The sequence below is a fragment of the Nycticebus coucang genome, chromosome 6 (assembly GCF_027406575.1).
Source record: "Nycticebus coucang isolate mNycCou1 chromosome 6, mNycCou1.pri, whole genome shotgun sequence".
NCBI lineage: Eukaryota > Metazoa > Chordata > Mammalia > Primates > Lorisidae > Nycticebus > Nycticebus coucang.
This window is the reverse complement of record NC_069785.1, coordinates 47,359,931-47,504,109: the sequence shown is the minus strand read 5'-3', so window position 1 is coordinate 47,504,109 and position 144,179 is coordinate 47,359,931. Positions and strand designations below refer to the sequence as shown.

Below are 144,179 nucleotides of genomic sequence, written 5' to 3'. Positions count from 1 at the left end.
CCCAGGAGTTGGAGGTTGCTGTGAGCTGTGATGCCACAGCACTCTACCCAGTGTGACAGTTTGAGGCTCTATTTCAAAAAACAGAAAAAGAAAAAAAGAAAGTCAAATAACTGGGGCGGCACCTGCAGCTCAAGGAGTAGGGCACTGGCCCCATATACTGGGGTGGCGAGTTCAAACCTGGCCCTGGCCAAAAATTGTAAAAAAAAAAAAAAAAAAAATCAAATAACGGGTAGAAAACTGGCAGAAGATTTGAACAAGTACATCTCATAAAAGAATATCCAAGTGGCTCAAATACATGAAATGGTGCTCAACTTCATTGTTATTGGAGAAATACAGTGTAAAACCATAAAACACCCACTAGAATAGCTCCCTCTTTTTTTAAGTGTCAAGTGTTAAAGTGAAACAAACAAGAATTTTCATATACAGACTCGCACTGCACCTGGTGTGTCAATTAGAACAATCATCTTGGAAGAATTTTGCAATATCTACTAAAGATAAACATACAAATATCTTACAAATCTGACTTCCCATTCCTACGTATGTAGCCAGCAGAAATGTACACACATCCTCACCAAAAAAGCACACACACTTATGAAAAGCACCACATCATTCTTAAGAGTCCAAATGTTAATGACCCAAATTGTCTAACAGTAAAACGGATAAATTATATATTTGTTCAATGAAATAATATACAACAATGAAAATGAAGGAACCATTTCTATATATATATATATATATATATATATATATATATATATATATATATATATAAAAAGCATGGTTGAATCTCACACATGCAAACAGAATATGGACTGAAAGAAATCAGAAACCAAAGAATACCAAGTACCTATACCATGAACCCATTCACAGACAAATCTAAAGTGTGTTAAAAGTCTGGAGAGTGGTTATATTTGAGGAAGAGGCAAGATTGGTGATTGAAAGTGGGTAAAAGAGAAGCATTCGGGGGGACTTTCACTGTTTTGTTTCTTGAGCTGGGTGGTGATTACATGAGTATTTGTTTATGATGATCCACTGAGCTGTTCGCTGGTATTCATTCTGTTTTAAAGCAAAAATTTCTATAAGCTATAAACTTGCACACAAAGACCAGCTGAGAAACTTAAAACCTTGATAGATACCAGTTGTGATGTAAATAGGGAATAATAACAGCTACTACCACTTATTAAATGATTATCACATGCTGAGCACCTGCTGAATATTACCTCATTTAAACTTATTATCCTGCAGTAGATTGATTGCATCAAAGCCCAATTCATCACACATTCTTTGCATGTAACTCTGTATCACCTCCGACTCTGACTTAAGGTTCAGCCTTGTGATATGGCATTGGCCAATTGGCCAATAGAGTATTTGCAACCATAATGCAATCAAAGACTTGAACAGTGCTTCGTGACTGCATACTGCCATCACCAGCCTGATGGAGGATGAAAGACACCTGGAGCACAACCCACCACCTCAGTCACCCCACATGAAGCCATTCCAGATTAACAAATAGCCACTCAAAACCCAGAAAAATGACCAAGCCCCATGGCGATCAGTTAATGTGCCTAGCCATATTCATGCAACTCCAGATACATAAGCAATAATGCTTGTTGTTCTAAGCCATTAATATTTTGTGGTTATTAGTTATGCAGCATTCCTGTAGCAAAAGCTAACTTATACAAATCCTATAAAGGAAATAGTACTATTATTATATTATTGTTTTACAAAGGAGGGAAATGGAAGCTCAAAAATGTCACAAAGCTAGTAAGTGGCAAAGCCAGGATTTGAATCCGGGCCTGTCTTAAACCAGAGAAACTGCTTTTAATTACCATATTATATACTTGTATATTGCCTCTACAAATGCATTCTCAGCTGTAATATTAAACTGAGCTCCAGCAATGTGTGTTTCTGTGTGTGCATGGATGTGTGCATGTGTGTATATGTGTACATTTGTCTTTCTCCACAGCTGCTCACTGAAGATTTAAAACTTAGAAGTATTTTTTACTAACTCAAATATCTGAGTTGCATTTAGCACTTTGAAAAAGCTGCAACTGACTGATCATAGTCCTTGTAGTTTAAACCAATAGTTTGTGCATAGGGACTCTGGTATTTTTCTCTCTCTCCCACACTCTCTCTTATGTAGTCCACAGGTATTTGAATTCTCAAAGTTGCCCTCAGTGCTGACATGTATCCCAATATTAATTTGTGTGCAGCAAAGATTTATCCTAAAAATGCTGATGACACCAACAGAAGTTGTAAAATTTGACCTTCGCTTACACAATGATTGGCATTGACTGTAATTCCTTACAAGATTTCACATAATCAGCATGCTGATGTGTGCAGCTAGAGTACATAATCGGTTGTTCTGTAACAAAAATCACCTTGCTGTTGAGGCATAGAAACAAATTCTCAGATTTAATGGTCAGGAGAATCAGTTACTAGATATACAGTAGTCAACTTTCAATGGTCTGTGTTAACGATGTGCAGGGATAGTAAATGGATTAATGATATATCTAACCAGTTTTGCTCTCTAACCAGAAATCCTTGAGATCCAGGGATAAAAGAGCAGTGAGTTCACAAGTGGCTTAGGACCAAGTGTTATAAACTTGGCTTCTCTCCTCTGGGGTAAGGCAGGGCAATCTCCTGGCACTGAGTAAGGTAGGCAAGAGTGGAGAGTGATCTGGGGCACAAAGGAAGATGTCTGCCACACCTGTCAGTCTAAGGTGGCCCTGGGACTGGAGGCCACATCTCCAGATTGCCTTCTTACTCCTTATTCACATTCATGCCTTCCTCAGGAGGAGAGAATTTGAGGCTGGTTCGTATCCCTCAAATTATGCTCAACCGGCTTTCCTCATATGATATTAACTGACAGATAGGTTGTTAATTTTTAATAACATTTATTTGTTCTTTCAGCCTCACTCATTAGACACCCACCATACCTGGAACGCTCTTAGACAATGGTGAACAAAGGCAAGGTTATTTTCTAGAGCCATGGCTCCTGAGATATGCATAATTTTAAAAGAAAAATCTTATAGGAGCTGAAAAAGCACTGATACTGAATTACAATATCCTTTACATACACACATAAGAAATTACTGAGTATTCGAAAATCAAATTTCAAATTATTAAATCCAACCCCAAACCCCTCACGTCCCACCCCATTCCTCACACACAGCAGTTACCAATGAGATGGCAGACCGTGTGATCTCCAACAAATCTCATCTGTCTATTCTTTACTACATGGCCAAACCAACACCAGAATCCACGCCTCCTGAATCCCACCATGTTTCATCCCTGAGAGCCAATTTGTCTCCCTGCTCTTGTTACCCTCATGGCAGCTGGGAGGTCATCTTAGAAAGGCGTCTCTCCGTGGGCCCTCACATCTGCTGTTTCCTCTGCTGGGCCCTTTAACTCCACTCCTTCAAGCTGCAGGGAGCTTCACTCAGTTCTTCCAGAGCAGGCTGCTTCCCCATTCCGTACACCTGCAGCAGCCCACCCTCCCCTTTGGCATTACTCCTCCCTCATGACTACTAACCTGATGTATTTCTCTCCATTAGACTATCGTGGCTGAGAGGCCCAGAACCTCTCTTTCCTAATCCCAGCACATGCAAGGCATTGTAGAAAGATTTGTGAATAAATGAAATATTTAATGTACAAAAACAATCAGTGACAAGAGTGGGATGTGATTACAGAATTTTACATGGTAAAAAACTAAAGAATACAACAGTTCTATGCCTTATTTTTTCAGAAATAATAAAATTGATTATGTTTTTTGAGTAAAACAAAATAGACAACTACCCTCTCTCCTCTTACTTAATGAGGAAATATGCTCTTCCCACGCTTTCCTCTCATTTTCTTACAGTGGCTCCACCTGACCTCACTTCCTTCTCTTGTGCTAATGGTAGGTGATATGGCAATGGTAATAGACACGAAACAGACCTTTTCCTTCCCTTCACCCAAAACAATGTAGAAAAAGTAGTCTGTTTTGTGTTGCCATATCTGAATACCACACCCGGGTAATTTAAAATTAAAAGAATTTTATTTTGTACAATAACAAACCCACTCCCTATATAACAAAATATTAACATAATAACATAATCTATTCATGAAGGTAGAGCCCTCGTGACCCTATGGCCTCTTATTGGGCCCCACCTCCCAACATTGTTGCACTGGGGATTAAATTTCCAATATGGGAACTTCAGAAGACGCATTCAAACCATAGCAAAGTGCCTCCCAGTTTAAGAAAAAGCAATCTCCTCCTAGGGTCCAAATGGGAGGAGAATGGAGGATACAAAGAGAGGGAAACATTTTCCCTCCAAGCCCAAGGATCGCACAGTCCTCAGGGCGGTGGAAAGATGACAGAGAAACACAGATGGCATTCTGGCAGTTGGATGAATTAATGTGATTGCATCCCAGTAATGATTCAAGGGAGATATTCATGTAATTCATGCAAATGCAGAAATAATTGAGGTTCGTGTTTCTAGGATAAAGTCGTGGCATTTTGCTTTTACCTGAACTACCCCCCAAAAGGGTCATTTTTATTATCCCATATTCAATTATTCATAACCACACACGCATGGATTTTAGAACCATAAAAGGTCAGCCCCCTTTGATTCTGCAATTGTTTTCTTCTCAAGTCGGGCTGCAGCCCATGAATATGCACGCACACACAATACTGACACTTCCCTCACTGTTCATTAACAGTGTGTTCGCTGTGTATTTCAAAGTCAAACAAATAATACCTGTCATGAACATGAATTTTTAATATCTCCTATATTTCATTTTAAATGAAATGTCAAAATGATGGAAAATATTTCCATGGAAGTTTGGAAAGGGCAGTGTCTCACCAACGCAGCCTTGTAAAATCCTCACACTGGTGCAGAAACGCCGTTAAAGCGGTACCACTGCAGCTGGGATCAGGTTGGGGTCCTTTTTTCTTTTTTGGTATTTTACTGCCTTTGTCATTCATTCCTGTGGTTGCTGGGAAATGTCAATGTGAAATCTGTTTGCCAAGTCAACATGCTTTGCAGCGCTGATGGGACCCACCGTCCTCTTTTCATCTGGAAATGGATGCGGCTTATTTACAGCCTCTTTCAGATTCCCGCTTTTTGGCTTGAACTGCATTTTATTTGCATGAGATGATCCTCTTAGCATATGTGCCCTTTCTTCCTCTTCATTCTTTAAACCCTCCTTCCCACTTTTAATGGCAAAGAACTCAAACAGTTCTGACCTCCCTTTTCTCTCCAACCTGCCATCAGAATATTTTAATTTCAAGTTCCCGTCTACTCTGCCAGAAATACCCCATTTCTGTCCTCGGACCTTAATGCCCAGATGTTGAGAGAGGTCTCCGTCAGAAAGACCCTGAGGTGAGATAAGGAGGCAGGGAGTGAGGGCTTGTGGGGACCAGAGATGCCCAGGAAGGTCGACAGCAGGGTTTCTTGGCCTCATCACTACTGGCTCTGTGTGGTGGGGTTTGTCCTGTGCCCTGCAGCGTCCCTCACCTCTCCCCACTAGATGTCAGTAGTAACTGCCCACTCAGTAGTGACAACCAAAAATGTCTTTGGACAAGCCTAAATGTCCCTACAACTGGGGTTGGATAAGGGGAGGCGGACCTCCCCTTACTCCTGTGAGCCACTGACCTTCCAGTACAACTGGAATGATGGTTTTCCTGGAAGTGTTTTTTCTTCTCAATGCTAGAGAAGTCGGGAGCCAGAGGAGCTCCTGAAAACTGCACCCGAACTGCAATGTGCAGCGTCTCTGACACCTGAGAAGCAGATGATTTATACTCTCCATACCTGGAGGGTTTCCACTGTGGCCAGGTGGATGTGGCCTGAGGTTACGGCCATCACCATCTACCACCCCCAACCTTTGGGCCAAGAGCAACTTTCTGGTCTCCAACCTAATAACACTTACCCCATCATATTTAAGGTCTGTGTATGTCCACATCCTTCTACCACTCAGCCCTGTAAAGAAGACTCCAGCCTGCCATCATCAGACCCTTCTGCCTGAGGGGTGGGAACACAGCAAGATGAGAGGGACAAGAGTGGGCAAACTGGGGGTCACAACTGCGTCCTCTCCACGGGGTTCAAGACATACACCCAAAGAGCCGGAGTTATTCTCTAGCTATATGGACCAACATTTTTTCACTCTGATGCTGTTCTGGGACTGAACTATATGGATGATGGATTTCATAATTATTTATTGCACTTTTATGTGGATGGTAACTAATTCACACAAAAAAACCTTCAGAAAACGTTGTGTCTTATGGGGTAGAAAAGAGAGGTACCATAATCCCAAAGAGGTAAAGAAATACACTGTAAGTACACGTCAGCCCTTGCTGTTATTAGTTTTCTAGGGGTACCCTAACAAAATACCACAGACTGGATGGCTTCCACCAGTGCTGCCCAACCTTTGTTTCATGGAAGACAATTTTTCCACACACAAGATAGGGGTGAAGATGGGACATGAGACAGAGCACAGATGGTGAGGCTGAGGGTTTGGTGCCTAATAGGCCAGGGACTGGGACTGGTCTGCTGCCCAGGAGTTGGGAAACACAGGCTTAAACAACAGAAGTTTATTTTCTCACGGTCTGGAGGCTGGGAGTTCAAGATCAGGGTGCTGGCAGGGCTGCTTTCTCCACTTTGTGTGCTCAAATTTCCTCTTATGAGGACACTAGACATATTGCACTACAGCCCACCCAACACCCTCATTTAATCTAATTACCTCTTCAAAGGCCCTTTTTTCAAAATAAAATCACATTCTTAAGTACTGGAGGTTGGGGCTTCAACAGATGAATTTGGGTGGTAGGGACAAAATACATCTCAGAACACCTGCACTTCCCATCTCTAAGTCTGCTCTTTCCACTTCAGAATACTGCTTTGGAGTGAACAGTTTCTCAGGCATACGGCTGAGAATGTGACTTGGGTATGCATATGTGCTTTTTAAATCGTCTGATTATATAAGTTAGATTATCATAGTATGTCCAGTGCTTTGGGAAAATTTTCACAAGAAGGCTCAACCTCAGCAGCCTCAGTTTACTCATGAATAACTCCCTCCACGAGAGGGTTTTGGAAACTTGCTACCATTCCAGTGGGCAGTCTGCAGAGCCTGGCCCTTGCATAGAGGAGGGGCTTTGGGGGATGTAGTCTGAACAGTGCTGGAACCCTGAGCCAAGCCCAGCAGGGCTCCTGCATGGAAGTAGGCCGGAGTGGGTGGAGGGTGAGGGAGGGATGAATGCAGCCTCATTGTAGGGAGAGGAGGGAGGAGAGAGAAGAGCTGCATTTTTTATCAAAGCTTCAGTGAGTTTACCCCACAATAATTGAGTGTGATTGTTAGACACAACATTAAAAGAAATGCACAGTCTCCCTTCCCCCAGCACACATCCCCAAAGAGAAGAGGAACAGGGAAAATATCATTTTCTGAATTTTTTACTTATTCCACTACAACACAGTGCTTCCTGAGAATCAAGAGGACACGGGTTCTAGTCCAGGCTCTGTAACTTCCCTTGATCAAATCACTTATTGTGTATATTCCACAGGTGAAATTCAGAAAGGTAATGTCCACACAGTTGTCTCACAGGGAGGGCTCAAATTAGACATCAGGTATAAAAGCAGGTGCAAATGGTAAGTTATTTTATAATGCATGATGACACTGCCAAGAGGATGGGGGATTGGCTTTCAGAGTAAAGGAGGGTCATTCGAGGTTGACCGCTATAGTGGGTTTAAGATTATGTCCACCCAGGACCTCAGAATGGAACCTTATTTGGAAATAGGTTCTTTACAGATGTAATTAAAAGATCTCATGATGAGATCATAGTGGATTAGGGTGGGACCTAAATCCAATGAGAATATCCTCATAAGAAAGAGAAAACATACAGACACAAAAAAGGTGATGTGAAGATGAAGGCAGAGATTGAAGTGATGCCTCTACAAGCCAAAGAACACCCAGGTTGCCAGCAACCACCAGAAGCCAGGAGGTGGGATTCTTTCTCCCTGAGAGCTTCTGGGAGGAACCAACCCTGGCAACAACATGATTTCTGACTCCCGGCTTTCTCGACTGTGGGAGTAAATTGTTTTAAGCCTCCCAGTTTGTGGTAGTTGTACATGGCAGTCCTAAGAAACTAAAACAAACAATTGTGTCTAAGGGACTGGGACTTTTATTTTATTTTAATTTGGGAAGATTGAAACATCTTGAGCCAGATTGTCCTTAGCCTTATAGTGTGAGGCAGAGACAGCCACCAGCAAAACTCAAACTCTGCAAAGAATCAGGCACAGTTGAAGAAGACTGATCTTTCAGGCAAGGGAGAATCACAATTAAACAGCCACAATAGTAATCTGAGTATGCGAAAGGTTTCAGCGTAAACCCAGATTTAAAAGAAGGTATTTCCCTTTCCACTTCCTAGTTTCTATATCCCCAGCCTAGAGGAATCCTTCCCTAAATGTATCAGACCAAGTTATCCAGGGGAAATTCCGCAGCCTTGATAGGATTCTGCCTGCAGAATCCTTTGTGATCACCTCTGGACAGCAACAGAACTATGATTTGTCCACAGCAGTGTTTTTCAATCTTTTTTTTATCTCATGGCACACTTGAACCTGTAGTTAAATTTCAGTGACTTAAACACTTAAATCTTGTTGATCAAAAATAAGAGTAAAAGGCAGCACCTGTGGCTCAAGGAGTAGAGCGCCGGCCCCATATACTGGAAGTGGCAGGTTCAAACCCAGCCCCAGCCAAAAACTGCAAAAAAAAAAATAATAATAATAATAAGAGTTAAAAAAAAAAAAGAATATACTTATTGTGCTTTGACCTTCTCTCAAAAATAATTTAATTAATTATTTTTTTTATTTTCATGGCACACCTAAGATCCTCTCGTGGCACACGGGTTAAAAGTCACTGGTCTACAGGTTTATAATTCCTCGTCTGTAATTCTGACGTCCAAAACCTCCAAAAACTATAATCTTTTCTGTAATTTTCTGCAGTTCACTTGGCATGAAAACCTCACCATTTTATTACTCATTACTGAGTGGACATATGGCTGTTTATGATCTTTATTTATCCTACATGATATGAATATTTGTATTTGTATTTTGCTATAGAAATATTGGTATATTTGATTATGAGATGCTGGCCCTGCCTATATTGGAGATATTCCATAATATCTGCCAAGATATTGTGTTACATTTCCAAACTTCAAACAATTCTGAATTCCAAAACCTACCTGCCCCAAGTTTTTGAATAAGGGATTATGAACCCATCTATTATACCCCAGTCTTGGGAGGAAATAGGAAATAGGGCTAAGAACATTCATTTTTCAAGCTCTTAAGAAGAATATTTTAACGCTGGGACATTTCACAGGGCCTAAAATTTAAGCCATTAAAATGCAAGCCTTTTCATCAGCAAGATTTGTACCCTACAGACCTTCTCATCTCATTTCTGAACTCTTCTTACCTCTGGGGAGCCTTGGGGAGAGGAAAAGATGTAACTATAGGAGGATGATAGAGGGTTAAAGTCAGGGATGGAGTGAAGATTAGGAACATCGCTTGACTTTTTTTTAAGGTCAATAGTTATTTTTATGGTCACAAAGCAGATATGAATATCACTACAGCAACCAAACAGCTATATCAAAATGTCATGAGCCCCATGAGAGAAGGAAGAAAATCTTTATAGCTACTAAAGGAGAAATTATAGCTGTTTAAGACCCCTGAGAGATAAATGTCACCCAGGAGTTCTGGCCAATGAGACACCTTAAGCCCATACATAGGTCAAGCCTGAAAACCTAAGGGCCTGCTTGTTTGGATGGCACAGCGTCCACTCTCACAGATTTTATTCTCTTTTGTTTAATGTGAATAGCTTGCTTCCATTAAAACTCGGAAGTTTTCACATAAATATCTCAGTGCCTGGCTTTTCTTGAAAAATCTAAAAACCTTTTAATGCTGGGTCCATGTACATGCGTGGCAACCATCATCTAGCACTGAGAACAACCAGCTGCACCATTGCGGACAGCCATGGTCTCCCTGTTTTACTGTAGTCCCCATCAGGTCCTATATTCTCCTGGGAACTTCTCACAGCCTCTGCTGGCCTTTGACCACCCTGGGGCCTCTGAAATACATGGCATGGATTCTGAGATGTGCCGGTGATCTGTCAGTGTTATACATGACTGTGGACAGCCTGAGGACAGGGTCTTTCTCAGCAGAGGGACTGACAGCCTTGTTCCAAAGCAGACATTTGAGCAGTAATGAGTAATAAAATGGTCCAGAGAAATCGCAAAGCAAAGCCCTGAGCAGAACAGAGAAGTCAGTGAAGATTTCCACAAAAGTAAAATAACAAGGTTAAGGAGCAGTAGAGACTCATAATTAAAAGAACCTCAGGAAACAACTAATGCAATTATTTTCACGAATGAGACATATTTTTCTCCCTGCCAGATAACAAGTATCTTTAATATTCACAGTAAACCTACTAACTACATGTGTTTTACCTGTGCCGCCTCCTTTAGTCTTTACATCCCTGGGAGGCAGGATGATTGTCCATTTTAGAAATAAAGAAGCCGGGCATGGTGGCTCATGCCTATAATCCTAGCATTCTGGGAGGCCAAACCAGATGGATTGCTTGAGCTCACAGGTTCAAGACCAGCCTGAGCCAGAGCGAGACCCTGTCTCTACTCAAACTATAAAAAACTGAGGCAAAATGAGGCAAAATCTAAAAAGAAAGAAGAAAAACTGAGGAAGGAGGATCGCTTGAGCCCAAGAGTTGGAGATTGCTATGAGCTATGATGTTGCCATGGCACTCTATACAAGGTGACAGCTTGAGACTCTATCTCAAAAAAAAAAGAAAGAAAGAAAGGGACTGAGCGTTAGAGACTTTCAATCACTTACAAATGCTAGCTTATAGCTGTTATAAACAGGATTCCAACTCAGGTTTTTATGACCCCCTAAAATTAATTCACTTTTCATTACTATGCTAGACTAAAAGCAAATGTTTATCTTTGCCCACCAAGAAAGTAACCACTCAACGAATCAAGGCATTTTAGTTGCATCTTCTCTCCTCTTACAAAAAAAAAAATTACTCTCAACTGACATTGCCCAATTATACCTTATTGTGAATTTAAATCATTTTGAAGCCTTAACAGAGACCTGAAAGATTTTGCACCTAAATTAAAAGAGAGAAATACTCTGAAGAAGGGTAATTCCTGTGTCACTAAACTCACAATGGCCTTTTTTTTATTATTTCAGATGACTATAAGGGTACAAATGACTAGATTACATTGTTTGCGTTTATTAGGTAAAGTCTAAGTTGTAGTTGAGCCCTTCACCCAGGAGGTGTGCCATATACCCCTACATTGTACCTGTTAGAGGAGAGCATACCAAATCCCTTCCTCCTTCTCCTCCCCAACCCCAACTTGAATTTAACTGTGTTTTTTTCTCGTGTGGGCGTGTAGTTGTTCATCCACTACTTTCATATTAGTATTGAGTACATTGTATACTTGCTTTTCCATTCTTGTGATACTTCACCTAGGAGGATGTTCTCCAAATCCATCCAGGTAAATACAAAAGATGAAACCTCCTTCTTTCTCTATGGCTGAAGAGTATTCCATGGTATACATATACCACAGTTAATTTATCCATTTGTGAGTTGATGGGCACTTGGATTGTTTCCACATCTTGACGATTGTGAATTGAGCTGTGATAAACATTCTAGTGCAAATGTCCTTACACAATGACCTTTCTTATCATATTTAGCCCAACTTAACATGATCTGGGAGTCTAACCCTAAGTTTTCTCTATTAAACCTGATCAGTGTAGTCACAGCCTGCCCGCCAGGAGGCGCTTTGGAGACGAATAGGGCAAACTGACTTTTCAAACTGTGCAAAAATCTCTGGCATTTTGGTACCTACCTCATGATCTTGGAAAACTCAATTATTAACATGAGTGTATGAACATCATTTTGTTGTGATTAGATTTCACTTTAATTTAAATTGTGTTAAAGCCACAAGGGAGCAAAGAAGCAGTCTCATGAAATAAATGAGTCAGCCTCTGTTTTATTTTTCATGTTTGCAAGCCAGGATTATCGGCAAATCTTATCAGTCAGGCGGCAAATTACCAAGAACTGCATTAAAAATGTGTGTAGTCATTTTCATTTTTGAAAGATTCAAGACTATAAATAATTAAATGCATTAGACATCTGTTATTTATGAGCTGAAGTGACAGTTTTAATTTAGTTCTTCATTTAGCTGAGCCTGACGTATTGTGACTCCAAAGAAAAACACAGGAAATATCTAGAAATGACATCTTTTGGAGCCTGCAGTGACCATAGGTGCAAATCAAAGCCTGGTTATTTTCACTTCCCTTCAAGACCTGTCAAGACACAATCTTCCTTCCAATCTTCATTTGTAAACTTGTGCTGTCTGTCCTCAAGAGTTCTCATTGGCTGACAGACAAGCCCCCCCTCCATCTGCTACCAGCTTCACTATGTAAATCAGGCAGCTTAGTAGGAGCTGCAAACAGGCTGCCGATTAATTATACATGCGGAACTAAGTCAGTAGATTAGATCTACCTACCACTTTAGGAAATGCCAGAGCATTCAAACTGCCTGCCTCTTCCTTTTCCCATATTAGTGAAAGGCTGTTGTTTGGGTTTCCCAAAGATGTACAAAACCTCATAAATTATGGAAAGGAAGAGCCTAGAAATGGGTGAAGTCATTGTGATTCGGAAGCCAAGGGATGGTATGTTAATAACACAGATGCTCAGTCACTAACTGGAGTCATCTTTGGAAATGCAGGCTTCCTAACCACAAAGGCACACAAACCCACACACATCAGCCCATCAGCTGCACCCTGTAACAAGATGCTTTGGGATTTCGGTTCAAAGGAAGTACAATTTTCTGCAGGTTGGAGCATTAAGACCTACAGTGAATCCTGAAGTGACCCTGGCTTCCAGTGATAGGGAATCACATCACTGTGGCTCTGTAAGCACTGTCAGAAACATGACCAGTCATATTACCTGTGCTCAGCCTGCTGAGAGACATGCCATTTGATTGAGCACGGGCCACCGTTTAGAAATCACTGACATTCAATGCTTGCCAACTGATTCCATTATGTAGATTTGCCTATGTACTTATAGTTGGTTGATTTTAAACAGTGTGCCCTGTGAAATTTTGCTTGTGCTAGGACTCCTAAGGAAAAAGGACCAATGCAGAATTAGGCAAATTCCAAGCCTCTAAAATTATACGGTGGACTAACAGAAAGAAACATTTCAGGGTCATTGGGAACCACATTCTATTCGGCAAAAGGAAGGCCAATGTGCTTGTTTGGGTTTTTTCCCATTTACAAAACAGAAATCAGGGAGGAAATCAAGACATTCCAGCAGAAATGGTACACATAAAATAACAACTCTCTAGGCCCCCTGTCTATGTCTTTTCAAAGTCCGGGCTGGAGACCCCTCCCTCTAGGCCCTGGGGTTGATTCTGTGGTCAGAGAAATAAAAAGACCACTGAAGCTCAGGGACTCACATCCACTGTACCTGGGGGTGCTCCCACCCCAAGCTTGGGTCCCAGATCCATTGCAGGGACATCTTGCCTTATTTCTTACAACAAAAGCTTGTCTACCAGTGTCTACACTATCCCCAGAGCTCTGAAATTCCTGCCTTCCTCTCCTTTCATTTGTTCCTCTGGTAGCTGGAATCAGTCTTGCCTGACTTTATATGCTTACTTCTCCAGAAACTAGTGCCCTGTCTTTTAAACCTACTGCCAATAATGAAGTCAGCCTCTGTGATTCCACCAGCCTGTGTGCCTGCCATGACTGACCCAAGGCTCCAGGTCATCCCCCTCAGCCCACCACCAGGACAACTGCAGGCTCCCTCTGCTGAAACCCCCCAGCTCTGTGATCTGCCTGACCCCTGGCTGTTGCCTCCCCTTTTCCTCCCCACCTGTTGTACGGGGCTGGATCTCCAAGCCTCTGGGGCTTGCCATGGCATTCCAGATCTGATACCTTAACATTTGGCTTTTCCCTTGGCCCCATCTACCAAGCCTGACCGACAGCTCTTCAGGGGGTTCTGACTTCTCCAGCTGCTAATCCCGCTCCTCACCCAGCTCTGTATTGCCCTGCTCAAATTCACCCAGGCAGGAGCTGATTCAGCTTGTAATGTGAGGTTAATTACAGAAGTGATAACATTTCTAAATAAAATATGCTCCTCAATTTTAAAAATCTAAATTAAAATAAAAGCAGAAGGAAATCATGCTTAGTTACAAAACGCAAACCTAGTTCTCCACTCCTTTCAGCAGGACTAGCTTCGTGGACATACAACCTGCACAGTTGCAGGGGGTCGGGGCCCTGCCTTCAGAAAACCTGGGTGTGGTTTAACGTGCTGCATTTCCTACCTAGAAATCCTTATTTTTATCTTTGAGCTTGTGTTTTCTAAGTGAAGTCCAACAGGACAATGGTGCACATACCTGAGCAAAGGTAATATGCTCCAAACATTTGTCCCCATGGGTCCTTCCTATGTTCTCAATGCCGTATGCGCACACAATTCCCACGGACCCAAGAAAGTGAGAACATGAGCATGTGAGCACATTATGTCTAGCGCTGAGTACGTAGGAGTACTGCCAGCGGGAAGAGGCCACACCATCCCTTCAAACCAGAACTTGCTTCAAGCACAGAAAAACGGCGATGATGTTCTAAGAAACACAAATGGCCAAGGAACCCCAACATATCCTCGCGTTACCTACTCAGGTGTTACTGCCTCTCACTTTCAACAATTTCAACTGCACGTGATGACAGAAAAGGAAAGGAAGCGAGAGGGCAACCCACCCTTCCTTTCAGTCCTTTCTTATTCCTCAGCAGAACGTGCACACACCAAGAAGTGAATTAAAAATAATTCAGTTAGTTTTGTGCAGGGTTTCCACTGTTCCTGTAAAAACAAAATTCATAATGCATGTATGAGCAACAAAATGCAAATTGTGTAATTTCAGTGATTCTGCATATGAGTTGAATGCCTCTTATATTTGCATTTAAAACTGGCCTTGCACAATATAAAGTTGAACAGTAAAAGTCGTGCTAATAATTTAAATCTTCAATTTTTCTTTACTTAGAAACACATTGAATAGCAAATAAAAATTACCATGACAAGTTGTCAGAGATACGATGGAAGAAAGAAAAAAGCTTCATATTTTAGTACTTTGAAGATCACTTTTTACTGTTTTTGAAAAGAGGGCCCAGCATTTTCCTTTAGTACTGAGCCCAGCAAATTATATGGTTAGGAGCAGGTTGATCGGGCAAGCAGGGAATAACCTCCTCATGCAGCCCAGACTGGCAGGGTGGTCTGGGGCAGCCTGTTTCTCCAAGCCTTCCTTCTGGGATGTGGCTCCTATGTCTCTGGGTTCTCACCTCTGGCCTGATGGACTGACCTTCAGGCCCTACATGGCTGACTCTGGTGTGACACAATTTTGGCCTCTGAGTCCCACCCTTCAGGCCACTGATGCATGAGGTCCCAGCCCCATGCACCCTTCCTACCCCTGCTCCCCCTGTTCTGCATCCTCCCCACAGCCAACTGCACTTGGCAGCTTTGTTGCCCCCAGCAGCCCTGTCCTCTCAGAGGGTCCTCTATCCAAGCATCAGGGCCAATTCTTGACCGCATGCACTTCCCTATTGGTGCAATTCCAATCTCAGGTCTCCTATCACCAGGGATATGCCACTTGGCACTGTCTGGCTCTCTGTGGAACTACTAATCCCTGCAAATGATTGGAGTGTGGGAAGGCAGGAGCCAGTTACCACAGCAAAGGGACAGCAGCCCACCCACGAAAGCAGCCCCATGGCCTCTCAGACTTAACCTGGTTATCTTGATAGAACCAAAGTCCAATCATCCAAGGCAGCTGACATAAGGGCTGAGCCACCTCAGTTTTTTAGAACCACCTGAGGAGCTTTTAACAGACACCCATGCTGAGGTCCCTCCCCAGTGTTCTGGGTACATTGGTCTGGGGTCAGGGCCAACACCAGTCTTATTTTTTACACCCCCATCAGAGGACTCCAGTGCACATCCAAGGCTGAGAACCAGCCATAACATAAAGAAATGAGCTGGGCTGAGAAGCAGAGCTGAGGCTGGAAGACAGGACTCACATAGCTACCCCAAGATCACTGCCTGCCTCTACCTCTTAATGGTTCTAGGTAAGTCACTTACAGCACTGCACCTGCAAAACAGAAATAATCATACTTAGCCCTGTTATCAATGCTGTAAAACAAGATTACAACAACAATACATTCCTCACAGTTGCCTAGTGACTCACTGTATTTCTGTCTTGAGAATCACAGAGTGCCCTGACCACTCTGCCCCAGACAGCTGTAGGTTTTTCCCAGCAGGCTTGGACCCAAACCAGGGTCTTGAGCATTCTCAGCACTGATGACAGTATCTAGGTTTACTAGAAAGAAATTGGCTCTGGCCCTGAGACAAACTCCGTAAACCATCATCTAAACTCCATACCTGACTTCTTGCTACGGACACACCTAGGTAGAACTCCTCTTTTCTCCAGCTATCTGTCAAGAGGATTGTGCAGCACTCTGTGGGTTCCCCCAGTGAAAGCTTTGCACTGATCACCCTGGAGTTTAGTGCTTCTTTCTCTGGGATCCAAACTGGCCCCATCTCAGGATGATTTGGGGCACTCCTTTGTGGGAACTCCCCTGCTGCTGCTTCTGGGGCAACTCCAGCCATGGATTCAAAGGTTTGAAACGGTGACAAGTATTTTGATAAATGACTATGGTATTAAGATACACACCCAGCCCAGGCACAGTGGCTCATGCCAGTAATTGTAGCACTCTGGGAGGGGCTGAGGCAGAAGGATCCCTCGAGCTGATGAGTTCAAGACCAGCCCAAGCAAGAGTGAGACTCCCGTCTCTACTAAAAATAAAAAAACTAGCCAGACATTGTGGCAGGCACCTGTAGTCCCCACTTTTTGGAAGGCTAAGGCAAGAGAATCACTTGAGCCCAGGAGACTAAGGCTGCTGTGAGCTAGACTGACACCATGGCACTTTACCTAGGGTAACAGAGTGAGACTGTCTCAAAAAAAGAAAAAAAAAAAAAAAGACACATACCCAAATTTATTAATACCATTCAATTATTCTCATTTCCTATTTTATTTATTTATTCACTTCTTTGTTCACAGAGAGATGCTTCTATGAAAGCATAATAGTCTCCTAACTGAGCAAAACTGCCTGATTCTGCTCTTTAATTTAAAACATTCTGGTCAAGAACCTTAAGGAAACCAATTATGAAAGTGTTTATCTTCTATCTTGCCATCCCCCAGTTTTCAGTTTCTCTCCTTTTCTTTTTTCTCTTCCTTCAGCTTCTTTTCATTTTCTCTGACTCACATTACCAGGGACTTGTCTCGAGGTATCTAGTCCAATTCCTCCGCTGATTCTGCTATTAAGCGACGCCGCTGTAAGTGATGAGCTGGCAGTCTCCGAGGCAATCCTATCGCCCAGCTTTCTCACAAGTCCTGAGGAGCCTCAGACTACACAACACAAAACTTTCCCTGCAGCACCTATTATTTCAGCTTCTCTTTCTTTCTTGAGGATAATTGGTGTCTGGCCTACTTACAAAATCCCATTTGATATCTAGAGAAAGTTTTCCTGTTTCCTTTGATCCCTTTCTTGCCGACTAAACCTTGTGTGTTTGACAGGCAGAAAGTTTACCTCAAGGTCCTCACATGCTGTTTGCATATGGCTGGCTGTCCTGTCCTCCCAGGCCACCCTGGGCTCTGCTGGCCCTGACCCAGCAGTGACTGTCTGGAACCGGCCTGATCTCTGGCTCCCTGTATGACCAGTGGCAGGTGGAGTCAGTGGTCAGTCTGGGGATGGAAAACAAAGGCAAAGAGCCTCCTGGCAGGCAGTTTACAGGGTCAGGAAAAGCCCCTGCTCTACCCCAGTCAACCCAGCCTGCCCTTAGGGCAAGAAGCAAAGAGTGAGCCATTCCCTTTTAAGCCTGCAGTTGAAAATACAAAATGTTGGCTCTGCACCTGTGGCTCAAGTGTCTAAGGCACCAGCCACATACACTTGAGCTGGCGAATTCGAATACAGTCCGCGCCTGCCAAACAACAATGATGGCTGCAACCAAAAAGAAAATAGCCAGGCCTTGTGGTGCCAGGCACCTGTTGTCCCAGCTACTTGGGAGGCAGAGGCAGAAGAATCGCTTGAGCACAAGAGTTGGAGGTTGCTGTGAGCTGTGATGCCACAGCACTCTACCCAGGGCAACAGCTTGAGGCTGTGTCTCAAAAAAAAAAAACCTGAAAATGCATGCAAAATGTCATTAGCAGAAAAGGCCACAAGAAGGGTATTTTTTTCTTGCTGTACCTTTTTCCTAATCCACAGGCAGGCACACACATATGGTTCCAGACCCACACACTCCATACTAATCTCTTGAAAATTGTACCCTCTCAACTTTCTCTATTCTTTTCCCTTCCCATCTCCCTCCTTCCTTTAGAAATACTCACTGATTTTAATACAAATGACATATATGCACTCTTTATTTTGAAAGTAACTGGTAAAACACTATTTAATAGACTATTTTTTAAAGTGGTTTTAGGTTCACTGCAAAATTTTGTAAGCACGTATAGAGGTTTCTCTTTCCCCCTGCCCCCACACGTGCACAGCTTTCCCCACTATCAACATCTCCCAACAGAGGGGCAGCTTTGTTATAATTGATGAACCTACATTGACGTATCATAATCACCCAGAGTCCATAGTTTGCTGTTGTTCTTGTTGATTGGTTTTTTTCAAGAACCAATAGTTACATTAGGGTTCACTCTTGGTATTGTACATCCTATGAATTTAAACCAATGACTAATGCCACATATCCACCTTCAGAGCACCATACGGAATGGTTTCACTGCTTAAAACTCCTCCATTGTCCACCTGCTCGTCCCTCTCCCTCCCCAATCCCTGACAGCCACTGATCTGTTACTGTCTCCATAATTTTCACTTTTCCAGAATATCATATATTTGGAATCATAGTGTGTAGCCTTTTCAGGTTGGCTTCTTAATAGTATGCATTTAAGGCTCCCCAGTGTTTTTCATGAACATACATTTATCTACAGGGGGAGGTGTGCTCTATCTGGGCACTGAGCTCTAAATGTCCCTGGGTGACAATGTCTGAATGAACAAGTATAGACTTTGGAGTCACAGACAACTGTCTGACCTTAGATAAGTCTCTATTTTCTTATCTGTAAAACTGGGAAGAGGGGTGGGAAGAATACAAAGATAAACTTCATGGTTTGTTAAATGACATGAAGTATGTAAAATATCTAATATAGCCTGGGACTTAGTCAATGCTCCGAAAAGGACAGGAAAGTAGCACCATAAAATTACTCATTAATCACAAAGAGGAAATAGTAACTTGATGGAAAAACCTGATAGATAGCACCTTAACTAAGTAAATATCACAATGAGACAATCTAATATCAAGTCACTGCTGATGTGACATGCTTCCTCCCCCAAATACGTACCAATCTAATTATAAAGAAACATCACACAAACCCACATTGAGGGTCATTCTACAAAATAACTCATCTGTACTCTTCAAAACTGTCAGTGTCATGAAAGACAAAGAAAGGCTCAGGACTGTCCTAGATTAAAGGACTAGAGAGACGTGACAAATAAATTCAATCCTGGATTAAATCCTGGAGTAGAGAAAACAATAGCTATAAAGGAAATTATTGGGACAAATGATTAAATTTGAATATAAGAAGTGTATTAGATAATAGCAGTATCACAATGTTGAATTTGATCACTACTGTGGCTATGTAAAATAACATCCTGTTCTTTTTTTTTTTCAGAAGCAAATGTTATACTTTGATAATAAACATAATGACAGAAGCATTCTATTATCCCTCTATTAGCAAATACACAGAAGAACAATTACAAAATAGATTTTACTTCAAACCACTGGTTCTTATACCTAGAACATTTGTCAGAATTACATATGGTGGTTTAAAAAAAAATATTTAAATCCAGGCCTCATACTTGGAGGTTACAATAGGGATCATGACACGAGTATTTCTTTTCTTTTTATTTACTTTATCTATTTTTTTTGTAGAGACAGCATCTCACTTTATCACCCTAGTTAAAGTGCTGTGGCGTCACAGCTCACAGCAACCTCCAACTCCTGGGCTTAGGCAATTCTCTTGCCTCAGTCTGTAGAGTAGCTGGGACTACAGGCACCTGCCACAAAGCCCGGCTAGACATGAGTATTTCTAAAATGCTCTTCAGGTAGCTTGGATGTTACCTCTGGTTGAATCACTGACTTTAGGTAGGATGAGGGACTTTGGGCAATCATTTAGGGATGTGGGGAGCTTTTCTTGCAGATTTAGTAGAAGTAGCAGAGACCTTGGCCTCTGGCTTTTTTGGAGTCTGTCTTGGGTCTTTTTTTGTCAGTAAAGGATTTCTTTCCTTCTCTGCCTCTCTCATTGTTGGCTTCTTTCCTGGCGCTTCACCCGGGGTCTCAGACTCCGCAGCTTTCATGGCGTCTGAAGCTGGTAAGGACTTTCTCTTCTTTCCATGAGGTGTAGTGGTACCAGGACTCTTTTTTGAAGACTTCTTTCCTTTGGCATGTTTTTGAGTCTCTACATTTTCTTTAGCTGGAGCTGTTCCTGTTGGTACCAGCTGTGGAATTTCATCTTCAGAGTCGTTTGTCAATTTAAGTTGGGCTTTTACTCTGCCACATTTTTTCTTCCCATGTTCTGGGGTCTTTTCCTTCTGGGTTCCAGCTTTCTTCACTGGAGCACCACTTTTAGGTACTACATCACCTTTTGTTAAGACTGATGAAGGCTGTTGCTGTATCTTTCTGTTTTTCTTCTTCCATTTTTGTTTTTCAAGACGTCTTCATCGTGGACTTTTCTTTGTCACCTTTTTCTTCTTAGGAAGATAATGTTTGGTAGTTTCATCCCAACTGGTGACAAATGAAGAAAAGATGGGGAGGGCAACCGATCTCTCAGTTTTCACAAACATAAGTTTCACACTCTTCCATTTCTCCGGCAATTTCTCTGAGAGCTCTTTAGTGACAGCAATGATGTCTTCAATGATATGCTCAGTCTGCATTGCAGTGTGACCGATGCATACAGTGCTGCAAGAAACCACTTTTAGAGATGTTTAAGACTGTTCCACCTAAAGATTCATTGATCTCTGTTGATAAATTCTTGGTTAGAAGATTCACAGATACTGGAACTTTCTTTGATAAAAATGTCTCCCAATGTGTGTGGGTAAAAGCCTCCAAATTCTGGCGTCAGTAAGGATGTCAAAACTACTCATAAGGCGGAACTTGGCTTCATAGGGTTTATATTCCTTTTTTAAAGTTTGGAGTGGTATAATCCGAGATATGGTTTTAATGCCATGCTTGTTCAAAAGCTTTCTATAGAAACGTTCTGTTTCTTCAGGAGTTTTGTTGGGTTCATCCTTGGTAAATAAACAGATTTCTTCTAAATCTCATCAAATACCATGAGGCAAGGGCAATCTGACCCTCAGTTCTTTACTTGGAATTTTCCATAATATCACCATTAAAAATAAGTTTCATTCTCATTCAAAAGGAATCCATTATTGTTTTTCCTGGACTTGCAAAGTGCCAAGAGAGCTTCCACTGCCTTTCTAATTTGATTTTTGTCTAGCTGTTCCTCTGCACCTCAGAGCCTCTGGAATTGAGGTGGAAGCTGCAGTGGCTTCTGTGCTTGGCGGCGGCATTGGGGGGCGAGTTCTCCATTTCGCTTTCACCTCGTGCAGGATTTGGACACAGGACCCCATAGTTGGACCTTGTGCACATCATAACATCCTGTTCTTAGGAAATTCTATACTGAAATATTTAAAAGGAAAGGGGCATCATGTCTGTAGCTTACTATCAAATGGTTCAGAAAATATAATAGTTTTATATAGATAGGTAGACTGAAAGAGAGCTAATAATGGGCTAAATACGAACTAGTGAATCTGGATGAAGTGAATAGGGGGTTCTTGGTGTGATTGTTGCAACTATTCTATAGGTTGGAAATTAATTATTTTAATAACTATATGTTATTACCTTTGAATTCCAATTTAATGATCGTATTTCTTCCCCGGTGCCTTGTAAGACCATCCTAATGGGTTGCTATCTGTAGTCTTGTCTTCCTCCGATTTATCCTTTATGGTAGCTCCAGAGTATCAGTAAAATATAAATGTGATCAATCAGTCCTTGCTCAAAAGCCTTCAGTGTTCCCCAAATACTGAAGAAGTCCCTTCTCCTTACTTTATTCAAACCATCTCTGACACAGGCAGCTATGTATGGAATGTTTCTTCTGAAAGAAATGGAAAGATATTACATTGCATCACAGCAAACCTTTTAAAACTGAAAATTTGATGCTGCTCTTAATGTACCACCACCATTCATGCCACCAAGGGTTCCTCACAGGCTTTATTCCTTTTTTTTTTTTCTTTTTGTTAATTAGGCCTCTTGGTATTTTTTTCTTATAAGAAATAACAGTTACTTTCTTTGAGTAGTATTACAGATTAGGCATTTTATGTATTTTACCCTATTAAACAAATCATAACATTCCTTCAAGTTAGATATTATCTCCATTTTGTAGATGATGAAACTGAGACTTAGGACAGTAAGTGAGGTGCCCTAGGTCAAGTACTGGTAAGCAATGACACCAAAATTTGAACTCAGGTCCGCCTAACTCCCAGGTCTTCACTGTTTCTACTACCCCCTCCCAGGAGGCCTCATGTTTGTTTAGGAGATAGACCAAAATCTTTAACAGAGGTAAAGATAGAGGTAAAATCTTTAACATTGCTTTTCCTACATAATGCTCAACTCCTGTGAGCAATGAACAAGTTGTGGCTGCAGCTTGTCTATTTCCTAAGAACTAACACCAGAAACAATCTTTGGAGGCAGACCTTATTATTGATCTCCCTAACCACTGAGACTGAGTGTCCCAGTGCACAACCTTTCTAAACCTGCTCTTCACAAGGTTAATCAAAGCAGAGTCTGAGATAGACTGCTTCTGAATGTCTGAGTGGACAGTTCTCAAAGAGAGAGGACGAAGAGTGTCCTAACATGCCCAGAACTGTGCAGAAATTCATGAGATATCATATAGAACTCAGATGGCCTCCAAGTCTTAACTGTGGGTTGCAAAATAAGTAAGACTTGCTCTAATTGTGAAGGTACCCTGCAAATGTTGGTAGCTTTGGACAAAATTCATTACTGTCAATGTGCTTCAGATGCTGCTCTGTAAACATTTTATCACTTTAGAACTCTAGGAACACAAGGCCATGGCTGATGCTGTGCAGGTTGTTGGCTATCAGAATCTTATGAGCACTACATGTAAAATAGTAAAGCTGTCTAAAGATTAATTCACACCTGTGGCAAAGAATATCCTTGCACTAGGCAGCAGCTTGTATTTCTAAAAACACTAACAAGGAGAGGCAGGAATCTACTAAAACCTTCCAACAACTGCTCTTCAGTGAAGGTGAACACGTGTGTCTGCATTAGCTATCTGTTGCTGCATAACAATTGCCCCAAAAGTTAGCAGCTTCAGAAGACATGCATTTGTTATTTCATAGTTCCTGTGGGTCAGAAATCCAGGGGTAGCTTAACTGGGGCTTCTGCACTAGGGTTTCACACAGGCTGCAGTCATATCAAAGTTCAATTGCTGGAAGAAGATTCACTTCCAAGGCCACTCACATGCTGTTATCAGGATTCAGTTCCTCCACCCCTCACTGATTATTGGCCTGAGGCCTCCCTCAGTTATGTTGCATGGGCCTTTCCAGGGTACTGCTCATAGCATGGCAGCTGACTTCCCCCAGAGTAAACAAACAAGGGAGCAAGAAAGGGTGAGCTAGACGGGAAGCCAGTCTTTTTGTAACTGAGCCTCAGAAGTGATGCCTCATCTCTCTTGCCCCATATTTCATTCATTAGAAACAAGTCATTGGGGCGGCGCCTGTGGCTCAGTCGGTAAGGCGCCAGCCCCATATACCGAGGGTGGTGGGTTCAAACCCGGCCCCGGCTGAACTGCAACCAAAAAATAGCTGGGCGTTGTGGCGGGCGCCTGTAGTCCCAGCTACTCGGGAGGCTGAGGCAAGAGAATCGCTTAAGCCCAGGAGTTGGAGGTTGCTGTGAGCTGTGTGAGGCCGCGGCACTCTACCGAGGGCCATAAAGTGAGACACTGTCTCTACAAAAAAAAAAAAAAGAAAGAAAGAAAGAAACAAGTCATTAGCTCCAGTCCACACTCAAGGAGAAGGATTACACAGAGGAATGAATTGCAGAAGGTGGGGCTGATTGGGAGCCAACTTAGAAGGTGCCCACCACAGCATTATCGGGCTTCATACACAGAAACATTCTTGCCAAGCGCTCTTCCTGCTCTCTCTCCATAGACAACAGCTCCATGCACAGTCCTGGATGGTGCACTGGTACACTAGCAGGACCTCTTCCAGGAGAAGTGGGCTTTTGTTTCTACAGGGTTGGTTCCACTTTGCAGTATTCCCTGATGATCTCTGCTTCACCCTCTGTAGAGTAATACTACAGAATTTGGAAAGAGAAGACTTGAAAACAAGGTGACAGCCTTTTGCAACCTGTTGAATACAAACTAGGTTTGTATCATCCTTGAAGAATGAACATCACGTAAGTGGTGAAAAAGAAAGAACCCTTTAAATAGCAGACTAGAGTTTTGAGTTCAAGTGTTTTCTAAAATGAGATCTCATTGTATGACTTTGGCACATTACTTTTCTTCATCTACCAAAAGAGAAAAAAAAAGACTATCTAGTCCAACTCAAACTCCTCCCTCCAGCTCTTTCCCAGGGAGAGTTGGTGTAGGGGCCCGACATGAAAAGAGGTCACCTGCTCTCTTGTCACACAGTCACAGGGTATCCTGGAACCCTGGTCACCTCCACCCTGCATTTAAGTTCCCACAGCACCAAAAGCTTTTTTTGTTGGGGCCAGATTATCCAGGATCAGTGCATTCACCAGCACATTTTGAAGCCATTTAATTAGTATTCAAATTGATGGTTCGAAGTCTTTCTCCTTCACGGAAATGCATGCTGGATGCTGTGCAAGGTGCTGAGATATTCCTGTGGAGGGCAGGCTTTCAAAAAGCTCTTGCAATGTCATCGCTCCCAGCAGTCTCACACATAAAATGTTTGATAGCTGACAATTTAACACTTCCAACCAGAAACAAATCATCACCATTATGCATCACTGATAGGCCATCCACTAAGCAGATGTGTGAGAATTTGTATTGTAATTACCTACAGAATAGTTGCCAGCAGCTATTGCCCCAGAAAATTTTTTCAGGCACACAGGAATGTTTTATATCTATTGTCTAATATGCTGGGAATCAAAGGTACTTTGGCAGCAGTATTAGCAATCCAACTATCTGTAATAACCTATGTGGGGTCCTGAGTCTCAAACCAGTCCTCTTCCTAATTACTCTTACGTCCTAAATTCTCACTGTTTGTGTTAGTCTATTGCCTGTTGCTGTAATAGAATATCTGAAACAGGGTAATTCATAAGGAAAAGAGGTTTCTTTGGCTCATAGTTGTGGAAGCTAAAAAGTCCAAGATCTGGTGGTCACATCTGGTGAGGACCTTGCACCACTTCACCTCATGGTGGAAAGTGGAATGGAAGAGAGAACAGTAAAGAGACCAAACATAACAGGTGCCCTCGCCTTGTCACCACCCACTCTCATAGTAACTCATCCAGTCTTACAAGAGCAAGAACTCACTCACTTCCACAATATGGCATTATTCCCTTTATGAGGGCAGACTCTTCATGCCCCAAATGCTTCTTATAGTCACCACCACTTCTCAACATCGTTACACCAGGGACCAAGCTTCCCATGACTTTTGGTGGGTACAAACCACAGGCAAACTGTAGCACTGTTCATTTTTGGTTGCAACTGTATTTGTGAGCCATCAGAACTTGGGAGTGGGCATTAAATGGCCCACCTCCCAAGTTTCTACTGGAAGTACCCACCCCTACCCCTCACCCCCCGCAAAATAATAAAAGTCTTGTCATTGGATTACCAGTATATGCAGTATATGTACACTCTTCCATGTCTACATCAAAACCTTGCAATAGAATAAGCTATGCTAAATTGTCCAATGGCAAATAAACACCTCTCAACACTTCCCACACTTCTGTCTCTCTCCCACCATTATCAGGGCCTGCCTCTTTGTCCCAGTGACCCACAATTCCTGTTCCTAGATTCCAATAACTCTGTACAGACCCCTTTCAGACCTCCCTCAGCCTCAATCCACATTACTCTTCCCCACTTCCCACCATAGACTGAATCAAGCCTTCTCTTCTCTTCCATCATGCCCTTGTCAGAAGAAAGATCCCTAAGTCTATCTGCCTCATGCCCCACATTCTCTCTCCTTCCATATCATCTCCTTGACTGAAACCTACTTTCCTCCTTCACCATGCTCTCCAAAGAAGACCACTGCTTCTTCTACTCACTCCAATTCAAGGACTCTGAAGGGGGAATCCTCATATTCCTCCTTCACCACCTCCTCTCATGTGCTCTTGGATCCATTCCTATACCTTCTCCTTTTCCTGTCACTGTTGTATGATGACAGAACTCTCCCCCTCCCTTCTTCAGAATTTTCCAACCTGTTCTCATCTTCTTAGCCAATGTCCCCATCCATTATCCTCAAAATATGATTATCATCCATGGTCTTGAGACACCCCTGTAGCTTTCTCCAACCCCTTCAAACATACTCATGCATCATGTGGCCATGGGCCTACTTTACCTCCAAAACTCAAAGTAAGAGCTGCAGCTCTGAAATATTCCCACCTGACTACTACCTCTCCCCTACGGCTACAGTGTCCTCTCTCACTTAGCCCATTCTCTGCCCTCATGCAAATATTCAGTCCCATTCACCCCTCAACTCTGTCCACTCTGGCCTGGCTGGTCTCCAAGATCAGCTACTTAAAGATCAACCACCACTTAACTCTGCTCTACTAAAACTCCAAGATTCAGACTGCTCTTGATTCAACCCACAGTGACCCCACTCTGTAAGAGAACCAGCAATGAAATGTGATCCTGCCCCAGATCAGGCTGTCCAAGCACATCTGGGTCCCAATTAGGGGTGAAGTACTGAGTTGCAAGGCACATCCCCCTATTCAGCTGCACCCAATCATTTTCACCCTACTCATCCTTGGTCCCACCCTCTTGCTCTCAGAAGATAACCCCAACTCCTACTTCACTGAGAAGAGCCCCTTTTTAATTCCTCCCCCATCCACTTCCATCTCTCTCCACCCACACCAAGACCCACTCCCCACCCCCAATCTATCCCCCACCTCCCAACCAACTTTGCTTTCCATCTCTTAGAAGCAAACTACTTTCCCATGTGGGTTTTGCCCAAGATGTTTGCGTAGTTTGGGCTGGCCACTATTTGTGCCCAACCCCAACCCCAGCTGGCCAAGTTATTGAGCAACCAACATTTTATCAGTGCAAAAAATATCTTGGAAGAAGAGCTTCCAGACAGTTATATAACTGACAGTTTGTAACCAAGCATCTCATAGCATGTCCTGCCTCCTTCATCTTGCCATAGATGTTGCTGCTGCTACACCAGGGGAGTCTCCAGTGTGTAGTGTGGGGACTAAGACCCATATAGGGGATTTTTAATAAATAGATGTTGTTTTTGCAGTTGGTGGGCATTTATTTACCAGGAAAACATTCTGGTTTTCCACATAGCTTCCTAGCTTTTGTACTTTCTTATTATTGCTGAGAATTTTTTTGTCTTGATTTAAGATAATTTAAATTTCCCTTTCCTCTACCCAACTTTTATTAGCTATTTTTCTAAATTTGTTTCTTTCTTTTTCTCTTTAAAATATTTTTTTCTGAATCCTCTTTGTTGAAGTATTAACACTCAAAAGAGCATTCTTAATGCCTTAATCTTGTACTTAAGCTTCAAACCCATCTACTTTTATGTTTTGAATGTTTTCCCCAAGGGTTTTAGTCTGTTATCCTCTTAATCTTTTATCTCTTTCACTTTGGTGTATTTAACCTTTTACTTTGTTGGTTCGTATTCTTTTATCTTTTATCTTAAACCATTTTTATTTGTTATTTTGTCATTACTTTTTAATTGTTAATTTTTATTTTGCTTTTAAATTTTATTCGTAGCTTCTTAGTTTTATTTTTACCTTGAATTTGATTTTTTCTTTATTTTTTTAACCCCACCCCCTTTCTTTTAGTGATTTCGCTCTTCTATTTCCTTTATCATAAAATGCATTTCTTTTATCTCTCAATATTATTTTATGTCTTAACCTTTTTTCTGGGTTGGGCTCTTATTGTAATATTTATGCTGACCTTTATCTTTTAATTTCTTCTTAATAAGTCTCAATGTTTTATATTTAATATTCTCTTAACCTTCCACTCTGCTCTTGTCATTTTTACCTATGTTCTCTCTTCTTTCTTTTTTCTCCTATATTTTCATTTATTTTATGACCTGGTTTAGGAATCATTAGCAGAAGTATAAGGGAGAAAAGAATCCCATTTCCCTCAGTGGAGACTCCTCCAGGGTATTCTCCCTATAGCTGTCCCCAACCCTACCCCACATCTCATAAACCAGTGAATTCCCACCTCCCTGCCCTTTTAAGCAGACTTGAAAGACCCTAATTAATCTCCAAGACTAACATTCTCCCAATGGTTGGCAGTGGGAGCAATGTGTTTACTAAAGGGCACTCCTTCCAGACATCTCATGTTATCCCACATATATTTATTAAATTCATGTTTGGGGACATACTTTTGCATTTGGGGCTTCCCTAAGCTCAGCTTATGGTGAAGCATATTAACCCAAACAATGAGGGGTGTTGATGATGACACTTGTTATGTTTTTGAGGGCCTGTGAGAATATTATCCTAAGATTGGCATCAGGAATCAGAATAGAGACACTGGTTTACCTCTCTTAGTGCTCATGTTTCCCTTCCTGTGTGGCTACTTAAAGCTAAATGTGAGGCCACACATCAGGCAAGTTCCTCCAGGCAAGACCAGATGGAAGAACCTCCCATGCCAGTTCATCCCACCTTTCTCTCAAATGAAATTTTCTGACCTACTTACTTTACTCCACTTTGTGCTACGTATTTTTAAGCTTTCTGAAACAAGCCTGGTTTGACTTACTGTGTGACCTCAGGTAAGATCATTGTTCTCTCCCTACTTCATCTTCCTTGTCTGTGAAATGGAGATGATAGAATCTAGATGACAGCGAGGATTATCACAAATGTCCAGAACTCAGTGCAGTGCCTGGCATATACCAGGGGCATGACAAATTATAGCTAAAATCAAGAGAGAAGCCCTGAGGAAGAACTGGAACCACCTAACTAGAAAAATAAAGCCAGAGTCCTGACTGATACATTCTCATTTCCAAACACTCAACTTCAGCAGGACCTTTATACACATATGGAACACAGTCCTAATTTAGGTTTAAAACATATGGGCACCATTTCCATCTCAGTCTTCAAGAAGTACTGACCACTCAGTTACTTAATCACAGCCCTAAAACCCAGCACTCAAAGACATAAGATAAATAAACCCCAAATCATTATTGATTATATATAAAGATAAAAAAAAAGGGTCTCACTTCATGTGCTAATACTAATCATGAAGTATCAGTGGGAAGAGATTGCCTAGAGAAGTGTATTGAGAATTACAGAGCTTTATCTGGGCTCTACAGAAATTAGTTCTGTGATCAATTAGCAATGTCTGCACAGGATGAAGAGAAGCAGTAGAAGAGGAAAGACATGCAGAGGAAACATACGTGTACCATTTCAGGCTTTGGTTTTAGTATCCCTGCTGTATCACTGTATGCCATTATTGTCTTCCATAAATACCTTTGGAACATAAATTAATATATGAAGACCCACAATGAGCCCTGAACTTTTGGCAAATCCTGTACTTTGTGCAAATCTATCATATTTCCACAAATCAGAGATTTTTTCAGTTCACCTAGAATGATCAAGGAACTGAAACTGATCAATGAACTGAAACTCATGACCTTGAACTCACCAAAAGAGACCTCTGGCTAAATCAAACAAAACTTCATGCTCCAAAGTCTTGATATATTCATAAAGTCTGTTATTTTGTTTACTGTGGAACCACCAGAGGAATTTTTAAACCTTCTTTAACAACAGAACTCTTCGTTTAAATTAAATCTCACACAAAATCCTACACAGATTAGAGTTTCCCAGATTAAAGAGAGAAAAACCAGAGGCCCACCTTACCTTTGACTCTCACCTCAAACATCTCAGCAGATCTCTGAGATCTGGAGGGGTCAGTTTGAGCGCTAAGAGGAAACCTCTTAGAGCCACAGAGCCCTATGTAATTGTAACACATAATATTGTGAACAATTAATCAAGTCTTTTTACCTCCATATTCTCAACTATGCAGTGAGCCAACCCCATTTATGCATCCAAACATGAGGCATCCATTGCCTAAAGGAGGATTCATTCCATGGAACTGCAAAACCAAATGGTCACATGCATATTTTTGTTTTCAAAAGGCATGTTCCAGATTGAATTAGTCTGCCTAATGAACGCAGCAGAAATTGAACCAGAAATACCAACAGCATGCACAAGAAAAAGTATTTGGGATGGGCCTCCCTGTTCCATCTTTTAGCAACACTATCTAAAACATACCCCATGGCGGTCAATAAAGCAGAGGAAGAGAGAGAATGAAGACCTCACACCCACTTTTAAATTCCTCAACCTGGCCAGATACGGTGGCTCACACCTGTAATCCCAGCACTCTGGGAGGCCAAATGGGGTGGATTGCTTGAGCTCATAAGTTCAAGACCAGCCTGAGCAACAGAGAGACCCCGTCTTAAAAAAAAAAAATAGCTAGGACTTGTGGCAGGTGCCTGTGTCCCAGCTACTCAGGAGGCTGAGGCAAGAAGATCACTTAAGCCCAAAAATATGATGTTGCTGTGAGCTATGATGCCACAGTACTCTACCAAGGGAGACAAGTGAGACTCTGTCACAAAAAAATCAAATAAATAAATAAATTCCTCAACCTGTATATTAGTCTGGTAGGGCTGCTATAACAAAATACTACAGACTAGGTGGGTCAAACAGCAAAAATTTATTTCTCAATAAATAGTATAATTAGTATTATACCTTTGGACTTTGTTAAAAACCTTTATGACTGCTCGGGTCCAAAATCTAAGTATTGGCAGATTTGATTTCTCCTGAGGCCTTTCTCCTTTGCTTGCAGATGGTCACCTTCTTGTTGTGTCCTCATATGGTCTTTTCTCTGAGTGTGTACGGTTCCCAGTGCCTCTTCTTATAAGGAGACCAGTTGTATTGGATTAGGGCCCCACTATTATAACCTTAATTACCTCTTACAGGCCCTGGCTCCAAATACAGTCATGGTGGGGGTTACAGCTTCAACATATGAATTGGGGAACAGGAGGGGGACACAATTTGTTCTATAACAGCACAGGATCTGAAAGTACTGTTTCTATTCAAATTCTATGGGCTTGAATAAGTCACACAGTCCCACCTAACTATGAGAGGGGCGGGAAAGCATCATCACATGTCTCAGGAAGGAAAGGAGGGCAAGAAATGGATAAGCATTGGCATTTTCTGCCTCCCAAGGATAATACAAAAAGATTTAGGAAAAGATGTGATTGAGCACTCCCTAGAGTGAGTGATAGGGGTGAGCAATGAGAGGAAAATGATGGGAAATATTGACAAAGGTCCTAGTTTCAGGGGGATGGTGTGGGCAAAAGCACAGGCAGGCAGCATCCAGAAATACACTGCCATATTCCACCCGCAGTTAAGTATAAGTAACACCCCTAGCAAACCACACTCCCAGGAAAACAAATGAAAGCTGAGTCAGTGCTACAGGGGGTCCAGGCCCATTCCACTCCAGTGGGTGCTCTATACCACCAGTGCTAAGAAGTCCTGCTCTTTATCTACCGTCTGGCATCTGAGAGGATCTTCAAGCAGCAGTAGCCAGCACACTGCCCAATGACCATCTAAAGGATTGGTGCCACATGTGCCCACAGACATAGTCATTATCTAACTACCCAGTGGAAAACCCTCCTTCACATACACACTCACATATAACCTAAAGTTCTCAGGATCCAGACACAGATGGTGATAAAAGCAAGGAGGTAAAACCCTTCATCAGTCATTCTCCATACCTGTGCAACTGAATGAAACAGCTCAAGATTTCCCCATAAGCCAGAGCAAAAGTGAATTAACCCCATACTTTAAGAGGTACCAAACTAATGCATGTCAATGCAAGGAAAGTCATAGAGCCATCTGCTGGTTACAAATAAAAAGAGAAGTCATCTGAAAACAATAAACAGAAAAAAAAATAATAATCAAATTCAAGTTTAATAACTTCATTATAGAAAAGTGATAGGAAATATCATCTCATTTCCTTCAACACAAATAAAAGGGACTATTTTCTTAAATATAAGAGACACCAAAGTCAGACATGCCATTATAAATGTGTTTAGGGAGTTAAAATGATAATTTACTAGGTCATCTAATCTATACTTCTAAGGTTCTCTCCAATGCTCTTAATTCTACATGTTCAAATTCTGTAAAAATAGGACATGAATTCATTTTATGAAACCTGAGACCTGCAAGTTTAATTAAGGAATTTCAGGTCTTGCATATTAGCTGATAAATGATACACTCAGCACCCAATTTTCTGCTATTAGGTGATCTGCAGTACATAATCACAGAGCCGCTCCAACAGTGTAAGACCGATTTTCCCTAGTGGTCATAAAGGTTTTTAACAAAGAAAGAATTTCAAAGACTTGGGGATGGGATGGGGGCGATAAGGCCTCATTCACATAGGGGTCTACTTCAAAGAGCAATATTAAATTTAGAAATTGAGCTATGTCTGCTAAAACACCAAACAGCTTTGCTGCTTAAAAGAAAGCTGATGAGTTATGTTCAAAGCAACTCCCCAAGCCCCCACAGACCTAGAATGTGACTCTAATGTAGTTTCTGCTTCCAAGTACAAAACCCAGAAAAGACTCTCTGGCAAAGACTTGGAAGGAACACCTTAGGGTCATTTTCACAGCCTGTGGGTATAATTCCAAACCCAGCCCAGGACAAGATCCAGGCTACGGTAAATGCTACGTTTGAGGACAGAAACGGCTGACCTTCCATTTAGGGTCAGAAATTGGCTAATCTGTTTCTCAGACTTGCTCCACAAAAGCTGAGCAGATAGATACAAGTTTAACTAAAAAGATGCCGCATGCCATCTTTCTCTAAACAGAAATCTTAGAAACACACTGACTGCCTTGCACCAAGTACACAGTGCCACCTACAGCACTGCTGGTGCAATTCATCATGGCCCTCTTCAAGGCTGTCCTGGAATCGCACAAACAGCCTGAGAGAACACTTGCTCAGGTTCATGTACAGGGCAGAAAGTACCTGACCTAGACTTCAAACATAGCAGGTATCATGTTTATTTGGGGGTGTAAAAACAGAAAGAAAAACGCTATAACAAGAAGGAGGCTGTGATGATCAACTGTATGCCTGCTTTCTTGCTTGTTTCAGGTTAACATCATTGAATTGTAACATGGTGATTTTTTTTTTCTCCTAAGACCAATTACAGGAATTCACTATAGAGTAAATCAGTCAGAAACAACCATCAAGAGCAATGGTAGTTGGGAGACATGGAAATATGAAATGAAACTGTCAATCATCTGTATCTCTTAAATTTAGAAAATAGAATCCTAGCTCTAGAATCCTCACCCTGATAGAAGCTAGAGCTGAGTGTGATCACAACTAAGGGCTCTGGAATGAGTTGTTCCCTTTTCTCCACATCCATGCCAACATCTGTAGTTTTGGAATTTTGTTATGGGCACTCTGCACTGCTGGTGGAAATACAAGCTAATACATTCCTTTTGGAAAGAAGTTTAGAGAATACTTAAGGAACTAATAGTAGACCTGCTGTTTGATCCTGCAATTCCTCTACTAGGTATATATCCAGAAAACCAAAAATCATTTTACAACAAAGATATTTCCACCAGAATGTTTACTGCAGCCCAATTCATAATTGCCAAGTCATGGAAAAAGCCCAGTTGTCCATCAACCCATGAATGGATTAATAAACTGTGGTATATGTCTACCATGGAATATTATGCAGCCTTAACAAATATGGAGACTTTATCTTTTTCATGTTTACATGGATAGAGCTGGAACACATTCTTCTCAGTAAAGTATCCAATGTACTCAGTACTATTATTAAACCAATATATAATCACCCACACTTTCATATGAAAGATAAAACACAACTATAGCAGGGGCAGAGACAAGATGGCTGACTGAAACCAGCTTTCCACAGAGGCTCCCGTCCAGAAGGAGAGTTAAAGGACAGAAATTTAGCAAGTAACCTGGTGGATTAGAGCTTCACCAAGAGACAAGGTTGAAAAAATGCACATCAACCCCACTGAGGCGAACTGCAACCCCAAGGATACAAACAAAAGGTACAAAATCAATCGCCAAGCAGATGGGAGTCCCCTCCCCAGGAGAACAGCTCAGAGTACCCCACAAACAAACGAGCAGAGTTCAAATGTTCTCCCACTACACTGCACGGGAGAAACCCTCTAAAAACTGGACCTACCTCCCCTACTAGGTTGCCACGGCGTTCTCCTGCCAGGCATAAAACTGTATATATTCTCTACCTGCAATTCTGAGCTCCCAGCACTCCCCTCCACTCTCACTCTGAGGTCTGGAGGCCTGTCCCCCTGGAGTCCAGATTCTTGGGTGATTTCTTGAGGGGTGTGGACAGGGCCTAGACTGCATCTGGTCAGTGCTGATTCTGTGGCACGGGGGTGAGGAGAGGATGGTTGGCTGAGAGGGAACCACCTGGAGAAGTGGTGTCCCGAGGCGCAGAGCAGCAGCCATTTTTGGCAACAATAGGGCTCACTCCCAGATATTTTGAAGCCACACCCCCTATCTCCACAGGGAACCAGAGGAGGCCAGGCATCTTCTCAGGTGGCTACCACCGCAGAACAGATCTGGGATGGAAATTCAGGCCCCGTGAGTAAAGGGTTTGCCTGAGGTGGTACCAGCCTGGGTGGAGCGCAGGGACTAGAAACGCACGTGCAGAGCCGGGAAATTCCCAGGGCGGGGCTGTCCCAGAGGACCGCTTTACTGAGCCTAAGACACACCCAGCCCACAGGGGATCATCAGCCTATAGACAAAGGAAGGCAGGAGGCTAGAACTGACAGCTAACCGAATACAAACCTGCAGAAGCAAAGACAGGGCCTGAGGCGCAGGCTCTGAGAACTCAAAACAGCTTCTCTTCTGCAGGGGAATTTAGCAGGGACAGAAACAAATTCCCACAAAGTTGTTCTGTTCTGTTCTGTCAGTAACATCAATCAGGAGTGGGGCTGGAACTGAGTAAACACCCCCCAGCCTCCATCAAGTGCCTGAGCTTGTCAGGCCTCACCTCACCCTGCTGGATAAAGGCAGAGCACAGTGGCCTGGCTGAGCAGATACAAATTTCCTTGTGATTCAGGCAGGTGCAAACTCCTGGAGTATCTGTTCACTAGAGGCAACTGGGTCACAGCCCTGTGGGGCTATCAGTGACTGGGTGTGACAGAGGTGCAAGGTGGGGAAGGAGGCATCACCTTCCCAGACTAATCTATTTGCTGGATGGGTCCTCCTGACTTCACAGAGCACCGGAGCAAGTCATACCTGAGTTGTCACCAGACCCCTGCAATCCAGTTGCCAGAGACCTTTTAAACTATCCCACCTGAAACAGGTGCTGACTGAGACAATTGATTTGGACTTTTTGAACTGACTCAATCGCCCAAGGACTATTCCAGTGGTGCCTTGGGTGTGTGGTTGTAGGAAGGTTTGATTTTTCTTTTCCAATTGTTGCCTGTGGGGGGCGGGGTGACTTAATTGCTGGTATTTCTCCACAGCTGAGACTTCAACCCAGAGTAACTATTTCACTAGGGTCAGACAGAGACCAGCTGAAAACAAGACAGAACCACTTAGCCCCACCACACCAAACAGATCCCCAGTTTCTCAGGCCATGGCACTGTACAGGTCCTTGACAAAGCTCTAAGGGAAAAGTCAAATGGTGTAAAATAATCATGGGGCGGAATCAGCAGAAAAACTCTGGTAACATGAATAACCAGAATAGATCAACCTCCCCAAGGAAAGATATAGCAGATGTAACTGAATATCCCATTCCCAAACAGCTGGCTAAGATGTCAGAAATCGAATTCAGAATTTGGATTGCAAACAAGATTAATAGAATGAAGAAAAATTTGGAATTAGAAATTCAAGGAGCAAGTCAAAAGTTAGAATTAGAAATTCAAGGAGAAATTCAAAAGTTGTCTCAAGAATTTAATGAATTTAAAGACAAAACCACCAAAGATTTTGATGCACTGAAGCAAGAATTTGGAGCCCTCGAAGATCTGAAAAATACAGTAGAATCCCTCAGGAACAGAGTGGAGCAAGCAGAAGAAAGGATTTCTGACATTGAAGACAAAGTCTTTGAATGCTCCCAAACTCTCAAAGGGGAAGAGAAATGGAGAGCAAAAACGAATCATTCTCTCAGAGAGCTCTGGGATAATTCCAAGAAGGCTAATATCCACCTCATTGGAATCCCTGAAAGTAATAAAGTGGCCTCGCAAGGCACAGAGGCCCTTCTCCATGAAATAATGAAAGAGAATTTTACAGACATGCCAAGAGATTCTGTAATTCAGATAGCAGACACTTTCAGAAACCCAGCAGGACTCAATCCCAATAAGACATCCCCCAGGCATATCATAATTAACTTAACTAAAGTTAATATGAAGGAGAAAATTCTGAAAGCAGCCAGACGTAAGAAATCCATTATCTACAAAGGGAAGAATATTAGAATGACTGCAGACTTCTCTGCTGAAACTTTTCAAGCCAGAAGAGGGTGGTCATCAACTTTTAATCACCTAAAGCAAAATAACTTTCAACCCCAGATCCTGTATCCAGCTAAACTGAGTTTTATTTATGATGGAGAAATTAAATACTTTAATGACATTCATATGGTGAAGAAATTCGCCATAACCAAACCAGCTCTTCACGATATTCTCAGACCTATCCTCCATAATAACCAGCCCAATCCTCTACCACAAAAGTAAACTCACTCAGAAACTTTTGATCAAACTCCAACTTCCACAGTGGTGAAAGGATTAAAAATGTCCACTGGACTTTTGAAAAACTCGACACCCAAAATTTTACCAGACTTATCAATATTCTCCATTAATGTGAACAGCTTAAACTGTCCTCTAAAGAGGCACAGGTTAGCTGACTGGATACAAAATCTCAGGCCAGATATTTGCTGCATACAAGAGTCACGTCTTACCTCAAAACATAAATATAGACTCAGGGTGAAAGGATGGTCGTCCCTATTTCAGGCAAATGGTAATCAGAAAAAAGCAGGTATTGCAATTCTATTTGCAGACACAATAGTCTTTAAACCAACAAAAGTAAGGAAGGATAAGAATGGTCACTTCATATTTGTTAAGGGTAATAACCAATATGATGAGATTTCAATTATTAATATCTATGCACCCAACCAGAATGAACCTGTATTTATAAGAGAAACTCTAACAAACATGAGCAACTTGATTTCCTCCAGCTTCATAATAGTTGGAGATTTTAAAACTCATTTGGCAGTGTTGGATAGATCTTCCAATAAGAAGCTGAGCAAAGAAATTTTAGATTTAAACCTAACTATCCAACATTTGGATTTAGCAGACATCTACAGAACTTTTCATCCCAAAAAAACTGAATACACATACTTCTCATCAGCCCACGGAACATACTCCAAAATTGATCACATCTTAGGTCACAAGTCTAACCTCAGTAAATTTAAAGGAATAGAAATTATTCCTTGCATCTTCTCAGACCATCATGGAATAAAAGTTGAACTCAGTAACAACAGAAATCTGCATACTCATGCAAAAACATGGAAGTTAAATAACCTTATGCTGAATGATAGCTGGATCAGAGATGAGATTAAGAAGGAAATTGCCAAATTTTTGGAGCAAAACGACAATGAAGAAATAAATTATCAGAACCTCTGGGATAACGCAAAGGCAGTCCTAACAGGGAAATTTATAGTACTGCAAGCCTTTCTCAAGAGAACAGAAAGAGAGGAAGTTAACAACCTAATAGGACATCTCAAGCAACTGGAAAAGGAAGAACATTCCAACCCCAAACCCAGTAGAAGAAAAGACATAACTCAAATTAGAGCAGAATTTAATGAAATTGAAAACAAAAGAATTATACAACAGATCAATAAATCAAAAAGTTGGTTTTTTGAAAAGGTCAATAAGATAGATAAACCTTTGGCTAACCTAACCAGGAAAAAAAGAGTAAAATCTCTAATCTCATCAATCAGAAACAACAAAGACGAAATAACAACAGACTCCTCAGAAATTCAAAAAATCCTTAATGAATATTACAAGAAACTTTATTCTCAGAAATATGAAAATCTGAAGGAATTGACCAATACTTGGAAGCATGTCACTTTCCAAGACTTAGCCAGAATCAAGTAGAAATGTTGAACAGGCCAATAACAAGTTCTGAAATAGCATCAACCATATAAAATCTCCCTAAAAAGAAAAGCCTGGGACCAGATGGCTTCTTGTCAGAATTCTACCAAACCTTTATAGAGGAACTAGTACCTATATTACTCAACCTGTTCCAAAATGTAGAAAAAGAAGGAAGACTATCCAACACGTTCTATGAAGCAAACATCACCCTGATCCCAAAACCAGGAAAAGACCCAACAAGAAAAGAAAATTATAGACCAATGTCGCTAATGAATATAGATGCTAAAATACTCAATAAGATCCTAACAAACAGAATCCAGCAATACATCAAACAAATTATACACCATGACCAAGTCAGTTTTATCCCACAGTCTCAATATATGTAAATCTATGAGTATAATTTAGCACATAAACAAATTAAAAAACAGAGACCACATGATTCTCTCAATTGATGCAGAAAAAGCTTTTGATAATATCCAGCATCCCTTCATCATCAGAACACTTAAGAAAATTGGTATAGGGCGGCGCCTGTGGCTCAGTGAGTAGGGCGCCGGCACCATATGCCGAGGGTGGGGGGTTCAAACCCAGCCCTGGCCAAACTGCAACAACAAAAAAAAAATAGCCAGGCATTGTGGCGGGCGCCTGTAGTCCCAGCTCCTCGGGAGGCTGAGGCAAGAAAACCACGTAAGCCCAAGAGTTGGAGGTTGCTGTGAGCCATGTGACGCCATGGCACTCTACCCAAGGGTGGTACAGTGAGACTCTGTCTCTACAAAAAAAAAAATTAAAAAGAAAAAAGAAAAGTGGTATAGAAGGGACATTTCTTAAACTGATAGAGGTCATCTACAGTAAACCCACAGCCAATATTATATTGAATGGAGTTAAATTGAACTCATTTCCACTCAGATCAGGAACCAGACAAGGCTGCCCATTGTCTCCACTGCTCTTTAACATTGTAATGGAAGTTTTAGCCATCGCAATTAGGGAAAAAAAGACAATCAAAGGTATCCATATAGAGTCAGAAGAGATCAAACTTTCATTCTTTGCAGATATCTGGAAAACACCAGGGATTCCACTACAAAACTCTTAGAAGTGATCAAGGAATACAGCAGCGTCTCAGGTTACAAAATCAACATTCATAAATCGGTAGCCTTTATATATACCAACAATAGTCAAGCTGAAAAAAACAGTTAAAGACTATATTCCATTTACAGTAGTGCCAAAGAAGATGAAATATTTGGGAGTTTATCTAACAAAGGACATGAAAGATCTCTATAAAGAGAACTATCAAACTCTAAGAAAACAAATAGCTGAAAATGTTAACAAATGGAAAAACATACCATGCTCATGACTGGGAAGAATGAACATTGTTAAAATGTCCATACTACCCAAAGCAATATACAATTTTAATGCAATCCCTATTAAAGCTCCACTGTCACACTTTAAAGATCTTGAAAAAATAATGCTTTGTTTTATATGAAATCAGAAAAAACCTCAAATAGCCAAGACATTACTCAGAAATAAAAACAAAGCAGGAGGAATCACACTACCAGACCTCAGACTATACTATAAATTGATAGTGATCAAAACAGCATGGTACTGGCACAAAAACAGAGAAGTAGATGTCTGGAACAGAATAGAGAACCAAGAGATGATTCCAGCTACTTACCGTTATTTGATCTTTGACAAGCCAATTAACAACATTCAGTGGGGAAAAGATTCCCTATTTAACAAATGGTGCTGGGTGAACTGGCTGGCAACCTGTAGAAGACTGAAACTGGACCCACACCTTTCACCATTAACTAAGATAGACTCTCACTGGATTAAATATTTAAACTTAAGACATGAAACTATAAAAATACTAGAAGAGAGTGCAGGGAAAACCCTTGAAGAAATTGGTCTGGGCGAATATTTTATGAGGAGGATCTCCCAGGCAATTGAAAGAGTATCAAAAATACACTGCTAGGACCTGACCAAACTAAAAAGCTTCTGCACAGCCAAGAACACACTAAGTAAAGCAAGCAAACAGCCCTCAGAATGGGAGAAGATATTTGCAGGTTATGTCTCTGACAGAGGTTTAATAACAAGAATCCACAGAGAACTCAAACATATAAGCAAGAAAAGAACAAGTGATCCCATTGCAGGCTGGGCAAGGGACTTTAAGAGAAACTTCTCTGGAGACAGGCACATGGCCTACAGACATATGAAAAAATGCTCATCATCTTTAATCATCAGAGAAATGCAAATCAAAACTACTTTGAGATATCATCTAACTCCAGTGAGACTAGCCTATATCACAAAATCCCAAGACCAGAGATGTTGGCGTGGATGTGGAGAACAGGGAACACTTCTACACTGCTGGTGGGAATGCAAATTAATACATTCGTTTTGGAAAGATGTTTGAAGAACACTTAGAGATCTAAAAATAGTTCTGCCATTCAATCCTATAATTCCTCTACTATGTGTATACCCAGAAGACCAAAAATCACATTATAACAAAGATATTTGGACCAGAATGTTTATTGCAGCCCAATTCATAATTGCTAAGTCATGGAAAAAGCCCAAGTGCCCATTGATCCACAAATGGATTAATAAATTGTGGTATACGTACACCATGGAATATCATGCAGCCTTAAAGAAAGATGGAGACTTTACCTCTTTTGTGTTTACATGGATGGAGCTGGAACATAGTCTTCTTAGTAAAGTATCTCAAGAATGGAAGAAAAAGTATCCAATGTACTCAGCCCTACTATGAAACTAATTTATGGCTTTCACATGAAAGCTATAACCTAGTTATAACCTAAGAATAGGGGGAAGGGGGAGAGGGAGGGGAGGGAGGAGGGAGGATGGGTGCAGAGAGGGTGATTGGTGGGATTACTCCTGCAGTACATCTTACAAGGGTATATGTGAAACTTAGTAAATGTAGAATATAAATGTCTTAACACAATAACTAAGAAAATGCCAGGAAGGCTATGTTAACCAGTGTGATGAAAATGTGTCAAACGGTCTATAAAACCAGTGTATGGTGCCCCATGATCGCATTAATGTACACAGCTATGATTTAATAATAGAAAAAAAAAAAAAACACAACTATAGCCCAGGATAAAGAAGGAAGAGAAGGAAAAGGAGAGGAGAGGGGGAAGGAGGGGGGAAAGGAGGGTAAACAGTAGAGTATAAATGTCTTCACACAATAATTAAGTAAGTGAGGTGAAGGCTATGTTAACCAGTTTGATGTAAGCATTCCAAATTGTAAATAAAATCAGCACATTGTACCCCATAAATGCATTAATGTACACAGTTATGATTTAGTAAAAAAATTAAAAGAAAAAAATTTAAAAAGAAAGAATTGTTATAATCATCTTCTCACTAACTCCTGAAAGTCCACCATTTTTCCCCCTCTCTTGAGTCCATCTTCACAGGTCCTTTTATTCATTTTTTATTCCGAAGTGAACAAGCATCTACTGTGTGATACAAGGACAGAGAACACAGAAAGAGAGAAAAAATACACAAAAATAATATTAGCTCTTACCCTCAAAAATTTGTGCCATCTATACTGCTAAGCATTATAATTGTATCACTTTAATATAATGTGATGACATAAAGACCCGTGTTTTCTACTTATGTGTTCAGAGAAGGGAAGAGTCACTGGGTCTAATACAATCACAGAAAACTTCATGAGTTGTGGGAAAATCCTACGTCTTCGAGTTCAGGCTCAAATGTCAAGCAAGAAACAGCAAGCCAAATATAAGGAATGACGTGAGAAAAGGCATGTAGGTGGGAAAGTTCTAGATGTGCTGTTTGTAAAATGGCATTCACACGTACACATGCACATAGGCAAAGAGACAGACATACCCTCAGTCACACACCACTCTATTCCCTCATCCTGCCTTATACTTTCTCAACATCTATTATTACCTGATTCATTGGTATTTGTGTGATTGCTTTCCATCTCTCCATGACAGCAGAAACTTCATTTTAAACACTGCTGTGTCCTCAGTGCCTACTTGAGTGCATGGCACACTGTAGCTTCTAGACAAGGGAGGAAGGGAGGGAGAGGAAGAGAGAAAGGGAAGGAGAGAGGGAGGGAGGGGGAGAGAGGGAGGAAGCGAAGAGGGGGGAGGAAAGAAGAATAAAGGAGGGAAGGATCATGGAAGGAGGGGAGTTGCTTAGGACGTATGCTGAAAAACACATGAGAGAGTCTTGGAAAATTAAATGCCGAAGATGGATGGGGACAGAGTGTGGGCTGTCTTGCATGCCAGATGTGAAGCTTGGGAGGATTTTCCCATTTCTTCAGTGCTGCCAGCTAATGACAATAGCTATGCCAATAGTTTAGAAGATTAATCTGGTAAAAGTATAGGATAAATTTGAGGCAATTGTCTTAAAATAAATAATGATGGTGATGGGTTGCAGTCATTAAGTGAAATGGAAACCAATGAGACTTTAAAGATATAAAAAAGGACAAGATAAATTTGGAATATCTTGCTGTCTTAGAAAGTAACAAGGTGCTCCAAAGATTAATAAACACATGTCAAAGGAACTCAGGAGCCAGCCTGAATAAAGGTCCCACTAGCCAAACTTAGAAATTTTGAATTTCAGAATAAATAATAATGGATTTACAGCCCACTGGATAAAATGAGACTCTATGAGACCCTAAAGATATAAATAAACAAATAAGGGGGTGAGAAGGGAAGCCCTTCCTTGCAGTGAATGCCAACTAATTAATGTAGATGGCATGGTGGAAGTGGGAAGTCACCATTTGGCAACCATCACAGAAGAAGTCATCAATAATTGCTAAGGCTAGTGAGCAGAAGTTCAATGAGGAACAAGGTATTAGTGTAATGCCAGAATATCACCTCACAAAATGTTTATTAATCACAATGGGGAGCAAACAGTCTCTTTATTGTGGAGACATATGACGGAAGCCAAGTGGACAAGGTGGTCAAGGTTAATATTAAGGGAAGAGTTAGCATCATGGGCTTCCCAGGGTGATGTGCCAAGAAGAGCACACAGCACTATTCTGTGGCCTTCCTGCCACGGCTTCAGTCTGGCCATAAGACATATCAGACTGAAAGATCATGCTATGGTTTGAATGTGTTCACCAAAAGTTCGTATGCTGGAAATATAATTATTCCCCAATGAGAATGTACTTAGAGATAGGTTTTTAAGAAATAATAAAGGTTAAATGAAATGCCTAGGGGCCTAAACCTGTACGACTAGTGCCTGAAAAGAAGAGCAAGAGAGACCACTGACAGCGTGCTCTTGCCTCTTGCCATGTGAATGCCTTCTGCAGTAAGAAGGCCCTTACCGGAGGTGGAGCAAGATGGTGGCCGAGTAACAGCTTCCTTGCATATGGGCACTGTAAGTCTGGGGAGATAGAACTCCAGGCATCTCTGGCTGGTGGGTTCTGCCTATCATCACCCCTGTGAGGATACAGGGAGTCAGCGAGAGACTTCTGGACCCCAAGAGGAGGACTAAAACAGTGGAAAAACGGCAAGTGGTCACGTGTGTTCAATCCATCTAAACCCACCCGCAACTGTAAGTTCAGTAGCAGTGAGACTGCAAACCAGAAAGGCCTTACCTGTGAACTTTTTGGTGTCTTTGGACTTGGCACTCAGTTGAGCTGCCTTGGAGAGAGCCTGAATGGGAGTGCGGAGAACTTTGGACATTCTCTAGGGCCCCAGTCTGAGCCGCTGAGCCAGACGGAGCTAATAGTGTTTGGCTGTGGGTCACAGGGAGCCATTGTGAGTGATCTGCCCCGGCAAGCTCCGCCCTCAGGGTCGCAGAGCTAGAATCGGGTGGGAGCTGGTAACCCAGCAACCAAGTAGGCTAAGGGTGGGGTCTGAGCCGCCTTGCAGCCCTAACCCTCAGGGGCAGAGTGAGACCGGTTTTGGCACACTGGGTAAGTGGATAGCCACTTCAGCAGTGATTCCAGCGACAAGCACTTTCCTGGGAAAGTTTCTGCTCAGCAAGTTTACACGTTCAAAGTGCCTTTTAAGTGGGCTGAAGAGAGATTTAGGGTGTCTACCTGCTGGGGTTTGAGAAATCAGCAGCCTCCAGTCGTATCAGAACTGTGATTAACATCTCACACCCCAGAAGACAACATGTTGCCCATACAATATTCAATAACATATACATACTGCTTTGTTTTTGGTTGTGTTTTGTTTTGTTTTTTTGTTTTTTTTTTTTTGTAGAGCCAGAGTCTCACTTTACTGCCCTCGGTAGAGTGCTGTGGCGTCACACGGCTCACAGCAACCTCCAGCTCTTGGGCTTACGTGATTCTCTTGCCTCAGCCTCCCGAGCAGCTGGGAAAACAGGCGCCAGCCACAACGCCCGGCTATTTTGTTGCAGTTTGGCCGGGGCTGGGTTTGAACCCGCGACCCTCGGTATATGGGGCTGGTGCCCTACTCACTGACCAACAGGCGCCGCCCCTTTTTTTTTTTTTTTTTTTGGTTTGGTTGTTTTTTTGTTTATTTTGATGTTGAGGTGTTTTGTTTTGTTAATTTTGACCTTTTCCATACAGATCCTTTTTCTTTCTCAATTTTTCTAGTTTAATTATAATTTCTGATTGCTGCCTTTTTTCAATAACTAGAACTTCATTTTTGCTAGTGTTTTTACCACTATTATTTGGTTTTTCACCCAATTTTATCCCGTAAAGGTTTCTGTTTCCTTCTTTTGGTTTGATTTATAGCATTTTTGTCTTTCCTCTCTACTTGGTGGAGGTGGGGTACTGTGTCTGATCAGCTTAGCAAAGAGCTGCTGACCTCAAGGGAACCACCAAACTGGGCACCCACAGCAGGTGGGGTTTTTTAAAGGTTGTGTCAAAGTACCCTACTGTACACCTATACTGCTCTGTCTCCCTCTTTCTGTGCCTCTCTTCTTTTTCTCAATATTCCTTTTACCCACCCCCTCTCCTTTCTCTATCTATTTTTTTCTTATCACTAGGTCCTCCTTTCTTTCATCCCTTTTTTGCTCTTCAACCTTCTCACCTCTCTGGTCCTCTAATCCTTAGTCCACAGGCACAAGAACCTAAAGAGCAAGAGGAAGTGAAAGGAACATTAGGGCAAGGAAACAGATAAAAGAAATCACTCATGAGGAAGAATCAGCAGAAAACTCTGGGCAACATGAAGAACCAGTCCAGAACAACCCTGCCAAGGGACCATGAGGTAGCTACTGCAGCTGATTCCACCTATAAAGAAATGTGAGGAATGACAGAAAGGGAATTTAGAATACACATGTTGAAAACAATGAAAGATATGATGGAAACAATGAAGGAAACTCCTAATAAAGTGGAAAATAACCAAAAGGAAATCCAAAAACAGATTCAAACAAGACATGAACGATATGAAGAATATAAAAAGGATATAGCAGAGCTGAAGGAACTGAAACAGTCAATTAGGGAACTTAAAGATGCAATGGAAAGTATCAGCAACAGGTTAGACCATACAGAAGAAAGAATTTCAGAGGTAGAAGACAAGGTTCTTGAGATAACTCAGATAGTAAAAGAGGCAGAAAAGAAGAGACAGAAAGCAGAACGTTCACTGTCAGAATTATGGGACTTTATGAAGCGTTCCAACATACGAGTTATAGGAATCCCAGAAGGGGAAGAAGAATGCCCCAGAGGAATGGAAGACATAGTAGAGAATAAAAGAAAATTTCCCAAATATCACCAAAGATTCTGACACGCTGCTTTCAGAGGGATATCAGACCCCAGGTCGCCTCAACTCTAACTGAGCTTCTCCAAGACACATTGTGATGAACCTGTCCAAAGTCAAGACAAAAGAAAAGATTCTGCAAGCTGCCAGGAGTAAGCGCCAGTTGACCTACAGGGACAAATCCATCAGAGTGACCACAGACTTCTCTAATGAAACTTTCCAAGTAAGAAGACAATGGTCATCTACCTTTAATCTACTTAAACAGAACAATTTCCAGCCCAGAATTTTGTACCCTGCTAAGCTAAGCTTAAAAATTGACAGAGAAATCAAATCATTTACGGATATACAAACATTGAGGAAATTCGCCACAAGACCAGTTCTATAGGAAATACTTCAACCTGTTCTGCACACTGACCACCACAATGGATCAGCAGCAAAGTAAGAACTCAGAAATTAAAGGACAGAACCTAACCTCCACACTGATGCAAAAGATAAAACTAAGCAATGGATTCTCACAAAATAAGATGAATAGAATACTACCACACTTATCAATTATCTCAATAAATGTTATTGGCTTGAATTCCCCACAGAAGAGACATAGATTGGCTGACTGGATTAAAAAACACAAGCCATCCATTTGCTGTCTGCAAGAAACACACTTGGCTTCAAAAGACAAATTAAAGCTCCGAGTCAAGGGTTGGAAGACAATTTTCAGGCAAATGGAATTCAGAAGAAAAGAGGAGTTGCGATCTTATTTTCAGATACATGTGGATTTAAAGCAACTAAAGTCAAAAAAGACAAAGATGGTCACTTTATATTGGTCAAGGGAAAAATACAACAAGAAGACATTTCAATTCTAAATATATATGCACCCAATTTAAATGCTCCCAGATTCTTGAAACACACCTTACTCAGTCTGAGCAATATGATATCTGATAATACCATCATAACAGGGGACTTTAACACTCCTCTTACAGAGCTGGACAGATCCTCTAAACAGAAATTAAACAAAGACATAAGAGATTTAAATGAGACCCTAGAACAACTGTGCTTGATAGACGCATATAGAACACTCCACCCCAAAGATAAAGAATATACATTCTTCTCATCACCCCATGGAACATTCTCCAAAATTGATCATATCCTGGGACACAAAACAAATATCAACAGAATCAAAAGAATTGAAATTTTGCCTTGTATCTTCTCAGACCATAAGGCACTAAAGGTGGAACTCAACTATAACAAAAATGCTCGACCCCACCCAAAGGCATGGAAATTAAACAATCTTCTGTTGAATAACAGATGGGTGCAGGAAGAAATAAAACAGGAAATCATTAACTTCCTTGAGCATAACAACAATGAAGACACAAGCTACCAAAACCTGTGGGATACTGCAAAAGAAGTTTTGAGAGGAAAATTCATCGCTTTAGATGCCTACATTCGAAAAACAGAAAGAGAGCGCATCAACAATCTCACAAGAGATCTTATGGAATTGGAAAAAGAAGAACAATCTAAGCCTAAACTCAGTAGAAGAAAAGAAATATCCAAAATCAAATCAGAGATCAATGAAATTGAAAACAAAAGAATCATTCAGAAAATTAATGAAACAAGGAGTTGGTTTTTTGAAAAAACAAATAAAATAGATAAACCATTGGCCAGACTAAAGAGGAACAGAAAAGTAAAATCTCTAGTAACCTCAATCAGAAATGATAAAGGGGAAATAACAACTAGATCCCACAGAGATACAAGAGATCATCTCTGAATACTTCCAGAAACTCTATGCCCAGAAATTTGACAATGTGAAGGAAGGGATAAATATTTGGAATCACACTCTCTCCCTAGACTCAGCCAGGAAGAAATAGAGCTCCTGAACAGACCAATTTCAAGCACTGAGATCAAAGAAACAATAAAAATATCTTCAACCAAAAAATGCCCTGGTCCAGATGGCTTCACTCCAGAATTCTATCAAACCTTCAAGGAAGAGCTTATTCCTGTACTGCAGAAATTATTCCAAATAATTGAGGAAGAAGGAATCTTCCCCAACACATTCTATGAAGCACACATCAACCTGATACCAAAACCAGGAAAAGACCCAAACAAAAAGGAGAATTTCAGACCAATCTCACTCATGAATATAGATGCAAAAATTCTCAACAAAATCCTAGCCAATAGATTACAGCTTATCATCAAAAAAGTCATTCATCATGATCAAGTAGGCTTCATCTCAGGGATGCAAGGCTGGTTTAACATATGCAAGTCCATAAACGTTATCCACCATATTAACAGAGGCAAAAATAAAGATCACATGATCCTCTCAATAGATGTAGAAAAAGCATTTGATAAAATCCAGCATCCTTTTCTAATTAGAACACTGAAGAGTATAGGCATAGGTGGCACATTTCTAAAACTGATTGAAGCTATCTATGACAAACCCACAGCCAATATTTTACTGAATGGAGTAAAACTCAAAGCTTTTCCTCTTAGAACTGGAACCAGACAAGGTTGTCCTCTGTCACCTTTACTATTCAACATAGTGCTGGAAGTTCTAGCCAATACAATTAGGCAAAACAAGGAAATAAAGGGAATCCAAATGGGAGCAGAGGAGGTCAAACTCTCCCTCTTTGCTGACGACATGATCTTATACTTAGAGAACCCCAAAGACTCAACCACAAGACTCCTAGAAGTCATCAAAAAATACAGTAATGTTTCAGGATATAAAATCAATGTCCATAAGTCAGTAGCCTTTGTATACACCAATAACAGTCAAGATGAGAAGCTAATTAAGGACACAACTCCCTTCACCATAGTTTCAAAGAAAATGAAATACCTAGGAATATACCTAACGAAGGAGGTGAAGGACCTCTATAAAGAAAACTATGAAATCCTCAGAAAGGAAATAGCAGAGGATATTAACAAATGGAAGAACATACCATGCTCATGGATGGGACGAATCAACATTGTTAAAATGTCTATACTTCCCAAAGCAATCTACCTATTCAATGCCATTCCTATCAAAATACCAACATTGTACTTTCAAGATTTGGAAAAAATGATTCTGCATTTTGTATGGAACCAGAAAAAACCCCATATAGCTAAGGCAGTTCTTAGTAATAAAAATAAAGCTGGGGGCATCAGCAGACCAAATTTTAGTATGTACTAAAAAGCCATAGTGGTCAAGACAGCATGGTACTGGCACAAAAACAGAGACATAGAGACTTGGAATCGAATTGAAAACCAAGAAATGAAACTAACATCTTACAATCACCTAATTTTCGATAAACCAAACAAGAACATACCTTGGGGGAAAGACTCCCTATTCAATCAATGGTCTTGGGAGAACTGGATGTCTACATGTAAAAGACTGAAACTGGACCCACACCTTTCCCCACTCACAAAAATTGATTCAAGATGCACAAAGGACTTAAATGTAAGGCATGAAACAATAAAAATCCTCCAAGAAAGCATAGGAAAAACACTGGAATATATTGGCCTGGGGAAAGACTTCATGAAGAAGACTGCCATCTCAATTGCAACAACAACAAAAATAAACAAATGGGACTTCATTAAATGGAAAAGCTTCTGTACAGCTAAGGAGACAATAACCAAAGCAAAGAGACAACCTACACAATGGGAAAGGATATTTGCATATTTTCAATCAGACAAAAGCTTGATAACTAGGATCTATAGAGAACTCAAATTAATCCACATGAAAAAAGCCAACAATCCCATATATCAATGGGCAAGAGACATGAATAGAACTTTCTCTAAAGATGACAGATGAATGGCTAACGAACACATGAAAAAATGTTCATCATCTCTATATATTAGAGAAATGCAAATCAAAACAACCCTGAGATATCATCTAACCCCAGTGAGAATGGCCCACATCACAAAATCTCAAAACTGCAGATGCTGGCGTGGATGTGGAGAGAAGGGAACACTTTTACACTGCTGGTGGGACTGCAAACTAGTATAACCTTTCTGGAAGGAATTATGGAGAAACCTCAAAGCACTCAAGCTAGACCTCCCATTTGATCCTGCAATCCCATTACTGGGCATCTACCCAGAAGGAAAGAAATCCTTTTATCATAAGGACACTTGTACTAGACTGTTTATTGCAGCTCAATTTACAATCACCAAAATCTGGAAACAGCCTAAATGCCCACCAACCCAGGAATGGAGTAACAAGCTGTGGTATATGTATACCATGGAATACTATACAGCCATTAAAAAAATGGAGACTTTACATCCTTCGTATTAACCTGGATGGAAGTGGAAGACATTATTCTTAGTAAAGCATCACAAGAATGGAGAAGCATGAATCCTATGTACTCAATTTTGATATGAGGACAATTAATGACAAGGTTATGGAGGGGAAAGCAGAAAGAGGGACAGAGGGAGGGGGGTGGGTCTTGTTGTGTGTCACACTTTATGGCGGCAAGACATGATTGCAAGAGGGACTTTACCTAAGAATTGCAATCAGTGTAACCTGGCTTATTGTACCCTCAATGACTCCCCAACAATAAAAAAAAAAAAAAATGCCCTTACCAGACACAGGTCCTAGATCAGGGTGGGAACCTGCCTCTGTAAGGCCTCATGTGGGTCCTTATGTGCAACCTTTTGACTGAATCCAAATTTTACACAACAAATTCTTTTAATAAAAGGATTTTATTCAACGTCTAGGACCTAGCTCTTAGACTTTCCAACTTCCAGAACTGCATAAATGAATTTATTTTCTTTATAAACTATCCAGTCTATGATATTCTCTTATATCAACAGAAAACAGACTAAGACAGGTCCATACTCTTTAAATCTTCTAGGTCATTTAGAGCAGGCTATCTTTAGAAACTACTCCAGGTGGACGGAGTCTGAAGAGACATGACAGCTACATACAAGGCATGAACCTGGTCTGGATGCTGGACCAGAAGAAAAAATGAAATTGTTGACACAGTTAACAAAACCTGTAGATTAGATAGAAATAGATCAATGTTAATTGAGGGCAGTGATTTTCAACCAGTGTGCTGTGAAAGGACCTTAGGTGTCCCATGAAAATTTTCAAAGATCATTGATTAAATTATTTTCAAAAGAAGTTCGAAGCACAGTAAGTATATTCTTTTTTTTTTATCAACATGCTGTGAGATTTTTTACAAAAGGGTTAAAACAGTGATTTGGGGGGATTCTATAGTGATTATGTAGAAAAGCACCCCTTTGAGGGAAAGACCCACTGTAGTATTTAGAGATATTGAAACATAATGTATGTAGCTCGCTCTTAAATATTTCATTTAAAAATAATAATAGCAATGACTATATATAATAACAACTTTTATTTTTAATTACATGGAGTAGTATATGTAAAGCATCTGGTACATGGTCAATCCTCATTACAGTTGTTTCCCCCAAGAAAGAGGGGAGAAATATGAACGCTGTGTTCATGGCTCCATTTGAAATGAAGACCGACATCATATAGACTCCCTTCCACATGACAGGGTGGGACCCCCACCACCAAGTTAGCTGACCTCTCCTCAACATCTGGATAACAGTGATAATAACAGGTATTTATCCACATGCCAATATAATGATAGTTCTTTCGGATCACAAAGCACTTTTGAGTTCATTATCTCATCCCCAGTACCCCAGTGAGATAGGTAATTATCATTATAGTTGCTAATATTTTTATATCATTATTATTATAGTTATTATTATAAAGGAATGGCAGTTCAGAGACCTCAAGAGTGTGACTAAATAATTTAAATGATAGTTTACCTTTTCAGGGAGAAAATCAAGATTGTCATAATAATCTGCACATACTCATATACAGAACCACAAGGCTTAATATTGTCTGGACCCCAGAGGCATATCTCAGGCCCCAAAGGAAAACACTATGATCCTACACTCTGCCTCAGCATGCAGCTGGCCCAGCCTGACCTTCACGTTCCTGAGAGGGTACAGGGTCCCGTGTCTCTCTGGTTTCTTGGTCTGCACCTCAGCTCATGCCATCCCTCTTCCTGGACCCTTCTCCTGTACCACACACTGGTTTGAGGATGTTAGTTCTGAAGCTGAGGTTGGAAGAATACAGCTGCAGGAACCAGAAGGGTCACAAACAGAGGAATCAAGAAAACTAAGTTTGAGCAACTCTTCTTAAAGTAAAAATGTTCCTGAACCCACTGCAAAAATGTGGTCTGCCAGGAGTAAAGACTAAAGCAAAAAGCCAAAGAGGTTACTAACACCTGAGGAGAACCAGTATTCATCAACGGCTGCATTAATTTATTTACAGCTCACCCTCCTCAAACTAAAACTTGAGGATTTTGTATGCAAAATGCTACTCTCATGGAGACAGCACAGGTTATTCAGGCAGGCTTGGAGTCGAACTTCAGCTTCAATGCTTACCAAGTTAGTTGCCTCCCCAAGCCTCAGTTTCCTCATTTATAAAATGGATATGATGACAGCAATTTCTGAGCTAAATAATAATAATAAGCTAATAATTTCTGAGCTAATAATAATAATAAATTAGCCTCATCTGTTTTATAACCAGTGTGTGTCACTGTTCAGAAATCAAACATTTCATCATTGAAATGTGCAGCTGGCCTTAATCTTGGAATGACATTGCTCTGCCTGGTTATATTGGCTTGAATTTCTCACTGTGCTTCCAGCTGCCCTGTTTTCCATTTGTCCAGTTGTACCGTTTACATGGAACACACCCAAGATTTCCTGAAGCTTATGGCTTCATTTGCACTTCAGGCTTCCCTGACTCCCTCCCTGGTGCCAAGTCAGGAAGTGAACAAGGGCAGCCCTGGGCTCACCTGCCATCAACATTATTGTCCTGTTAGGAAGGGTGACCCTGCACTGCCAAGAATGCACATCCACAACCCGAGCACGAGGAAATACCAGACAGATGTAATGTGGAGGACATCCCATAAAAACAATGGGGAGGGGGAGATACGTTTCCTTCAAAACTGTCAAGGTTATAAAAGACAAAGAAAGGCTGTAGAATTGTTCCAGGTGAAAGAAAGCTAGAGAGACAGGACAACTGAATGCAGCCTGACCCTAGACCAGATTCTGCACTGGAGAGGAAAACGCCGAAAAGGACATCACTAGGTCAGCTGATAGAACTGGAATATGGACGGTAGATTAGATAACACATTGCATCAGTGCAAATTTGTGAGGTTGCTAACCGTACTGTGGTTATGTGAGAGACTATGCCTACCACAGTATTTAGTACCCTCAGTGTCATAGTTTAGTATAATGTAGTATTAAGGATTAAAAGCAATGATGTAATTTACCCTTAAATTATTCAGAAAAAAGTATATACATATATTATGCTATAAATAAGAATGTACATATACATGATTATAACTGTGTCTGAACATACAATATATGTATATACATATATTCCATAAGTTTAGAGAGAGGGAGAAAAATAAAGAGCATGAACAATAAAGAAAATGGGAGTAAAATGTTCCAAGAGGTGAATCTGAGAAAAGAGCTCATTGCACTATTTTATATTTGCAACTTCTTATAAATTTGAAATTATTTCCAAATATGAAAGTGAAAGAAAGAAAAAAGAAACAGCAGCCCTGGCCCCTACTGCTGGGTCCTCAAAGAGAACCAGGAAGAATTTAGGTATGTCTTTGGCCCCCATCAGTGCCTTTTCTGTGCCCCAACCTTTTGTTAAGAATAACAATTATATGCCCTCAAATGTTCATAACAGCCCAATTTACAATTGCAAAGATGTGGAAGCATCCCAAGAGCCCTTCAAACCATGAAGGAAGTAATAATCTGTGGTATATGTATAACCTGGAATAGCATCAGCCATAAAAAGATGAAGTGTTTATATCCTTTGTTACAATTTGGATGGGCTTGGAGAACACTCTCCTAAGAATGACAAGAATGGGAAAACAAGCATCACATTTACTCAATACTAATTTGAAACTTGGAGATTAACAACACATGTGCTCACATGAGAGCAACCCCACCCCCACCCCTACCCCTACCCTGATCAGACCAGCTTTGGGCCCATGCAGAGCCTCCATGCCTGCGACTGCAGCTCCTCCACACATAAGCCCATGGTGTGAGCACTGGAGTGACCAAGGACAGAGGCTGGTAGGCATCTGTCAGATGTGTCATGTTTTCCACTCAGTTGCTGAGTCACTTCTGTGCTGTGCTTACCCTCTGCACTGGTCAACACTGAGATCTTCCCACTCCCGTAGGTTCCACCACTCGCCTCTTCCCTAGACACCTGCTATCAGATCTTCCATTCCTGTTCCTTCCAGAATGCTAACCAAATCATACACCACTGCCCCATACTCTGTATAAATGACTTGAGGCCCCTTCTCCTTCCATACAAAATGAACAGACAGGGTACTACTCACAGCTCTGCCTACTTGGATGATTCCCTTCCCCAGTGGGGCAGCAGTGTAGCATCGGTCCATTTTCAAACCCTACCAGCAGACCCGAGCTTTTCTCCAAGTGTCTCCTACCCCATGAAGCCATGATGTAAGCTAGGGAAGCATCAATCAGTGCAGCAGAGGTAGACGCCACATGGGGCCAACTGTCCATGTAACAGAGTCAGCCAGCTACAGGCCCAACCTAGCCAGATGGAATCTCCAGGTGAAGGTGTCAAAAGCACTCTGTTGAAAAAAGCTGATTGAGATGTACCATCAGGTTTGGGAACCAAAGACAGGCAGTTACCTAGCATCAAAACCCAACATGGGTACAAAGAAACCTTCAGTGCATAAAGTAGACAGGGTCTTTGCCCTCCAGAAGCCCAACATCTAGTGGAGAGAACCAGTGGATACAAAATGCCTTTAATGAAGGTTTGAAAACTATCACTTTAAATAAGTTAACAAGATTGGAGGCGGAGCATGATGGCGGACAGGACGGACGTGTAGCCCACCTCTCCCAAGCCACCAGGTGAGAGGAAAGGCGGTCTGGACCTTCCCTGTGTGTGGATTATTGGAGTGGACAGACAGCTGGAGACACCTAGCGAACTGGCGGTTTGCTATATATGAGGGGTAATTGAAAATCACAGACTCTGTTGTAGAGATTCTTCCCTGCTCGGCCATGCCAGCCAGCAGGCCCATCCCCTACGGAGGTCAGCAGCTTGTAAATGCTGACAAAATCCAATTGACAAATAATTAATCCTGAACTGAGGGAGGCATCCGAAAGGAGAGCCACTCAAAACCACGGGGAACTGGGCAAACTGTTGGACAATTGAAGGGAAAGGATCCTGCCCCGGAAAAAGACATTTTGAACTACCCAAAAGGGCGGGCACCTTTCCCCCAGGTGTTGGAGGGGGCTGGCAGTTCAGGCTGCTCAGCAAACTGGCGGGCACCCATCCAAAAGGGAAACTCTGAACCATAAAACTCAGAATAAGTCCCCTAAGCGCTCCAACCACAGGAACCGGCTTGAAGCCTAGGACCCAGCTTTGGCTTCTGGAGCCGCGGACCGGCTTTGGCTGCTGAAGCCGCAGGAATCAGCTACAGGAGATAGAGCCGCGAGCCCGCCAATGACCGCACAAACTCAACACCACTTCCCTTATGGCCAATTGCAGTTGCCAGTTTGCGGGGGAACCTGGGAACAGAGTGGAGGGACTTAGGAAGCATGGACACCTGCACTAAGTGGGAAGGTCGGTAGCAAGTGCTATCTGGAAAAGAACAGCCGAGGTTGCACAATTCTTAGGCGACAAACTTTTACGGAAACTCCAAAATGGCGATGGCCATGGAAGGTGGTTACCATGGTAATGGTATAAACTGTAAATCAGGTATAAGTCTTGGAACCACTCACAGCGCCACCTGGTGTCCAGAAAGTATATTGCAGTATGAATATATTCCTACGAAAGTTGATCCCTACAGCAGACATATAGATATTTATAGGTATATTTCTACACACAAGAATATTTTTGTAGTTGGTACCATTTTTTTTTTGTTTTGTTTTGGTTTGGTTTGGTTTTCATGGGGTTTTGTTGTTGTTGTTTTGTTTTTGTCTGTTTTTTCCTCACCATTTTCTTAGAGGAGATTTCGATAATTTTTTATTATTACTTTTTATATAGATATATTTTTTATTTCTATGTCTTCTAATTTTAATTTCTTCTTTCTTCTCATTTAACATTCCTTCTAACACCACTTTTTTCTCTCTTTTTTTTTCCTTTCTTTCAATTATTTTACAATTATCACTATTTTTATTGCAGTTGTTCTTATATTGCTGTTGTCGTGGCTGTTGCCTGTATATCTATGTGTTTCCGTCTGTCTCTGTATCTATGGGCCCATGTGCCTGGTAACCTTTGCATCTGTTTATTTGTTCATTTGGTCTCAATGAGCTTGGTGCTACAAACTGCAACTCTGAGCTCCTAACACTCCCCACCACTCTCACTCCGTAATCTGGAGACCTGCCCCCCAGGAGTCCAGATTCTTGGGTGAACTCTCAAGAGGTGTAGACAGGACCTGGACTGCAGCTGGCCAGTGCTGACTCTGTAGCAAAGGAGTGAGAAGGCGACGGTCGGCTGAGAGGGAATTACACTGGAGCGGTGGTGCCCCGAGGTGCAAAGCAACAGCCATCTTCAGCAATAACAAGGCCCACTCCCAGATATCCCATAACCTCTCCTCCTGTCTTCCTGGGCAACCAGATGAGGCCAAGCATCTTCTCAATGGCAACCACCATGGAACAGACCTGGGACTGAAACACAGGCCCTGTGAGTAAAGGGTTTTCCTGAGATGGTACCGACCTGGGTGGAACACAGGGACTAGAAGACACACCCGCAGAGCTGGGAAACACCCAGGGTGGGGCTGATCCAGAGGACCGCTCTACTGAGCCTAAGACACACCTGGCCCTTAGGGGATCACCAGCCTATAGACAAAGGAGACCAAGAGGCTACAGCCAACAACTGATTGTGCTGCGAATACAAACCCGCAGGACTAAAGACAGGGCCTGAGGCACAGGTTCTGGGAACTCAAATCAGCCTCTCCTCTGCAGAAGAATCTGGCAAGGTCAGAAACAAACTCCCACAGGGTTGTTCCCTTCACCCAGTAACATAAACTAAGGGTGGGGCAGGAACTGAGTGAACACCTCCAGCCTCCATCAAGTGCCCAAGGTTGACAGGCCACACCACCCCCTGCTGGATAAAGACAGAGAATAGCGGCCTAGTCAAGCAGACACAGACTACCCTGTGACTTAGGCAGGTGCAAACCCCTGGAGTATCTGCTTACTGCAGACAACTGACTAGGTCACAGCCCTGTGGGGCTAGCAGCGACTGGGTGTGACAGAGCTGCAAGGTGGGGAAGGAGGCATCAATCTTCCCAGACTGATCTATTTACTGGTGGCTCTTCCTGACTCCACGCAGCACTGGAGCAAGCCATTTTAGAGCAGTCACCAGACCCCTGTGATCTAGTTCCTAGGGACCTCTTGAACTCTCCCACCTGAGGCAACTGCTGACTGAGACAATTGACTTGGACCTTTTGAACTGAGTCACTCACCTGGGGACTATCCAGGTGGTGCCCTGGGTGTGTGGCTGTAGGAAGGTTTGATTTTCCTTTTCCATTTGTTGCCTGTGGTGGGTGGGGTGACTTAATTGCTGATATTTCTCCACAGCTGAGACTTCAACCCAGAGTAACTGTTTCACTAGGGTCACACAGAAACCAGCTGAAAACAAGACAGAACCACTTAGCCCCTCTACACCAAACAGGGCCCCAGTTTCTCAGGCCACAGCACTGTACGGGTCCTCGACAAAACACCAGAGGAAAATCAAAGGGAATAAAACAATCATGGGGCAGAATCAGCAGAAAAACTCTGGTAACATGAATAACCAGAATAGATCAACCCCCCCCAAGGAAAAATACGGCAGATGTAATTGAAGATCCCATTCACAAACAACTGGCTGAGATGTCAGAAATCGAATTCAGAATTTGGATGGCAAACAAGATTAACAAAATGGAATTAGGAATTCGTGGAGAAATTCAAAAGCTGTCTCAAGAATTTAACGAATTTAATGACAAAACCACCAAAGACTTAGACACACTGAAACAAGAATTTGCAGCCCTCAAAGATATGAAAAATACAGTAGAATCCCTTAGCAACAGAATGTACCAAGCAGAAGAAAGGATCTCCAACATCGAAGATAAAGCCTTTGAACACTCCCAAACTCTCAAAGAGGAAGAGAAATGGAGAGCAAAAATGGATCACTCACTCAGAGAGCTCTGGGATAACTCAAAGAAGGCAAATATCCAACTCATAGGAATTCCTGAAACAGATGAAGTGGCCTCACTGGGCGCAGAGGCCCTTCTGCATGAAATTATGAAAGAGAATTTTCCAGACATGCCTAGAGAACCTGAAATTCAGATAGCAGATAGCTTCAGAAAACCCCAGCATGACTCAACCCCAATAAGACATCCCCCAGGCATATCATAATTAACTTCACTAAAGTTAATATGAAGGAGAAAATTCTCAAAGCGGCCAGGCAAAAGAAATCTATTACCTTCAAAGGGAAGAACATTAGAATGACTGCAGATCTCTCTGCTGAAACTTTTCAAGCCAAAAGAGGGTGGTCATCAACGTTTAATCTTCTCAAGCAAAATAACTTTCAACCCCAGATCTTGTACCCAGCTAAGCTGAGTTTCATTTATAATGGAGAAATTAAATACTTTAATGACATACACATGCTAAAGAAATTTGCCATAACCAAACCAGCTCTTCAGGATATTCTCAGACCTATCCTCCATAATAACCAACGCAATCCTCTACTACAAAAGTAAACTCACTCAGAAACTTCTGATCAAACTCCAACTTCCACAATGGCAAAAGGATTAAAAATGCCCACTGGACTTTCGAAAAACTCAATACCCCAAATTTTACCAAACTTATCAATACTCTCCATTAATGTGAATGGCTTAAACTGCCCTCTAAAGAGACATAGGTTAGCTGACTGGATACAAAAACTCAGGCCAGACATTTGTTGCATACAAGAGTCATATCTTAACTTAAAAGACAAATACAGACTCAGGGTGAAAGGATGGTCATCCATATTTCAGGCAAATGGTAACCAGAAAAAAGCAGGAGTTGCAATTTTATTTGCGGATACAATAGGCTTTAAACCAACAAAAGTAAGGAAGGGCAAGAATGGTCACTTCATATTTGTTAAGGGTAAGACTCAATATGATGAGATTTCAATTATTAATATCTATGCACCCAACCAGAATGCACCTCAATTTATAAGAGAAACTCTAACAGACAGGAGCAACTTGATTTCCTCCAACTCTATAATAGTCAGAGATTTTAACACTCCTTTGGCAGTGATGGATCGATCCTCCAACAAAAAGCTGAGTAAAGAAATTCTAGATTTAAATCTAACCATCCAGCATTTAGATTTAGCAGACATCTACAGAACATTTCATCCCAAAAAAACTGAATACACATACTATACTTCTCATCAGCCCACGGAACTTACTCCAGAATCGATCACATCTTAGGTCACAAGTCTAACCTCAGTAAATTTAAGGAATAGAAATTATTCCATGCATCTTCTCAGACCATCATGGAATAAAACTTGAGATGAGTAACAACAGGAATCTGCATACACATACAAAAACATGGAAGTTAAATAACCTTATGCTGAATGATAGCTGGGTCAGAGATGAGATCAAGAAGGAAATTGCCAAATTTTTGGAACAAAACGACAATGAAGACATGAACTATCAGAACCTCTGGGACACCACAAAGGCAGTTCTAAGGGAAATTTGTAGCACTGCAAGCCTTCCTCAGGAGAACGGAAAGAGAGGAAGTAAGCAACTTAATGGGACATCTCAAGAGACTGGAAATGGAAAAACACTCCAACCCCAAATCCAGTAGAAGAAAAAAAATAACCAAAATCAGAGCAGAACTAAATGAAATTGAAAACAAAAGAATAATACAGCAGATCAATAAATCAAAAAGCTGGTTTTTTGAAAAGGTCAACAAAATAGATAAACCTTTGGCCAACCTAATCAGGAAAAAAAGAGTAAAATCTCTAATCTCATCAATCAGAAATAACAAAGATGAAATAACAACAGACTCCTCAGAAATCCAAAAAAATCCTTAATGAATATTACAAGAAACTTTACTCTCAGAAATACGAAAATCTGAAGGAAATTGACTGTTACTTGGAAGCACGTCACCTTCCAAGACTTAACCAAAATCAAGTGGAAATGTTGAACAGGCCCATATCAAGTTCGGAAATAACATCAACCATACAAAATCTCCCCAAAAAGAAAAGCCCGGGACCAGATGGTTTTATGTCAGAATTCTACCAAACCTTTAAAGAGGAATTAGTACCTATATTACTCAACCTGTGCCAAAAGGTAGAAAAAGAAGGAAGACTACCCAACACGTTCTATGAAGTAAACATCACCCTGATCCCCAAACCAGGAAAAGACCCAACAAGAAAAGAAAATTATAGACCAATATCACTAATGAATATAGATGCAAAAATATTCAACAAGATTCTAACAAACAGAATCCAGGAACATATCAAACAAATCATACATCATGACCAAGTTGGTTTTATCCCAGGGTCTCAAGGCTGGTTCAATATACGTAAATCTATAAATGTAATTCAGCACATAAACAAATTAAAAAACAAAGACCATATGATCCTCTCAATCGATGCAGAAAAAGCTTTTGATAACATCCAACATCCCTTCATGATCAGAACACTTAAGAAAATTGGCATAGAAGGGACATTTCTTAAACTGATAGAGACCATTTACAGCAAACCCACAGCCAATATCATATTGAATGGAGTTAAATTGGAATCATTTCCACTCAGATCAGGAACCAGACAAGGCTGCCCATTGTCTCCATTGCTCTTTAACATTGTAATGGAAGTTTTAGCCACTGCAATTAGGGAAGAAAAGGTGATCAAGGGTATCCACATAGGGTCAGAAGAGATCAAACTTTCACTCTTCACAGATGATATGATTGTATATCTGGAAAATACTAGGGACTCTACTACAAAACTCTTAGAAGTGATCAAGGAATACAGCAGTGTCTCAGGTTACAAAATCAACATTCATAAATGGGTAGCCTTTATATATACCAACAATAGTCAAGTTGAAAAAACAATTAAGGACTCTATCCCATTCACAGTAGTGCCAAAGAAGATGAAATACTTGGGAGTTTATCTAACAAAGGACGTGAAAGATCTACATAAAGAGAACTACGAAACTCTAAGAAAAGAGATAGCTGAGAATGTTAACAAATGGAAAAACATACCATGCTCATGGTTGGGAAGAATCAACATTGTTAAAATGTCCATACTACCCAAAGCAATATATAATTTCAACGCAATCCCCATTAAAGCTCCACTGTCATACTTTAAAGATCTTGAAAAAACAATACTTTGTTTTATATGGAATCAGAAAAAACCTCGAATAGCCAAGACGTTACTCAAAAATAAAAACAAAGCAGGAGGAATCACGCTACCAGACCTCAGACTATACTACAAATCGATAGTTATCAAAACAGCATGGTACTGGCACAAAAACAGAGAAGTAGATGTCTGGAACAGAATAGAGAACCAAGAGATGAATCCAGCTACTTACCGTTATTTGATCTTTGACAAGCCAATTAAAAACATTCAGTGGGGAAAGATTCCCTATTTAACAAATGGTGCTGGGTGAACTGGCTGGCAACCTGTAGAAGACTGAAACTGGACCCACACCTCTCACCATTAACCAAGATAGACTCTCACTGCATTAAAGATTTAAACCTAAGACATGAAACTATAAAAATACTAGAAGAGAGTGCAGGGAAAACCCTTGAAGAAATTGGGTTGGGCGAGTTTTTTATGAGAAAGACCCCCCCGGCAATTGAAGCTGCTTCAAAAATACACTATTGGGACTTGATCAAACTAAAAAGCTTCTGCACAGCCAAGAACACACTAAGTAAAGCAAGCAAACAGCCCTTAGAATGGGAGAAGATATTTGCAGGTTATGTCTCCAACAAAGGTTTAATAACCAGAATCCACAGAGAACTCAAACATATTATCAAGAAAAGAACAAGGGATCCCATTGCAGGCTGGGCAAGGGACTTGAAGAGAAACTTCTCTGAAGAAGACAGGCGCACGGCCTTCAGACATATGAAAAAAATGCTCATCATCTTTAATCATCAGATAAATGCAAATCAAAACTACTTTGAGATATCATCCAACTCCAGTGAGACTAGCCTATATCACAAAATCCCAAGACCAGAGATGTTGGCGTGGATGTGGAGAAAAGGGAACACTTTTGCACTGCTGGTGGGAATGCAAATTAATACATTACTTTTGGAAAGAGATATGGAGAACACTTAGAGATCTAAAAATAGATCTGCCATTCCATCCTGTAATCCCTCTACTGGGCATATACCCAGAAGACCAAAAATCACACTATAACAAAGATATTTGTATCAGAATATTTATTGCAGCCCTATTCATAATTGCTAAGTCATGGAAAAAGCCCAAGTGCCCATCGATCCACAAATGGATTAATAAATTGTGGTATATGTACACCATGGAATATTACGCAGCCTTAAAAAAAGATGGAGACTTTACCTCTTTCATGTTTACATGGATGGAGTTGGAACATATTCTTCTTAGTAAAGTGTCTCAAGAATGGAAGAAAAAGTACCCAGTGTACTCACCTTTATTATGAAACTAATGTAGGACCTTCACATGAAAGCTATAACCCAGTTACAACCTAAGAATAGGCAGAAAGGGGAAAGGGAGGGGAGGGAGGGGGGAGGTAGATGGAGGGAGGGGGATTAATGGGATTACACCTGTGGTGCGTCTTACAAGGGTATATGTGAATCCTAGTAAATGTGAAATGTAAAGGTCTTAGAAAAATAACTAAGAAAGTGCTACGAAAGCTATGTTAACTAGTGTGACGAAAATGTGTCAAACCATCTATGAACCAAGTGTATGGTGCCCCATGATCATACCAATGTACACAGCTATGATTTAATAAAAATAAATAAATAAATAAGTTAACAATTACAAACTACAGTTGGTTACTTACAGACAAGATAGGGCAATCAGAAATGGCCAATGCTACTCCTCTGTGAAGAGTTAAGTAGAATTTAGACAAGCAGAGGGGCTGAGGAAATTAACACCAGGGACAGGAACAGCAGGAGCAAATACAGAGAGGTGAATGAGGCTTTAGTCCGAAGTGTAATCAGGGCAAGGGAGAACCCAGGACTAACCTAAAGGAAGCCCTGGGTAGCTCTAGTTTCATTCCACAACTTATTGACAACCAACAGCTTAGATTTTACAAGACTCCTAAATTCAAGAATTGTGCTTCCTGTTAGACCAGAGGTAGCCTAACTTTCAATTCCATAAATGTTCTACGTGCAGCCCAGGTTCCCAAAGGAATGGAACACGGAGGAGACCCATAGGACAATACAGAAAAGGGAGGAGCGCCCTCTTGTGGCTCGGACCTGACTTTGCCGCTTCCTAGCCACGTGACTGGCGCAAGGGGCTTCTCTTTAAGCCTCAGCCCTCCGGAAAACACCAGTAACATGCGCTCGTTTAAGGTGATGCTGAGGATTAAATGAGAAATTACCAGCAACGCGCCTAAACCAGTATCTGCCACAAAATGCTGGATCAATTGCAGTTATTAATATTTTGGTTGTGATTAGGATAATGGGTGGGCAAACTCGTCTCAGCAGGAAACAGCACTGCCCGCCCAGCGCCCACACAATTTAACAGAAACGACCCTATTTAACTAGGAGTTATTTTGGTTCCCTAATATTATTCTACATATATTAAATCTCACCTACTGGAAGCATAAGCCGCACGCCGTGCTTACTGGCTTGTCTTCGCAAGCGTCAAGTCTCATACTAAACATTAGAAACCAGTGCTACTCAGCTTGTGACAACTTTTCAAAGGCTTTATACCTCTAATGTGGAGTTAGAGTGAAATAATAAAATCACGCCTTTGTTTACATTTAAATAGCGTGAGCCCTTCCCATTCTGTTGTCTCACTCACTCCTTTGTTTAAGAAATATTTATTGGGCGTGTCAGACGGAGGCGTGGCGAGCACCTGGCTGTGGGGGACCCGGGGGTCTGCGGGGGGTCGAGGGGTGCAAAGGTGCAAAGAGCGAGCTCGTGGCACCCTGGAAAAGATGGGTCATTGTGCCTTTTAAGACGGTGGGAAGGTGGCTGGGGACACGGACCGGGGCTCCGGTGACAGAGTTCAGGCTCCTTTACCCAGGGTACGGGCACAGGTAGTAAACAGACGCAGCATGGCGGTTCTTCTACCTGCTCCAACCAGCGTTCAAGGCACAGTAAGTGAACAAACCTCCGCGAGGGCAGCTCGAGGGCCAGGGTCTCGGCAGGGGGCGCCCACAGCCCGGCCGTGAGCAAACCGCGCGCTCGCCCCTGCCCGGCTCCGGCTTCCTGCGCGGAGACTTGGAGGTTTCTGTCCCAGAGTGGGCTGAGACGCTGAGACGCTGAAATAACTACTGTCAGCAGATGCTGGCAGGAAGCCGTGGGCCAGAAACCTACCCTCCCCGGAGGAGCAGCGGTTCTCCTTCCTGGTCAGCAGGATGCTGCGCCTATGTCCTAGGGAACCCTCTCTGTGAACTCAGGCTCCCTTAGACTGGAAGCTTCTCTCCAAAGTTGGAACCCAAATTATCCCAGCAGCCAACCAGGCCTCTTGCAATTCATAATTATAGAATGAATGAACAAATTAACACTGATGTTGTAGAGGATAGGATGTGTTCCCCTTCCTTATAGCAAAGTCAGGTTTCGAAGCCCAGAATCTCATGGCACTAAACCCCCATTCTCAGTCTCCCCTGGGTTGACCCAATCCTCTCCCTCAAGAATGGGTACATGGTTGGTTCAGGAAGGTCACAAGTTTAGAAGATCATCAAAGCTTTTACCATATTTTCACTACATCAGAAAAGAGGCACAGTCTCTGGGACTGTGGGCTATAAGGTCCAGGTAAGTCTAACCTTCCAGGGCCAATTTTGTCACTATGTGAAGTAAATCTACCTGAAAAAGAAACCAACACAAAGAAAATCACAGCGGAAAGGTCAAGAAATTAAGAAAATGAGCCTCTTGGGCGGCGCCTGTGGCTCAGCGGGTAGGGCGCCGGACCCATATACCGAGAGTGGCGGGTTCAAACCCGGCCCGGCCAAACTGCAACAAAAACAGCCGGGCGTTGTGGCGGGCGCCTGTAGTCCCAGCTACTTGGGAGGCTGAGGCAAAAGAATCGCCTAAGCCCTTGAGTTGGAGGTTGCTGTGAGCTGTGTGATGCCATAGCACTCTACCAAGGGCGATACGGTGAGACTCTGTCTCTACAAGAAAAAAAAAAAAAAGAAAATGAGCCTCTTGATCCAGCCTTGCCTGACCTCCTTCCAAGACTTCCTAGGTACTTAGGCCAATAAATTAAATTTTTTCTACTTTGGCAAGTGAAAGAATTTGGACAAATACATGTTTCCCTTTTCTTTTACTCCCTTGGTGGAAATCAGTGCTGAACTGAAGAAAATTTCCAAAATAATCCTGATACTGATAATTTTCCCAAGACATTGTGAGGACAGATGGAAATTCAAATCCCACTTGTACTTCTCATTTGCCATGTTTCCTAGTCATAAATGACAGCCCTTTTCTGGATTTGTAAATTGGATTCTAGAAGAGTTTCCTCTTAACCACAATCATTCAATTAATATTTTAGTCAGCTAGAGCTGCTGTAACAAAATACCATAGACTAGGTGGCTTAAATAACAGAAATTTATTTTCTCACAGTTCTGGAGGTTGAAAATCCAAGATCAGGGTGTCCACATGGTGGAATTCTGGTGAGAGCCCTCTCCTGGTTTTCACACACCCACATTCTTATTGTGTTCACCCATGGCACAGAGAGAGAAAACTCTCTGGTGTCTCCTATTATAAGGACACTAATCCTCATTTAGCCTTAAATACTTCTGTAAGGGCCCTATCTACATATACAGCCACACTGGGGCTGAGGACATATGAATTGGGGGGAGGGGGGGCGGGTGGATGCAAACACTCTGTTTATGGTAATCTCTGTGTTCTTTTACAGCTATTGGTGTTTAAGCACCTGTAATAGTGTATCTACACATGAAAACCATTAGCAGGCATTCCTCATTTAGAAGACAATCACTAATTAGTAAGATAAAATGGATTATATTATTAGTAAGATGCAAGGATGGATTTGTGAGCTGGAGCAAATAGGTCTTTGAATCTTTACTCAGAGAAGGACATGGCAGGGTGGGGGGAGTTTTCTGCCACCATCTTGTTAAATTTCAGAGTATGGTCCCCTGTGGATAGGAGGGAGTCTTCCCTGGTAGGAAGGGGGAGCCCTGACTGACAATAAGCCAAGTGGAGGCAGAGAGCCAGGGCTGGTCAGCACTCGTGGCCCTGATGCCCTTTTGCTTTCCCCACATCCTTTCATTGCCTCTGCATGGAATTAACTGACCTCTCAGGCTCTACTGAGGCTCCTCCTCAGGTGCACTCTCTCCTCCTCCCCCCTGCCTCTCACCACCTCTCCCTACAGGATCTCCTCATTCTGTTACTTTGTTCCAGGTCTAACTGGCATTCACAAGACTATGTATGCCAACAGGGCCCTGGGCCAAAGAGCTTGCCAATGTTTCCCAATTCCTAGAAGGTCTCCTTTAAAGCTATGAAAAGGAAGATCTATAACTGCTGTTGCCTGCAGGGTATCATTGGCCATGGCAAAAATCTATTAATTCCAATTATGAAACGACAATCTTGTTTACGTCAAAAGTACTTTAGGATTTTACCCCATGAATAAATATGAGTACAAAACCACTGGGGCAGATGGCTATGACTCCACTCCACAGTAGGCAGGAATGTGGGAATCTAACCTTTCAACAAGGCCCCATTTCCTATTCAGAATCTTCCTCTTTTCTGCTCCTCTTCTTCTCTGTGAATGGCACAATCTGTCACCATCACCCAAATCTGGGAGTCATCCTAACCTCCAAATCCCTGTCCTCACTAGTCATCCCAAAGCCCCAGGCTTCCCTATCCCTGTTCTTTCTACACTCACCTCTGTATCAAGAGGAAAATCTGGAGAAGACATCATTTTCATTTAGAGTTAACCAGTGGGGGTATGCCTGCTAGATGGGAAGGCAAAAGAGGAAAAACCCCTTCCCCTTCTGGCAAAGTGGGTGTCTACATCTGTGGACATGAGGCTAGCATAAGCTTCTAGGCAATCTCCTGCAATCACCTACTTTGATGTGGCCACCCAATGCCATTATCACTGTAGCCAGTATTCCTGCAACTTCTGCAGCCCCCGATCTGAAAATCAACAGTGATTTTTCCATGATTCTTGTTCCCCTAGAGTTCTGTAAGCACCTTCCCAATGTTTCAGGAGTCAGCATGTTTTTTTCTATAAAGGGCCAGATAGTAAATATTTTAGGTTTTTCAGGTCACATATGATATGATCTCAACCACTCAATTCTGCTTTTGGAGTACAAAAGCATCCCAAAACATTATATAAACAAATAGGCATGACCTTCTTTCAACAAAATTTTATTTACAAAAACAGGCAGCAGACTACACTTGGCTCACAGGTCACAGCTTGCTACCCTCTACAGTATTTAATTCCCTTCAGCTTAAGCTACTTAGATCGTAGTTTCCAATTTCCTGACTGATACAAAATCCTAACTGTCAAGGAATCTTGCCCTTCCTTTCATGCCACTGCATTAAGTTCAAGCCCTCAGCATCTTAACATTAGCTGGCCCTGGAGTTGGTCACTCTATCTGGAGTCTTCTCCCCAACCCATACCCCACTCACACTGCTACAATCTCCTCTCATTTCTCTGTAACTTCTTCAGAGGTTCTGCATCATTTTTAGGTGACTCTATATCAGGTGGGGTTCCAATGGGAAGCAGATGACACAAGCAAATTAGGATAATTCAAGGTGGGCCAGGTTCGGGGGCACCACAGCAGTTGCAGTTTCTCACACAGGGTTGTAGAGTAGAGTTCTTCTCCCCTCTGCCAGGCCCTCAATCCATATACAACTTTAAGGATGGGATGATGGCAGGAGCCTTAGCAGACCCTGTAAGAGTCATGGAGAGCCAGGCTTCTCTACTGTGCTGAGGACTAGATTTGGGCTCTTTGTTCTCATTGTGTTTGTGTTTTTCTAATCTAATTCTCCTCAGACTAGTACTTTTGTAAATTATAATTTAAAAATTATTAGGTAGAGATTATTAAGATATACCTTAATTTCTGTTCTTACCCCGCCATGGGGCCAAGACAGCTCTGCAGAGAGGGAGCTGGGGGAATGAAAAGCCAACCTTACCCACTCTCCTCCCTTTTTCCTGTCTCCTACTGACACCCTCCATTGGCCAAATCCAACCAGAAACTAGACAGTAGGAGAAACCATTGATATAGACCAGGCCTGTCCACCTCCTGGGGAAGGGGTCAGGGTGCAGAAGGTGGCAGGTGGAGCTAAAGGAACAGCAGAAAAGATCCAGCCCAATGGCCTTCAGAGGACCACTTCCCACCCTGTTCTCGTGTGGTCCAGGAGTCTATTCATACCAAATTACCTGTAGTTTCCACATCTTTTCATCTCTCTCCCTTTATACAAGCTACTTCCTATGCCTGGGAAGCTTCCACTCCTCTGCCTGGCTTAGTCTTGCTTATGGTTCATGACCGTAGATATAGTACTGGCTTGGGGCAGCTCAGAACATTTTTCTACCAATCTTCTTTTGGTAGAAAGCTCCACATCCTTAGATATGGAGTGGGCAGTGACCAAATTTAACTATTTCAGTTATTCAACTGAATACTTCCTCAGTAAAAATATTTACTGTTACTTACTATGTACCATACATACTATTGTAATACAGTATTCAACAAAAGAAAACAAATCCCTGTACTCATTCAAATAAGGGAAACACATTTGCTTATCAAGTGATAATGACAATCCTTCCCTGGAACTGGTCTATGAACATTAAGAAACCACAGTTCCTTTCTCCCCCACCCCCACCCCGGCCAGGGAGGCCAAACTGGAAGGAAACGCACAGAGCCCTTTCCCTGACCACAATAAGAAAACCTGTTTCTAGTAGAAGAGTGACTCAGAGGGGAAACAATATGAGAGATGAAAAGAGAGAGCACCTTGACTGTAGTATTTGACTCCTGGATCCAGCCACACCTGAAGTCAACATTAGATTTTCCCATTGCATGAGCCTATAAGTTCTCTTTCTTGCATAGGCTTATTTGAGTTGGATTTTTGTTAGAGATCCCTGTCATAATCTCATTTCTGCTAGACAGGCAGGAATTTCTAGTCTCAGGGGAAGCTGTATGCCTGAGTGCTTTATTACATACCTAGAGTTAACAATAGCTGCTGTTCATGTGCCAAACTTCTGAGAGCTTTACCTCAATTAATTTAATCCTCATATCAACTCTATTAAAGAGGTATTGTTACCCACCATACAGGTGAGGAAATAGTGATCAATACACTTGACTTGGACACTACCAGGCTCTAGGCAGTGGGAGAATCAGAATCCAAACTCAGGTCTGTGGCTCAAAGTCATCTGTTCCATTGGGCAAGGAGACTGCAGCCCTGCTCATGCCCAGGGCAGCACCAGAGGACCTGTGTTTCTACAGCTTCTGTCCTAGTGCAAGCCTGGGAGTGGTCCTACATTGTACCTGAAGGATGCAATCACAGGAGTTTTACTATATATGAATATGGTAAGTTATAAATCAATTTAAGGTTATTCATAGCATGCTATACTCCAGGGAAGATTTTAAAATCAACATTGGGGAAGAAAATTGTCTAGTATTTCACCATTTCTCTACTGCCTCTTATAACCTTTCTACCTATCTATTGCAGACTTTTAACCTTGACTTCTTCTAGCATGTACACAAGCAATTCCTTGGCAGTTAACCTAACCAGAGAGACATAGTTTTCATTAATCTGCTCAAAAAGCCTCATCTGATCCAAACAATTTCTCTTGTTTCTTTTTTCTCTGAGGTTATCACAGTAGTCCCATCATGCGTGAAAGCTCTGTGGTCTTGGGGCACAAAAGGGGAACTTTGTGTTAAAATCAGATCAGAGTTATCCAATGCATTTTTAAAATTCAGAGAAGCTACTTTTAAACATTACAGTACCTTAAAAAGAATAATATTCTATGTCTTTGATAATTTCACTTGCAGGATTGTTGCTGTAAGGATTATGTGAGAAAAATACCTGCTACCAATTATGTACCAATACCCTACCAAGCACATGACACATGCATATGTTACATTAATTAATTAATCAGCAGTTTTCTCAGCTGGCACAAATGCACTGTCCTCTTTGAGTAATTGCCCACTGATCACTTCCTCTCTACAACCAACCACTGGGTCTTCAATTCATATTAAGTATAAAACACAGGTCACAGAATAGTACCTACATTTGGTCCTATTTTCATGTAATAATATTACACCTTACATGTAATAATATTACACCTTACATGTAATAATATTAGGTCAAAAGGAAAGTGACACCAATATGTTATTAATTGTTATAACTGGATGGTAGATGTGGGAGTGATTTTTTTTATTCCTTTTGGTTACCTGTAGTCTCTAAATTTTCTACAAAACTTAGACAAGAAAAAATATGTTAAATGTTAATAACCAAAAACTGTAACCTCAGCTTTGTTTTTACACCCAGAGCTCACCCCGGGCTGGTGCCAAAGCAGGAATTGAGAAGGAGGAAGGAGCTGGGTTCCTCATCCACTGTACTTCCCATGGCAGGAGTTCTAAGCAGCATGGATCAGGGATACCATGCAGTATGTTTGAAACAAAATGGTCCTTGGAATGACTCTTCCCCATAGGCTCTATGAAATTACGCCAGCTATCAGCTGAATACCCATCATCTAAGAGTAGACGATAAATAAGGTCTCCCCCACCACCATCTTTTCACTCCTAAGAGTCAAGATAAAATTATCTCATGGAATTCAATCAATGAAAAACTTTTATTTAGAAAATAAAAGTCTGTTCTTTCATTTCAATATTTTCAAAGAATCTAGCCATCCTGGGCAGCCCATGTGGTGGCTCTTCAAAGTACTGAAGACAGGCATTCGGTCACCATTATCCAGCAAGAAACTCTTTACAGGCTTAGGTTGCAAGTCTTTTGTATTCCTCTTGGTCATTCTGTGACTATAATTTTGATCCAGAAGCCATCCAAGATGAGCAAGAGCTGAGCCATCCTTAACTCATACCCAGATGAAACAATTTCCGCAGAAAGGCTGGTCCTCCCCAATAACCCCTGAAAGAAATAACATGAAAAAGATACTTGCAACAAAAGAGATGGGGTGACTTCAGCCAGCAGGAGGTTGTTGGGGAAGCCAGGCGGCTCGCAGAGCATGCTTATCAGCATGGAAAGCAAGATTTGACTAATGAGGTAGAAAGATCCCATGACTAAGAAGTGACGACCTGCTTTAAGTCCCAGCTTTGACAGTGACTTGCTGTGCAAGCCTGGGCATGCTGATGCAATTTAGCAAACCTGTATGAAGCCTCCGCTCCATGCAAACTACTATTTCTGGTTTCATTTGCTCAGTATTTAACTGTAAGTCAGGATTTCTCATCCTCAGTCCTATTGACATTTTGAACTAGATAATTCTTTGTGGTGGGGCTTGACCTATATATTACAGGATTTTAGCAGTATCCCTGGCCTCAGCTTACTAGATGCCAGTAGCACCTTTCCAATTATAACAACCAAAAAATGTCTCCAGATATTACCAAACATCCCCTGCAGGGCAAAATCACTCTTGGTTGAGAAGCACTAGTATAGATACCTGACGTATCTATCTCAGATGGATTTGGAAAGATCAAACAAGATTGTCACTGGTGGGGGACAAAGAAAAGGAATTATTAACAGTTATTACCCTGTTTATTTATTGAATGCCTACAATGTACCTTTCTCTTCGTGTGATAGCGCATTAATCTCCATCTTGTCATGTAAGAAATGTTACTTTCATTTTGCAGATAAGAAAATTAAACAAGATAGTTTAAACAACTTTCCCTAAGACACACAGCTAGTAAATAGCAAAAGCACAACTCAAAATAGGCCTGACTCCAAAGTCTATGCTCTTAAACACTGTCTTATTTTTCCCATAACAAAATAAAAACAAAAGTCAGGTAGCAAATGAGAAAGTACTTGACATGTGAAAGTGATTTACTATTATTCCAGATCATGGAAGACAGAAGACTTGGTCATTGCCAATAATGAAGCAAAGAGGCTTCATCTTTTGTGGGGAACAGATGTGCCACAAGTCTGTCTTCTCACCCAGGAACCAAGCAATGAACTTACCTTAGCATCATATTCCAGTACAGGAAAGGCATCAGGTCAGCTTTCATGAGGTACATGGAAAGTCGCTCTTTGCTCTGATCAAAGGGGAAGGTCTCTAGTGGCTGAGCTTTGTAGTCAAACTCTGCAAGAATCACACGGTTGTAGCCGGTCACCAGTGGACACGATGTGTAGCCATCATACTAAAAATATAAATGAGACTGAGTTGGAAAGTAGATGTTTTTCGTGATAGTATGTAGAAACTCTAGAAATTATTATTTTCTCTACATGGTTGCAATTTTTTCCTTTTTGAATATCCTAACTTTTATACCCTGAAAAATACAAATTATGTAACAAAAAATAATACTAAAGACAAAAACTGAAGAGCCCATATTAGAGTAACTAATTAAGAAAGTGGCAAAATTATGGGTAAACTTGACTTTCATGCAGAATGGAAGAAGATAACTGAGACAGTGATTCTTACAAAGCATACAAACCTTCTTCACTGGTGTCTGATTCTTCATAATCAGAGAAATTGTTCTATCAAGTATCCCTGACTGGGCAGCTGCAAGAGAAATATTAAAGTCAGAAAAATAGTATCAATGCAAACTAATTTGCAGGTAATGTGAATTTAACCAAGTTAAAAAAATTCCCCTCAATTTTTCAACCATTTTTATCTCATGGCACACTTGAACCTATAGTTAAACTTCCACAGCACACTTAAATTATGCTGATCAAAAAGAAAGAATAAAAAAGAATATACTCCTTTCAAAACTAATTTAATCAATGATCTTTAAAAACTTTCGCAGCACATCTAAGATCCCCTCAGTATTGTGGCATCGGGTTGAAAATCACTGCTCTAAACTACTACTAAACATAACCTTCTTACACTTAAAGTTCTGACTACCAGATAGGGGTCTTTGGCTCATCCAGAGTCTACAAAGATGTCTCCATGGGTTTATAACCAAAGAGCCAGCTCTCTCCAGCAGGTAAGGATGGCCCTAACCCAACCTGTCCTCCACTGGTCAGCTTGGTCTATGTGTCCAGTGTCCCTTGGCCACCAGAATATCCCTGTGTCCCTGTTCACAGACACCTGGATTGGTAGCTGCAGGCATATCCAATTAGGCAAAACACTGGGCTTTCCTCTATACTGGATTGCCTTGGCTGAGGGTAGACCAGACTGATATACACATATAGAGGGGAATGTGTGTGTCTCTCCCTACCCGACAAATACACACACACACAGTTAGTCCTAAGTATCCATGGGTTCTGCATCTATAGATTTATTCAACCAAATATGCATCAAAAATATTTAGAAATAGGTGCAATGGCCCACACATATAATTCTAGCACTCTGAGAGGCTGAGGCAGGAGGATTGCTTGAATTCAGTTCAAGACCATTATGTGCAAGAATGAGACTCTCATCTCTACTAAAAAGAGAAAAATTAGCACCGTGTGGTGGCACATGACTGTAGTCCCAGCTGCTTGGGAGGCTGAAGCAAGAGGATTGTGTAAGCCCAGGAGTTTGAAGTTGTAGTAAGCTATGATGATGCCACTGCACTCAGGCCAAGGCAACAGAGCAAAACTCTGCCTCAAAAAAAAAAATTTTTTTTCAGAAAAAAATTAAAAATTGCATCTGTACTGAACATATACAAACGTTTTTCTTATCATTATTTCTTAAACAACATAACAAATCTTTATGTAATATTTACATTGTATTGGGTATTATAAGTACTCTAGGGATGATTTAAAGTATATGGGAGGGTGTGCATAGGTAATATATAAATACTATGCCATTTTATCAGGGACTTGAGCATCCACAAATTTTAGTATCTGCCAGTAGGTCCTAGAACCAATCCCCAGTGGATACTGAGAGACAACTGTATATATTTTTTTGGTTTGGTTTTTTTGTTTTGTTATTTTTTTTGAGACAGAGTCTCATTCTGTTGTCCTGAGTAGAGTTCTGTAGTATCACCCTAACTCACAGCAACCTCAAAGTCCTGGGTTCAAGCCATCCTCCTACCTCAGCCTCCCAAGTAGCTGGGAACTACAGGAGCCTGCCACAACATCCAGCTAGTTTTTCTATTTTTTTAGTAGAGACAGGGTCTTTCTCTTGCTCAGCCTGGTCTCAAACTCCTGAGCTCAAGCAGTCCACCCGCCTCGGCCTCCCAGAGTGCTAGGATTACAGGTGAGAGTCACCACACCCAGCCTATGTTTTGGGGGGTTGATAGCAAGAGTAGGGAGACTGCCTTTTTTATTATGAAGATATTTAAACTCTTTTTTCTTGTTTCATACATCCCATCACACACGGAATAGTTTTGGAACGGATATCACACCAACTTGCCCTGATGGATGGCGAATATTTTTAACACCAATGCAATGCATTTTCACACTTCAAAATATTAGCAATAATTCTTTAATATTACCAAATCCCAGTCTGCATTCAATTTTGAATAATTAAGACTGCCCTTTTAAAAATATAAGCAAGTTGTATCTCTAAAGGTAAAATATAGGATTTACTTTTGAGAAAAGATGGGTTGCCTTTACATTGTCAAATGCTTATTACAGTGACTGTTCTGTAATCCCTCAAATCAGGAGTTAACAAACTTTTCTGTAAAGAAAAATTTTAGACCTTGTGAGCCAAGAGGCAAAAATCAAAAATATTACATAATAAGAGAAAAGCAAATTTCCATGAAAAAGTATTATTGATAAACCCCCAAATGTAATCATCATTTTTTAGTATAGCTCTGCTAATAAAAAGAATGGAATTCTTTTTCTTAAAATGAGAAGAGGAATTAACACTTTCAGATTCTATTTTGGACCTCTTCTGACATAAGGATTTTTTTTTTCATTTATAAACAAAAATACTTTATTTTATATAACCTAAAATAGATAATAAAACCATCAGCTGAGTTCATATTTATGTTTTCCTCTTTTAAAACTGTAGGATAATTACAAGTAATCCACCAACCTCTTTCCTGCCCAAAATAAATAAGAGCTGGGAAAAATGCAAGTAGCAGAAAAATTGGATTGGAAAGAGTTTTAATATTCCCTGTCATTAAATGAACTGTAAATATTCACCTGTGGAAACCATTCTTAGCCAGCTATATAAAAGCAGGCGGGGGGCTGCATCTGGCCCACAAGCTGTAGTTTGCTGGCACCTAGATCAAAAAGCAACGAGGGCTTAACGCCTATAGCTCAGCAGCTAGAGCGCCAGCCACATACATCAGAGCTGGCAGGTTGGAACCCAGCCCTGGCCTGCCAAACAACGACAACTGCAACCAAAAGTAGCCGGGCGTTGTGGCAGGTGCCTGTAGTTCCAGCTACTTGGGAGGTTGAGGCAAGAGAATCACTTAAGCCCAAGAGTTTGAGGTTGCTGTGAGCTATAACGCCACAGCACTCTACCAAAGGCAACATAGTGAGACTCTGTCTCAAAAAAAAAAAAGCAATGAGGTTTTTCCTAAAATGAGAGGGTTCAAAAAAAGTGAGGTATAAACAACTCTGCTTAAAAATATTACATGGCTATCTTCATTGTGAGCAAAGCAATATCTCTAAAGATTCTATTTCCCTTTTGGAAAACTTTATTCCTCTTCAAAGACCATAATGGAGTTTGGAATTATGCTAAGAACACCTGAGGAGGCAGCTGCAGCACAGCATAAGGCCAGTGCAAAAGGAAAGAGGGTGTCCAGTGGGTGCCCACACAGAGGGCCAGCCTGACCCGGGGAGCAGTCACAATCAGTATCCAGGTTTAAAGTATGCATGTGTGCTGTTGTACAAGAGTTCTGGGTTTTCCTGTATTACAGTCCCCTTCCATCACTCCCAAGCCTTCAGTTAACTTTTATGAAAGTCCACATCCTGATTTTGGCTGGGCTGTGAGTAACTAAAGGAGAATCCTGAGGCAATGAGAATCAGAGGAAGCAGCATACACCCCAGGAAAGTAAGATTCAATGTGGCAAGACAGTATCGCACTCACAAAAGTGGAGTGGTCTGGACAGAGACTGGGTGACAAGTAAACCCAAACATGGATTGGTGGACCAAGTATCCCATTGCCTCAGGATACTCAGAGGATTTGGAGAGGGAAATCCAAGAAGAAATGCAGATCTACTTAGGAAAAGCTAAAACTATTGTTATTTAGACATTGACAAGAAGAGCAAATAGACTTTCCCACATGTGAAGTAACACATAAAGAAGAACATTCACTACTATGCTTGAAATAAAGACAGGTTAGAAACAGCCCAAATACACAGTAAGAGTGGACTCATTAAATAAGTTCTGTAGCAACCACACAGTAGAATAAAGACTGAGAGAAACAGATGTAAAAAGAAGGGGATCTCGCTCTCTGTGGTTTGGGGGAATACAGAAACAGAGCAGATGGATGGCAGGACTGGGAGCAAGAGTTCTCACAAAAATTTTTGTTTAATTGTATTTAATATTATCTATTTGAAACATTGATTTAAATGTTTGAAGTAAGTTAAAAGCTTAGTAATCTGGGCCTCACACTACAGGTATTTTCACCATATAAATTCAGCAGGTTTAGACTAAGTGAATGTAAATTCAAAGTATCGCCCCTCAAACTACATATAAATTAGAAATGGAAAAGGTGCTTTTACAAACAAAAAATCAGCAGGCACCCCTTAACCCAGTGATAAAATCTAGCTTCACGGAAGACAAAACAAACTAATGACATGACAGTCTCCTGAAGAGGGAGGTGCACAGCCTCGTGCATGGAGAGTCCTGCTAGAACATATAACCTGAAAATAAAAAAAATTAAAAAAAACTAGATAATTCTAAATTGTGGGATGTCCCACAGGATAACTAGCCTAGACTCTTCAAAAATACCAGTGTCACAAAAGTAAAACAATAATCAGAAGACCTATCCTATATTAAAGGCGACCAAAGAGACATGACTAGTGCAGTGGGTAGGCCTTAACTGGCCAGATTTAATGGAAGGGAAGAGCTACAAAGGACATTTTTAGGAAAACTAGAGAAATTCTAGCTTTGGAAAAATCTAGAACTGGATTGTACCCAAAATGATTTTAACATCTTATATTATATTGATGGATATGGAGGTGAACGTGCTGTCTCTTAGGAGATAAGAGCTGAAGTATTTAAGGTGAAATATCATGATGTCTAAACTTACTGTCAAATGACTCAGCAAAAAAAAAAAAAAAAAGTCCATAGAGTGATGAAGCAAATTTCAGAAAATATTATTAATTGGTTAAAACCTGAAGGACATATGAGTACCTACTATACTTGCAAAATTTTCATAGGTTTGAGATTTTTTAAATAAAAAGTTAGAAGGAAGTTACTATTAATAATAAAAAAGGCATTCGGTAGTTTCAAGAAAGTCTTTCTTAAGGTTGAAATAGAAAAAGTAACATATCACGTTCCACAGGTGTCTAATTCATACAAAACACTACCATACCAATCAGAGGGGAGGCCTGTGTTTTATATCATCCAGAGAAGACAATTCTGTCTGTAGAGGACAGAATCTGAAAGGCAATTCTCCCCATCACTGCTGGTGCAGAACATCGAAGTAAAGAATTTAGTTTTCCAGGCTGAGGGCTTAATCGTGTACCAATCAGGGCATGCTCCACCATATCTGTCTTAACAGAACGATTTCCTGGTCTGCAAGCTTTCGTTCACTTGCATGTGTTTTCTGGGAAAACAAATGCTTCCCTAGCTTTATGGTGCTTCAGACAGAAGAAAAACCGCCAAGCCATCTGGCATCAGAGGTGAAGAAAAAGCAGAATTCCAGAAAGCTGGAAAGCAATGCCCTCTCCCTAATGCCTCTTCTGAAAACAACACCTCTGACCTAGAAAAGGCAGATCAGATCGTGCTACCACGGGGAAAAGCACTCAGGAAGTACTTACTTCTTTAAATAACACTAGGCTCATTGACAACTTTCTTCTATCTTAGGAGGTCAACGTCATTTTTAAGCCACAAAAGTTTCTTCATTATTAACAGAATGGTGTTGAGGCCAAACTCTTGCTTTTATTCTGACTGCGCCCGGTCAGTTTGAGAGAGAGATAAACAGAGCTGGTTATCTTACCGACTGCAGCAGCGGTCTTTGATGTGGGAAGGTTGGTGCAGTCCCCAATCCCAAACACGTTTGGGTACCTTTTGTGCTGAAGAGTTTCTTTATCCACGTCTACCCAGCCAGCAGCATCAGCCACAGCACTGGTCTTGAGGACATCTGGTGGACTCATCGGTGGTGTGACATGAAGCATTTCATACTACACACAAGAAAAACATCTTTTTGCATTTTTTCAATATTTCTACAGCCCATAAACTCTCCCCCCTTTCCTACTCCACACACTATACTATGCCTCCTTGAACCTCATACGATCAATGTTTCTATGGACCTACCCACACTCCACGATCTTACACGTTCCCATGGAGGATGGTGGTAAACTCAATAACCTCTCAGTGATCTCGCCAGACAGGGACCACATGATCCCTGGGGCAGTAGGCCTAACGAAATCTGAGATACTAGAGTAAACCTCACTAATATTCTCGAAGAACCCATTGATGTTTCTAGAAATATTAATACTGAAATAAGGAAGTGGTGTATTTCAGTTGCTGTCTCCCTGACCCTTCGCTGCCAACCCGGGAAGTCTGGTACTTCAGTTATATTCTGTAAGGAGGTGCTCAGCATCCCTGAAACGTGTAAAGGCTGTTAGGTAAGTGAGCATCATTCCCAAACATGCACCACCTCTCAAAACACATAAATTGTCAAAACACCAATTTAAGAAAAAGAAAAAAAAAAAAAAAACGAGGTGAGAAGAGCACAAGGTACAACTTTGGGTAAGGAAAGAGGAGTCTGATTCAGTTCTGGATTTACTGGGCAGTAAGAGTGGGGGGGGATTTTTTTTTTTCAAAACGCTATATCAAAGTTACCATTGGAAATAGTGCATTGATCCATCCTAATCTTTTTGAGGGCTTGTTGAGGATTTTTGTTTGGTTACATAATATTATTCTACTTTTTGTAGTTCATTCTTTTTATTCTTTTTAGTTTTGATGAAATCCAGCTAACAAATCCCATTTACTGGTCGGTTCTCTGGAGGACACATTGACGTGACATTCACATAACATTTCATCAGGATAAAACTTTTGCATTTTAAGACCATTTCAACTTTGTGATAACCAATAGTGCCTCATTTCCATAAGGATGCCAATACCCTCATCTGGGCTCAGCAGTCACTCGTGGCAATGGGTATTAGGAAGATGACCTACATTTACTCCAACTCTCTGACAGGGATTAACCTTAAGGTACTGCAAATAATTGGTGCTCCTCTGCAGGGTAACACTGGGAGGCTCTTTGGGTCAATCAACAAAACTGGAAAATAAAAGAATAAAACATTGTATCCATCCTAAATTTGCTAAGTTGATAACTGTTCTGTGGCTATGTAAAAGAACACTACCTTAAGAAATTTACCCTAAAGTATGTAGGGGACATTATATATAATGTATGTAACTTACCTTTAGCAAAATCAGAGAAAGAAAGAGAGACAGAGCTCAAATGATAAAGCGAAAGCAAATGGGTTAAAATCCTAAAACCAAATCAAGATAAAGGCTATATTCAATTTTCTTTGTGCTACAGTCATCTCTATCTGATGGAGTTAATGTGCTCAAGTGAATTTCACAAGTACACATGAATTCTATAGTCTTTTCTAAAGGGAAAGTTAAATATTTTTACATAATCATTATAAAGGCATGGAGTTTTACTCACACTAGCACGCTACACAAAAGAAATACTAGGGTGTGCTTTATGGATTTATTAAAAATTAACATTGGCACTGAATTGTAGCTTGTTCTTTATCTATTATTTATGTCTTTAAACCATTTATGATAAATAACTGGGTTCTCCTTCATTGAAGTAAATAATTCATATAGAGAAGTGATTTTCAAACTTTGGTGTTTATAAGCAGCATTTGGGAAACTTTTGGAAAACACGGGTTCCCCGGTGCTCAAACACCACCCTGACATCCAGTAGGTCTGGATGAAGCACAGTCATCTCCACTTGAACAAAACCTATTAGTGATTCTGACACTGGAAACCTGTGCATCATATTCTTAGAAGCCCTGGCTTGAAGGAACAGATTCCTTTACAATGAAATACACAGTGCTGTTACCTGGACCAGTCACTTTGCCTCTTGGGTCCTGGATTAGCTTATCCATAAAGATTACATCAAACTAGATAATCTCTAGTTTCTTCTAGCTCTAGAACTCTATCATATTAAACAAGTTTAGATTTTTAAAAACTTAGAAGACTTGGACCAATTCACTATATAAGCTCTCTATTAAAGATCCAAGATTATAGACTTTGGGGTACATTTAATTCTTTATAGTAGCTGTTCTCAACCCTATTTTAACCTTACAGTCATTAGGGGAATTTCTGAAACTCCGTACCATCAGTCCTTACCCCAAACTAATGAAATCTCCAGGGGTGAGACCCAGTATAAGCCCATTTTAAAATCTCCCCAGGTGATTCCTGAGAAACCAAGTTAAACAACAAAGTTAGTGCTTCATTCAAGCTCATACACTTTGCTCATAATCGTATCCTTTGGGCCCTCACTCATAGCCCATTCACTTTTGCTTTATACAGAACTTAGCAAGTTTGGCTCTCATTTTCCAGCCAATAAAACTTTAAGGAGCAGCAATTTAAGTAAGCTGAAGCTGGAAGGACTTTCCAAAGTCACTTACAGCTGCCTGACATCCAGAAAAAAAGGAAAACTGAACAACTACACAAAGAACACGTATAAACACAAAGAACAGAGTAGTGTGAGACCCTTTGGTAAAATGGAAACTAGCCCTAAACAACCAAGTAGGTTCCAAGCACATGACTAGAGAGGAGCTATTAAGAATGATAAGCCTGAGCCACACAGGTGGGTACCAGATGAGCCTGGGACATCCTGTGACACCAGAAGGAAGCAAGTTATCAAACATATGATACACATGTCACAGAGGCTCAGGAACCAGCTAAGAAGTTCACCTGCTAGTCAAATCCAAAACAATTGGAGCACCAATTAAGAACACTTGGCGCCTATACCTCAAGTGGCTAAGGTACCAGCCACATACAACAGAGCTGGTGGGTTCAAATCCAGCCTGGCCCCACCAAACAACGACAACTACAATCAAAAAATAGCCAGGCATTGTGGCGGGTGCCTGTAGTCCCAGCTACTTGGGAGGCTGAGGCAAGAGAATCACTTGAGCCCAGGAGTTGGAGGTTGCTATGAGCTGTCATGCCACAACACTCTACCCATGGCAACAGCTTGAGGCTCTGTCTCAAAAAAAAAAAAAAAAAGGACAGTAATGAATGATAAACCAATGGGGGGGAAATAGGAACTCAGGAGCTCATACCAATAATTACTTAACAGAAAAAGAAAGGCTCTTGCTGACAGAATGCCAAGAGCCTACTGGTAAATGTGGAGGAACTGCTAGAGTTAGAAAATCATTTTACAACCACCATAGTAAAGATTAGAATAGACAAGGTTCATCGTTCATCAATAGATGCCAACTCTATGGGAGACTTTAATGAGGAGACTGTTTGCCTGGTCTTAAAGTGTCTCCCTACAAGAGAAAAATAATAGTAATCACGTGGTAGAAAAATTGGACCATATCTTAAGTGGTTATCAAAATTAAGATCATCAGTAAAGGACAGGTGAACATTGTATAAGGCGAATCTGATACGTAGAGAACACACCATTGCTCCAGCGAAGTTCCAGTCTAAACAGCAGAGCCTCAAACCAATCACAAGCAAACATAGACAAGCTCAAAAGGAGGGATATTCCACAAAAAAAGAAAGAAAAAAGTAGGGCAGTGCTGGTAGTTCAGTGAGTAGGGTGCCAGCCCCATATACCAAGGGTGGCGGGTTTGAACCTGGCCCTGGCCAAACTGCAACAAAAAAATTGCCAGTGTTGGCATGAATGTGGAAAAAAGGGAACACTTCTGCACTGCTGGTGGGAATGCAAACTAATACATTCCTTTTGGAAAGATGTTTGGAGAACACTTAGGGATCTAAAAATAGACCTGCCATTCAATCCTATAATTCCTCTATTAGGTATATATCCAGAAGACCAAAAATCACTTTATAACAAAAATATTTGTACCAGAATGTTTATTGCAAACCAATTCATAATTGCTAAGATTGCTAAGTCATGGAAGAAGCCCAAGTGCCCATTGACCCACGAATGGATTAATAAATTGTAATATATGTACACCATGAAATATTATGCAGCCTTAAAGAAAGATGGAGACTTTACCTCTTTCATGTTTACATGGATGGAGCTGAAACATATTCTTCTTACCAAAGTATCTCAAGAATGGAAGAAAAATGATCCAATGTACTGTCTTACTATGAAACCAATTTATAGCTTTCTTATGAAAGCTACAACCTATTATAGCCCAAGAAGAAGGGGAAAGGGGAAAGGGAGGGGAGGGGATGAGGGAAGATGGGTGGAGGGAGGGTTACTGGTTGGACCACACCTACGGTGCATCTTACAAGGGTACATGTGAAATTTACCAGGTGTAGAATATAAATGTCTTAATACAATAACTAAGAAAGTGCCGTGAAGGCTATGTTAACCAGTTTGATGAAAACATTTCAAATTGTGTATAAAACCAGTACATTGTACTCCATGATTGCATTAATGTATTAATGTACACAGCTATGATTTAATTTTAAAAAAAAGAATGGAAGAAAAAAGTATCCAATGTACTCAACCCTACTATGAAAGCTATAACCCAATTATAGCCCAAGAAGAAGGGAAAAGGGGAGAGGGAGGGGAGGCAGGAGGCTGGGTGGAGGGAGGGTAATTGGTGGGACCACACCTATGGTGCATCTTACAAGGGTACATGTGAAATTTACTAAGTGTAGAGTATAAATGTCTTAACACAATAACTAAGAAAATGCAGTGAAGGCTATGTTAACCAATTTGATGAAAATATTTCAAATTTTATATATAAAATAAAATATAAAACCAGCCCATTTTATCATGTGATTACATTAATGTATACAGCTATGCTTTAATTAAAAAAAAATAGCCAGGCATTGTGGTGGGCTCCTGCAGTCCCAGCTACTTGGGAGGTTGAGGCAAGAGGATCACCTAAGCCTAAGAGCTGGAGGTTGCTGTGAGCTGCGATGCCATAGCACTCTACCAAGGGTGATAAAATGAGACTCTGTCTCTAAAAATAAATAAATAAAATAAATAAATAAATAAAAGTAGTGGGAGGAGGGCTCTATTATTCCAAACTGTAAGTGTCCTAGAAGACAAAGAAAAGCTGTGAGAATGTCCCATGTTAAATGAGGGTGGAGACATTACAATTAAAAGCAATTCCTGACTGTAGACTGGGTTTTATACCCTCCCTGCAGTCCTGTACTAAAGGGGAAAATATTGGAAATGCTGCTGCATCAGTCAACAAAACTAGAATACAAGTTGAAGATTAAAATATTGTATCTGGGTGGCACCTGTGACTCAGTGAGTAGGGCCCCGGCCCCCTATAATAGAGGTGGCGGGTTCAAAACAGGCCCCGGCTAAAAACTGAAAAAATAAATAAATAAAATATTGTAACCGAGGCGGAGCAAGATAGCAGCCGAGTAACAGCTTCCTTGCATCTGGACACCGTGAGTCTGGGGAGATAGGACTCCAGGCATCTCTGGCTGGTGGGAACTGCCTATCATCACTCCTATGAGGATACAGGGAGTCAGCGAGAGACTTCTGGACCCCAAGAGGAGGACTAAAACAGTGGAAAACTGGCAAGTGGTCGCGTGTGTTCAATCCGTCTAAACCCGCCCACAACTGTAAGTTCAGTAGCAGCGAGACTGCAAACCAGAAAGGCCTTACCTGTGAACTGTTTTGATGTCCTTGGACTTGGCACTGAGTTGAACTGCCTTGCGGAAGGCCTGAGCAGGAGTGCGGAGAACTTTGGCCATTGTCTAGGGCCCCAGTCTGAGCCGCTGAGCCAGACGGAGCTAATAGTGTTTGGCGGTGGGTCACACGGAACCATTGTCAGTGATCTGCCCCAGCAAGCTCCGCCCTCAGGGTCGCAGAGCTAGAAACGGGTGGGAGCTGGTAACCCAGCAACCAAGTAGCCTAAGGGTGGGGTCTGAGCCGCCTTGCAGCCCTAACCCTCAGCGGCAGAGTGAGACCGGTTTTGGCACACTGGGTAAGTGGATAGCCACTTCAGCAGTGATTCCAGCGAGAAAACTGGGAAAGCTTCTGCTCAGCAAGTTTACAAGTTCAAAGTGCCTTTTAAGTGGGCTGAAGAGAGATTTAGGGTGTCTACCTGCTGGGGTTTGAGAAATCAGCAGCCTCCAGTCGTATCAGAACTGTGACTAACATCTCATACCCCAGAAGACCACGTGTTGCCCAGACAATATTCAATAACATATACAAACTGCTTTGTTTTTGGTTGTGTATTTTTTTCTTTTTTTTTGTTTGTTTATTTTGACGTTGTTGATGTTCTTTTGTTTTTTAATTTCAATCTTTTCCATACAGATCCCTTTTTCTTTCTCAATTTTTCTAGTTTAATTATAATTTCCCATTGCTGCCTTTTTTAATAACTACAACTTCATTTTTGCTAGTGTTTCTACCGCTATTATTTGGTTTTTCACCCAATTGTATCCCCGTAAAGTTTTCTGTTTGCTTGTTTTGGTTTGATTTATAGCATTTTTGTCTTTCCTCTCTACTTGGTTGAGATGGGGTACTGTGTCTGATCAGGTTAGCAAAGAGCTGCTGACCTCAAGGGAACCACGCAACTGGGCACCCCCAGAAGGTGGGGTTTTTTAAGGTTGTGTCAAAGTACCCTACTGTACACCTATATTGCCCTGTCTCCCTCTTTCTGTGCCTCTCTTCTTTTTGTCAATATTCCTTATCCCCACCCCCTCTCCTTTCTCTATCCTTCTTTTTTTTCTTATCACTCAGTCCTCCTTTCTTTCATCCCTTTTTTGCTCTTCAACCTTCTCACCCTTCTGGTCCTGTAACCCTTAGTACACAGGCACGAGAACTTAAAGAGCAAGAGGAAGTGAAAGGAAAATTAGGGCAAGGAAACAGATAAAAGAAATCACTCATGAGGAAGAATCAGCAGAAAACTCTGGACAACATGAAGAACCAGTCCAGAACAACCCCACCAAGGGACCATGAGGTAGCTACTGCAGAGGATTCCACCTATACAGAAATGTTAGGAATGACAGAAAGGGAATTTAGAATACACATGTTGAAAACAATGAAAGAAATGATGGAAACAATGAAGGAAACTGCTAATAAAGTGGAAAATAACCAAAAGGAAATCCAAAAACAGAATCAAATCAGAGATGAACGATATGAAGAATATAAAAAGGATATAGCAGAGCTGAAGGAAATGAAACAGTCAATCAGGGAACTTAAAGATGCAATGGAAACTATCAGCAACAGGTTAGACCATGCACAAGAAAGAATTTCAGAGGTAGAAGACAAAGTTTTTGAGATAACTCAGATAGTAAAAGAGGCAGAAAAGAAGAGAGAGAAAGCAGAACGTTCACTGTCAGAATTATGGGACTTTATGAAGCATTCCAACATACGAGTTATAGGAATTCCAGAAGGAGAAGAAGAATGCCCCAGAGGAATGGAAGCCATACTAGACAATATTATAAAAGAAAATTTCCCAAACATCACCAAAGATTCTGACACACTACTTTCAGAGGGATATCGGACCCCAGGTCGCCTCAACTCTAACCGAGCTTCTCCAAGACACATTGTGATGAACCTGTCCAAAGTCAGGATAAAGAAAAGATTCTGCAAGCTGCCAGGAGTAAGCGCCAGTTGACCTACAGGGGCAAATCCATCAGAGTGACCGCAGACTTCTCTAATGAAACTTTCCAAGCAACAAGACAATGGTCATCTACCTTTAATCTACTTAAACAGAACAATTTTCAGCCCAGAATTCTGTACCCTGCTAAGCTAAGCTTCAAAATTGACGGAGAAATCAAATCATTTACGGATATACAAACATTGAGGAAATTCGCCACAACAAGACCAGCTCTACAGGAAATACTTCAACCTGTTCTGCACACTGACCACCACAATGGATCAGCAGCAAAGTAAGATCTCAGAAATCAAAGGACAGAACCTAACCTCCACACTGATGCAAAAGATGAAACTAAGCAATGGAATCTCACCAAATAAGACGAATAGAATACTACCACACTTATCAATTATGTCAATAAATGTTAATGGCTTGAATTCCCCACTGAAGAGACATAGATTGGCTGACTGGATTAAAAAACACAAGCCATCCATTTGCTGTCTCCAAGAAACACACCTGGCTTCAAAAGACAAATTAAAGCTCCGAGTCAAGGGTTGGAAGACAATTTTTCAGGCAAATGGAATTCAGAAGAAAAGAGGAGTTGCAATCTTATTTTCAGATACATGTGGATTTAAAGCAACTAAAGTCAAAAAAGACAAAGATGGTCACTTTATATTGGTCAAGGGAAAACTACAACAAGAAGACATTTCAATTCTAAACATTTATGCACCCAATTTAAATGCTCCCAGATTCTTGAAACAGACCTTACTCAGTCTGAGCAATATGATATCTGATAATACCATCATAACAGGGGACTTTAACACACCTCTTACAGAGCTGGACAGATCCTCTAAACAGAAATTAAACAAAGATATAAGAGATTTAAATGAGACCCTAGAACAACTGTGCTTGATAGACGCATATAGAACACTCCACCCCAAAGATAAAGAATATACATTCTTCTCATCACCCCATGGAACATTCTCCAAAATTGATCATATCCTGGGACACAAAACAAATATCAACAGAATCAAAAGAATTGAAATTTTACCTTGTATCTTCTCAGACCATAAGGCACTAAAGGTGGAACTCAACTCTAACAAAAATGCTCGACCCCACCCAAAGGCATGGAAATTAAACAATCTTCTGTTGAATAACAGATGGGTGCAGGAAGAAATAAAACAGGAAATCATTAACTTCCTTGAGCATAACAACAATGAAGACACAAGCTACCAAAACCTGTGGGATACTGCAAAAGCAGTTTTGAGAGGAAAATTCATTGCTTTAGATGCCTACATTTGAAAAACAGAAAGAGAGCACATCAACAATCTCACAAGAGATCTTATGGAATTGGAAAAAGAAGAACAATCTAAGCCTAAACTCAGCAGAAGAAAAGAAATATCCAAAATCAAATCAGAGATCAATGAAATTGAAAACAAAAGAATCATTCAGAAAATTAATGAAACAAGGAGTTGGTTTTTTGAAAAAATAAATAAAATAGATAAACCATTGGCCAGACTAACGAGGAATAGAAAAGTAAAATCTCTAGTAACCTCAATCAGAAACATTAAAGGGGAAATAACAACTAGATCCCACAGAGATACAAGAGATCATCTCTGAATACTACCAGAAACTCTATGCCCAGAAATTTGACAATGTGAAGGAAATGGATCAATATTTGGAATCACACCCTCTCCCTAGACTTAGCCAGGAAGAAATAGACCTCCTGAACAGACCAATTTCAAGCACTGAGATCAAAGAAACAATAAAAAAGCTTCCAACTAAAAAATGCCCTGGTCCAGATGGCTTCACTCCAGAAATCTATCAAACCTTCAAGGAAGAGCTTATTCCTGTACTGCAGAAATTATTCCAAAAAACTGAGGAAGAAGGAATCTTCCCCAACACATTCTATGAAGCAAACATCACCCTGATACCAAAACCAGGAAAAGACCCAAACAAAAAGGAGAATTTCAGACCAATCTCACTCATGAATATAGATGGAAAAATTCTCAACAAAATCCTAGCCAATAGATTACAGCTTATCATCAAAAAAGTCATTCATCATGATCAATTAGGCTTCATCCCAGGGATGCAAGGCTGGTTTAACATACACAAGTCCATAAACGTTATCCACCATATTAACAGAGGCAAAAATAAAGATCACATGATCCTCTCAATAGATGCAGAAAAAGCATTTGATAAAATCCAGCATCCTTTTCTAATTAGAACACTGAAGAGTATAGGCATAGGTGGCACATTTCTAAAACTGATTGAAGCTATCTATGACAAACCCACAGCCAATATTTTACTGAATGGAATAAAACTGAAAGCTTTTCCTCTTAGAACTGGAACCAGACAAGGTTGTCCTCTGTCACCTTTACTATTCAACATAGTGCTGGAAGTTCTAGCCAATACAATTAGGCAAGACAAGGAAATAAAGGGAATCCAAATGGGAGCAGAGGAGGTCAAACTCTCCCTCTTTGCTGATGACATGATCTTATACTTAGAGAACCCCTAAGACTCAACCACAAGACTTCTAGAAGTCATCAAAAAATACAGTAATGTTTCAGGATATAAAATCAATGTCCACAAGTCAGTAGCCTTTGTATACACCAATAACAGTCAAGATGAGAAGCTAATTAAGGACACAACTCCCTTCACCATAGTTTCAAAGAAAATGAAATACCTAGGAATATACCTAACGAAGGAGGTGAAGGACCTCTATAAAGAAAACTATGAACTCCTCAGAAAGGAAATAGCAGAGGATATTAACAAATGAAAGAACATACCATGCTCATGGATGGGAAGAATCAACATTGTTAAAATGTCTATACTTCCCAAAGCAATCTACCTATTCAATGCCATTCCTATCAAAGTACCTACATCGTACTTTCAAGATTTGGAAAAAATGATTCTGCGTTTTGTATGGAACCAGAAAAAAACCCGTGTAGCTAAGGCAGTTCTCTGTAACAAAAATAAAGCTGAGGGCATCAGCATACCAGATTTTAGTCTGTACTACAAAGCCATAGTGCTCAAGACAGCATGGTACTGGCACAAAAACAGAGACATAGACACTTGGAATCGAATTGAACACCAAGAAATGAAACTAACATCTTACAACCACCTAATCTTCGATAAACCAAACAAGAACTTACCTTGGGGGAAAGACTCCCTATTCAATAAATGGTGTTGGGAGAATTGGATGTCTACATGTAAAAGACTGAAACTGGACCCACACCTTTCCCCACTCACAAAAATTGATTCAAGATCGATAAAGGACTTAAATTTAAGGCATGAAACAATAAAAATCCTCAAAGAAAGCATAGGAAAAACACTGGAAGATATTGGCCTGGGGGAAGACTTCATGAAGAAGACTGCCATGGCAATTGCAACAACAACAAAAATAAACAAATGGGACTTCATTAAACTGAAAAGCTTCTGTACAGCTAAGGAGACAATAACCAAAGCAAAGAGACAACCCACACAATGGGAAAGGATATTTGCATATTTTCAATCAGACAAAAGCTTGATAACCAGGATCTATAGAGAACTCAAATTAATCCACATGAAAAAAGCCAACAATCCCTTATATCAATGGGCAAGAGACATGAATAGAACTTTCTCTAAAGATGACAGACGAATGGCTAACAAACACATGAAAAAATGTTCATCATCTCTATATATTAGAGAAATGCAAATCAAAACATCCCTGAGATATCATCTAACCCCAGTGAGAATGGCCCACATCACAAAATCTCAAAACTGCAGATGCTGGCGTGGATGTGGAGAGAACGGAAAACTTTTACAGTGCTGGTGGGACTGCAAACTAGTACAACCTTTCTGGAAGGAAGTATGGAGAAACCTCAAAGCACTCAAGCTAGACCTCCCATTCGATCCTGCAATCCCATTACTGGGCATCTACCCAGAAGGAAAGAAATCCTTTTATCATAAGGACACTTGTACTAGACTGTTTATTGCAGCTCAATTTACAATCACCAAAATGTGGAAACAGCCTAAATGCCCACCAACCCAGGAATGGATTAACAAGCTGTGGTATATGTATACCATGGAATACTATTCAGCCATTAAAAAAATGGAGACTTTACATCCTTCGTATTAACCTGGATGGAAGTGGAAGACATTATTCTTAGTGAAGCATCACAAGAATGGAGAAGCATGAATCCTATGTACTCAATCTTGATATGAGGACAATTAATAACAATTAAGGTTATGGGAGGGGAAGCAGAAAGAGGGATGAAGGGAGGGGGGTGGGGCCTTAGTGTGTGTCACACTTTATGGGGGCAAGACATGATTGCAAGAGGGACTTTACCTAACAATTGCAATCAGTGTAACTGGCTTATTGTACCCTCAACGAATCCCCAACAATAAAAAAAAAAAAGAAAAAAAAATATTGTAACCATCCTGAATTTACTAAATTAAAAATTGTTCTGTGGTTATGTAAGAGAATACTATCCTAGGAAATTTACACTAAAGTATGTAGGGGACATGATGTATAATGTATGTAAATTACCTTGGGAAAATTAGAAAAAGAGAGACAGAAATCAAATGATAAAGCTAATGTAAATGAGTAAAATCCTATAAACGAATCTAGGTAAAGGCTATATTCAATTTTCTTTGAATCATTTTTATTTTTGCAACTTCTCTAAGTTTGAGCTTATTTCCAAATGAGATTTTTTTTAAATTATGACCTAGAGTCATCAATAATATTTGAAATGATACTCAGTATATTCCATTTTTTAAAGGAAAAGATATGTGGAATATATTTTAGAAAGAGTTGAGTTAAAAGGCTTAAAATCTGAAGTTTTGATGTTTAGAAGACCAATCTTTGGTTCACGCCAAAATTCCTTTCTATGGAACCCTTCTTAAAAAACGCCAAACGTCTAAAGTGTGGCTGTAAAATGCTTTCTCACTCTAACTGCTCCTGCCAGATAGATGTAAATAAATATTCTTCCATGCTTGCTTCTCCTTTCCATGTTGTTCTTAATCCCCTCAACACCTCTACAAAAGCACTGTTCCCACTTCCACAGAACAAGAAACGGTAACACATAGAGACCAAGCCCACACAACAAAAGCTACATCTTTCTAAGGGGTATAGCTCTGCCAAACCCTTCAGGAAGGATTTTTAAGTGCTTCCTTGTATGCACAGGGGATAGATGTTTAAAGACAGCCTCTTCCACAGCTGAAAGACATCCCTGTAATTCTTGAACTACCCTCTGGGTGGCTTCCTGTGAGTGATCAGGACTGTTGATCATATACCCCGAACTGAGGCGATCATGAGATCCTGCATTTAAGGAAGCCCTCAACTCTACACAGTAGCTAAAGTTGTGGAATATTTTGGTTCCTTCGAATGACGTGGTGTCAGGAAAAGCAGAGTCAAAAGAATGGCACAAAAATTCACTCGGCTCCAGTATGTAATCCCTTCTCACTTCCCACTGATAAAGCCTCTTACATCTTTCTTTTCCCTACCCATTTTTTTCACCTTCTTGCCCATCACTTCCCAAGATGCTCATTTTAATCAGCCTTCCCCAGCACATAATCATGGTTCACAGGGAGGGGGGAGCCACCCTGTCACTGCCATCTATGGTATGGTTCAGCGACGATGCTTCTGGCTAACAGCTGACCCTTGCCACTCACTGAAATCACTTGGGTTTCTCCAGGTTTATCCAGGTTCTCAAAAACAGCCTCTTGTTTATCGGCTCGGACTTCAATGAGGTTTTGCTTGTAGTTAACAGTGATGTTCCTCTCTTCGATGATCTCCTGAAGGGCATCTGCATACTTCTTAACCCCAAAAATTGCTCCAAGAGAAGTGTTGAAAATGACATTGGCCTTAGATCGCTTCCCCGTCTAAAAAAAAAAAAAGGAAAGAAGAAAAACACCCAGAACTAAAGTATTGCTTCTTTTTTTTTTTTTTTTTTTTAACCTAGACAAGAACTAAAACCCTCAGAAAAGACCTCACCAGTTTTTTCAACCACTACACTCTGGGGAGATCAGTTCCCCATCTCCCTTTTACTTTCTGCTCTGGACATAGCAATCAAGTATATGCTTGAGCTGGTGGTCAAAGTGGCCAATGTTCAAGTGAAGGGTAGAGGGGATGGTTAAATCCAGGTAAAGACAGAACAGAGCCAAATTGTTTACTTATATATTTTTTGTTCACTCAAAAAATATTTAAGCAAGTCCTAGGGTCTGCCAGATACTGTTCTAGGTGCTGGGGGAAGAAGCAGCATACAAAACAAGGTTCTTGCCGCCTCAGAATTGTACATGTTTCAGAGAAGCTAACATTCTCCCAAATGCCTAAGACTTCATTGCACCTGACCAAGAAACTGTGTCTCAGGCCATCTAAGACTTGGGAGAAAAGAGTTATGCAAAGGGAATTTCCAGGCTGGAAGAAAGAACTGTTCTCTCACTCTTCCTGTTGTTAAGGTCCTTTTAGGTGTTGCTCACCTAGATCTGCTTATTTGAAGAAATTAGGTGGGTAAGAACCTCAAAAGGTTGTGCTGACCCCTTACAACATGGAAGGAAGTTGCTTAGAATCAGAAATGATCACTGGAACTGTCCCTTAACCCCACATCCAGGGGAACTGCCAGCTCATGGAACTCAGGTGAAGGCCTTGCCCAATGCTGGGATCCAAGCTCATGGTTAACAATTCTCCAGGCCCATCTTCCCCACACAGGGCAACAGGCTGCTTTGGATCCTGCTACTGTCTCAAGTCAAACCCCACTTTGCTAAACCAAACATCACATCCCAGACAAGGACAGGAGGGTAAAAACAGCTTCCCCAGCAACCTCAAGCCAGGTGTACTTAACCTCAGACCCCTGTTTCTACACAGAGGCTATGTGGAGCATACTGAGAAAGCCTCCACTTGCCCAAGTATCTCTTTCCACAAAGGTCGGAAGTTCACCTGACATTTTGGGGGGTTGGTTTTTTGTTTGTTGTGTCTTGTTTTGTTTTTTTGAGAAAGGTCTCACTCTGTTGTCTAGGCTAGAGTGCAGGGGCATCATCATAGTTTACTGCAGCCTCAAACACTTGAGCTCAAGCAGTCCTCCTGCCTCAGCCTCCCAAGTAACTGGGAGTGCAGATGTGGGCCACCAGACTAATTTTCTTTCTCTCTATCTTTTTCTTTCTTTCTCTTTTTTTATCTCAGACTGATCTCAAACTCTTGGCCTCAAGTGCCTCAGCCTCCCAAAGTGTTAGGAGTACAGGCATGAGCTACCGTGCCTGGCTTTTGCTTTTAAAATTGGAATTTGCCTATTTGAAAAATGTGTATTAAGAGCCGAAAGATATTCATAACCTTGAACTTGAGTGGATAACATTATGTGTAAAAATGAACAATTTTTTTGTCTATATGGAAATTTAAATATTCTCTATCATATCTCCAGTAGACTTTTATTCACCTATTTTAAAATATTTCACAAAGTATGTAGTAGGTAATACATCTAAATTTGCATATACAATATGATTTTAACCATATTTTTAAAGTATATAGAAAAAAACTGTAAAATATCAAATCGATGATAACTTTATTAAAGCAATTAATCATGTGACTTCCTTCTTCCAATTATATAATTTTATACATATGTAATAAAAATTTAGAAATGAAAAAGATATTATGATAGGGACAACAATGGAATTCTGGCAATCACTGAATTAGCACCATTGCCCCCCACATCTCTGTCCCTGGAGAGGAAGCATACCTTCCTGAAATGGGCTTCCGATAAATACATGATCTTCTGGGGGGCACCAGCACACTTCACAGGAGTATTTGGGAAGGTAAACACGGCATTGCCCTCCTTGAAGTCCTGCAGAGCTCTCCACGTCTTCTCTACAGTCTTCACTGAATAATTAGACCCTATTTTGGGATGAGCAAAACCTTCAGGCAGGCCTTTAATCTGCATCAAAACACACAAAATTATTTATGAATAATAGCATGGTGTTTTTAGAGTCCTTGTTCTTTGCCATTTCTACAACCTTTCCAATATTTCAGTACTATTATTACCATCAGTACTCACGCATACGGAGCAAGCCGGTGGGAGGAGGGTTGTAAGACCAGAGCTGTGGTTCCTGTGGTCGCCTGTCAAACCACAGGGGACTCAGCCCAGGGCAACTCCTCAACCTGCCTGGCCTTAACACTATGATTTAAATACAACAAAACCCAGGTGCACCCCTCAAATAATAAACACAAACATTATACAACTCTTCCCAAGATCAAATTCTTGGTAAAGGCAGTAAAGTCAAGCAATTAAAAACAGACTTCACCTGGTTTGAGTCCTAGCTTTTTCCACTTACTAGCACTGGCACCCTGAATAAACGACCTAGCACTTCTAAGCCACTGGGTATCAAAGTATGGTCCCCAGGCTGCTGGCACCAGCACCATCTGGGAACTTGCTAGAAATGCAAATTATCAGACCCACTGCATCAGAAACTCTGAGAGCAGGCCCCGATCCGTATTTTAACAGGCCCTCCAGGGGATGTTGATACCCACTGAGGTTGGGGAAGCTTCTGTCCATCACATATAGAGTAGAAATAAAGTATGTGCTTCACAGTGTTGTTGGCAGGAATAAATGAGATCACATAGGTTAAGGGATGAGAAAAAGGGCTAATGCATACAGTAAGTGCCCCATAAACATTAGCTGCCAATACTATTAGCTATATACTTAATCTTTAATACTAGAAGATTTGTAGAGTGTCAGGAAGATGTCACAGATTGAGTTAAAGCAGTGATTTTTACCTGGTATGTAGTGAAAATTTTTAAAGATCATTAATTAAATTGTTTTCAAAAGAAGTTCAAATCATGCTAAATATATTCTTTTTTTTTAATTCCTTTTTTTGATCAACATAATTTAAGTGTGCCACGGAAGTTTAACTATAGGTTCAATTGTTCCCTGAAATAAAAAAGGTTGAAAAACACTGAGTCAAAGAAACTTAATTACTAATTCTCAGCAGAAGGAGATTCAACTTCCACCATTGAGAAATAGTCCGGAGAGGGGCTAGCCCTTCAGAGCCTCCCCAGGCCAACCTCCAGGGTTACCCCAGATACCTATCCCTGAACCCTCAAGGCAAGAGTCCTAGCATCTCAGTGGCCTCAGTTGATTATTTACCCACACTCAGTGCAAAGAGAAACTATTGCTTCATTACTTATCACCCTTGTTACAGTTTAGGAAGTAATATTAGTAGTCCAAATAACAATAATCATTGTTATTAGAGAGTCATCTTGTGTTTTAATGTTTTCAAAGTTACCTGGATATTCACCATACACCTGTAAGGGAGGTAGGGAGATATTATTATCCCTTAGAACAGCTGAGAAAACTGAAACAGAGTAAGGTTGAAAATCTTGCCCAGGTTCCTAAACAACTAGACACCATCTTCTTAGGAGTCTTCCCACAGGGCTTCCCACCATATTTCCTAGTTCTCAAAGTAAAGCTCACTATCCAAGAGATAAACAGCTCAACTATTATCACCTTCATTATTTTTCTCTAATCTAAAGAAGCCATTGCTAAGGGAAAAGGCACCATACGGTGGTAACTACTCTCCTTCCAGGAAGACCTGTGTTTGCAGGGCACCATATGGCCCCTCAGCCTATCAGAAGTGCTTCCCTGGGAGCTCTGAACAGAAAGAGGCAGAGGAGAGTCTGGGAAGAAGACAGGATGTGACTCCCCCTTTAGCTGCACAGTGACAAGGTGTGTGCTGGGTAGGGGTGGACAGTCCTACCATGAAGAGTGGACAAGTGAGTAGGACACCACGCTACAGAGACCCTGTGAGGCTGGCTGAGACACAGAGAGATGGACAGAGATAGCTTGTCAGGTCCACCAGGCTCAGATCGGAGATCTAGCCCTCCCCAAGGCTCACCTACATTCCTGCCCTAGAGTTCCAGAAACAACTTGGTATTTCATTAAATGCCCCCTACTTTTTGGTTATGCTAACTGGAGTAGTTTTCTAGTATCTGCGGTCAAAGTGTGCCAAGTAGCATGGTGGCCATGGTTAAGTTACTGACATTCTCTTTGTCTTTGTTTCCTCATCTATTAAGTAGAAATAAAAAAGCCTCCTTCACAAGTAGTTGTTAGGAATCAATACACGATTCCTAGCACTGTTCCTGGCATGTAGTAGAGATTCAGTAATTATAGCTATTTCTAAATATTGTTTCTTGGTTTGCTGCAAGAGGTTGCTACAAACTCTCAGCATGGGTCTCTTGAGTCCTCCTCATGTGGTATTGATGGTGATGTGCGGTGCCTAGACTATCATGGAGATAGTGTGGTGATGGTGCCTAGACTATCATGGAGATGTGCGGCCTTTGCTAGGTCAACACTGTAGAGTTTCGGGGGGAGGCGTAAACCTGCCAAAAGTAGTGGTAATTGACACATTTCTCCATTTGGTCTACTCTGTGGCTTGTCCATCATTCCATGAGACTCATGGTACTTTGACTCAAAATCATCAACACTTACACCGATTCACGGCTTCTCCAAACCTTTATACAAACACATCCCGAGATTTTTTTCAATTATTTCAAAATATTAAGGGGATACAAGTGTTTTGGGTTACATGGAATCATTTTGTAATACTTGAGTCCTGACTAGAGGCATGCATGTCACCCAAATCATGTCCATAGCACCCCTGAGGTTGGTTTATTCCCCTCTCTGCCTCTGGTTGCTGGTTGCTTTCGCTGAGTTTTACTTCCCTCTGTGCATATGTCTGCTCATTGGTTTCTTCCACTGTAATTGTGAGTACGTGCAGTGTTTGTTTTTCCATTCTTGAGATACTTCACTTAGGAAAATGGTCTCCAGTTCCTTCCAGATTGTTGCAAAAGGTATTAATTCATCTTTTTTTTAACCAAGGTATTTTCACTATCTTACCCATGGACATGTCACAATTCAGGTTTTGTTTTATTTTTGTTTTTGTTTCCTTTTTTATTGTTTGGGATACATTAACAGTACAAAGAATTAGATTACACTGGTTGCATTTCTTAGGTAGAGTCCCTCTTATAATTGTGTCCTGCTCCCAAGAGGAGTGCCATACACCATAACCCCCATCCCTCTACCTGCTCCCTCCTTCCCCAACCCCCCACCTTGTATTAGCTCATCTACTGCCTTCATATTAGAATTGAGTACATTGGATTCTTGCTTCTCCATTCTTGTGATGCTTTACTAAGAAGAAAGTGTTCTACCTCCATCCAGGTTAATACAAAAGATGTAAAGTATCCATCTTTTTAATGGCTGCATAGTATTCCATGGTATACATATACCACAGCTTGTTAATCCACTCCTGGATTGCTGGGCCTCTAGGTTGTTTCCACAGCTTGCAATTGTAAATTGAGCTGCAATAAACAATCTAGTTCAAATGTCCCTATGATAAAAGGATTTTTTTCTTCTGGGTAGATGCCTAGAAATAGGATTGCAGGATCAAATGGGAGGTCTCATTTGAGTTCTTTGAGGATTCTCCATACTTCCTTCCAAAAAGGTTGTATTAATTTGCAGTCCCACCAGTTTGGTTTTGTTTTTTAACACACACACACCAAAAAAAAATACATTTCAAAGACCTTTACCGGACCAATCCAATGAGGTCCTTGCCCAGACTATGTTCCTGCATCTTATGACCTGGTTACACTGATGTTTCATGTGCTCCAACTATTTATCCACAGTTCCAAATAAGGTCCAGGAAATAACAACTATGACTTACTCCACTATATTTTAGAAAAATAAACTCAAATTTCACAACCATCAGAAAGCATCTGTCTCCCTTGCTCACTGAAAAGGGAGATCTAGGGAACTTCTGGATAGCATCTATATTGCATCAGTCACAAAAATAAAACATCACTTATACAAGAAAACACAGATGTCTTTCCAGCATCTGATAAACTAACTGCTGGTGTTCTACCCAGAAAGTCTGCTGAAAATTCATAATCTAAATCTTCCTTCCAAAAGAAAATTTAATCTTTAATACTGCCAACTCAGTCCCACATAGAAAGGCAGGTTTCTTAGAAGTATGGACAAGACTGCTGCTTTGCAAGAATTACCATTAAGACATGGATATGCTGAATTCTGATTAAAGCTTAAAGCTAGAACATATTGTTATTATCAACAGAATCTTAGAGAGTACTTTTAAAAAAAACATAAAAGGACTGCTGAAAAATAATACTAGAAGAGGATTTCTTAAACTTTCTTTTTTTTTTTTTAGAGACAGATTCTCACTTTATCGCCCTTGGTAGAGTGCTGTGGCATCACAGCTCACAGCAACCTCCAACTCCTGGGCTTAGGTGATTCTCTTGCCTCAGCCTCTCGAATAGCTGAGACTACAGACACCTGCCACAATGCCTGGCTATTTTTTTGTTGCAGTTTGGCGGGGTCTGGGTTCAATCCCGCCACCCTCAGTATATGGGGCCAGCGCCCCACCCACTAAGCCACAGGTGCTGCCCTTCTTAGACCTTTTTCTATCAAAATGAATATAAAGCAAGTAAATGTAGTGTTTAGTCTTGATATTATAAACCAATGGAACACAGAAACAGTTTAAAATAGTACCTTCTCATAGTCCAACTGGATTCCAAGAGCAATAATAAGATATTTGTAGGAGATCTGCAACACAAAAAGATGTTATTTTAGACCAGGACCCAAGAAACAGCAGCCCGAAGGCAGATTCAGGCCCCCGGTATGTGTGGTCTTTCCATTCTTTGATATGACTACTTGGGACAAAGAGAGGTGAGCAGGCAGGCAGAGAGGGGTACATGGTTCAGTTCTCCATCCATGCCCTCTGCTCTCTATGGCTCACAACTCACTGTCTCACAAATGATGTGTACCCTGCCTAGGTCCTGACAGCTTAGGACTCCCATGCTTTCGCAGGAGAACAGTGTAGACCTTGCCAGAAGGTTGACTATGACGACAACCAAGAGGTCACAATTATTAGTGCAGTGCTTATGGGATAATGGCCTTCCTAATATTAAAATATAATCAACTTTCTCTAAAATCTGTGGGACAACATATGAATCACAAGCAAATCTGACATGTCTTGTGGACCAAACCAATCACATAATTAGGAAACTGTTCTTTGGAGGGACATTGAAAAGGCTGCGATATAGTGTACCTTATCTTACTTAATGATCTGATTGGGATGAAAAAACTGCTCATCAAATACGGGTACTGTGCTTATTCATACTGAAAACAAGAGAATTCACAAATATCATGGTGGAGATGTAAGTTTAGGAGCAGGAAGAAGTTGAGGCCAGAAAGTGTAAGCAAGAAGGGTGTAAAGGACAAGAACAGGCCCAAAAAACTGGAGATGGAATGATTGCAACGAGACTCAGGTGCTCTGAAAGGAGAACGGGTAGTGATTACTATGGTCTTGTACCAAATAAAGAAGCAAAGCAATCAAGCTGAGTAAATCTCATTGGGGAAAGAGGACTCTAAGACCCAAGAATGCTTATCTCTGGCCAGGAAACCAAGGGAACAAGTTGCCAAAGAGAACCTACACCGGAATCCAGCAAACTCAGCCCCAAGGTCATCTCCACAGCAAGGCTTTCCCATGACTCAATCACCCTCCCTGCCAGCCCCTGCAGGAACTTCCTTAGTGCAGTGACACTGCCATAATACATAAGAGTAATGTCCTCCCCAGTATACCAAACACACCTAGAGGATAAAGGTTACGTCTTATTCCTTATGTTCTATAAATTCAGCACAGTCACTAAATTAAAGTGAGGAACTTGGCATTGTACATGAGATGAATGATTCAGTTGCTTGTGAAAAATACAATTTATCAAAGTAGATAATGTGAGCATCTTCATTTGCATATTTGCCTATCCATAGACAGCCACTGCTTTCAAATTCCTTATTCTACAGGAACGTGTACCAGGCCCATTAAATGGGTGACCGAGCCATACTGAGTCAGGTGAGAGCTAGCATGGAGAGTGGGGTGATGATCTATAAGGAAACACGTGAACACTGTCAACAGGAAGAGCTTTTGGGTTGCACTTGCCACAAAGTATAATAGAACATCATATTGATTATGCCCTATTATATTTTATTAAAGCATAATATTGACTATTTCCAAGAACTAGGAACAGATAGCTGAAGATTTGAGGGGGGAAAATAAATAAAACTACTAAGAGAGAATAAACCCTAAATAGCAAGAGAACAAAAGGAAAGCCTCGAGCCTTTTGAATGAGTTCAAGTTTCCAGTCCAGATGATCTAAGCACTCAGGAATTGCAAAAGCTCGTAGACAAGATTTTGAGCAATTGCAGAGAACAGTGTAGACCTTGCCAGAAGGTTGACTATGAGGAAGTATTCTCAGAAAGGGTGGGGAGATAGACTCTGACGTTAACAACTTAGTAAATAGGCTATCCATTGCAAAATTCTAGGCTCATCTACCCAGTAGATGTCTCACAGTTATTTAGAAGAAGAGTACCAACACGAGTTCACAGATGATAAGCCAGGATTTAGTCAGCAGTCTGGAACTATGCTGGCATAGAGTAGACACTCAGAACATGCATCCTTTCCTTATATGTATTCTTTAAAAAAATAACATTTCTTAAGCATCTGTTCTGTGTAAGGCATGGTTCTAAGCACTTTATGTGTTTTTATTCATTTAATACTCACAAAAGCCCAGTAAGGTAGAGATTATTCTTATTTTCAGTTTTCAGATGAAGAAACTGAGACACAATTTGCTGAAAAATAGTTACTGATATTTGTGCTAGGTCCAGGGCATACAACAACGAATAAGAAAAATACACTTCCTGCCCTTTAGGGACTCAGTCTAGTGGGTGAAATAGACATTACCAGATAATAACACAAATAATTACTAAATCACAGAATGTTGTGATAGCATGTCAAGGGGGAGCCTGACCTAGTCTGGTAAATCAGAGAAGGCTTACCTAAAGTGGTCATATCTAAGCTAACAATAAGTAGAAATTAGAAGAAGTAGGAACAGCATGTGCAAATGTCTTGTGGTAAGGAGGAGGCCAAGGTCATTAAAGAAATGAGGGGCCAATGTTGCAGGAGCAGTAACAAGAGGGAGAATAGAACCAGGTCAAGTCTGAAGAAATAATAAGAGCCAGTCTACTTAGAGGCTGTAAGATGTTTCCAGAGAAACACACCCCGGGATTAAGAAGCATCAGAGACACACTGAATCTCAGTTTTAGCAGTAACTTCAACTCAGCCTTGCACCTAGTGAATAAGATAGAATAAGAACGGAATTATTTGGCAAATAGGATAATATTTGCTAAAGAATAATTTGTGCAATCTAAAAAACCTCTCTAGAGACATGTTAGAGAATTAAAACCTTTAACTTAAATGAAGCCATCTGTGGAAAGCTAGGAAAAATTGCTGATTGGATGGCAGAATCATAAATCCAAAAGATCAAGACAGGTTGTGGTGGACAAACTAAAAACCAACAAGATGACATCTCACATGAGACGTGAGGAGCTGATTTCTGATATCTGGCTATGAAGTACTTTTGCCTAATAAAGTCTTGGAATAAAGTCCCACCAGAACATACCAGCTTCTTTTCCAACCCTAAAACAAGACACTAGAACTTCCCTAAGGATCTATGCCTTAGGAGAAATAGGACTGGGACCACCTAGTGCCCCTCATTCCCAAGAGATGAGACAACTTGATGACCCTTAAGACAAGCACAAACCCAACCACAGAGGGCTGCATCTTGAAGGATCTGATCATGGAGGCAGGCCCTGCTATATCAAAAGGGGTGGTACAGCAGGGCCACCAGTTGTACCTCCACCTTCATGATGGAGGCCTCCTGGCCCTGCAAGCAGGAGACTGGCAAGGTAAAAAAAGCCACCCAGTTCAATCTTGGGTATTGAATCAATCTTGGTTCAATCTTGTGTATAATTCAGTCTAGTCTCCTGCAGACACTGAGGAAAATAAGAAGTTTCTGAACCATCAATTGCACCAAAACAATATATAAAATTTTTTTAATTTTTAATTAAAATAAATAAGTATATATACATCTATCTATTGTGTGTGGTCATTCCTATGTTTAAGCAAAACAAAAGACAACTGTACTCTTGTACAGTTAACTTGTCAGAGAACTTGTTGGCCATGGACTATGTAAATACCACTGACTTGACAGTGGGTCATCTGAAAAGGACCCAGAAGTTTGAACTGACCTCAAGGCCAGCATGAACCAGCCCTGTGGCAGCTGTCACTAGAACAGCAAATGCTAACTCAGGCAGCACTGGCCACGGCAGAGAATGGGCCACTCTCCCTCCACTGGGCTCCTTTCTTCAAGCTCCTTGTTCATGAGGCACTAAGAAGCCAGATGTTGTCCAAAGCAGGATAAGGAGGGAAATTCTGGGAGACGGAACTACAAAGTGTGAGGAAGAGTTGAGGGGTGTGGGGAGAGGGGACTAGTCTTTCTACCTAAAGAGAAAACTTACACAGAACATGAGAGCCATCTTCAAATAGCTGAAGGGTTTCTCCACAGAAAAAAGATAAAACATGTTCTCACACACTATAGGACAGAACAAAGAATAAGAAAGGCATTAAGGGTATCGAGGACAATAACATCTTGGGGGCCCAAGAAAGAACAAGAAAAATGTTACAAGAAGGTGGATTCTGGCTCAGTAAATGCAGAACTTTCATATAACTGGCCTGTCTAAAAAAAAAAAATGAAGAGGGCTAACTTGTCAGAGAACTTGCTGGCCATGGACTATGTAAATACCAACCCATTTTAAATTTAATTCTCCACCCCCACTCACCCCAACTCCAATTACTTGGTTCTATAGTTTTTCATGCCTTCTCATCACATTCTAACATGTTATATACTTTACTTACTATGTCTATTGTTTATTGTATATCACCTACCACTAGGATATGAAATCCAGGACAGTAAGAACTTCTGTCTGTAATGCATGTATCCCTGAAGTCTAAAATGGTACCTAGCTTATAGTAGACCCAAATAAATATTCACAGAATGCATGAGTAGAGGCCAGAGAGACAAGGATCATGAGTGCTAAAAGACCAGGTACTCTGTCTTGGCCAGAGTTCAGGAAAAGACTATAGAAGTATAGAGAATCTCCGAACTCTCTAAAATCAAATGTGAAATTTGGCACATATGTGCATTTTTCTAGAGAGGGCCTTTATCTGGTATTCAGAAAGATCCATGACCCAAGGAAAGCTTAGGAATACCTGCAACAGACGAATCCCTGCTTGGAGGAAAGGAAGTGTGAAAACAGATTAGATCCTCACCAAATCTAACTCTACAATTTTGTGAAAATGCCAGAGTCCCTTGTCAGGGCCTGAGATGTAAAGCCAATGACGCTCTGAGAGCCCCAGAACCACCGAGCCTTGGCCAAGGTGAAACATGAAGGCCACACTGCCTGCTGCTGTCCTAGGCTCTGCGCTGATGAGAGGAACCAAGCTGCAAATGGCTTCTGAGGTATCAGACAGTCTGGGCCCCTCATCTCACCATCCTCTCCTTGTCCTTTCCGTCAAACATGGGGTAGCAGTTGCTGACAAGCTTCCACCCCTGGGTGGTGGGGATAGACTTCTACCCGGTGAATTCTCCCTAGTTCTGGCACAAACCTCCTGGGAGTCACAGGATTCCCCTACAGCCCTAGCATAATGCTCCTAGTGGATATTTTCCAGCATCCTATTCCTCTGGGAGCCAGGTGTCAGGTAGAAAATCTGGTTACTTTAAAAGAAAGAGATGCAAAGAGGGGCCTGCTGGTTTTTTGTTTTTTGGGTTTGTTTTTGTTTTTTGTTTTTTTTTGTGGTTTTTGGCCAGGGCTGGGTTTGAACTCACCACCTCCAGCATATGAGGTTGGTGTCCTACTCCTTTCAGCCATAGGTGCCACAGGGCCTGTTGTTTAGACATGTAGCAATAGTATAAACATTGCATCCAATAAACATTCAGATGCAAGATACTATTCCAAGCAATACCCTGCAGTGGGTATTCAACAAATACTTGCCTTGGTTGTTTATTTATTAATTCAACATTACTCAGCCCCTCCATTTATCCTCCATTTACTACACAACTTGCCATCTCATGCAGTACTCAACACACACATTCATACAGGTGCACACCTACCACTCTTTCACCATGAAGCTACCCAGTTTGTTGTGCATTAATACAAGCCCTCAGATTAACAAAAAATCCACAGGCCCCAATGGTTACCTGCTTGCTGCTGTCTGTGTAGATGCAGTTCTTGTCTGGGTTCAGCTCAACCACTCTATCTTTGATCCATTCTACACCAGACGGAATCACACTCGCTGTGGGACGACCAGATAAGGACAGCGGTTTGGCACCAGCACCCACCAGCGTCCAGATTGGCTGATAGAAATGTCTCTGAGAAACATAATGGGAGAAGATATTTGCATGTTATATCTCCGACAAAGGTTTAATAACCAGAATCCACAGAGAACTCAAATGTATAAGCAAGAAAAGAACAAGTGATCCCATCGCAGGCTGGGCAAGGGACTTGAAGAGAAACTTCGCTGAAGAAGACAGGTGCACAGCCTACAGACATATGATAAAATGCTCATCATCTCTAATCATCAGAGAAATGCAAATCAAAACTACTTTGAGATATCATCTAACTCCAGTAAGATTAGCCCATATTACCAAATCCCAAAATCAGAGATGTTGGTGTGGATGTGTAGAAAAGGGAACACTTCAACACTGCTGGTGGGAATACAAATTAATACATTCCTTTTGGAAAGATGTTTGGAGAACACTTAGAGATCTAAAAATAGATCTGCCATTCAATCCTATAATTCCTCTACCAGGTATATATCCAGAAGACCAAAAATCACATTACAACAAAGATATTTGTACCAGAATGTTTATTGCAGCTCAATTCATATTTGCTAAATCATGGAAGAAGCCCAAGTGCCCATCAACCCATGAATGGATTAATAAATTGTAGTATATGTACACCATGGAATATTATGTAGCCTTAAAGAAAGATGGAGACTTTACCTCTTTCATGTTTACATAGATGGAGCTGGAACATATTCTTCTCAGCAAAGTATCTCAAGAATGGAAGAAAAAGTATCCAATGTACTTAGTCCTACTATGAAACTAATTTATAGCTTTCATATGAAAGCTATAACCCAATTATAACCTAAGAATATGGGGAAAGGGGAAAGGGAGGGAGGGGAGGGAGGAGGATGGGTGGAGGAAGGGTGATTGGTGGAATTACACCTACAGTGCATCTTACAAGGGTTCATGTGAAACTTAGTAAATGTAAAATATAAATGTCTTAACACAATAAGAAAATGCCAGGAGGGCTATGTTAACCAGTGTGATGAAAATATGTCAAATGGTCTATAAAACTAGTGCATGGCACCCCATGATTGCATTAATGTACACCGCTATGATTTAATAAAAAAAAACTTTCATTAATTAAACTCTAAATTTAAAAAGTAAAAAATAAAAGAAATATCTCTGAGAAACAAAGTAATTGGAGATTTATTTCAATTTGAGGCTGCTGAAAGGGGTTATAACTAAATGTCTATGAGCTAGCTGCCTCTTAACTCTTAAAGCATCCCATAAAAAGTCCCCCAAAGGTTGGTTTCCCGCTTGTTCGTGTCTCCTATTATGTTAAGCTACAAACGGCAGTCTCTTGACATAAGAATTTTCCAAGATCATTCCAAAAATCTATAAACTGTCTTTAGTGACTTTATTATTTATTGCTTAAACTTGATTTGGTGCTCAATATGTATGTCCTGTTCATACATGTATATGGACATGCACATTATAGACACCTTTTTGTGCACAGATATAAAGAAAACCCTAAATATAGTACCCCAGGAGCATGTGGAGACCTTCATAAGTCTTGAAAGTTTACAGCCACTTCTGGGGATCCTTGAAACTTCATTAACTTCTGATTGTGTTTCCCAAGCCCATGGAGGACTGCAGACCTCCCAATTTGCCCCTTCTCCTCTCTCCAAGGTTTTACACCCAAAGCCAGTAGGCAGCAGCCTCTATCCCACAAACCGGGCAAGCTCAAACTTTCAGGATTTTCTGAAATTCTATTGCTTCAGATTTTTCACTCTTGATCTAAGTTAGTTGTGAAAGTTTTAGACTCAGAGGCAAAAAACAGACAGGTTTAATGGCCTCTGAGCATTCCAGTTCACTTAACAGAGTAGAATGGGGGACCAAGAGCTCTCAGTATTGCCAAAGTGCCTCCAACTAGCTGGCCAGAGCTCCCAAACCCCACAGAAAGGTGAAGAAGACAACAGAAATTCTTTGCAGTCTCCCTATAACCAATAGTGGATGTAATCAAATAGGAGGAGGAGGAGGTCTCCAGTCGTGAAAACTCATCAATGTCAAGTTCATCTTGAACAGGGAGAGGAACAAAAATACAGGCTCAGATAGTTTAATTTAGACTACAAACATCAGCTACAGCTATCATCAGACTCAGTAGGAAAATACCAATACACTGAGCTCCTTTGAGAGACTCGTACTCTGTGCTTCCTCTCAGGGCAGGCCAGACTTGACTCTGGCCTTCTGAATTGTGTCTGGTCCCCAAAGAGAAGCCCGGCTGGGAGACCTGCCCATCAGTTAACTACAACACAACATACGCAGGCCACCTGGTTCAGCAATCAGACCACTGTCATTTAAAGTGGAGTCCCTCAATTGAAGAGATGTGCTTTTCAAAGGAAAGCTACAGAGAGCACCCTGTAGTCTCCTCTCAGACCACAGCCCTGGGTAGCATCTTCCTCTGTGGGGAGACATCTTGGGAAGAAGCCTGCCTTTTTTGTCCTACCCTCCCCCCAAAACAAGCACCCGACCCATTTGCTTCTTTCTTCCAAGGATACAACTGCTCCAAACTGGTACACACCTAGTTCCATGGGAAACTTCAGGCAAACCACCAAAAATATTAGATATTTCTCTGAAACTTTTGGACAATCTTCAAATGTTTTTCATGAGACTTAGTCTTGCCTCCTAGTGTCAGGTACCTTTCCTCCCTTATAATCTGTTTATAATCCTGTTGCACTTAAATTTATCAAGCCCACTGACAGCTTTCCAGAGGCCTCCCAGCCCTCCAACTCATCTTCCCTTCCCCGGACTGGAACAGACAGGAAAGTGCAATGACCACTGATTTTCCTCCATGCAGACAGCTGAGGGTAGGAGGTTGTCATGGTTTGAACTGTGTCTCCCAAAAACATGTGTTGAAGTTTTAACTTCTGTACATGTGGATGTGACTTTATTTTGAAATAGGCCATAGGAGTGTCCAACCTTTTTTCTTTTCTGCTGCACAGTGGAAGAACAACAGCTGTCTTGGGCCATGCATTAAATACACAAACACTAACACAAGCTGATCAGCAAAAAATAAAATAAAATAAAATCTACACGCATACTTTTCCGAATATCCAACACCACAGATAAGCAAAACAGTCCTCAAACAATCTGCATGTGGGGCCACAGGTTGGACAACGCTGGTAGGGTGTTTGTAGATGCAATCAAGTCAACATGAGGTCATCCTTGATTAGCGTATGCTCTAAATCCAATGACTGATGTCCTTATCAGAAGGTCACATGAAGACAGAGGGACACTGAGACACACAGACAATACCATGCAAAAATGGAACAACTCAGCTGCGAGCCAAGAAATGGCAAGAATTGTGGGCAACCACCAGAAGCCAGGAGAGAAGTGCGGGATAAATCCCCCTGTCCATAGCCCCACCTATGACCCTGCCCGTAGCTTGGTTCCCCAACCATGACCCTTCCCGTAGCTTGGTTTCAGACTTCTAGCCTCCAGAACTGTGAGAAAACAAATGCCTGCTGTTTTAAGCCACCCAATGTGTAGTAATTTTTATGGGAGCTGTAAGAAATTAATACATATACAATGAGAATACACAAAGCCAAGAGATGTGTCCTCCCTCCAGCCCTTCTTCCCTCCACCTTCTCCCAGCCCTTTGGGATGGGCTGCTTTTTATGCCCAGAAAAAGCACTAACCTGGTGACATGAAGGCACAGTGCCCACCCTACCCCTGACACACACACACACACACACACACGGGTACACAAAAGGGAGACTTACCTCACTGGGCTCAACAATGGCCACGTTCTCCGCACCCACCTTCCTCTTCACACGGGAGGCCATGGTGATCCCACCACTACCCCCTCCCAGCACCAGCACCTCATAGTAGTTCCTGACTGAGCAGCTGGACCCAGTGTGCAGCTGAAGGGGGCTGGCCTGCTGAGAGCCCAGCCTGAGGAAGCAGGCAAACAGCCGGGCGCGGGGCCCTGACACCAAGGCGACCAGCGGGGACATCGTCAGGCAGGATCAGGCTAGAAGGAAAGAGAAGAGGCTGTGAGTACCAAGGCAGCGACCACCACAGGACCAAAGCATTTTCTTTCAGAGAGGAAGGGAAGGCTGGCATCCAGCCCACTCTACCTGCCATCTTTCCAGACCACTTTCCCTTTGGCTGTGATCCCATGGTCTCCTGGGAGCACTTGATTGATAGCTAATAATTGGCTAAGCTTTCCATCTCTCCACATCCTCCTATGTCAGACCATTAAGAGCTTTGTCTGTTACTCTTAGTAAAGCATCACAAGAATGGAGAAGCATGAATCCTATGTACTCAATTTTGATATGAGGACAATTAATGACAATTAAGGTTATGGGGGGGAGCAGAAAGAGGGACGGAGGGAGGGGGTGGGGCCTTGGTGTGTGTCACACTTTATGGGGGCAAAACATGATTGCAAGAGGGACTTTACCTAACAATTGCAATCAGTGTAACCTGGCTTATTGTACCCTCAATGAATCCCCAACAATAAAAAAAAAAAAAAGAGCTTGTGATCCAGACAAGAAGAAATACAATGATCATTATTTTAGCAGTAAAAGAATATTAAAAATTTAAAAAAAGGATTAGATCAATATGGTGGAAAGAAACATACATTACCACTTTTTTGTATGTTTAAAACACCATGAAATGAAAGAAAAATGGTATGTTTAGCTCTAACTATATCTATACATATATCTGTCTATGAATAAAAAAAGAGGGGAATAAAATAAGCTTTAGTTTAATAATATCCATGTACCACAATAGAACTAGAATAATATAGAAGAAAGAACATATATGCCTTCCATCTAAAATCTAAAATTCCATGAAATAAAAATATATTTATAGTTAAAATAATAAATATGTAGTAGTTCTTAGAAAACAGTAAAGAGGCCTAAATAATTCACATAGTGTGAATTATTATTTTTCTTTCAAAATCACTAAAGCAATTTATAATAAACACAACTGGAACCCATACTCAGGTGGGCAAGGATTATCAAACAAAAAATAATCAAAAACTAGAAAGAATTACCAATAATTTGAAGAAAACCAAACTTCATGTAAACAAATAGCTATAAAAGAAAAGAGAGAGAGAGATGCAAAAAAAGAAATAAGTTCTGTCTCCATAAAATAGAAAATAGAGACTATGGAAATGAAAACTAAGGTATGTGAAATAGAAAAAATATTAAAATAATAACAAAAAAAATACCTCTATAGCTAGATTGGATAGAGGATTGGACAGCCAGATAGTAAATCCATGAGCTGGAGAAGGGAGCCAAGGAAATCTCCAGTACTCAGAACAACACAGAAGTAAAGACATGGAAAGAATGAGGGAAAAGTTAATAGACGAAGAGAAGAAATTCCAACTTCTATTGAATAAGAGTTCCAGAAAGAACAAAGAGAATGGAATGGGAAAAGTGACAAAGAAATCATATAAACTACAGGAGAAAATTTTGAATCAAATGGTATAACTGAAAGGACTTATAGAATACACCAAGCACAGTGAATAAAAATAGACATATACCAAGGCTAGAATTTAGGAAATCCAGAGATGAAAAGAAAATCATACAAAATTTTGGAGAGAAAAAATGGGTTAACTATAAAAAATACTCCACAAATTAGATGAACAAGAAATTATCACTTGGCAACACCAAAAACCAGAAGTTAATGCTGCCATATATTTAAGGTTGTCACCAAAAATTGTCTTCAACCGAAACCCACTAAGCTAAATTAATATTCAAAATAACGACATTGCCAAAGGTACAGTGAGGCAGAAAGTTTGCCACCCACAGTTCTTCTCTGATAAAATTATTCAAGTATAACATTGGAGAAAAGAGTCCAAGAAGTAGGAAGAAGTGGGCCACCAGAAAAAAAGCGGGAAGTAAAGAAACCAAGAAACCCAGTTAAGCTTATATATTTGGTGAAGCATAATAATAAAAAAAATAGAAATCAAATTCTGAAATAAAAATTCATATGATTTTAACATAAGGAGATAAACTTAAACATTCATTAAAATAGCATTCATGAATAAACATTCATTAAAATTTTATAACTAATAACATCTACTAATTATTATAGTTGTATATATTGCCAAAACCATTAAAAGAGAAATCATGTGACAAAAATAAAAAAAAAAAAGAGCTTTGTCTGAACCAGATATCCCACCATTTAAATGTTTCCTAATAACTCGACTGTGTCCACCTAATCCATCCACCGTCTCTAGGCCACCAGTTCTCAACCTGGTGACCCCTTTGTAACAATGAAAATACATCCTGCATATCAGATATTTACATTACAATTCATAAAAGTAGCAAAATTACAGTTATGAAGTAGCAACAAAAATAATTTTATGGTTGGGGGTCACCACAACATGAGGAACTGTATTAAAGGGTCGCGGCATTAGGAAGGTTGAGAACCACTGCTCTAGGCTATATCCAGCTGTTGCCCACTCTCCTCTCAGCCATGCTCCTCCATGCTCTCTTTGGCTTTTCACTCCATTAAAACTGATGCACGAGTCCAGATAGAGACCCGTAACATGCCTTGTTGTAAAGGCACCTGAGATCTTGTGGAAACAGACATAGTCTAGCAAGAAACCCACCTTCCACCACTCAGTGTTCTGACTGTGGCAATCAAGGCCCTAGCCCACTAAGGGACCTCCTGGCTCTGCTAACCCAGTAACATACAATTTAATCCAATCCACACCTTCAGCAATTTCAACCAGATGATTTTTAAATGCCATAAAAGGAACCCTTCCTGGTATCATAAAGTTACATTTTATGCAAAGAATCTGCACATGCTACAGGCGAGCCTTTTATTACAGCCAACCCAGTAAACAATTCAGCCTTAGTTCCTCTAAGAGATGCACTTTCGCCTTTAGCAAAACCTGTTTCTACTCTGCATGGTTGGTGCTTTGGCAGAGAGAAAATTAAGGCTTCTCAGAGACTGGCCCCCTTGAATAGAACTGGCTTGACATCTTGGACCCCACCCACTTTTATAACTTTAAGAGCAAGACTGGGGATATCTCCCTCCCTGAGTATTATAGTGCTCCAAGTTCTACCATCAAGTTCAGTCCTTCAGGTTCAACATTGCTCCAAGAACTATTTATTAAAATGCAAATGCCCATCCCCAGTCTGGGAATAACACTTCCAGCTGCTAAGGTCACTAGCATCTTAATGGAATGATTTAATTATATCATTCCCTCTCCATCCCCACCCACAGAAGAAGAGGAAGCCTGCAGGGGAGGATTAGAGGACGCAGAGAGGGAAAGGGGGCTAAGAATGGAAGAAGGAAGGGCCCTGGGGGAAGGAAAATGATGGGCAATAGGAAGGAGGAGCCAGGAGTGCTAGTTGTAATTAAGATTAACTCTAACCACTGACAATTTCCTCCATATTTAATGTCTGAGAAGCAACCCAGAGCTGGAGGGATGGAATTTGGAAGCCCCCAGTAAGCAGGGCAGGCTCATACATTGTTGCTGCAAGTCTAAAATCAATGCAACCCTTCTAGAAAATGACACTTATCATCCTTTGGCCCTGTATTTCCATTTCTGAGAACCTAGTCTAAGGGGATGACCTCCAATACTGAAGAAGAAAAACTTAAATTTTTCACAAACGTATTCATAATATAGTCAACCCTCTGATAACTGGTTTGTGGATTAGTCCTAACTTTACATGCTAGGGATAGAAAAAACAAAAACTATTAAGTTCCCTACCAGCCAGGGAAGGCTCAGGTCTCCAGTTGAATATGGGAGCAGAGAGCTACTAAATGTCAAAACAGTGGGGAAAGTTTAAATAAAATATGCTTTACAAAATGACTTATATAGTCTTTTAAAATTATGTTTACAAAGACATGCTCATGTTATGATCAGGAAACAAATTGGAAATGTGATATTATCTCAACGATGTAAGAGAAAATGCATTGAATCAAAAAAAAAAAGTCAAAATCTTAATACTGGATAAGTAGTTTTTATCTAAGTTATAGAACAATGGGTGATTTCAATTTCTTCTGCTTTTCTGTATTTTATAAAAGTTTTTACTATATATACATTAATACACCTTAAAGTAAATAAAATCTTCATTTTGATGGTAGTAACTAACAAGTACTAAGTCCTTTATATAAGCTTTTAACTTGTGAGTTGCCTGCCATTATCATGCCCATGTTATAGATGGTAAAACTGAGGCAGGTGGCAGTTAAGTGACTCTCTCAAGGTCAGCTAGCTTATAAGGGCTGCCCAATTATATGAACCCCGTCCTTTATTTTAAACTTCTACACCACATCATCTATGATATTTAGAATAACCATAACAACAACAAAATAATGTTTGTGTGATAATGTTACAGGGAAAATAAAACATATTTTCTACAACTTCCCAGAAAGGGGAAACCATTTTTCATAATTCTCATACCTACATACGAGCAGTGTTTCTGATATAACTACAATTGATTTCTTTCTCATCTTTGTGTGTACTTTTCTCAAGTTTTCTTTAATAAACCCTACATTTTAAATTTTTTAAATTACTCAAATAAGATTTTCTTTAAGAAATCGCAAAGTAGTTTGTTGTCGTTTGATAGGAAAAGAAGAAGATAATTTATGGTGAATACATAATTGTCACGTCCTGCCCTTCCTTCTAAATGTCCAGAGAATGACAGAATCACAGCAAAACTTCTCACTTTCCAGAAAAAGGAAACCATGTTTTCATGGTCTTGACACTCTCTCTTAGCCCCATGGGTGGGAAGACAAACTCAAAGGAGGCCCGGCTACATTTCCTGTTTCCAGCCACCCCATTTGAGGTCATTGGACCTAGCTCCCTTCCAGACTAACCATGTGGTTCTCTTTTCGAAGTTAAAGCAAGAATTTCCCTCACTCAGCCAAGAAGGCTGTTTCTGTGGTATTTCAGCTATTACCCATAGCCTGTTTCTGGATTCAATATTTATAAACACAAAGTCCAGTTTTATTAGCATCATTAATAACAGCCATAAAGCAGAATGTCCTGGCCTTTGCAGTCACATTTCATTTTTGAACTATAAATAATGATTCCAAAAATGCAAAAGAATGTGCTAGCAGAAATGTCCCAAGTTTCAATACTCCCCCAAATCTCAATAAACTCTCAGTCTAACAATGCAACATCATCTAAACTTACAGATCAGAAAAGCTACAACCATAATCTAACCCTATTTACAAAGAAAGTAGTGTCAAAGACTAGAAACAACCCAGGACAATGATATATAAATCATAATTTTTTTAAGTGCCACTTAAAAACTGTGTTATAGGCTCAGCGCCTGTAGCTCAAGCAGCTAGGGTGTCAGCTACATACACCGGAACTGGCGGCTTCGAATCTAGCCCGGGCCCACCAAACAACAATGATGACAACTACAACCAAAAAAAACTGTGGTATAATAAAAAATATATTTGGTCCTTGTTCCAGTTCCTTGCACAGAGCTCCTAAAAGTCTTGGAATTCTGAATGATGGGAGTGTCTTTGGTTGTTCATAGGGAACCCCTGAGTTTATGCTAATGAGGTGACTCAGGGTGGGATCCCTAGATCGATCAGTATGGAACTGGTCACCAGAAAGGCCAAACACATGATTATAATTAGAAGGCTAGAATTTTCAGCTCCACCACTGACCACCAGAAGGGCAGGGGTTCTGGAGACCAAGTTCTAGAAAAACACTTGAAAGTGGAGAGAAGAGCTTCCAGGGCAGTGAATACACTGATGTGCTGGGAGCACACACCCACCTAGAGGGGCCACAGAAGCTTTGTGGCTCCACTTCCCATAACTGGTCCTATGTATCTCTTCTATTTGGCCATTCCTGAGATGTATCTCTTATAATAAACCAGTAAACATAAGTAAGATGTTTTCTTGAGTCCTTTGAGTAGTTCTACCTAATTATGGAACCTAAAGGGAAGATCATGGGAACCCTGGAATTTACAGTCAGCCAGACACAAGTGTGGGTCACCTGGGGGCCGGCAGCAAAGCACTACCTGGCTAGATCTGAAGTGGGGGCTGTCTGTGGGGCTGACTCTTAAACTATGGAGTCTCTGCTAACTCCAGGAAGTGATGTCAGAACTGAATTGTACTGCTGGGCACTCGCTTGGTATCAGAGAACTGTTTGGTATTGGGAACCAGACATGTTGTGTTAGAAGTAGTGTCAGAAAACATTACTCAGGAACCAACACCAATTTCTAACACTGACCTAAATCAAGTCTATTGCAACAACCAGAATGACGGACAGTTGAAGGAAGCAACAGCCACGCCATCTTAACCAGAAAACAAAGGGAAAGAAAGGAAGGCCAGACTCAGCCCTGAGGTCAGCAGAGAAGAAATAGAAAACTTCTATCAACAAAATAATCAAGGAGCATAAATCTAATATGACTTCTTAGTCTCCCAGAAGACAGCCTGAAACACATATACTTGTTAGTTTCATAAATAAGAATTAATCACCAATAAAGAATGCAACCACTTTATTTCTACAGTCTTACAAGGTTAAACACACTTTTTTAAAAATCAGTAAAAAGAAAAATTTAGTGGCACATGTAACACATTTTTTAATTAAATAGTATCATGCTTTTAAGCTAGATAAAAAGCTCTCTATTAATTCTAAATCAACTGAGTGGCTCTCAATAAAGATGCCTACTGGCTGAATTTTATTCTCATTCAAATTTAAAAACAGGTTGGTTGAATCCCATGGAATGGGGTGGGAAGGAATACATGGTATTAAATTTTAGCTTACTAAGTATATTGAAAAGAAGAAAATCTGGGGTAGGGTGGAGGTTTTTTCATTTGTTTTGCATGGAAAGCAAGGTATAGTAATAGTACTGATTTAGGTTTTTAAGACTGTTTCGTTGGTTTTTTTGTTTGCTTTTTGGCCAGGTTTGGTGGCCTGTAATCCTAGCACTTGGGGGGGAGCAGGGAAGATTGCTTGAGGCCAGGAGTTTGAGAGCAGCCTGAGCAAAAGCAAGACCCCATCTCTACAAAATATAGAAAAATTAGCCAGTCATGGTGGCATGCACCTGTAGTCCCAGCTACTCAGGAGTCCAAGGCAGGAGGATCACTTAAGCCCAGTAGTTTGAGGTTTCGGTGAGCTCTGATGAAGATGCAGCACTTTAGCCCAGGCAATAGAACAAGACTCTGTCTCCAAAAAAAAAAAAGGGCGCCACCTGTGGCTCAAAGGATTAGGGTGCTGGCCCTATATGCCAGAGGTGGTGGGTTCAAACCCAGCCCTGGCCAAAAACTGCAAAAAAAAAAAAAAATTCTTTACCTTTTAGAAATTCTTACAGTTATAATGATTTGGAATTTGCTTGAAACTATTTCATGAAGTGTGTAGGATTGTAGGTAAAACAAGATGGACCATGAGGAGATAGCAACTTGAACTTGAAGCCAACTAATGGATATATATGGACATTCCTTGTGCTGGTCTGTTTTGTACACATTTGAAAGTGAAAATAAGTGAAAGAATGAAAAGGCAAAAAACAGTGCATCAGTGGAAATTGGCTTTGCAGAAGTAGGAGGCACAGTAGAGAAAACACAAATCACCTTAGAGAATACCTAAATCATCTCAAACACACAATAGCAGAAATATAAATGTTACTGCTGCTGAGACTCAGAATGAGATGAGAAACAGGTTATAGGACACTGGAGAAAAGGGATCCATGTTTTATAGTGGCAGAAAGCTTGAGAGAACTGCAGTTACATGGAAAGTAGAATTTACACAGGAGTCCTCTCTTATCCATGGGAATATGTTCCAAGACCCTAGTGGATGCTTGAAACTCAGATGGTACCGAACCCTTATATAGGGTTTCTCTATACATACCAGCTTATGATAAGGTTTAATTTATAAATTAGGCACAATAAGATTAACAATAACTAATAATAAAATAAAACAATTACAAGAATATGTCAGCATCACTACTCTTATGCTTTGGAGTCATTATTAAGTAAAACAAGGGTTACTTAAACACGAGCACTTTAATACTGCAACAATCTGATGACAAGATGGCCACTAAATAACAGGTGGGTAGCATATACAGTGTGGACATATTGAACAAAAGGATGTCTATGTCCCAGGCAGGACAGAAGTGGGACAGCATGAGATTTCATCAGGCCACTCAGAAGGGCACACTATTTAACATTTATTAATTGTTTATTTCTGGAATTTTTCATTTAATATTTTCAGACTACAGCTGACCATAGGTAATTAAAACTGCAGAAAGCCAAAAAATAGACAAAGGCGGGACTATTGTAAAAGATTAAATTGAACATTTAGCTGAGGAGATTTCCAAGCAAAGTATTGAAGATTTCCAAACAAGATGATTTTTCTTGCTGCTTTTAGTAAAAGGCAAGAGAAAAATGGATAAACTGAAGGAATAAATGTTAAATGAAATTTAACTAGAACTACTCAGTTGCAAATACATGCTACATTTTATGAAAAAGGATTTCCCAAAAGGCTGAGCCATGAGCCTAGAGGGCAGAGCTGAAAACCATGAAGAATTATTCCCAGGCTCTGAAACCTAATGGAATTTGTTCAGTTGAACTTTGAAATTTCTTGGAACTGATGACTCCTTTCTTTCCTCCCATTTTCTCCCTTTTTTAACTAGAATGTCTTTAATTTTTATCCTGTATCTACTCTACCATTTAATTTAATTTATAAATTAAACCTGTATCTACTCTATCTGGTGTTTTGGGACCGGATAACTTGTTTCTTTAGTTTCACAGGTCCACAGATAGACAAGAATTGTTCCCCAGGACAGACCAGACCCAGAACCTCATTTATACATAATTAGAATCTTTAGATGATGAAATTGAGATTTAGATTAGAATCTGGACTTGAGTTAATGCTGTAACTTTTGGAGAACTTGGACTAGAAGAAATACATTTTGTATGTTGGAATGGGCATGAGTCTCCAGGAGCCTGAGTATGGACTGTGATAAGCAAACTAATGCCCCCCTGCTGCCGCCCCCCCCCACTCCCACACAAGATGTCTTAATCACCAGGACATGTGAACATGTGGCAAAAGTGGCTGTATGAATATAATCAAATCAAGGACATTGAGAAGAAGAAAGCATCCTGAATTGTACTAATCTAATCTAATCTAATCTAATCACATAATCCTTAACAACAGAAAGCCTTCTATGGTTATGAGAGACATGGCCTATGGAAAAATGGTCAGAAAGATGAAAAATTGCTGGTTTTGAAGATGGAGGAACAGAGCCAGGAACCAAAGATGTGGGCAATATCCAGAAACTAGGAAAGGAAAGGAAATAGATTCTCCTTTGGAGCTTCCAGAAGGAATGTGGCCCTGCCAGAACCTTGATTTTAGCCTTGTGAGATCTGAGCCAGACCTTCTCATCTAGAGTATAATAAGATATAAATCTGTATTGTTACAGCAGCAATAGGAGACTAAAACATATATCATAGTACTTAATCTCTACAACAATCCCATGAGATAGGTATTATTATTCTCATTTACTTCTCTGAAACTGAGGTCCAGAGAAGTTCAATGACATGATGGTTAAATGTTTGAGCTGAAGCAGAAGGATCACATGAAGCAAGGAATTCAAAACCAAACAGCAAGGGCAACATAGAGAGACCTCATCTCTACAAAAAAATAAGAAAAATTAGCTGGGTATAGTCATACATGCTTGTAGTCCCAGCTATTCAGGAGGCCAAGGCAGGAGAATCACTTGAGCCCAGGAGTTTGAGGCTGCAGTGCAATGTAATGACACCATTGGGCAACAGAATGAGACCCTGTCCCTAAGGGGAAAAAAGAAATCTATGAGCTGGAAAACAAGCCTAGATTTTTGGAAGCCAACCCCAGTACCCTTTCCACTAGTACAGAAATGATGTAGGGTTGGAAAATAAATGTACCCCCATTTTTTGGCAACTGTTCCTGAGGAGGCAGCCAAAGAGCTCAGTGCTACACTCTTGGTTGACTGCAGAGGTTTTCTACCTACACCTCCAGCCATCTGGACTATCCCAGAGAAGGACAGAAGGGCCCAGATAGTGCCAGTGGAGATAGATGAGACCAGAGTCTAGAACCAGAGTCTGAAACCATTAAGAGCTTTCAATCTTTCTGGGTAAGTAGATGCATCAAAACATCAGCAAATAACTGAGTGACGACAAGAAAGTCCCAGGAAGGGAAGGGTAGATAATACAGCTATAGAATCAATATGAGCTATAGCAGCATTTTTCAATTAATTAAACTTTCATGGCACACTTAAATTAGTTAAACTTTCGTGGCACACTTAAATCATGTTGATGAAAAACAAATGTTTACAAACGGAATATGCTTACTGTGCCTTAAACGTCTTTTGAAAATAATTTAATTAATGGTCTTGACACTTTTTCGAGGCACACCAGTTGAAAACTACTGGGCTAGAGGGACTCGAGAAGCTGGGACTCAGGCTATACTTTGAGCCACGGCTAAGAAAAGGAAGCAGGAAAGCCCATTTCAGGAGGATATAATAGTTGAAAGAAGTGGGAAGGACTAACATGTAGTCTGTTCCACTAGAATGCATGCTTTGTCAGTGCAAGGCCCTGATGTGACAGGTTCACTGTTTTATTCCCAGTTTCTAGTAAAGCGGCTGGTACAAAGCAGGAATATTTGCTAAAAAGAATAAGTAGATTTACTCAATACCTTTATATGCCAGACATATATACAGTGAATGAAGGTGGAACTATATTCCAAAAACAAAAAGTTTATTGAGTGTGAAGGAAAACACAAAGTGCTAGGACACATCCCTACTCGAGCTAGAAAGAGAAGGCAGTGCATACATCTCACCACCCTTAACTCCAGTGGCAGAAGCCAAGTGCCATGTCATCAATATGTACCAAATGCCATGAGGTGTTCTGATAAAGCATAATCAATGAAACCTTGGGGAAACAGGTAGAATCTGAGCAGGAGGTAATACACTAGCAACGTCTTGATAAGTGGAACTGCTGTGGGAGAGTACACCAGGAGGAGGGAATACGTGGCACAAGCAAATGAATTGAAGAGGTGGAGACTGCCCTCCAGATCCCTCTCCACCCTTCCCTGCCCGGGCTCTGCCCTCCAGATCCCCCTCCACCATCCCTGCCCGGGCTCTGCCCTCCAGATCCCCCTCCACTCTTCCCTGCCCGGGCTCTGCCCTCCAGATCCCCCTCCACCATCCTGCCCGGGCTCTGCCCTCCAGATCCCTCTCCACCATCCTGCCCGGGCTCTGCCCTCCAGATCCCCCTCCACCATCCCTGCCTGGGCTCTGCCCTCCAGATCCCTCTCCACCATCCTGCCCGGGCTCTGCCCTCCAGATCCCCCTCCACCCTTCCCTGCCCGGGCTCTGCCCTCCAGATCCCTCTCCACCCTTCCCTGCCCGGGCTCTGCCCTCCAGATCCCTCTCCACCCTTCCCTGCCCGGGCTCTGCCCTCCAGATCCCTCTCCACCCTTCCCTGCCCGGGCTCTGCCCTCCAGATCCCTCTCCACCCTTCCCTGCCCGGGCTCTGCCCTCCAGATCCCTCTCCACCCTTCCCTGCCCGGGCTCTGCCCTCCAGATCCCTCTCCACCCTTCCCTGCCCGGGCTCTGCCCTCCAGATCCCTCTCCACCCTTCCCTGCCCGGGCTCTGCCCTCCAGATCCCTCTCCACCCTTCCCTGCCCGGGCTCTGCCCTCCAGATCCCTCTCCACCCTTCCCTGCCCGGGCTCTGCCCTCCAGATCCCTCTCCACCCTTCCCTACCCGGGCTCTGAGCCCTAAGAGCAGACCCATACAGTATGCATCAGCTGGCCTCCATTGTCTTCTGGCTTCCAATTGGGTTCATCCAATGGAAGGCACTAGTAGAAGATTAGAGGTTAGGAAGAGAGGAAGGTCAGGATATATATTCTTCAGCCCCCTTTCTGCCAAGCTCAGCAGTGAATACATTCCTTAGCTTTCCACCTCAGCTCTGTGGGGTAGCCACCTGCTACCCTCTCATCAGCCTCCCTACTTGCATCCTCAAGCCCCAAACCAATACAAATGCTTCTCCACTCTTGCTGATTTCCCTGAAGCCTGTCCAAGCCTCTGCAAGTGGTTACTTCATGAAGCCTTCCTAATAACACTTTCAGTGTGTCAACTGTTTCCCAGATACCCTGACTGACAAGGCAGGAAGCCCAGCTTATCACTCAGTGTTTGGGCAATGGGAGGTGGATCAGATTTGACTGACTTTGAGATGACAGGAAGGAAATCTCTTAACCAGATTATGAAGAGCCATGCCAGGACACTGAGGCTTTACATGGAAAAACAAAGCTGTACACAAAGTGATAGAACAAAGAGGGCAGCTTTGAGACGAGGAATCTGGTGTGAAGCAAATTAAGTTGGAGGAGAAAAAACAGTTCAGCAAATCAGACGTCTATTGCAGTAGTCCAGGTGTGAATGATAGAGCCTGAATTAGGTGTTAGCATTAGAAATGCAAATAATGGTTCAGATAAGAGAGAGACCAGGAAAAAAAAAAAAAAGAAGAAGAATGATTTTGGAGTAGGAAGGAAGACTTCCGGGAGAAAAATAAGTCTAAGTTTACATCCAGGCAGGTGAAGAGAAAGAAATTACGTGAGCAGAAACAGGGAAGTTAAAGCAGGGGCCTGTGTGAGCTAGTTTTGGACGACTGGATTTAAGGTTTTGGAAGGAGAATCACTTGGCATAAGAATCACCTAATTGTGTGCAAAAAGGAAGGCAGCCTAGGGCAAGTGTCCACTGGGCAGAGAGAGAAATAAGACTGAGTGGGCATATGTTACTAACATTTAGGTCTCAGAATGTAAGTTTAGACAATAGCAATCCCATTTAGATGTCACAAAGCAGCAACCTGCCAGCCAGATGCTGTGTTTTCTTTGGTTCAGAGTGTTGTCTTAGATTTCAAATTAGTTGCCAACAATCCAAATTTTGGAGTTCTCACCCCCAAAAAATTCCAGATTGTTGACCTCTGATGACACAAAGCCCACATTCTCACAGTAGACAATTGATGAAAGACCCGAAGCCTTCATTCCTTTAACTTACACTGGTGCCTGCCTAAGGTGGGGTCTGCAGGGGATCTTACCTTGGTTAAGTGGATCACTGATCAGATCACTGATCTTTCCTCATGAACCGGTGCCAGGAAGCCACAGACCTGGCCAGCTTCCTCCCCTTCCTCTCCCATGGTGAATGGAGAGTCCCTTTTAAATCCTTCCCTCCCTCATCCCACAAGGCTTCACCCCCAAGTTCCTAAAGTGTGCCAAATACAGATTCACAGAGTCAAAAAAAAAAAAAAAAAACTCTTGGCTTGGAGCTGAGCATTCAGGCCATCTCCACACTACATAAGATTCCAGTTCCCCCTAGCCCCACCTTGCCTTGTCACTCATTTAAGTCACCTGCTTGGTCCTGGTGTGTATTGGAGCTTGCGGTCCCTATGATGACAGTGAGAGTCCTTAGAGGTTATTAATAAAACTGGATTTAGAAGGATTCCTCTGGGGGGTGTTTTGAGGATGAATTGTAGCAAGTCAGTTAAGTTCAGCATTTTTGAGAGTTTACTATGCATTGTGGTAGGCACTGGGGAGCCAACAATGAATAAGAGTTGTCCATCAATTCCAACAGGAAATGCTAGGAATGTGATAATTCATTGATGAATTCAGTGAGTGGCTGTTTCAGAAATCCAGGCACTAGAAAGAGCAGGGTCTAGACCATTGGAATAGAGATAAAGCTGTGAATGTGAGATACATGTTGAAGACCCTTTTGCAACAATTAGCTACATGGGATAGAGAAGGAAAAAAATGTGAACTATAACATTACAGCCACTTAATTCAGGTGGATAGAATGAAGAGAGGACATATCAGAACTAGGTTACTCAAAGCTCAGTAAAGGTCCAAAGCAGAGAGAGAGAGAGAGAAGGAAACTCCCCCTTGAAATGAAATGACTGTTGTTCTTCAAAGGGATGAGGCTGCCATGCCCTTCCTCTTGGCACATCTCTCCTTGAGTAATGGCAGTGACTCCTCGCCTGTGTGTTCAGGAACTGTATTACTATATTGTTAACAAATACGGAAAATGGAGCAATCTTAGCCCTTCAGGGCCATGCTGGAACCCTCCCTCCAGAGCTGTTATAAATCCAAACATTGTTTAAATATTAAGCTGTGAAGCAAGTGCTCCAGTTGTGGACCAGGACTGAGTCATCAGGGAAACAGGAATGATCATACACTATACGGCTCTCTGATGATTCAAGGCTTGGAGCCACAATGGGGTTCTTCAGCTCCCTAACTCATGAGGGGCAAACTGGACATTTTCTTTAAAGAGTTACTGATTAAGAATCGCTAATGATGACTCCAGTGAAATAGTGGTTCCTTTTGCTACTGAGAAATTTCCTACAAGTTTCCCTAGCCTATGCTTGTTTTATAATCAAGGAAAGCATTATAATGGGAGAACTGACAGTTTCACCCAACTAATATAATTGCTAAGCAAAAAATAAAAAAATATATTTCTATAAGGAAAACATTTTCACTTGGGCTCCAGAAAAGGAAAAACTAAGTCAGTCAATTAGATAGTTTCAACAGAAAGTTAAAGGTTTTGACTGAATTCTATAGAAAAACAATTTTTTAAAAGCCATGTTTTTGTGTTTGCATTATCCAGTGGGGGCTTAACATCTCACCATTCACATGTATAAATAAGCACAACAGGGCAGCGTCTGTGGCTTAGTGAGTGGCGTACCAGCTCCATAAACCGAGATGGTGGGTTCAAACCGGCCCTGGCCAAACTGCAACAAAAAATAGCCAGGCATTGTGGTGGGCACCTGTAGTCCCAGCTACTTGGGAGGCTGAGGCAGAAGAATCGCCTAAGCCCAAGAGCTGGGGGTTGCTGTGAGCTGTGACGCTACAGCACTCTACCAAGGGCAATGGAATGAGACTCTGTCTCTAAAAATAAATAAAAATAAGCGCAACTTAGCTCCCCTTCCACCCCACCAACACAGTTGGCCTCTGGTCAGGTGTCTTTCAGGTTCCCTTTCAAAGTCAACACATGTCTGTGTATGCGTCTGCAGACTACAGAACGCAATTCCCTGGAGAAGGAAGCCTGATATGGAATGTTGCTCCTAGTCACACAGCAGGGATCAACTTAGGCTTGAATCTGTTGAGAAAAATGACTCATAGCCTCAGGAGCACCACACTTCCAGCTCAGAGTCTCACATAGAAAGAGACTCCACAGGGTGGAATTTCACTATCAACAGGGACTGACCAATTTCCCAGGCATATCATTTCCTGGAATCCAGTATGTAAGGTCTTAGCACAATGAGAAAAGACTCATTAATTACAAGGTAAGTATACATGTGTTCTTTGAACATGATTGGAAGAGACGCTAAATCCTTTAATGGTTAGGACAGAATGAGATATAGACAAGATAACAGGTTTTCCCATATCCCTAACAGCAAGAGTCTCTATATCCAACTAGATGACACAATCCACATTCCAGGTAGAGCCAGGGAGGGCTCTGCCTTAACCATTCCAGGCCATGCTTTCTTCATCAATGAAATAAAAGATTGGGCTGGCTGGCTTCCATGGTCCCTTCCTTCTCTAAAGCTTTGTGATCCTCTAAATGAGAAGAAAATAGAAATAAGGAGTCATAAGTAGGCATTCAAATGGCAACAAGCAGACACTTGTTCTACCAACTCTTTAGATTGATCAGAGCTGTGAATTATTGTAGCAAAGAATGACAACGACAATGACAGGCCTAGATCACAGTCAGAATGGAAACCATTCCTATCAGTCTCTGCCCCCAAGTCCCACACCTGCACATTATCCACCGGGATTCACCAGGGAAGCTGCTATGGGTAGGTGTACTAACCCAAGCATAACAAAAGCATCTGCAAAAAAATCTTCTGTTGAAGGCTTGCTATCATTGTGATATGTGCTTTACATAATTTCTCACAACAATGAGACAGGGGAATTATTATCTCCATTTTATAAGTAAGGAAACAGAGATTGTGGGACCATGAATGAGTCATTTTTTCTCTGAGTACAAAATAAGTGGATATGTCAAGAATTATCATTCTATAATTTGAAACCAGCTTAGACTTGACCATCTAGACCTTGGCTCAAGATTATCATCCAAACTCTGATGGCCAGAGAATGAGATGGACCCTCATCCATCACAAGCATCATTTGGGTACTCACAGAAACACAAAACCACATTTACTAGAGTATTACTTTCTTTTTTTTTTTTTTTTTTTTTTTTTGTGGTTTTTGGCTGGGGCTAGGTTTGAACCCGCCACCTCTGGCATATGGGACCAGCACCCTACTCCTTGAGCCACAGGCACCGCCAGAGTATTACTTTCTTGAGTAACTCTAACAATCAATACTCTAAACAAGGTGGTTGTTAAAATATATCATTTTGGAGACATCACGGGCTGCCTTAGACAAATAGCCAGGATAGGAAAGTATCATAGAGTGAAACCACCGTAGGCCTCACTTCCAAAGGAAGGCCTTCCTCCCAGAAGTCAGGGATTAGTTTCAGGATAAAGACACAGGTATTTCCTCTCCATTAGTGTGGATAAGGCTGGAGCTGCTGATTTCCAGCTAGACAGAATAAAATTTCCCTGAGGGCTGAGCTAAGACCAAAACTTGGAAATTCATTATGATTTGAAGGGAGTCACCCCTTTAAGGATGATCATTAACACCACCATCTCATCACCAACCGTACATTTAAAAAGCACCTACTATGTACAGGATTCAACAACTAACATGGGTTATTTGGTGAGATACACAGTAGTATTAGTTTGCTAAGACCATTATGACTGAATAGTATAGATTAGATGGTTCAAATGATGGAAACTTACTTTCTCACAGACCTAGGTGCAGACAGTCCAGGCTTCTCCTGAAGCCTCTCTCCTTGACTTGCAGATGACCACCTTCTCACTATGTCCTCACATGGCTGTTTCTATGTGCATACAAGCCATGATGTCTTTTCATGTTCTTATAAGGACACCACTCATGCTGGAGAAGGCCCCAAGCTAATGACCTAATACAACTTAATTATCTCTTTCAAGATCCTATATCCAGATACAGCCACATCCTAAGATACTGGGGTTAGGGTTTAATGTATGAACTTGGGGAGGGGAACATGCACAGTCCATAACACTTGGGGAGGGGAACATGCACAGTCCATAACACCAGTATTTGCCCTTCCCAGAGATATAGTCATACACAGCACCAGTGTGTTCTAAATTCCCTATTTGACAAAGTTCTCTCCCCACCTCTTGCCCCAGTTTAGCATTTTCACAAAGTAAAGCATAGGGATGGATGGCTGGATCTACTTTTCTTTATAAATAGACTTTAAGGCTTTGAATTAAAAAGCAAGTAGTTGCCTTCATGCCTAGTCTGGGCAGCTTTTAACCAACTACCCACACTGCCTCTATTCCCCAAATCCTTGGGGTCAGAGAAGAGTTATGTAGTGGGCAGTAGAGCAGGAAAAGGTGGAAAAAAAAGGGGAACGAGAAATGTACATCTATGCCCAGACATGCCTCATCATGGGTCTTTTTCTTTTTGTTATAAGACATTTCCTGTGTTACAACACATCCCATTAACAAGCCTAGACACAGGCAAGATGGAGGAGAAACTGTTCTGCAAAGAAATCCTGGTTTCCTATCTACATTCAATTTCATTTTCTCTGGCAGAACAACATACACAGACCCATGGACTCTGGCTTACATTTCAAGCACTCCAGTTCCAGGTGTGTTTATATATTTATTCAGCCAGTTTAAAAAAAAAAAAAAACCTCAAATTTAAACAGTCATTTCCCAAACTGCCAGCTGTCTTCTTGATAATTTTTTAGATGTAGTTACAAACAACTCTCTTCAACCCATGTATTCATTCAATGAATGTTTACTGGGTGCCTTCCATGTGCCACGTTTGGTGATACAATGGTGATGGCCATCAGCTTGGGAGGAATACGGACAAGTTCTAACAGATGGTACCTACTTCACCTCCCTGGCCCAGATGCAGTTCTGGTTGCCTTAAATACATGGGAAGGTGTTACTATTTCCACTGTATAATGAAGCTGAGGGTCAAAGAAGTTCCAAAGCCAAGGCCATGCTGGACCTTGGCCGTGTCAATGGATGTGTCAAACCCCAAAACCAAGTCATCTCTCTTCTTGACTTCCTGGGCAGTGTCCTTCCTACTATCAGGGAAACTTAACCTGGGTGCCAGGAACATCAATGGAAAAAAATTATATCTACTTTCACTAATATTAATACTTATATCTTTTATTTCATTAATATCTAATTGAATTTTAACATTTTCTTCAATTGCACCTGTAGGCAACAAACTACTATAGTATCAGCAGTACCTAAGACCTCATCACTCATAGAAATCCCAGGTATTTTCTCATTATATAGGTGTTGTCTGTATCTTGAAGTATTGTTTGTACTCTTTACTACTTCAAAATGATGGTAGTTATTAGGTCCACTGCTAGATCTTGTTATTTAATAAAGCATTAGTTTTTTTTTTAAAGCACATACATTACTATATCGTAAATTTTTTCCTTTATAATGTTCTGCCTTTATTTTATACCTTTAAAAGTATTGTTCTAAGATGGGGTTCTGAGTCTTCCCATAGCTGCCAAAAGGGGTATATGGCATAAAAAGGCGTCAGAGCCCAGTGGCAGCCCAGGCAAATCCAGAGACTGCCCGCTGTGTCTTTCAGTGAAAAGCTAGATTGGGGGTTTAATAACTAAAAGACTGATGAAGAGGAAAAGAAAGGAGCCCTTCCACCAATTCCTGTTCAGCACAAGTCCTAAATTCTGTCCCCTACGCGTTCCAGCCGCAGCTGACCCCTCGAGGTCCCCTCTGCCCCACGCGCAGTATTGGTGGATGAATTTGTCCAGACCGGCCAACGTCAGCTCCAGATCCCCGGACGCCAAGCACCCACTCCCGCTCGGGGACGGTGCTGAGGGACAGTCAACAAGTGGAAAGCGTCAGGAATTTCCACACAAGACTACGCATACTTCGGTTTTTAACCGCCCCCTCTCAAGTCGCCCGCTGCACTTCCTGGAGGCTCTGACACTTGGAGAAGGAAGCAAAAGTCCGACAACCCGTACCCCGGACAAGGACGGCAAGAATTGCTGGTATGGAGGGATTAGAGAAGGAAAGTTGGAGGCGCGGCTCAACACATCTGCGGAGTCCGGGGTGCGAGGGCAGCGCTGGGCCAACAACCAGCCTCAATGGAGGTCTCCGTCCCCACCCAGACTCCCTCCCCTGGCCGAGGGCCGAGATCGCCCCCGACGCCGCTTACCCAGGGGTGAGCGCAGCCTCCCGCCACTGCTTTGGAGCAGCAAAAACAGCCGATCCCTTCTGGGGCTCAAGGCCTGTGCTGGGGACACGCCCGCCCTCCGCGCCCTCCAGGCAGAGGCTGTAGGCGGGGAGAGCGAAGCTCCCCCCAGGAAAGGTCCGGAAAGGTCTCGCCACTGCCCCGCCCTGCGCGGCAGCCGGGCACCATACCCAGCGCAGGCTGCACTGGGGCTCTGAGTGCTGCTGGAGGACAGAGCACTAACAGGGCTTCCGCAGGCCCACGAAGTACCCAGGGAGCTGCCCGCGGGGTGGCCTGGCGGGCGGGGCACATTGGCCTCTAACCCCAGCGCGCTCTGGGCCCGGCCCCGCGGGAGAGGACACGGAGACCAGCTGACGCCCCTGTCCCTAGGTGCCAACAGCTCGCTACTGGCAGAGGTGGAGGCGGGGCGCTGTGGAGCTGTGGGGAGAGGCCTTGGCAGTTTGCATCGGGTCAGCCCCAGCGTGCCCTAGGCTTCTCCCCAGGTTACCACGACTTCAGAAAGACAGCTATTCCCATGCTGGTTTTACAGACAGGGCGACTGAGGCTCAGAGACGCTCAGCTACTCCCATTGGTTAGAGCTGAAGGGTTCATGCAGACCGAGGTCAGCTGGCTTTCAGCCACAGATCTCCACACGGCGCCTCATACCATTTTCATGACCCGACGTTTCAATCGGCTTTCCAGGTGAATGCAAAGTGTAGGTCGGAGGTTCTCCACCATGTCAGATCCACGGCCCCTTTTTATAATAAATATAGGGTGCCCAAAAGTCTTACTGGAGTTTTAAGCTTTAAATAACCTCAAAAGTGCAAGTGCTGTAAGCTTTGGGAAAAAAATCTCCTCCGTAAGTGTAATTATTTACATTTCTTTTTTTTTTTTTTTTTTTAGAAACAGAGTCTCTATCGCCCTTGGTAGAGTGCAATGACATCACAGCTCACAGCAACCTCCAGCTCTTGGGCTTAGGTGATTCTCCAGTCTCAGCCTCCAGAGTAGCAGGGACTACAGGCGCCCTCCGCAATGCCCGGCTATTCTTTTGTTGCAGTTTGGCCTGGGCTGGGTTTGAACCCGCCACTCTCGGTGTATGAGTCTGGCGCCCTACTCACTGAGCCATGGGCGCCGCCCGTACGTTTCTTTTATACTTTTGTGAATTTTGAGTAATTATATTTTAATCGTTTCAATCAACACTTTCGGTCTTCAGAGGGGTCGATTGCACCTATGATAAAATCATAAAGACCATAGCTGCAAACGCAGATTGTAGAATTATTGCAACTCAGTTCCACCGGCAGCATTGCTTCTGCACATGATTTTCTGAAACGGTGAATAACTTTGGTAAAGAAGCTCTGAACATAATAAAGTATAATCTTCTCAGTATTTTCCAAGAGATCCATTCCCAGAAATTTTGATATATTAAAACTATGCTAAAACACTTGAAATGTATAATTATCTGAGTTAAAACCTAATTTATTTTTAAAAATATGGTTTTTTGCATACTTGAATGTTGTAGCAAGGAATGGGGCATCAAAAATTAAGCAGGTCTCTGTTTCATGTCAACTATTCACTTAGCACAGGAGGCTGGCATCCCTGGTCCCTGCTCTCTAAATGCCACTAGATGGCGTGCCAAAATTTTGACTAATACTCTTTGTTTGCCTGAGCCCAGGAGTTTGAGGCCAAAATTTTGACAAATAAAAATGTGTCCCCTAGAGGCCCCCTATATTTCCAAAATTCTTCACCCTACCTCCCAGACCCACCACCCTCTCCATCCCAGTTAAGAAGCCCATCTAGGTTTAGATGGAAAGGGTGCAGACAAGAAGGAATCGCAGGAAAGGTGCCACTTGCTGGGTGGTTTGAAGTTGGTGCCTGTGGAATCAGACTCAGAGTTAAAAAACATGTCCTGAGTAGGGCACTGGCCCCATATGCAGGAGGTGGTGGGTTCAAACCCAGCCCTGGCCAAAAACTGCAAAAAAAAAAAAAAGAAAGAAAGAAAGAAACATGTCCTGAGCAAATTCCACATCCTGAGGGTTCTATGTGTGTGTGTGTGTGTGTGTGTGTATTCTACCCTCTCACCCAAGACCCCCCCTTTCCACTTCAAAAGAAAACTTCAAAGGCCAGCAAAGATTATAACTTGCCCATCAGATAAGAAGAAGGGCACTGAGAGTTTACTCACTCACCTATGTAGTCATTTTTCATCCGAGGGATATTCACTGAGTCTTTGCTCAGTACATATCAAGCAAGCTCTGTGCCAGCTGCTGGGGCATATGCTGTTAAATATTCAAATTTATTCCTACCATGTGAAGTTTTCAGGATAGCCAAAGTGCACTTAGGGAGATGGGAAACTGGGAGAAGCATCATTGAAGTGTGAGACGAGGAAGTGATAGAAGGGGTGGCACTAAGAGGAACACACCCAATTCAAGAACACCCATGAGATGGAAAAGCAAAGTGACGGGGCTCTGGGAAGAGAAGCAGGCATTTGAGCAGGAATAGGTGGGGATAGAAAATGGTACAAAGAAACAGATCCTTAATAGCACAAGAAAGGGAAGACACAGGAGAAATGCAAAGAAGCTGATCCTGTTGGCATGCAGGTTTAAAGAGTACTGCCTTCACTGCCAATTCAGTAAGCCCCACCCTCATCCCTTCCCTGCAGCAAATGCTTCCCTAGGTGAGTGAGTTAGGAATGTGCTAGGGAAGCAGCACACACACACACACACCACCCGGCTGGGATACTAACCCAGTAACACAGCCTCTGCTTGAGCTCCAGTGAGTTTTGTGCAAAAGCTTGGAATGAGGTCCTGCTATGCGCTAGAAACCAAGCCCAGCAAAGTATTCATCCTCCCAGACAGCAACCCCAAATGTGCAGGCAAGCAAAGACAAAGTAGACAAACTGAACTTTATGAAAACTTAAAACATTTTGTCCAGCAGAAGAAAGTATCAACAGACTAGAAAGCAGCTCACAGAATGGGAGAAAATACTTGCAAATCCTATCTCTATCTGATAAGGATGCAACCCAAGTGTTACCTGCAGACTATATCGTGAACTCCTCAAACTCAACAAAAACCAACAAAGACCTTAAAGTGGGCAATGGTCTTGACAAAGATGTACAAGTAGCCAATAAGTACGTGAAAGATGCTCAACATCACTATCATTAGAGAATTCAAATCAAAACTATAATGAGTACCACTTCATGTCAATTAGGATGACTTCTATCAAAAATGTAAAGAAAAGAACAAGTGTCGGCAAGGATGCAGAGAAATTGGAATCATTGTGCACAATTGGTGGGGACATAAAAGAGTGCAACCGCTGTGGAAAACAATATGGTGGTGTCTCCAAAAATTAAAATATATAAATATAAGTGAAGAGTATAAGGGTTTGAACACAATAATTAAGAAAATGCCATGAAGGCTATGTTAACCAGTTCAGTGAAAATATTTCAGACTGTATATGGAACCAGCACATTGTACCTCATGGTTGCATTATTGTACACAGCTATGATTTAATAAAAAAAAAAAAAGATTCATGCATTTCAGAGGAGGGGAGATAATGGTCCAGAACTGACCATTTCAATGACATTTCTAGAGGTCCAGTGGTTGGAGGTATTCTGCAGTAAAAGGGAAATTGCTGCAACTTCTAACACTGTCACAGAGAAGAAAGGTAGTGCCTTGATGGCCTCTTTATGTTTTAAGGCAACACATTCCAACCCAGGGATATTTTTATGGCCCGTATACTACATGACACAGAAAGCTGCCAGCTCTGAGTGGGGCTGGAACAAGAAAGGGTGTCATGGCAGGTCCAAACCATAATGCAGTCATCCCTGCCAGCAGATCCCCATGGTGTTAAGAGGTGGGCGTGGTGGGAAAAACGCAGTATGACCATTTAACAGGTCTGCAGGCCCACTGAGCCTATTGTGAACTGGACCTTATCCAGGACTCCATTTCTACCTGGTCCCCACATGGGCTGCCTCAGAAGCCTCCACTCTAACAGGAGAGCTCTGATGTTTCCTTGGGTCTCTTAGTTTAAGTGCGACTCAGACCCTTTGTCCAATAGGCCTAGAAATGTCTGATTATTCCCCCTTCTCAGTGTATGTTAAACCAAGTAAATGGCCATAGATTCCTTGAGGAGACTGAGGGAATCGTCCTGGTATGTATTTGCCATAGTGTTGCAGGGTTCTTCCTCCATCACCTCTTCAAACAAAGAGATATGAAGATCTAAAAATTGACTCAAGTCTAGGAACTGAGCAAGGGATCATAGCTTTTTATTGAAATGACTGCTCTCAGACCTCCCTCCTCTGATTTTGCTTCATTTCTTAAATAGACCAGGGATCAGCAAATGATGGCCCATAAACCAAATCCAGTCAACACCTTCTTTTTGTAAATAAAGGTTTAGTGAAACATTGCTAAACTCATTTGTTTTTGTGCCACAGCAGCTGAGTCGAGCAGCCAGAACAGAGAGCATATGACTGACTGGCAAAGCCTAAAATATTTACAATCTGGCCTGTTACCTACAAAGTTCGTTGACCCCTATTATAGATGGGCAGCATCCCTGTTGACTGTCTGCCTATCTTGCCCCCCAGGTGCAAAATAGACACAATGCTCCATAGACCATTTCTGCGAACTCTCACTAGTAAGGCCGGCCCATTGACTGCTCCTCAAGCTCTGTCTTTTGGCAGGGAGGGTAATTAAAGCCACCAGGCTTCTGGTATTGAAGCATCACCTGTGGGCCGCTGTCATGCTCACAGATGCTAACCAACTCAGTTCGCCACGATGCTCTTACTATCAACCCCAGCCTACAGAACTCTAGTAATGGTGCTCTTCTCACCAGAGCATTTTGATGGCTGTGTGGATGGTGTATCCTATGTGCTTTCATGGGACATGGTGGGTCTTCTGGCCTTTTATAACATAGCCCTCCCAGCGTGCCCACTTCCTTCAGCCTATTGGCCTGAGTGAAGAAGAGAAGAAGGTTGCAACTCTTAAACTGCCAAGCAGAGCTTCAGCAAAGCCAATGGGGAGTCCTTGAACCTAAGTCAACTATCAGAGAAGCCCCAAGTCTCCCAGGAATGGACCTGCCTTAGTAGCCCTGCCATGCTCGACCATTTCTAGGAGTGGCCCATAGGAAGCATGCCTCAGTGCAGACACTGGGCTCAGAGCACAGTGCTGGGGCCCTTGGGCAGGCATGCTCCCTGTGGCTGGAGGTGTGTTAGGTATATATTCACATGGCCAGCACGGGAGCCCAGAATGAAGACCAGGGTGGGTGTGACACACACTGCTTTAAGTGCCAGTCGGCATCTTTAATAACAGGTCTGACTTGTAAGGTGGTAAAAGCTGCTGCTCAGGATGACACCTCTTTGGGGGGAGAGAAGGGTGAGTCAGTAGAATGAAAGGGCTCCTGAGAGACCTGCAGAGGGGCAAAGTGACTCATGTGTGCCTCACCTCTCCTCTCCTTGCTATTCTACTTTCAATCCAAACAGGAAAGGAATACTTGCCCTCATGAGAAGCAAGCTCTTCCTGTTCCTCCATTCTGGGGGGGGAGGGGATTTATGGACCTCAGGAGTCACCCTCTGAAGCCAGGTCTGTGAGGTGGTTAGAGGTCAAAAACCAGCCATCTGCGATGAGTGCATGTGCCTGGGCACTGCCACTGCACCCAGGCATCTCAGAATGTTAATGCTGGAAGAGTTTTGGGAATCGCCTTCCATCTGAGGGAACCTAACTTGCTTCACTGAGAAACACCTGGCTCCTAGTTGAAGCTATGTTCTTTCCCACAAAGCTATAATTGTGCTGCAAAAGAGATGGAACTAAGTAAGTAAAAGCTGCAGACCCAGAAATGCAGGCCCAAGAAGGCAACATCAAAAACAGCTCTCTCTGCATAGTATGGGTAAAATATCTCAAAATGGTCCTGCCTTATGGTGAATGTCCCAGCCATTCTGGAGAAGTTCGTTTCTCCCAGTAGCTTCATCTTTCTTCTATCTGCTTTAGCATCATTATCATCTCAAGGAAAGGCCCCTGAGCCACATCTCACCCAGTTCCAGTCTCACTGTTACTTGTTTCTATCCCTAAAGGTGTTGAGTTTTAGGATCCGTCTAGAATTAAAGCAGCCTTGCAGGAAAATTAAAGACCTCTGTGCATCCTTACTACCACAGCAAGCCCCTCTTGCTAGAAAACTGAAAAAAAAATTACCTAGGCACAGTGGTGCACACCTGTAGTCCCAGCTATTCCGTAGGCTGAGGCAAAAGGATCACTTGAGACCCGAAATTGGAGGCTGCAGTGAGCTATGATCATACCACTACACTCCAGTCTGGACAACAGAGTGATACCCTGTCTCTTGAAGAAAAAAAAAAAGGAAGGAAAATTAGCAGATGAAATAGCATCCAGGGTGGCACCTGTGCTCAGTGGTTATAGCACCAGTCACATACACTGAGGCTGGTGGGTTCAAACCCAGCCCCAGGCCAGCTGAACAATAACAACTACAACAACAACAACAAAAATAGCCAGGCACTGTGGCGGGCGCCTGTAGTCTCAGCTACTAGGGAGGCTGAGACAAGAGAATCACTTCAGTCCAAGAATTTGAGGTTGCGGTGAATTGTGACGCCACTGCACTCTACCGAGGGCAACATAGTGAAATTCTGTATAAAAAGAAAAAGAAATAGCATCTGCTCCAAGGGTCTCCAGTTAGTGAAAATTCCAGTTAGTGAAGCTTTAAGTTTTTCCCAGTCAAATCCCAGCCCCACCACTTACCTCTGTGTGATCCTAGGCAGTTAACCAAACTCACTCAGCTTCCTCATCTATAAAATGATAATAACGCTAGCTACCTCCTAAGTTTGCTGTGATGAGATAATATGGGTAAAACATCTGACAGATAATAAATGCTCAACAAAGCTGGGGCTCTGAACTTTAGATTTGAGAATGAGCTGGAAGGAAATCCGGGATTAGAAATCCAGCCAGAGATGTAAATATTGTAAGAATGGAAGGGAAACACTGAGCAAATGACCACAGGTGTGGCTGAGAGCAGGATTACATCTTCATGCCGATGGTTGAGAGCTTCCTCCTTGAATTCCTGAATTAGCAGACATGGAAATACATAAAATCCAAAGTAGCATCCTTATTATCAGGATTAAATAAGGTATCTTAAAACACTTTAAAAATATAACATTCTAGAGCAACCTAATAGACAATAATAATGATAATGTCAGATGCCAGTGATAATTGCCATAAATAGAGATGTGTTTTTAGCTCATAAATGGGAGAAGGAGAGGATGGGAGGATGGTACTATAGAAATGTTTTGTGGAAATAGGGGAAACACAAATCTTAGCCGAGTAATCAAATCCCGTACATCTCATAGAGCCTCATACAAGAAAATTTTTCAGGATCCAAGGCATTTTGGGAGCTCTAATTACTTTGACTCCTTTTCGGAAGTGTAAGTTCACTCATCCCCACTTAACACTCACTTGCTCTCTGTCCGCATCGGCGTGTTCTCACTTCTCCTGCTGATTCTGAGTATTCTGGTGCACATTCCCAAGATAGGGAATGAATAAGCCAGCAATATTTTCTATAGTTCCCATCCTGCCAGGACAATTGTTCACTGACTAGCCTGTGTGTTGGCTACCCTAAGACCAGGTGCCCCGCCCAGTTCCAATCAGTTAAGGCCCAACATCATAGGATCAGGTGAGTAAAACAGAACCGCCAGTCCCTTTGTTCACAGAAAAAATCTTTTAACTGGAATATTTTTCTTAAAAGAAGACTCTGAGCACAATGATAGATAAATAATGATAGTTTAAATCGCCATGATTGGAGAACAAAAAAAAAAAAAAAAAGAAGGAAAGAAAAAGAAAAACTCACCCAACATCAAACTAAAAGACTCAAAAAGGTTTTTTTTTTTTTTTTAAGTTGGTTTTAGGGTGGCACCTGTGGCTCAAAGGAGTAGGGCGCCAGCCCCATATGCCTAGAGGTGGCGGGTTCAAGCCCAGCCCCGGCCAAAAAAAAAAAAAGTTGGTTTAAATGCTCTCAAAAGTTTCAGATTGTTTTAAAGCATCTAACTGTTTGCATATAAAGGTCAGACCATACAGAAAATCCTGACTTACCTAAAAAGCTATAGTTAAAAGACTCATTAAACCAAAGGAGACAATGCTAGAATTTGGAAACCAGGGAAACATAGATTACCACAAGGTGGCAGTATTATCCCATCTGTACTTTATCTGGGTGTCAGCGCAAAGATGTGCTCATCTGTGGAGCCTGCTCTCAAACAGCCCACCTTTTTCCTGAAGCTGTCTTTAAGAGTACTGAATAGCCCCTACTTGATGCAGAATTATAACTTTAAATAGTAGATGCGGCGTCTATTTTTGTAACCTCAAGTTCACTAAATAACTCTGAGCTCATTTGGTTCCCAAAATCTGGAGGTTGGTTGTTATTTTTTAGCCCAATTAAATATGTAATTAGGCACAGAAGCAGTAACTTGGATTATCCAAGGATTAAGGCTACTTAGCCATGCATGAATTGCAGAAATTCAATTTTTATCATAATATTCCTTACTTTCCATTTATGTAATTCAGTTTTTTATTAGCTATTTTTAACCTATGCATCTCTCTCTCTCCCCTACAAGATTCAATCCAATCCCAAAATGTATACTGAAAACCAACTGTGAATATAAATTTTATGTGGCAACATGGCTAGGCGATGATACCCAGAAATTTGATCAAACACCAGTCTTGCTGTTTCTGTGAAGGTACCTTTAAATGGGATTAAATTTAAATTAGTAGACTTTGAGTAAACTCTGCCAAAATGGCAGAGGAGCCACCCAACCAATTGAATGCTATAAGACAAAAAGACTGAAGTCCAAGAGGAAGAGAAAATTCTGCCTCCAGATTGCCTTTGGACTCAAACTGCAACGTCAGCTCTTTCCTGGGTCTCCAGCCTGCCAGCATTCCCTTGCCAGTCCCCACAATCAGGTCAGCCAGTTCTTAAAAATCTCTCTCTCTGGAGCATCCTGATTAATACAACTATAAGCTAGGCACTGCGCTGTGGAATAAAAAGGTAATTAAGAGGGTAATTGGTGGGACCACATCTATGGTGCATTTTACAAGGGTACATGTCAAATCTACTAAGTGTAGAGTATAAATGTCTTAACATAATAATTAAGAAAGTGAGGTGAAGGCTATGTTAACCAGTTTGATGAAAGTATTTCACATTGTATATAAAACCAGCACATTGTACCCCATAAATGCATTAATGTACACGGGTATGATTTAATTTTTAATAAAAAACACAAATAGTTCTATAACGTATATTCCCAAAAAGAGATGATAAAGATACAGAACAACTGAAACTCTCAGACATCTCTTGCAGAACAGCAAATAGTACAGACACTCAGGAAAACACTTTAGCTGTTTCTTTTTATAAGAAATAAATAGGGTGGTGCCTGTGGCTCAGTGGTAGGGCACTGGCCCCATATACCGAGGGTGGCAGGTTCAAACCCAGTCCCGGCCAAACTGCAACAAAAAATAGCCGAGCGTTGTGGCGGGTGCCTATAGTCACAGCTATTCAGGAGGCTGAGGCAAGAGAATCGCCTAAGCCCAGGAGTTGAAGGTTGCTGTGAGCTGTGATGCCACAGCACTCTACTGAGGGCAATAAAGTGAGACTCTGTCTCTAAAAAAGAAAAAAATACTATACAACCCAGCAATCTCACTAAACGATTTTTTCCCTAGATAAATAAAAACTTAGATTCACTGGGAAAAAAAAAAAGAAATACCTTTGATCTTACGTTGGGAAAATTCCCTACATATTGAATCAAGAACTGCCCCCATTAAGTAGAGAGAAAACTCAGACAAAGGAAGAGGCAAACTATTCCAGGTTGGTAGGTAGTCAAAGATTTATTCAGGGGAAACTTACCCAGCAGGCAGTCTTAGGTTGTAGCAAGTAGGAGATCTCGGCATTTGCAACATATACCTGTCTAACCATTTATACCAAGAAAAGAAAAGGGAAGGGGAGTGGGGGGAGCCCTACTCTGGTTGCTTTTTTGTTTGTTTGTTTTTTGAGACAGTCTTACTCTGTCACCCTTCAGTAGAGTACTATGGCATCATAGCTCACAGCAACCTCAAACTCTTGGGCTCAAGGGATCCTCTTGCCTCAGCCACCAGAGTAGCTGGGACTACAGACGCCCACCACAATGCCCAGCTAGTTTCTTAGGATGGGATCTCACTCTTGCTCAGGCTGGTCTTGAACTACTGAGCTCAAGCAATCTACCCACCCCAGGCCTCCAGAGTGCTAGAATTACATGCCCTGCCTCCTGGTTGCTTCCTTAATGTATTTACCTTCTACTTACAGAGATTGTTTGGTTACCTACAATCAACATTCCTAATAAAGGGGTTTCTAGAAAGCAGCAGTTATCTTGGCCCTCTGGTTACTGTGTCCTACATACAACCAACTCACTTCACAGTTACATACCTACAACATATTTTCACACCATTCTGATACACACAGAACATACAACTAAAACTGTGAGTACTAAGGCAAATGTATTATGAAAGTACTATGGGAACACAGAAAAAGAGAAATTCTTTGGGTGATGGTGAGAAAAATCCTAAAGAGGTAAAACGTAAGATGCAAAGAATGAACAGGTGTCCAAAAGGCAGACATTATAGGCAGAGGAAACTCTAGAACAAAAATAAATAAATATGCAAAAAGGGGTGTAATAAGCAGTTCCTCACAGGCATATGTGTGTTCAAGGTACCAAGATGTAACATCCAACATCTGAGCTTGTACTGTTTCGTTAACAGCTTTTATATAAAGATCATGAAATTTCACAACTTGATGAACCTAAAATCTTATTATCCCAACTTTAGTTTTGGAAACTGAGGAACATGAGGTTTAAGCAATTTGTCTTAGGCCTCAAATCCAGGAAGCGTGTGAACCAAAGTAGTCTGACTTCAGAGTCCTCAGTCCTAACCACTGTATTACAAAGGGCCTATATGCTTTAGATTAAAAATTTTATGATCAAAGTGGAGGCCAAGAACTTTCAGGTTTACAGGCAGATTTTTGTTTCATAGTATTCCCTTGCACTTTTTAACTATCTTTTCTAATGAACTAATAAAAAATAAAGCCCCAAGATAAGAGTGTAGAGCACTCATACATTCTCAAGAGTGATTTTCAGTCCCATCCTTGTCGGGATTTCAACATGGCTCATCAGGAATATATTTATGGTCTAAATCAGAATAAACAGCTACAACCTTTTCTTCAGTTTGCACTGAAGTGATAGTATTAGGTGACTTTTTGCTACTTTTAACCAAAAAAGGGTGGACTTTATTAATTTATTATTCCTTACATGCCTGTAAGCCTCCATTATTTGGGGTCTATACACGAAGGATAAATTACCTTGACCTTCCATGTTGGTCGAGGCTGGTCCCGTTCTCTCAGTCACAACCCCTACCCCACCCCAAATTTCACCCAACACCTTCTCTTTGCTCTTCCTTTACACTGTGTTTCTTTGGAATTCTACTTTAATCCCTTTTTAAATTACAGCCACTAGAACTGACTACTCATTTCACTCTCTTACTGGCTTTGAACATAAACCTAGTCTCACTCGAATGCTAATCTGAAGACCAGATGGCAACTGGCCACATGCATGCAAAATGAGCTAGAAGAGGCAGAACTAGCGACAGAGATACAACATCCAGCATTTGAGCTCTCACTAGAACAAATCTCAAATACTTGATAAATGTGAACAAATGTGGATATGAACTACCTTCATCCAGAAGGAAAATCTAGAAACTAAGTAACTTTTTAAAATATGTGCACAGTGAGGACTGAAGGTTTAATGATTAAGAATCATTGCTTTGGCGGATACTTTAGATCAGGTGTCCTCAAACTTTTTAAACCGGGGGCCAGTTCACTATCCCTCAGACCGTTGGAGGGCCGGACTATAGTTTATGAACAAATTCCTATGCACACTGCACATATCTTATTTTGAAGTAAAAAAAAACAGAACGGGAATAAATACAATTCACACAGCCTCATGTGGCCCGCGGGCCGCAGTTTGAGGACCCCTGCTTTAGATAGATAAGATGGGTAGACAGAGAACACACTTCATCACATGAATGTGATGAATCTTTAGACCTTATCCTCAAAAATACACATACATAAAGTTCTGTGGGAAACGTATGAGAGCTCATGTCACCTCCAAAAGTCATCCACAGAAGTCCTTCCCTCAGGGATCCAAGAAGATTTAAGGTTAAAAAAAATTAAAAACCAGGGTGGGGAAAGGAAGAGCAGAAAGAGGGAAAGAGGGAGGGGGTTGGGGGCCTTGGTATGTGTCCCCTTTTGGGGACAAGATACGATTGTAAGAGGAACTTTACCAAACAAATGCAATCAGTGTAACCTGCTTTCTTGTACCCTCAATGAATCCCCAACAATTAAAAAAAAAAAAAATTAAAGACCAGACCTAAATATTCTATTAGCTGGAAATTTCCCCTGTTTATAGGCTATACATGCAGGACTCCTTTTGAAGCACCTTTACCAAACCCCTAAAAGGAGTAGCTACTTTCTTCATTCTCAAAGGATAGTGAAGAACTATGAAGTTGAGTTATTTCAACCACAATCTTTTCACACTTTCTAACACCTTTCTGAAAGGGATTTCAGAGTGAATCCATCATTTTGTGACACAATAGATAGAGAATATTAGGAAGATGACGGCAGAAGAGGAGGCCAAAAGTGTAGGATATCTGAAATAATGTATGTACACAGCACTGCACACACGGCCCAGTAAGGTTTCATAACCTTGGTATACCATTGTCTAACAGTTGTGTTCACGTCAATGTGTAGTAGTGTCTTGCTGAGTATTGTTCATTATTTTTGCATTTTTTTTTTTTTAGACAGAGCCCCAAGCTGTCACCCTGGGTAGAGTGCCATAGCATCACAGCTCACAGCAACCTCCAATGCCTGGGCCCAAGCGATTCTCCTGCCTCCGCCTCCCAAATAGCTGGGAATACAGACGCATGCCACAACGCCTGACTATTTTTTGGTTGCAGCCGTCATTGTTGTTTGGTGGGCCCAGGATGGATTCGAACCCACCAGCTCAGGTGTATGTGGCTGATGGGTCAGCCGCTTGAGCCACAGGTGTTGAGTCAATTGTTGCATGTTTTTATGTGACATAGTGAGAATGTCAGCGTTGGAATAAGAGCAATGAACAAATATTAAATTTCTTATTAAATTTGGCAAGAGTGGATGTAAAATCAGGGACATGTTGGTCCAAATTTATGGGGATAATGCCATGAAGAAAATGGCAGTGTACAAATGGATTAAATGTTTTTCTGAGGGGAGAGAAAGTATCACCGATGAAAAGAGTCAGAGCAGCCAGTAACAAGCAGAACTGACAAAAACATCCAAAAATTTGTCAAATTGTGCATCAAAATCATTTGTTGACTGTGAAAAGCATAGCCAGACCAAGTAAACTTCAATAGAGAAACAGTTGTGGTGGTGGTGGGTTGTTTTTTTTTTTATTTTTCTTTTCTTTTACATCTTAATTTCTCTCCTTTCTCCTATTTTGCTCCCTTCTCTCCCTTTCATACCTATCTCAAAAGGGCACTTCAACACCCAGGTACAGGGCCAAGAAAAATTAAGGCGAAGGAGAAAGTGAGAGGACTAGTCGTGGAAGCAAGTAAAGAAGAGAACACACATGAAGAGGAACCAACACAAAAATTCTGGTAACATGAAAAACCTGAGCAGATCAACTCCCTCTAGGAACCATGGGGCAGCTACCACAGATGATCTTGATAGACAAACAGGAAAATCTTAACTGAAAATCTTACTGATAGAATCAGGTGGACCCACCCAAATAGACCTGCACTGCCCAGGTGAGGCTAACCTGCCCAGGTGGAACTAACCCACCCAGGAAGAATCAAGTGTATGTCCCTCCTAGGAAGTGGTGGATGGACCAAACCTTGTCTCCCTAGCCCTTTAAATGGGCCCTCCCCATCTACCATGACCTTTGTCATGGATTTCTTCCCGGTTGGAAAGCTTATCCCACTTGTACCCCAGTGGAATAAAGCCATTTTAATTGGACAAAGCAGAATTCCGTTTTCCTTTCTCCTTTCATCTCGTGCCTCAGAATAGGCTTTCATCTGTGGCTCTATATTCATTTGGTGCCGAACCCAGACAGGAAGAAGCCTCCTGGGAAGGGGGGCTGAAACACCCCATCAGACCCAACTAGACTGAATTGTGCTCCCACAAGACAAAGGGAACCCCAATGAGGGAACCCCTCCAATCCTTGCCCGCTCAGACCCCTCCCTGAAATTCACCCATTTATTGGTGAGGTGAGTTTGTTTTTGGGTTTTTTTTTTTAGAGAGTCCCACTATGTCTCCCTTGATAGAGTGCCGTGGCGTCACAGCTCACAGAAACCTCAAACTCTTGGCTTAAGCAATTCTCTGGCCTCAGCCTCCCAAGTAGCTGGGACTACAGGTGCCCACCACAATGCCCGGCTATTTTTTGTTGCAGTTGTCACTGTCGTTTAGCTGGCCCGGGCTGGGTTCGAACCTGCCAACTTTGGTGTATGTGGCTGGCACAGTAACCACTGTGCTAAGGGCGCTGAGCCTGAGGTGAGCTTTTGTACAGAAACACTCTTCTGAATTTCAACTTCCTCTTTCCCTTTTCCTCCACCTCTGGATCTCTTACTTCCTTCTCCATTTTTTTTCCAGATGGCTTCACACATTGAGGCCTTGCTTCCCTGATCCCAGCCAGGGCTACACCAGCGAGACTGGCTCACCAGCCCACCTGCCCGGTGCCTCTTGTTTGGGGACCCCTCTTGTAGGTCTGGGCTTCAGCTGGTTCCCCAACCTTGCCCCTTTGGTGCCCTACCATGGGCCTAGATCCCTCCAGATGGTGGTTCCTTAAGTTTACCTTCAGAGGCCAGGCCCTCTTTTGGCCAAAGTCATACAGAGTCATACCTGGAGAGCCCAAGTAATCTCCCAAGGGCAGCCTCAACAGAGCCAGGCTCCTTGATCCATTATCCTACTGTGGGCTGGACCACTTTTCAGTAGTTCCATGAGCCACGCTGCAGTGCCCTCCAAGACATCTGGATCAATTTTCGGCTGACAGCTGCACAGAGGCCAGGTCCCCGCTGGCTACAGTCTTAGTCATTTTATTCCTCCTTTTCCCCCTCGAAAGTACTCTTGTTATACCCAAAGCAAGTGGACTAGAGAAACGCCAGCACATGAAGTCCAAATTAAACAGGAGTCTTTTATTGGCCCCTGCTTTTATTGTCAAGAGCAGGCTTATGTGTCAAAGTCTCTCCACGACCAGAAGCTGGGGTACAAACTTTTTACAAGGTACTTTTGGTAGGGAAGGGGGAGTCCTTAACACAAACTGAGTTTCATAAAAGCCAACACCTACAAGGTTAGATCTATAGGGTAAGGGGAGTGCTTACAAAATCACAGGATTTTGCGGTTTTTGCCAAACTCTGCAGCTTTCAGCTGAGCTTAAAGGGGGAGTTTGAAAGCTCTTAGCAAAGTCCTTAGCAAAATGGAGTAGTCTGGCTCTATGTACAAAATGGAGTTAGGGCATTAGGTTCATTATATCTTAGCCTTAATCTCATTTATTTTCTACCTCCAGTTTCCAATACAGGCACTACTCAGTCACAGATTCCCCCTTCTTCAACTCTAAGCTATCTTCTAATGCACCTCAAGCCTGTCAAGCTCTATTCTGACCTCAAGCCAAAACATCTGTTTTCTGTACTACTGCTTGACCTACATAAAAGCTTCACAGTGGCTTGCAGTGGCCTCAACATGGCACCTTTGATCTCTCAATTCTCACCAACCTCAATAATTACTGTGTTGCTGGAAATGTTTGGGCCGGAGTCGCAGAGATGAGACCAGCAGTCAGAATGTAGTGAGAAAAGGAGGGCTACAGCTCTCTCAGGCATGTAGCAACTTCACTTTATTTCCTACAAGCTTATATACTCTAACAACACACTGTTCTGCATGTATACATCATAATAGCAAACCAGCTGGTGACAGACGATGGCCTATACAATAAGAATGGAAAGTAATTATAAAAAGAATACAAAGTAATCATAACACTTAATCAACTATTTATCTGGAAAGAACAGATGTAACCTTTAACTAAAAATGCACATTAACTTATCTTGATTTTCCCCTCCCCAGGTCCCCTCCAGGAAATTCCAGAGACAATCAGACTCTGCCTTCAGGGTCTGTCTCCTGCATGATTAGCTTTCTAATCACTTTGGAGTGTCTTCAAAAGAACATCCCTTCATGTGGACTCTGGAAAGGTTTCTTCAAGCATAAATCAATGGCACTCGAAGTTACATTGAGGTTACATTACTGTCGAAATTAGGCAAGTGGGCTTGGTGCCTGTGGCTCAAGCAGCTAAGGCACCAGCCACATACACCTGAGCTGGCGGGTTTGAATCCAGCCCGGGCCCACCAAACAACAATGACGGCTGCAACCAAAAAAATAGCCAGGCGTTGTGGCAGGT

At 41.5% G+C, this 144,179-nt stretch overlaps 1 protein-coding gene and 1 pseudogene across 1 annotated transcript; both read right to left on the bottom strand.

Moving 5' to 3' along the window:
* Window positions 1–20,290: 20,290 nt before the first annotated feature.
* Window positions 20,291–25,799, bottom strand: LOC128588677 (ribosomal L1 domain-containing protein 1-like; annotated as a pseudogene).
* A 45,288-nt stretch (window positions 25,800–71,087) lies between these two features.
* On the bottom strand, window positions 71,088–128,019 carry SQOR (sulfide quinone oxidoreductase). Its single transcript, XM_053593537.1, has 10 exons — window positions 127,685–128,019; window positions 108,201–108,451; window positions 104,329–104,499; window positions 98,726–98,779; window positions 93,911–94,105; window positions 91,854–92,063; window positions 78,467–78,650; window positions 72,912–72,979; window positions 72,439–72,617; window positions 71,088–71,394 (listed from the first exon to the last, which is right to left on the bottom strand). The coding sequence occupies exons 2-10, from the start codon at window positions 108,432–108,434 to the stop codon at window positions 71,337–71,339; spliced, it is 1,353 nt and encodes a 450-aa protein (XP_053449512.1). The 5' UTR covers window positions 108,435–108,451; window positions 127,685–128,019; the 3' UTR covers window positions 71,088–71,336.
* Window positions 128,020–144,179: the final 16,160 nt, after the last annotated feature.

Excerpts from the sequence above, each read along its gene's own strand:
- SQOR (XM_053593537.1), bottom strand. The coding sequence starts at position 108,434 with ATGTCCCCGCTGGTCGCCTTGGTGTCAGGGCCCCGCGCCCGGCTGTTT. Across the intron at positions 104,500-108,200 it reads CCATTGTTGAGCCCAGTGAG|AGACATTTCTATCAGCCAAT; the intron begins GTAAGTCTCCCT and ends TATGTTTCTCAG. Across the intron at positions 78,651-91,853 it reads GAGAAACCCAAGTGATTTCA|TATGAAATGCTTCATGTCAC; the intron begins GTGAGTGGCAAG and ends TCTTGTGTGTAG.